The sequence below is a fragment of the Helicoverpa zea genome, chromosome 31 (assembly GCF_022581195.2).
Source record: "Helicoverpa zea isolate HzStark_Cry1AcR chromosome 31, ilHelZeax1.1, whole genome shotgun sequence".
NCBI classification, from domain to species: Eukaryota; Metazoa; Arthropoda; class Insecta; order Lepidoptera; family Noctuidae; genus Helicoverpa; species Helicoverpa zea.
This window is the reverse complement of record NC_061482.1, coordinates 14,563,185-14,685,080: the sequence shown is the minus strand read 5'-3', so window position 1 is coordinate 14,685,080 and position 121,896 is coordinate 14,563,185. Positions and strand designations below refer to the sequence as shown.

Genomic DNA, 121,896 nt, shown 5'->3' with positions numbered 1-121,896 from the left:
AATAACATTTTTACTGTAAAACACCTAAAAAGTCTGAAAAAAAGTATGTTCATTGGTAGGATTCGAGGGTCTGTATGTTTTTAAGTTGTTTCGTAAAGAAAAAGTTTTCTTGAACACGAGTGAAAGCGCGGGAAAGTGGCACCAACTTTAAAGTGACTTATAAGTTTGAATATCTTAATTATAAAACGGTAAATAAACTTGCTAATAGTTTACCTATAAAGTTATTACTGCGGTCATCAACCTTTGAATAGCGGTCAACTAAAAATAGATGAAGATATATTTTCGTAATGACTTTAGACTTTGATTAAAGCGTTTTATAGAATACACTTATTTTATGGACAAAATTATTAGATATGGCAAGTGCAAGTTAAATTATTGGTAATAATATTCTGCAGGATATTAAGTATAGCAGTAGATGATGCGTCAAGGGGGTTCGCGGGTTCATTTACTAGCGGAACTCTAAAAACATTGACGACTAAATTACATGCATATAAATTCCACATGATTAATACGCTGGAACATTTGGGTCCAAGTGCTGGCCTACCGCCATACCCAGTCGGTTGGAGGAAGCCGGTGTAAACAGGGCTATTTGCACGACTCTGATCTTGGCCAGATCTTGACCTATTAACACGCAGTCGATGTCAGTGAGTGTCGCTCATGTATTTATAGATTGGGGCGCTGAAGCTTTTTGTTTCGAGTTCGCGCGCAATCGGAGTACGGACGAAGTAGAGGCGCGTCGCGTCCCATGTAAAATGTCCGCTAGGGGGATCAGACGGAAGAAGTCGTCGCTTTCCGAAGTTAAAGTTGCTGTGGTCGGCGCGCCGTCTGTGGGAAAAAGCGGTATGTGCAGTGATTTATTATTTATAAATACAGTGTTATTTTTGTCCAATTTAGAATTTTTTTCGGGAAAAAAGTTTTTTTTTTCAACTTTTTTTTTCGGGTGTTTAGAATTTGTCTCGATTGGTCAGTGATTCACGCCACGTTGCCCGTTATATTTTGGTGATTATAAAAATAATCGTAAATGCGTAGGTATGACATTGCTAACACCATTGCTAAAATAACACTGATGGACTACAAGTGTTTTTGTCTCAAGGCCCTGAATAGTTTTTTATCGTAAATGTTACTAATAAAACGTACGGAATCGATGAGTAATAAAAACCGTGGAATTTATCATTGGATAATATTATACAAGACGTATGCTAAACATTAGCAGACTGCGGATATAAAAATATAATAAACTTTTTTAGCTGTTGCGATATGCCTGCTACTAATTTTAAAACGTTAATATGTTAGCTGTTTAATTTATTTATCATGATTTAATAATACTTTTATTACAGTAAGTTCTGTTACTTACTTATTTAATTTGCATAACTTTGTAGGCCGTATTTTAACCGAAAATGTTAGAGACAAAACTTTTTACAACTCTTTAAAAGTATCGTGATACGTACACTGCTTCAAAAACAGCTTTTATTTTTTTTAATATTTTTTTAAAAATAAAAACCAGGTCTCAAAAGCGTATCTATTATTTATTATATTTATTTTACAAGTATATTTATTAAATTATTTTTAGTGTTTTTTTTTAAATTAATATTCTAATAAATTGTACACGTTTTATTATACACCTAGTCTAACCTAGAATTCCTATTAGTATTCCTATAGGTGTCTAGTAATAAATCTAAATTAAATTTTGACATAAAAAAAAAACGTTTAGTTAGATAACTACCTACACATTAAGTTTTAAGTACTATTTACTGAAAAATATACCTAATTAATTCAAAGCCACTCAAATAACGTGTTGGTACTTGTGACCGCTGTATGTAGTGTAGTTAGCACACCGGAAATTACAAACAATAGTTGAAACAAAAGCACATCAGATCAAACGTTTAAACTCATACGAATAAGTTTCTAAAGCTTGGGGTCGGTTTCATTCAACGGCCTAATGTTAGTATGATAAATGAAGGAAAAGGGTTATCGATTTGTCAGTGTTAAAACTTCTTCCTTTATTTCAGGCAACTAGGGCCTATAAAAATACAAATACCTACACATATATCGTACACTAGCTTCTGCCAGCGGTTTCACCCGCATCCCGTGGGAACTACTTCCCGTACCGGGATAAAAAGTAGACTATAGCCTTCCTCGACAAATGGGCTATCTAACACTGAAAGAAATTTTCAAATCGGACCAGTAGTTCCTGAGATTAGCGCGTTCAAACAAACAAACTCTTCAGCTTTATAATATTAGTATAGATTACAATACTTATAAACTTATACATAAAAAATCACCATATCAATATACCTATAAATATCTATATATCTATAAACAACTTAAACATACTATAAATATGTAACAAATATTCTTAAAAACTAATGCACACGATTTATAATTAGAGGTAATTAACATATTGATATCAATTCATTTAAATATGTATAACTCCAAACTTTTTTAGTTTTCACAAACTTTTCACATTTTGGCAGTTCTGTGCACGTTGTTATGGGTGAACCTAATGTCAAAAGTCCATGGTATCCATAATAAAATTGACATTCTGCATATCTGCTAATAACAACTATTTAACGTGATAATGTCTCTCGTGTTCATGCATTATATCTAAGTTTTATATGAACTTCTTCCAACTCATATAAACTTTATATACGTAGTAATTTCTCATATTCTCTTCCCCCCTCGAGCAATCTGTACGCAATATTTATTTGCCAATTCACGAACACAGGTCTTTTTGCACTATTTTCAACTTGCTTATCCCCGCAGTTTCACCCGCATCCTGAGATAACTGCTTCCCGTAGCTGGATGATGACAAAAATCCTACGTCCTTCTCCCGGGTCTAAGCCTCCCTTCTAATTTTCAGCTTAATCAGAAATTCGTGAAAACATCGTCTTAGATTAAAAACTTCGGAAATGCTTTTTCTTTCACACTTTTATAGCATTTCTAGGAAGATTAATGTCCTTTACTTTCAAACATGCTTTACTTATTTTCCTCCTGAAGAGTTGTCTCTTACAAAAACGCGGTTTTCACTCTATGGCGTCGATATATAGATTCCCAACCAGAGATCACCTGATTATCCCAATAATTCTCTTAACCACGGCAATATGCATCAATCCCACGGCATTTGTACGCATATTTCACGGCTTATAAATCTGACTGGCGTGTTGTACTATTGTTCGTATATTTAGCCTCATTAACGGGCTTTTAAGAACTCGACTTCTATAAACACGAAACAAATGACGCATGCACGTCAAAGTTCCGCATTGTTAGCGCTGACCACGAATGCTGAATGAATTTTCATGAAATATTTCACCTTGCATTTTCAAAGGTATTTTGCAGTGCATTTCAAATCTGTATTCCTAATAAGCAAAGTTTGTTTATTTGCTTGAACGTGCTAATCTCAGGAATTACTGGTTCGATTCGAAAAACTCTTTCAGTGTTAGATAGCCCATTTATCAAGGAAGGCATGGTTCCCATGAGATGCAGGTGAAACCGTTGCCAGAAGCTAGTCAAATTCATGTTAAAAAATCCCCACTTAGATAAAATAGGGTGCAGTAGGCAGTGCTATCTACCGTTTGAAATTACTGTTCACTATTGCGCCGTGATAGTAAGTTTCTACTGACGGAGCATGTGAAATTGCCACCCCACGATATCCTACTTTTTATAAAACTAAGATGCTGTAAAAAGCTTTTAAACGTGCGAACTCTATCCATATGGTAAAAGCTTTTTTACACAGATTATCAATTTTTTGTAGGCAACTATTTTATTTTATACTGAAAATATGAATGTTAAAAGTGTACGCGAAAAACCGCAGGAAAACAGTTTTTTTTTCAATATGCAGCTGTTATTTTGTACCGTTTTAATAATATTTTCATGTCCGTAACTTTATATCGCGAATATTGAAACCACATTAAAGGCCCAGCGGGAAAGTAAAACGGATCAAAAAAATTAAAATTGAATTTCGTTGTTACACATCACACTTTGCTGAAATATTTTATACAAACTATAGGTAATAATTCTACCAGAGAGTTTCTGGTTGCATTACGATGCGTTAAAAAAAACAATAGAACAATATCACAGCATACTAAAATAATAACTATTTTTGACGGAATCTTAAAACTTTAATAACTTTTATGTAGGTACATGTTTATCTTAGCCACATGCGATTTCAAGCAGGTATTGGTTGGAAGACTAATTGAAACGCAGCATTTTCCTTTATGGTTTCATACATAAGTGCCGTTTTATGGTGCAAATAATTTAGCCATAATAAGTCTTGATGGCAAAGTGGTTAAAAGAACAATCTCTGAAGTATGGGTTCGATTCCTGGTCAGGCAACTACCAATGGAAAATAAAGAGGAATCCGTTTTTTATTTACTTGTGTCTAGAGACCCTATTCTAACTACCAATTTGAAAAATTATTTCACGAGTGCGGAAAGTAGTAGAAAAAGGCTAGTTAGGTATAAAGTTACATGATCTACATGCTGAGTATATTTGATCTACCAATGATTGAGAAAAGGGAAAGGAAAAGAAAAAGATCTTACGGAAACCTGGACTTTAAAAGTCTGATATCGCTAATCCGCCTTGAACGAGGCGATTAACTCTAATTCCTTCTCAGAATGAAAAAGCGTAGCTATCTTACGCTCATTAAAAAGCTCATGATCAATATAGAAAATAAGTAATTGTTATGAGATAATGAAAAGACGATTAAGTAGATCAAACCCTCGGCAATGTTATAAAAAGTTTTTCCGGATGCGTTACTCACCTACTCCTTTAGGAATGTTTTTGGTAAATAAGACTAACATCTTATTTAAGTACTTAGTATTAGAATTAATGCTGAGCGATTGTCGTCATTGAATATCTTTGGCATTCGTTACGGGTAGTCAGAAGCCAGAAAGTCTGATAACCAGTCTTACCTGGGTACCTACTGGATAGCCCGGGTAACTGGGTTGAGGAGGTTAGACAGTCGCTCCTTGCAAAACACTGGTACTCAGCTGCATCTGGTGAGACTGGAAGCCGACCCCAACATAGTTGGGAAAAAGGTGGTGATGACGCTATGCGATTGTCGTGCACAGCGAACGCAAAATTAAATACCTAACTTTAGAAAACCCATTAACAAATAAAATACAGCAGCTACAAAATAACTGAAATTGTGTGAAGTTATCAACAAATAGCTCACCGTACTTCATCTGTGAACTGTATGAAAGTTGGGAATTCCTGACCTCAGACACTACCAGTTATATTGGACGTACCTACTGTAACTTCTGCTAACTTTTAACAACACTATAGTCAGTAGTTTCGTATCTGTTTCATGCACTTTCAGTATGGAATTGATTTTACAAACTATATCATACTACCTCTATGTACCTACTATTGTAATATTTTATGATCATTTGATAGTTATAACAATCTCTGTACTTTTCATTTGCTGCTTGCGCTGAATTCTATTTGAATATGACATGATTTTTGTCTTAATTTTAGAGGGGCAGGTACTTTACACACCTGGATATGTTCCTATATGTTTTAACGTGATACACGTGGCTACATCAGTTTAGCTGCAATTCACTAATTTACAAATAGCTTTAGCCGATGAAATAAATGAATGTAACAAAATCGATAGTCATATTTGATTGAGAAATAGTTTGCAATAAAGTAATTATATCGTTGTACGCAAAACTTGATTGAAAAAACTTTAGTGTATTTAAAATGTATTCCTGTAGCAATTTTCCTCGTCCAATTAAAGGCTATATAAAGCCCTTACTCAACTATAGCCACACAGCCCAACACTCATACCGATACTAATTACTTTCCTCTATTTTAATATCCACCGCCGCGCCGTGCACCAAAGAGCACTTGAGCGTTTGTAAAAATATCTGCAATATTCGTTATTTTTTACCCAATTAGAATGAGTGCCAATGAAGAGCATAGGTTGTAGAGGTAGCCTTAGCTTTTAGGTCACACAGTTCAAAGCGATGCAACCGAGCTTCATTTTTTTCAGGTTTTTGAGCCCGCTTTATATGTATGAGCTATTTCATCAACGCTATTGTACTTTTGTCAACTCGTTTTTTTCGACGCGACTTTTTCGTTTGTCGCCTTTCAGCTTTGAAAGCTCAAAGGTGATGCGGGAATTTGCAATGAAAATATCTGCATTAAATTGTTTTTGAAATACGTACTACACAATTCTGCTCCTGTCAAGTATGAGCGGTCACCCATCTGTTATTTAACCGTACACGTAACCTCGTACAGTCGAGAGCAGGAGCCATTAGCGCCAATTTCCTCGAGGTAAATTAGAAGTGCGCTGACAACGCGTTGACGATTCGCAAACAATGTAAACTGTTGGCCATCTCCCAGATTCTTCGCATATTTCGGATTTTTTTCTTTATCGTATTCTCGTACACAAGGATGGTTTGTTTAGAACATAATGAAACTCGTGATCAGCTTGAATTGATTAAGAATTCAATTGATCTAGCTAGAAATTGAAACGAATTTAACTTCGGCCGGATGTTTGAAGTCCGGTTTTATCCGCAAGAGCATTTAAAATTCCTTTCGAGCTGTAATTAAAGATGAAAGGCTATTATTGATTTGTCTATTTTTGATTATTGCGAGGTGGCTTGCACCTTAATGTTAGAATCATTGATATGTAAAACAAATTCCCGTGTATTCGTGGCGAGGTGTTTTTCATGGTCGTCCGTTATGATTGCCAGTAAACAGCAGCGGGATTATGTACCCAAACCAAAATCAATAAACAAAATACCTACCTTGCATATATACGTAGGTATACATCCATAAGTATTTAAAATTACAACACATTTGATCTCATTTGTTAAATGTACGTTAATTAATAAAATACAGATTCCATTCAATCACTACTAAAATGTTTGATTGCAAACGAATCACTTAATAAGCAGCTCATGCGTGGTCATTAAGTACATGCACGTGGATGTTTTCATAATATAACATTACAAAAATAAACGTCCTATGAAAATGCCATGTAATATTTCTCCAATATACTTAGTATTTTTGAGAATAATTTTGATAACGCAAAGTGCAATCGAATAAAAATGCTACACTTTCTGAGAAATACAATTTTCTCTAAGTTACTTTGTTAGAGTTGGTCATAGGTAAAATGAAATAAAGCGATTGTATACAAAGAGACAACACCTAATATTTTAGAGTTGCAACTTTCATAACAAAAGTCGCGATGCTTGAATGGAACGGAAAGTGCACTTCAATCCATTTAGTTGCCCGCCGGGGCTCAGCGTGTAAGAGGTATATAAGCTCCTATGTTTTCCATAGTAAGGTGGCGCATATGTAGGTAAAGTAATAAACCTATTTTAGCCCTATGAATAAGTTTACAGGCTAATGTAGTGCAGCCCCGGATCTTCAATTTTTTTTATGCGGGGCAAAATCTGCAAAATGCCGCCCCGCCTACCTATTACCTATTTTTGTTTATTTTCACCTTTATCATCCATATAATTTTAGCTATGAATATGTAGGCAGGCAGGGCTGTCTCTAGCTCATGTAGCGCCTAGGTGCAATCATCACCCAAGCGCCTGGGTGCAATCGTCACCCAAGCGCCACCTATGTATTGAAGTACTTAGAGTAGTCACAAGGAATATAAATAAGAACGTTCGAATGAAGTGCACTATTCGGTAGGTAAAGGACTTAAAAAAATGTGTCCAATTCATTGTAGGCTCAAACTGTTGGCGGTTTAAGTTATAAAAGTCGAGACAGAACGATGCAATTGTAAAAAGTAGCGCGAGCGAAGCGAGCGCGCAATTTTTTTAATTTGGGACACAAAAGACAATTTTTTGAGTCTGCGACACAAAAATACCTGATCAAGGACATTGTAAAGCAATAAGAAGCCGCGAGCGTAGCGAGCGCGAGTTTTTTTAAATTATTTGTTTGAAGACTCACAAATTAAACTGGGAATTATGTACAAATTAAAAGAAAACGTGATTAGAGACCGAATCAATGACCGACGACCGAGTCAATAAAAATAATAAACAATCAGAAAAACAGCCGCGTTGTCATTTAGCTGCGAGCGTAGCGAGCAAGAATTTTTTCACTTACTTAGTTGGAGGATGTTAAAAGTAAAAAATAATCAAAATGATCAATCAAACAAAGCGAAGGCGACTTTTTTAAGGAACTTTGCTCGTCAGTATCGTGATACAATGTGGAACTTCCTTATCAAACGGGTGTAATTTCATCGAAATTTCCTGGTGGTGGGGCGTCCCGCGGCGCCCCTGAGACCGAGAAAGGCGCCCGGGTCATGCGCACACCCTGCACCATAGGTTAAGATGGCGCTGTAGGTAATCATTACAGTAATCTGTGATGTAGGATTTATAATAAAAATAAATATATGCGATAAGCGTTCCTGGCTCATAGATGATCGCAAATAGTTTTTTGGTTTGCTAAAACTTCGCCTCGTGAATAATAAATGTTCGTGCAGTGGTGCAGGGTATCGCTCAAGTTGATATGGCCATGAAATTGCTGTACTTGTGCTATTATTTATTCCGTGGTTGAAGTTAAATAAATGATTATCCATTGGTCTGTGAAGTGTGAATTTGGTAGCCGCCTGATTGTGCCGCCCCCTGAATTTGCCGCCCGGGGCACAGACCCCGGCTTGCCCCCCCCTAGATCCGGGGCTGATGTAGTGCTAAGTTAGTTGGTATCTCTACATTAATGGCTAAGCGCGGCTGCTGAGCGAGAATTCATTAAATCGGGTCAAGTTTATAAGCTTTTCATGTGACTACTTTTTGTTTTTAAACCATAAGTCCTTATGATTCAGTTTAAATGATCATGATTATGCAAATCATCATATAAAATTGGTAGAGTGCTACAAGTTTTTAATGCTAATGATCGACTTTTAGAAGAAACAAAAATCAACTGCTCTCGAGTTTGCCTTGACTTGTGGAGTGGATCATGGCTCACCATCAAAAGCTGATAAGCCTAACCTGTCTTCATTCATTGAAACAGTCTGGCTGATATAGATCCATCCAATCGGCCGGAATTATCGGCTCGTATGCAAAGCGCAGTTATTTTAGTTTCGTGCTTCCAACGTAAAAATGTCATGTGATGTGAAATAAAATTATGGATTAAGGTAAAGGTTGATTTTATTTAGATATCGAAAACATATGCCAAAACATGTTTACCAGATGTTCAATATTGGAGGAATTTATGTTATTGGTAGGTAATCATTTCATTGAATTTAGGTGTTTGTGAAGGAAAATAATTATATTATTATACCTAGTTTATGAGTAGATTTTCGAGGTACTGATTTTATTAAAATTGTGATCAGATAATACTCAAAACCATCATTATTAATTCTCTTGCTCTTATCCAAATTTTTTATATGTTCCGGCAGTCTTCTTGCATTCCTTCCTATCTGACGTCATCTCACTAAAACTGATGAAACGCTCAAAATGAGCCATCCGCTAATTAACACGTAGCCTGCAACCTGTACTAATTATTATCACATCGCGCGAATATTGGAATTCAACAAAGGCAACAGAATCAATTGGCCGCTGAAAGTCCGACATAATTGCCGATGTATTCCGTACATTCGCAGCATCGTATATGAAGTTGTATGGACTGATTAGTTTCTAATTAATCGCGCATTCAGCATTTACGGTACATCGTTGTAAAGCCTGTGAATTTGCGGTACTGGTAAACATGAATCTGTACACGAATGTTGAGCACTAGGGTTAATAACCACTATCCGATTTGTACTTTTGGGAATTATTCGAAGTTCTTGGAGTAGTCAGTGCTTGATGTAACTGTCTGATAGCAATAAGAAGCCGTCTTATAAAAAGTGAAAATGGCTGCATGAGGTCATAAAGGTTTATCTGTAAATGGCCTTGTTTGTGTATTATATTCCCTTATTTGTTTTTTTTTTCTCTTTAAGCACGTAGATATTTGAGTTTCAGATACTGCTTCAACAAAAGTACACAACAAATAAAATGGCGTTCACTAAAGATTTAAAGTACGCGGTTCAAGTGGACAGTAAAAATAGAATGTTTCATAAGTGAACTAATTTTAGGCGGTAACAATGTTACCGTGTGCCGCACAAGTAGGTCAATGGTTATGTACCACGATAACATGATCAGCAGGCAGCTTGTTCAGAGGATATATTTTGAAACAGGATTTTGGAAATAATTGTATCGAGTAAAGTTTAATAAGTTTGTTAATGCAGTCGTGTTTGACTAGAGGTGTCGGGCTTTTAGCTAGCTAATTAGTTGGGACCTTACTGAAATCCAGCCTGCATATCGAAAAGTTAGTAGAGACCTTTATGCAATGATCGCTTTCATCATCTTCCTTTCACCTTATTTTAGTTTGTTTAGGGTCGGATCAGCATGTTTTCTTCTTCTGAATTTCTCAATCTGTGAATTGGTTTTTGGCTGTCATGGTAAAGGTGGATTCACCAATTGTGGATCTTATCTAGTTCGAAATAATGTTTAAGCCAGAACCTAGAAAATCTGACAACCAATCGTACCAATGGGTATCGGGTGGTCTAGGTGAAATGGGTTGAGGTGGTCAGATAGGCATTTACTCCATGCAGGACACTTGTTATCAGCTGCGTCCTGTTAACATAGTCGGTAAAGCCTAGGCGAGCGATTATCCAAGTGGATCTTCTGAACGCCGTCTACCGTATGGCTCAGTCAGTATTGGTTTATATTGTTTTGATGCTCATCGCATGATTTATCCAGAATATTGAAAAGCATTGTGAATGCTTTTGGCAGCCAACTACTGAACATAAGAGTTGTGATCTTATCTTGTGGGTTACGGATTACATTAGGTATATTTTGATGATTTGTTCTACTGAATCCAATTTTAAAAGCATTGAGTGAGCGTTTGGTGAATAAAGTAAGGAAATTAAATGTCCGTCATCTTAATTGCATTTCTGTAGAACCCGTTGTTTCTCGCGGTTTTACCCACTACTCTAGAGAACTACTTCCATTACAAGTAATGTGTTTTTTTTGAGGTCCACATAGTTTTTTTGGCATGTTAAAGTCTTTCCTCTTCATGACACATATTTAATTACATCTAAATCGCGTGAATTGCATCAAACCATTGACGAATATACCGCGTACTCCTCTACATCGATGTATGTTCTACGATTGGGTTTTGGAATTTGGAACGTAAGTCAATTAAGGTTCGCCGGCCTTGTTACAGGGTGTCAATCTCTGGGCCTGCTGAACCGATTTAGAAAATTCCTTTACCAAAGCTAACCAGGCTATCCAGCCAGGTTATTTTTGGGTTTCAGGACACAGGACAAAGGCTGTTCCAGCTACTTCTGATTATTGTGTTCGAAGCTTCCTTATAAAATTCTTGGATTGAAGTTTGCACAGTTATTTCCGATACTGTCATAATTTTAAGCTGCCAGTTTATTATTTATGGTGACTTATCGAGTCTTCGGGTGCCAAGAAATGAAACAGTCAACTATTGTTTTGTTTTATGCTGACATCTACGATCAAGTTATCGTTTCTTCGCTTATTAACCGACTTCCCAAAAAGGAGGAGGTTATCAATTCGGCCGGTATGTTTTTTTTTTTTTTTTTTTTTCTATGTATGTACATCGATTACGCCGAGGTTTATAGACCGATTTACGTGATTCTTTTTTTGTTCGACTCGGAATAGCTGCCAGTTGGTTCCATAGTCATCAGGTCAGGATCTGATGATGGAAACCCTGAGAAATCGAGGGCAACCTTCGAAAGTTGTAGGCATACACAGGGTAAAAACTTGACACTCAGGTGTACGCCTAAAAGCACTATTCAACTGTGAAGATTTGGAGCTGATCTGATGATGGAAACCAGAGAGGGTCGAGGGAACTCGACAACTGAATATGTAAACTACCTCGTGTTTGGGCTTAAATTATTTGTATTGACAAGACCTCTGCAACAGTGAAGGTTTGGAGCTGACCTGATGATGGAGACCAGAGAAAGTAAGTCGAGGGAACTCGACAACTGAATATGTAAAATACCTCGTATTTGGACTTATATTCTTTGTATTGATGAGAACTTCTCACTTGTATGGATAGTGACAACTATTCGTATCACTGAAAAGCTTTAAATAAAAAACTTTTTTACAAAAAAATTAAACCGACTTCCCAAAATTGGCAAAATTAACTTAGTAACATCCATTAGACACCGACTTCTAGGCCGATGCACCTAAAAATAGTTTTTTTTTTTTGCTTTTTAGTGTTTTGGGAAGTCGGTTTAATTTTTTTGTAAAAAAGTTTTTTTTTAGTATTTAAATACCTTTTAAACATTAAACTATACCTCCATAACAGATTTATACTTTTAACTCTGATAAAATGCTGTACTGTTTATTTGAAGGATTATGTAAATTCAACGTAATGAAAAGTGAATATTTTTTATGCAATAAAATTAATTATTTACTTTACGTTGCTGAAATTATGAGCGCAGCTTAAATATGTACAGTTCTGGGTTTTAACATCGCTCCACTGAGCGTGAATAGCCGTGTATTTACAGCACAATAACTATTTGTCAGAAATGTCAAAACGTTTGCGATAGTAAGCGATGTTATAATTCTTTGTGAGCAATATAAAACGGAATACTTTATTGTACGCAAACAATTGTTTCGGCTTCAATTACTAACTACGTTAATGCACGAATTTATATCCAAAGCTTGTTATATTTGGCGTACATTTCATTTTTGAGACATTTTATTGACGGCATAAGAGCCGAGAAAGTTTCATATGATACAGAAATAAACTCTATAAATGACTGCGATGTGATTAATTTGAAACATTTGAAGACTCCACTTTGTTCTCATCATAAAAAATCCGGTAGAATGACGATAGTGTTGATGTATGCGATCAAATGTAATGTTACATAAATATATCTTTACGTTTAAAGTTTAGCCCACGTGAAGCCCACGCCTGGGCATCGTCACTGCTTTATTATCATATAAAATAGTCTTGTTTTGCCATACGTTCATAGACATAACGTCGGATAGGCGTTTTAATGTATCTATCTTTTGATGAGAAGAAAGTATTTTTAATCCAAAACGTACCGATATTTTTAAATTAATGAGCTTTTTATTAGCGGCTTTGCGAATGTCATGCGAAAGAGTTACTTCAGTATACGTTATGCATGTTTATTTGCCAAATGTTTTAATGATTTTTGATGCTCTAGTTTCCCGGTCTTCTAGATAGGCTAAATTATGAGTCACAATTATTTTTCGGGTCAACAGAATGTGTAGTTTTTATTTTTAAATTAGAACTATGTCGTTGCTTACCTGTTTTTGATGTAATAAAATAGATTGTGCCATAAAACAGTGATATTTGCAAATAAATTGTTTAATATTTGTATACGGTCTCTGAGATGATCTTGATAGCATAATTTACCAAAGTAGTTTCAACTCATATTTTTTGCTGAGATAGTCGTATTGTAAAATATTTACGAGTGAATTACCACTGTGGTTGAACACGTAACAAAAAATCTAAAGAATTCACTGATTGCATAGCAAGATAGCAAAGAAAGTCTTGAAATTTTGAGTTAGTTCAACCAGTTGACATTTTCATATGAGATGCAAAGTGCGTCGGAGTACGTGCACTTTCTAATATAAAAAATATATATTTATTTAATACTTTTTGCACATTGTACAACGGCGGACTTTACATCTTAGTCCACTAGTCTATCTTTGGGAGGTGGAGAATTAGCCGTGGTAGGGGCAGTATTTTTTTGATAGTTTGGAATAATACCACATACATGTAACGTAATTATATATATTTAACTACTGGCAGGTATCAAATTGTCCAGCCACAACATCAACAATAATATCAAAATAAAACTATTCTGTGTAATCATTACTGAGCTCTCACCCACAGGATCATAGTATCGTGTTGCAGGTAAACTCACTAATATAGAAATCCGTGGGCTGCTTGTTTGTCACGTCGCGATTCTGCTAATTGCTACAGATATTGTTTTCATCATTACATTTGTTGTACTTATTTCGTACTTATTTCTAGAAAGTTATGGCTTGCGGCTGAAAACAGTAAACAAGATATCATAAGCTAGACATTACAAGATATTCAATTGTTTATTTTCTGTGTTTTTGTTTGTATACTGGAATTAAGTTTCAGTTGGTTATTTTTCGAAAACTATCTATTAAACAATGAACAGATCTTTCTGATATACTTAACTATACAAAGTTACAGGATGTGGTATTTGAAAAACAACATAACATACATAGGTAGGCTATGAGTAGGTAAAACTTTAACTGGTAAGTCAAAGTTTCGTTTAGTTAAGAATTCTTTTAAGCTTATTATCGAAAATCACGAGGAAAGTACCTACACAACAAGCGCTCGCCTATTAAACTAATTGGTAGCCCAGGTGAATGTTGAAATTTAGTGTGAACTTCGGAAGCCTTAAATACTCCGAGTTCCTGCAGTTGGAAACTCGAACATAGTTTCCGATGTTAGGATAGAACCGGGTTAAGACTTGCTTGCTTGGATTGTTCCACTTCAATCAATTACTGCGAATATTCCGATGGAGTTATATTGTACGCATACTCGGAAGTATGTGAGACTATCTAAACTAACACTAAGTGATCGATTTACTTGGTTATCTACAGACTGAAATGTAGTGAAATTGTTTTGAATATTCTTCAATTATCCTTCGAAGGGAATTTGACAAATTATAAAAGAAAAAACACATTAAACACCTTCTGAGAGACATTATAAAAGTAATATTATTTGTGTGGTAGTAATTTACTCTTAAAATCAACCCTAGGTTAGTAATACTTACGTGCAAAGACAACTACATAAAATTTCAAGGCACGGTAAGCACGGTTACTAGACAATATTGTTTAAATATAAACGTGATAACAGCTGCATTAGACTGATTATGTAAATATTATACGAGGTGTCGGTAATAGAACCATTTGTATGCAATCACAATCAAACTAATTCTAACAGACTACATTTATATTTATTGCTTTGAATTTATTCCGAATTCTTTCTCATAGGTAATCGGTAAATAAGTGTATTTTTATGAAAATTTGATGTATAATGGATACACATACCTACAAGATTCGTTACGGTAGTATAGAAAAGCTCTGCCGGTTAGTACTACGGGATTGTCCAAAGAGTTATCGCGGCCCTGGTACACAAAATGGTGGGTTTAAGTCAGTAAGTCAGAGTCTGTCACCCACGCTGCAGTTACAGCGGGAGGAGTGATTTTATCGTCCCATTAAAAAGGACACAAGAGCTGTTTGATGAATCACTTACACTGTAACGAAATATTTTTTTTTTTGTTATCATGTAGTAAATAAAAGTTAGTTAGAGAACTACACAGGAATAACAAAACAAATGATTAAAAATAAAATGCAGCTAGAAATAGCTGCTCCAGTACAGCATAAACTGAAAAGTTTTTGCTGTAGTTTAGTTGGATAACTAAACTATAGGAACTGAACTGGAGGAGGTTTCCTTACATTCTTGTATTATACCTTTTCTTAAAGAGCCTTTGAGTGCTAGAGTTATGCGGCTGGGTCAGCTCAGATCATTATTTCTCATAACTAGAATAGTTTAAGAAAAATGTGCTGCATTCCTGTGCAATACCGCGATCTTTCTGTTTTGAAGCGAAGCCACACAAAGCCAGGATATTTGTGCCTTTTCCTGCATTATTTTGAAAATTTAATAAACGACGCGACTAAGGTTTTAAACTTTTATTTAATTCTAAAGTTTTATGTCATGTCTGTACTCAAAGGTGATCAATTTAGTTTACTCATAAGTTTAGGTGCTATATTTCAGCTACTTTACGACAATAAGAGCTGATTTTTCTAAAGAATATGTCAAACAGCCATATTTATTCATCAAATTGGAGTTAACTAAAATAATGAACTTTAGCTATAGTTTTTTTGAACCTTAATACAGGTACCTACTGATATTGACTAAATCCAGGTCAGCCTTTTCATATTGGCGAATTTTCCGGCTGACTTTCCCGAGCGACCGCTTCGTTTGTCCGGGTAGTGTCACCGGTTTTTAGCGTCACTTTTCTACCGGTGGTTGTCAATTGTTTGCAATGCGGGGTGTCACTCAGCTTTGCCGCTCGAAAATCTACTAACGTGAAAAGGCTGTGAATGTAACATCGATGTTTCTCTCAATGTTCCAATATTATCTGTTTATTGAATACATTTTGCATACACAATGGCGGACTTTAACATTTATGCGTTTTCGACCAGTCTACCTTTGGGTGACGGAAAATAGCAGTGGTAGGTGCAAAACTTTTTTTTGTTACTTGTGGATAATAACACATACCTACATTTGATAAATATATTACCATTCTCTAGTACCTATACTTCCAATTTTGAATCATTCTATAAAAGGGTGCATTAAAATAGAATCCATGAATGGCTCCTGCTTACTATGCGTGATAGCTGGCTGACCACGTTATGAGCTATTTCTGTACATTCACGATTTTATTAGAATTTATTTTTAGGTACATGATACAAAGCTCTTAGGTAGGTATTCTAATATTATACTCGTCTTAAAGCGATTAAGGATTGCTTGCGATATTACATACGTAGGTATTTAAACAGTGTTTTTTAATGTATTTTTTTGCGAGTTTGAGTAAGAGAAAGAGCTTTTCAATACCTCAATTCAATACCTTCCTATAGAAGGATTTTGATAACTTTATATCGCACGACCAAAAACTTTCCAATAATATTTCGTAATTTAATTCCGTAAATAATTCAAGAACTGATCAAGAGGTTCCCGAATCGGCCCAATCGGACCAATCGGCACACGTGTTTTACACTTGTAATCGACAATCTGCCATAAAAGTTTCAGTATGATTACATTAGTCTTGTATTTATGTAGGTATGCGATTTCTACATTTATTCAGACCAATATTGATTCCGTATGTTTTATGTTTGTATGAATTGTGTAGTGTGCAAGCTTTGGTATTACTTCGGGAAGTTTTTAACGAGAAATTAATCTTTGAGTTTAGAATTAGTTGTTTTGCTAGCATTATTTAGAAGAGAGAGTAGCCGTGATGTAAGGTTTTATTAAATGTTACGGTACTTGAAAATCTTTGTCTACAATTCGACCTGTAAAAGCTGCACCTAAATATTTAATAAGTGGGACTTTCGGTAGTCGTTGTTGGTTTATGCTTGAAATATCTCTTCTTTCATTCATAAATACATTCTTGGAGTTCTGGTATTATGAATTACGGTGTTGTGGCGTCTAAACGTTTGAGATACAGTACGCGCAATACAATAATGTTTTAAGTATTCGTGCCAAAAGTTCTTGCCAACTTTTCCTTTATTAGGTACGAACTCAGGTTTCCTTTTGCTGCCAAAATAGGTTCCTGGCTGAGATTTTCAAAATTGAAAAACCCAAATCGTTTTTCTATATTTATATAGCTACGCTTCTCTCCTTTGTCCGTGATAGTTATTTAGAATTACACTACGACTTTACTATTACAATATTTCCTCAAAAATAATAAATGGAAGTAACGTATTAATCCCTGTCACTTCTTGTTGGTTATTTATTTTAATAATACGTATACAAATAAATATTATGATAATTTGTTTCACGTTATTAATTGAGTAGTCCGTCGTGACACGTTGTATTGCGAGCTCGTCTAATGAGGCGGAATTAAATAAACGATTCGAATCAAACTGCTGGGAGAAGTTTATTCTTATAGATTTACTAACTGCTTCCCGCGGCTTCCCCCATTTACAGACAAAATATAGCCTTGGTAGATAGTCTAGCTTTCCAACAGGGAAATAATTTTTAATTTAACCTTTAGGGTCCAAGCAAATGATTCCTCTTTATTATATAGCTTCCGCTCGCGGCTTCGCCCACGTGGTCTGTTTATAAAAGCCTATGTATTAATCCAGGGTATCACCTATCTACGTACCAAATTCCAACCAAATCGGTCAAGCCGTTTTTGGGTGAAAGAATAACAAACTTCTCCGTAACTCCGTTCAGTTATTCACAAAAACTCTGAGAGTACTTATTTATACTAATTCCGATAATAACTTCTTAAGAGTACCTATAGACAAAAGATAGATAGGTAGTATAAAGTTTCCTTTTTATCACGAGCGGTAAAAATTTTTGCGTCTTTTTTACATTATTCGGACTCGAATTCTTTGGTCCTGTCTCGAGACGCGATATAATTTGTCCGTGAAACGCCTTGTCGTCCAGGAAAAAGTAGCAGGCACTAGACTAGACCGCGCGGGAAGTCACCACACTTTGCACTGACCAAATAAAATCTATTGTGGGCCGGTCCAGCTACAAGTGCAGTAGGGTGACTTCGAGCAGAAAAAAGTTACAAAACATCGTGCGGAGTGTTTCATCTGCCCACTCCAACGACTATATGACGACCACGACTACTTCACACACGAAATACGACAAGAGAAGAAAACAAAGTTAACAAAGCAAATAAAGATCAAGGAAATCATACCAGGATCAATGAAATATAAATGCCGGACTCGTATTAATTTATTTACACGACCAAGAAACTGTTGGTAAAATTATTAATAAAAACTATTTTCGTCGACTCGGTCAGTGTTTTTAGAGCCAAATCAGCTGTTTTCATTCTGAATAAGCGCGATTGTATATAAGAACTGTACATTTTAGTGCTGATTACATAATAATAATTACTATTTTATGAGATGCATGTGGCTAAAGTGTGTTTTGGGTTTTCAAGTTTTTTAGTACATTTAAATAATTACGTGTAGAGACGGTCGTACCCACTTTTACTCGTCGTGCAATGGCTTATCGGATAGATAGCCAATTTTTTCTTAGGATGAATTGTCCCACTGATGGGCAAAGGCCTCCCTAATTTGTCTCCCCACTTCTCGATCTTTTGAGTGTTCCCACCAGTCTTTCGGCGTCAATATGTTTTTTTAATGCACTTACTGTACCTATGTCTTAATGTACTTCACTTCCACATAAACGCTAAGTTTTCACTTGACATAATATAGCGTATCCAATCGCCGATATAACGTTGTATCACTACTATTAATAACATAACGGTTCACTCACTTATCTAGTGAGCGAACTATTAGAGCATGCCTTGAGCCTGCACGTCAACTCTATAAAAAATCATCTTTCTCTAATATTTTTAATCTATTAATACTTAAAACATTCTCGTTTTATAACTTTAACGGATGACACAATTTTCAATAAGCTTCACTCAGTGTAAAATAAAAACGCAAAGTTAAGCTATTCACATGATGAAATATTTTCCCAACTAGTTTGAAAGCATTTTAGTGTATCAGATGCAGGCTTGACTATTTGATCCCTCGCATACTGTTAACTTTTAGTTGAGCGATATTTGGATTTAGCTCATACGTATGGAAATGAAGGTATGAATGGCAGTGCGCACATTTTTACAATCAAGCCGAAAAATATTATTGACAGGATTTCCGATTACCTTTAAAATAAACTGTCAGAGATCATCATGTCAACTGTCGGCCGACATTTTAGTCGGCAGTGAGCGAGGGCTATATATTTGCTGCATAGTGCTTAAAATACAGCCGATGACATACTGATGTGCAAATTGATATGACACAACATGTCAAGGACGAAAATGCTGTTGGCGTGTCAGTTTTCGGATATTTTAGGCATCGATGGTATTACTAAAAAGCTTTGATTTTACATTGATAATATTAGACTTATTAGCTTTGCTATATGTCTTAAGAACATTTGGAGAAATCAAAGGCATGCAAATTGATAAAACTTAAACTATTTTTAGGTGTCGAAGCTTTTTCATATCTACGTAGATCAAAACAATTCGCTACGAAATTGTAACAGATTTCATGCAATTCGGTTACGTTTAATAGCGTCACTGTATCATAAAGATCTAAAACGAAGCAAACATAGTTTATGTGGAAAATATCTTTAAAAACAAGAAGAAAATAATCCGTTTACCTAGAAAGTTTAAAGTATTTCGCATCAGTCTATTCAGCGAGATAATTGCCTACGCTCGTAGCAGCGTAGTCGCGTAGCAGCAAAATACGGCCGAGTAACTTAATATGTCGTAGCTGATAGCTTAATCCAGTATACGACATACATATCATGTGGGAATTATTAGTTTCATTTTCGAACAAGAATAGGATCTATTAGTGAACACGTGTCTAGATTTTATTTCTAGTCACCGAGTATTTCTCTCATACTGAAATTATAATATTTGTAGGCATGTTTCACATGAACCTATTGTCACTTACATTTGTCGGTCTTTTCGTGTCATGTTTTAACGATGATAACTACTTATTTATTATGCTCATAATTATTTATTTCAACCGAGTTTTTTCCGGTTTCACCAGTTCGCTTACTGCACTAACATAAATTAAACAATAAAAAAATTGCACTTCTACAGAATAGGTAAATAAATCACGCAAAGAAAGCGATAGATTGCCTCAACGTCCAAATATGTGAGAAACGTAAAGCCCGTGTTATGTAAACACCGTAACTATTAAAATCTATGAAATCCCCGACGCCGTGAAATGGAATACCCTGAGAGTTGTTTAGGAAAGAAACATAGTTGCCAATGCGGTGCGGGTTTATTGCAGCTATTTCGGGAAACTCTTACCAAAAACGTCCAAAAAAGTCTAACATAGTACCTAGCAAAGACATTAATTACTTTTCCTCATCAGGATTTGTAAATCATCAACTATGATGTCCTTGAATTTCTGTCCTTAAGTCCATACACTTTAGAACCTAATTTTAACATAGTATAGAGGAAAGTGGGCAGTAGTGGCACATTGGTGGTTTTCCATTGTTTACTAGATAATATAATGAAACGAAATTTTATGCTATGTAAAAAATCGCGTATTAAAATTCTGCAAATTATACAGTCAGGCAGAAATTCATTGAGTATCTGAGCATCACTACATTTCGTGGTTCATATATTTTGGTTGAACGAACGACACTGAGGTGTAGCGCCACATGTCTCCGCACTTGGCAAGACTCGCCCGATCGCTCCGACTCAATTCATGTCCAAACCTGTCAGTCAACTGGTGCATTAACCTATTTGGCATACTTTGAACTTTGTACTTATGTATATTCGTTTTTAAATTATCGTCTACATTTTAGCACACCCACTTTATTTTAGCATCTGTGGTAGTTGTAGTGTCTCGGCGAATTTATGCCGAATACATAATTCAAGTATATTTTAAATAACGTTAAAGTCGGCCAAAAATGCGGCCAGTGTTGTCTAAATGTCATGTAGCAATAAGGTCGATTCGCCCCTACTCTTCGTTTTGTAGTTTGGGGTTATAATGACTGCAGCGAGCCAGTGAGCCGGTCATTTTTTTACACTTTTTGGTTTTTACGATATAGGTTACCCCTACAGTATTAGTAAAACAGTGTCGTTGAACCCTTTAGACATGGAGCCTTGAAGCGTTTCCTTGTCTATGCTAAATCATTTTTCATTTATTTTTTCTTCGGGTACATACTTATAGTTGATTTTATGTTGTTCGTTTAATCATTTCTAATATGGTTACGTATTTATGTGATTGGTTATATAATACAGTTTATCTTAGCTGTCGCTTTATGGCAAACCTTGAAAAAGCCCTGTTGTTTGTAGTTTGAGATATCAGAAATAAATAATTAACTTACAAAATGCAAAAAGTACTTACATTTTGATTTGCAAAATATTTAGAAGAGACCATGACCTCGGTCGCAGGGTCATGAAAAATAGATGAGCGGATGTAAAATACCACGGTCATATAAATGTTTTTATTTCTACGCACGTTTTAAAAGTTGTGATGTTTGCTTGTTTTCTTTAATAGACCTTGCAGCGGCTTGAGAGCTGTTTGACGTGCAATGAAATATATATTATGGTGAATAGACAAACATATTCACGTTAAAATTATATGTAGAACATTCTTCACTTCCTCACTGCTATGAAAGTTTATGAAGTAGAAACTGTTTGCTATGTTTCATGTGCGTGATGAGGAATTGCCAAAATTGTGTTTACCGTGCTAGTGCATATTAGTGTCTTTTAAGTAATAATATAAATAATTTTCTAGCGCTGTAAATTGTGTGTTAATCGGACGATTTAAACAGTGTCTTCCTTTGTTTGCTTAGATATCATTTACATATTTATTTAGAAAATATACTCGTAATATTAATACCTTCATTTTTTCTTGTTCTCAGCTTTAACGGTCAGATTTTTGACAAAAAGATACATCGGAGAGTACGACCATCAACAAGGTAATTTTTGCTTAACTTATTTGTTCGAAATATTTATCCACCATTGTGTTTAACTGAAAACTTCGAGAAAATTGTTTCCTGGAACCATTAATTGAACATATTAACTGTAATTAATACCATTATTAAATCAGATTGTGATTTCAATTTTATTCAGCCTTTACTCAAAATTGGGACTGCTTTACAATTAATTTACACTTTGGCTTTAAGAGTAATAAAAGGCATAATAAGCTTTTAATTACCTTTTCACGATTATTCAATGAAGTAGAAAGCAAACACGACAATGCTCTCGCTGTAGCTTCTCTGTACTCGGTTGAGCAGTTCCACTGAAAACCTTTTACGTACAAAAGAATTACGTAAATGAAATATTTTATTCTGTTTTCAGACAGCAAATACAAACACGAAGCGCTTCTGGATGGAGAGCCGATATTATTTGAGATTCTGGATACCTGCCCCAAGGTAACTCTTTGATTTTAAATCTGCTTGTAATTGTAATTATTCGTCATCACCCTTCATCATCGGCTTTTTCATTGTCGTAATGTAAGCCATAGGTCTTTTCTCACACAGAGATAGGATGACCGGTAATCACCACGTGCGCTCAAGGCAGATTGGCGATTGATTTTAGCATTAAAGTCGCGGTTTCCTCAAGATGTTTTCTCCACTTTTACTCAGTCACTGGTGGGCATAAAATCATTAAAAGTATTGTACTTTTGTTAAACACTGGGTCCTACTATCTTTTGCAAAGATGATTCAAGTATAAAAAAACGGTTAATTTTCATTATGAATATATTAGGACATATTTTGGCACTTCCATCAAAGCTTTTATGGCAGATTTTTCTAATAGAAATAACTTTATAATTGCCCGTTCATGAAGCGGACCCAAAATCTTTGCTTAAATGGACCATCTCAATTCTCAAACCATGTCAAAAATTTAACATTATTGTGACAAACAATAAGACAAAAAAAACAGTTACGATAGCTAGATAAATAATTACAAATCCATTCTTTGCCAAGGCATATTATTCAAAGTGTCGCCTAGCATCGGGAAGAGAGTAACGATACGCATGGAAGCAGAAGTTGGCAAGCCACACCGGTAGTTAGACACTTCGATATATTGTAATACTACATATGTTTAGCGTACAGTTCCTTACGTGTTTTTCTTTGAACCTTGAATTTGATTTGGATGTCTGTCGTTAATATGAGACACGTTTGACAGCACTGTTAGATATTTAGATGTGTTCGTAGGTAGATATGCCTTGCAATGTGCGCTATTTGCCTCAAAAAGTACCTAAACATATAAAATCCGTATGATTACAATGTAAATAGCTAGTGGTGATAAAACTTAAACTTGGCCGATTCAAACAAGACGATTACTGTTCAATATAAGCCGTGATGCGTCTATGATTTTACTACGTTTTACATGTCTATGGATATCATACAGAACAAGAAACACTCATAAACAACGGAATAATAAAACAATAACAAGTAAACCTAACTAAAAGGCAAACGCCACAACAGCCCTCGAACTATAACAAGCCCGTTATTTCAGAGCATAGAAGAGCTGCCGGGTAACGATGTCGCCCAGTGGGCCGATGGTCTGTTCCTCGTGTACTCGATCACCGACCGGGAGTCCTTCAACTATGTGCGGCGCGCCAAGCAGAGCCTGCAGCCAGAGATACCGCTCGCTCTAGTCGGCAATAAGGCCGATATGGTGCACTTGAGACAGGTTTGTTCAAACTTTTTACTTAAGAAAATATTTCCTCTTTATTATATAAGAATAGACTAACAGTTGCCCGCGGCTTCGTACTCTTAGGGCTAGATTTTTTATCATAAGCGGGTTGGATAACCAAACTATCCGATTGCAATCATTTCTGAAAACTACACCGGCCACTATGTCTTAGTTTATCCCTGTAGTTTATTAATGGTCAATCTCATACCATACCTTAGGGTCCGTTCAGACAGACCGGCTCGGAGAGGAGAGAAAATTCTTGAGAGAGATAATTGAGTGCTATTTTGGCATGCGCACTGCTTTTGTCACTAAGAATGCTCGAAGGCGCTCGGTGTGAAATAATAAGAGGAGCCGACCGGCTCCAATGGTGTACTTTTCTCGGTCTTGCTGACGTTTGGCCTGATTGCATCTCACGCAGCCGATCGGAGCCGACTCAAGTCTGTGTGAAAAGAAAAATGCGCGCCGATGCTCTCCGAACCGGTCTATCTGAACGGAAGGTGTAGTCGTTAATCTCTTTTAGTTGGATATCTAAAAAAAATATTAAACGTTACATTTTAAATTCCAAGCCATATACTTCATAAACATAGGACTTTCATACCAATTACCATCATCCTCCGAGCCTTTTCCCAATCATGTTGGGGTCGGCTTCCAGTCTAACCGGATTCAGCTGAGTACCAGTGCTTTACAAGAAGCGACTGCCTATCTGACCTCCTCAACCCAGTTACCCGGGCAACCCGATACCCCTTGGTTAGACTGGTGTCAGACTTACTGGCTTCTGACTACCCGTAACGACTGACAAGGATGTTTAATGACAGCCGGGACCTACAGTTTAACGTGCCATCCGAAACACAGTCAATGGTGTCTAAGATATACTTAGAAAGTACATACAAACTTAGAAAAGTTGCATTGGTACTTGCCTGACCTGGGATCGAACCCGCGCCCTCATACTTGAGAGGTTGGTCTTTTACCCACTAGGCCACCACGACGAAACCTCATTAGAAACTCCACCCAAGTAAAAAAAAAACTGTTAGAGCATTTTTACAAAACCAAAAACTAACAGCCTTACTTATAAACGTGAATTAAATATAAGTAATACTTAAGGGCTGTTTAAAAAAATTCTTACTTATAAACGTTGCTTAAGGATGTCTTAACTAACATTTAATCACTACTTAAGACTTTAAGTAGTGATTAGTTAAATGTTGCTTAGAAGGTGATTAGAGATTTTATAAGTAAGGGGGTAAATGTTGGCAGACTAAACAGAAAATAATATTGTTCAATTACCTTAATTACGAGTATGAGTGCTAATTAAACGTTAAAATTAATTAATTTGAAAGATACCAATCGAAACTGATCAGTGGTTCCAAATGAAATGAAATTCCAAATGTAAGCACTTCACTTTGTGTCACACTGCGAAGTGATTGCACAAATTAATTAATTGCATTATAACACACTGCCGTCATTGTAAACTGTTTAATTAGTAGTGCGTTAACAAATTAGTTAAATGAATTGTTTACATTACAGGTGAGCCCCGAGGAAGGAGAGATTCTGGCCAAAGATTTCGAGTGCAGCTTTGCTGAGGTAGCCGCCGCCGAGCAAGTCAACCAAGTAGGCGAGGTGTTCCACGAGCTGTGCCGCGAGGTGCTCACCCACCGACGGCGCGCCAAGCATAGCCTGCTGGACCGAATGCTCGGCTCCAAGACAGCTTACCGCGTATACTCGCGGGGGAAGAGCGACAGCGCGTTACCGAAAGATTAGCCCGAGCTCAAGCCCTCGGGGGCTAAGGGCAATGCTGAAGCAATGCACGAAATAATACCGAATGGAAAGATCCCACAACCCTGCGCTCATTGCTCCTCTACGTTTTCCGTATGCTGCCTCATGTAAGAGTTCATCGACTCAACGGCAGAATACTTCATGACTGTTTAGGAATTGTTTACTTATTTCCTATTTATGTATTCGCTAATTAAATAAATGTAGAAGTTTAAAATTGTTGTCTTCGTAATACTGGTGCGTTGTAAAAGCATAGACAACATAATGCATGAATGGCAACCCTGATTCGTGTCATGGGTTAAGTGGGTCCCCTTTTTGAGAGAAAAGATCTGTTCATGGTCGACTGAAACGGTATGTTGTGTGCTAACAAAACGAATAAAATTCACTTTAGCTGATCGTGCTCACAAAGAGCTAAAGTGAATTATTAGCTTACTTAAATGTAAATCGATGGGAATGCCTTGGAATTAGAAATGATGGGACTAAAATGTGTATTGTCTTAATAAAAATAATATTTATTTGTCGATATTAAGAATTTTTGGACTCTGTCCAAAATAAAAAATATGAGAATAATTGCATGATTAAAATTAAACAAACGATATAACGTAACAATTTAGTCCAATTAATTTATTTAAGTGTGATAAAACTGTTGTGAAAATCTCATGTTTGGTTGTTCGCTTGTTAAAGACATAACGAGTTAATTTGTGTATATTTAGTTGATATAATATTTACGGGAAAATAAAGAGCATTGTCACCAGATCAAACATTATAATTTTTGGATTATTAATCAAATAATAGCTGTTTCAAGTAAACTGTATGCATGCTGTTTAACGAATAAGTAGTTGGAATTCAGAATATCACTGGTGGATATTTTTGCCTATAATAGAAATAATGCACTCAATATACCAATATACTCGTATTAATGTAAGTCAGTTCAGAACTTTTTAGATAATAATCCAGGCCTTCAAGAGAGACTATATACTAATAACAATCACTGCCGATAGTCACTGCACGATAAGTATAACGACCAATACTTAGTCGATAATATTATGACCACCTAATGACCCATCACTTCACCTGTCGTGCCAACAAACATGGTGTAAGAACATGGCCTATTTACTATTGAAATAAGTATTTTAAAATGTTATATCGTAGTTAGAAGTTGAAATTCATTATATTCGCCACAGACAACTTTACGACTGAAAACCTTACGTATTCAGATTTGGTGCAAAAAAAAAATACTATACAAAAGCCAAAAAAAAAAATACTAGGTATATTAAATTTAATCTGATTCTAGTCAGTGTTCACATAGACTTAAAAGTTAAGAAATATACTTCAATTTAAGAAATTCAATATATTTCTCACTGTTATGGCAGTTTAATGTTCTAAAAATAATACAGTTGTTCACATTAGATAAATAGAATTCAAAGTATTTACTTAAAATAAAATCCGATCTATTTTGTGCTTACAATATAATTATTAAAAATAATAATGTAGTTAAAAATCCAATTTAATTCAATCAAATATATTTACCGAAGTCTCATAGATATAGAAGAAAAAAACAGTCATAATATATATATTATATTAAATCAAGTACCTAGCTGTTCAAATCCAAAGTATTAAAAAGTATATTTTAGAAAAATACACACTCTGTAGACAATTAAGCTGAATACATAGTGTTTGTTCCACACGAAAATATTTACTAAAAGTAGAAGAAATTGAAATTTAGAAACCTACTACTATGCATTTTATCTGTTAACGAAAATAATGTTTCGATTTAAGAATTCTGTAGAACAATAAAGCAAATTGAAAAAGTATTGCGTTATTTATTTACTGGTTACCCCTAAGTCCTAGTCTAGTTGACCACCTGATTAAAACATTTGACTTTCAGAGGAGATAAATGCGGCAAGAAGGTAGTCACGCTGATCTGAAGTGATTATTACTTGGTAGTTCTATAGAAAACATATTTTATACGTTTCTATTACAATTTTTTTATAACGAATGTAAAAAGGCATGTAGGCTAAAACAGCAGTAGCACGCCCTCTGTAAATCAGAAAACTTACAGAGAACAAACAACGCGCAAAATCCACTAGTTTCAAATCTGTGATTATATTTTTTGGTAACTTGATGATTGGGAAGCTACCCAAAAATATCGAGTAAACGAAAACTCGATTCTAAATTGCAAAAACACAATACAACTACGAAATACTCCCCCTAAGAGCATCACAGAATTGACAAACAAAGAAATAATGAGCCGCGATTAAAAAATGACTAGCCAGTCACAAAGGCAACCCCGGAGTCACACATACAAAGGGTAATCTCGGCAAAGTGGCCCTAAATTAAAATAAAACTGCTCCCCTAGTTTCATCGCGTCAAGAACCCACCAATCAAATCACAGCTTTGGTTTTACGTCACGCGTCTGACAGTTGATCGTACGAATGACATATTTTAAAGATGGCACCCCATTCTATTGTCTGTGAATGCGGCTGGCCATGCATTGTCTGCAGTAGTTTATTGTGGGGTACTTTTGTCGGCACTCAAGCCCTCCCTATGATAAGCGCGCCAGATTTATGATGCATGGAGTCAGATTGCATCTGGTAGTTCCAATAGGTATTCTTAGGTTCAAGTTATTTAGAAGCGATGAAGTAAGATTCTTTATTATCCTAGAATAAACAAGACCATATTGTCTTTACTAGTATAAATGTAGAGAAAGATAACATTTAAGTACTAGTCACGAATAGGCTAAATTAACCAATTTTAAAACAAATGTTTCTACACTGCCGAATATCGAAAAAAGTTCGATACCAATTCGCCAATAGGTCAGATTTTATTGCAACCCCTGGCATGTAGTGTCCGGTTTTAAAACCAATCAAACTGACGATGACATTGATACCTTCGGGAGTACAATACCACAACGAATACTAGCAATCAAACTCTGCCGTCAATCTAAATATTTAACAACCTCGCGTTTTGGAAATCTGCACAACAATGTTTGTTTCAGGTATTGGTTAGTAAGCAGTTAATAGTTTTGATTTCTATATTAAAACTAGGTATTCATTGAATGTAACAAACTATAAGAACAAAAAATATTTTAATATCTGTTATTGATTTTACCTATTGCTATTAAGGTATTTGGCCCAATCGCAAAATGTCGTTTTCCCTACATCTTCAATAGCATTCATCTTATGATTCTTCCTGCTTTACTGTCTCCTACTGTCTCTCCCTGTGAAAGTTTAGCAGAAATCAAATCTACCTATAAGGGCCTATGCACACCACGTTTTTTAAACGCGCCGTCGACGCGCGTTTTGGGAATGCGCGTCGCCGGCGCGTTTTTATCCTGCAGAGCAGTTTGTTGTCGATACAAACGTGCGTTTGCATCGCCTCTGTATCGCTACACACGCGCGTCTGTATGTATACAGGTGTGCAAAGGTCGACAGGCTGCGTCTGACTTGCGTGCGTATCGCGTCTGTATCGCTAAAAACGCGCGTCGACGGCGCGTTTAAAAAACGTGGTGTGCATAGGCCCTAAGATATACCTATGACTAAGCGACAAATTAAAGGAGATGGCCAAATTTTCATAGTAAAAAAACCCAGAATCGACAGCAACGAAATGGGTGCCAATGGGTTCATTATGATAGACCTTTGATGGTGCCAAAAAATCCAGTCTGAAATCCATGGGGTATAGGAGCTATAGCATATTTTCACAAAAATAGGTTATGTTGAATTTATGTTGATTTTTAAGATGATTTACATAAAGGATCATAAAAAACACGGTATACTAACATTATAACATGCGAATAGTAATATAACCATAGTTACAGAGTTTGCCTGGTAATTCAAAGGTCTTGAGTTTGACCCCCACCCATTGCACTATTGACATGAACCACTCCAAATACGATTAAGTACCAACCTTACCTACTTGAAGAGGTGTCCCTGTTGCGAACTTGAACAAAGGTTAATTAAAAAAAAACCTTAAGTTAAAAAAAAAACTTAAACTTTTTTTATTTTTTATTTTTAGCTTTTTAGTCACTATGCGCATTAGTGAAAAGTTCTCGTCAATGCGAATAATATAAGCCCAAACACGAGGTAGTTAATATGTACCATTGCCGAGTTCCCTTGACCTTCTCTCTTCTCCATCACCAGATCAGCTCTAAACCTTCACTCGTATACAGTGCTAACAGACATACACCTGAGTGTAAAGTTTTTACACACCTGAGTGTAAAGTTTTTACCCTATGCACAACTTTTAATGAACAGCAAACAGGAAAGTTAAGCTTTTTTATGTACTAAAATCTTCATCGAAAAAATCTTGTAAAAAGAGAACCCCATGGTTTTTAGATGATATGAAATACTTTTTGTAATCTACACATTATACTGAATCCAACCATACATACGAAGTTTCTGTCGACTCTGGGTTTTTTTTTGGCCATCTCCTTTAGCATTTAACATACATGGCAATGATTAATATTTTATCATACATCATATACATTTTACATAACATCATTATCCTTGTCGATAAAACATATTTAATATAAATTAAGGGTAGGTACTGAGTCACAGTAATTAAAACTGCCCATTACCGCAAAGGAAGGATAAGTACAGAAAAATATTCAATGCACTTTTTAACGACAGCCCAAATCCGAGTGTATGTTCAACCATAATTAAGTATATTTTGAATATGAATTTCGGCTTACGGGACTTAAACTGATTCATTTTCATTTCATTTAAAATTTGTCGTGTATGTTCTTAAACCGGATTCATTACCGCGCAGAGTATTACAGATTATTTATTTGCATACAAATATAAACTTTTATTTATCTTTCCATTTACCTAGTTTCGTAAATTGTTCTTAATTCTGAGCGCAAGATGTAGCTGAACAACCACCAAAGCAATGTGGTACTAATTTCAAAGTAACGGGAGTTCGGAACGTGGAACACGGAAAAAAATCGGTAAAATTAAAAGCGCGCCAATAAAATTGGTTATTGAATTATGTCATCGGCGCAATGGAGCTTTGGACATTGATTGATTTCCATGCAACCTGTCACCCCCACCTCCGACCCTTTGCGCCCTAGAATCTGTTATCATTCAGTATATTTGCATATCTTTATCACAACACCTGAAAAAATTTGCTCTTAAATTTAAAAAAAAATCCTTTGATTCGATAAGACCAGTGTTAATATTAATAGCAAATGACTTGAAAAATGTAAGTTAAATGTTTATATAGCATATTTTTTTTTTTTACTTGTGTCCTGATTTTCATAAAGTTCGTGTATATTTTTTCATTTCAGTTCGTCCATATTTTTTTGCCATTTCAGCTTCAGCATCATGATGGTTTTTCAATATGGGTTTATGGTTTCTAGATCAAATAGAATTAATTCTTACGTACTATCTAGCTTTTACTCATATTGTTTTGTCCTTTTACTCATGTTGCTAAGAAATGTGAACCAGTTAAGAGTCGTGTAAAAATTGCATATTCTTCTTGAAAATATGGGAGGATTTTAATTTATTCAGGTAATTTCCACGAACTTATTTATTTTTATTTGCATGCATGTCAGAATATAGGCACCTACTTCATAATTTATTTATTTACTATAAAGAAGTTACGTATGTACATAAATTATGCTAAACTTACCAGACAAAACCGTTGTAATGGTTTGACTGTGGGATCAATGAGTCTCTGGCCTAGTCTTATCCCATGGCCTACTAGCTTTCTTCTAGCTCCCAATTTTGATAGACTATTTAGTTCACGTATCAGCCGAATTACATAATAGGCATAGAGGATGAAAAGTAATTAATCTGAATTTTAGATAACCCTAAAATAATGGACCCGTATTTTCTCTTATCTTTCATAAACAAGTAACAACGAAGATGCAACATGATTTAATTTTGTGTTACGTCACTTAAAGAACAAATTTTACATCGTGACGTTACGAGCCCTCACTCTCAATTTTCGTTGCCTTATATCTTAGAAAATGTCTAATGTTTTTTTTTTAAATTTTAATCTTAAATGCGGACTAATAACAATCACCATTTTTTACTCGCCATCAATAAATTAAATACATGCATGGTAGTTGTTATCATAGGTAACTTTTTGAAGATTTTAGGCGAACACACAATCTACTACTTGCCTTAATAAATGAAAATATGCTTTTTGATTTTAACATACCTGCATGCATTGTTATTTTTGTCTGTTACATCTACTAATAATTTTCACAAGTAGAGTTACTTTGCCATATATAATATTAGTTAGGAACGTGTTTTATCTAATGTATACTGGGAACAAATAAATATAAATAATATTGGAGAATTATTGCATCACCGAGAACATAAAAGTCAGTTTTCTTAAACAAACTGTTTACTATTTTCACGTTCTATTTTCTAAATAAACAGCTATTTTAAGAAAAACGGACGTCCACGTTGTCAGTGAAAATTAGCCTCAATATATTCGATTCAAGTATCGCGACTGTCATAAATAAATAATGCATTGATTGATCGTTCCAAATATGAATGACTTCCAATGGACAACGATTGGGGCGTGCCCCGCGCCCCGCCGCGCCCGCCGGTCCAACCCCGACGGGTCTGCGCAAGAGTCACTCAATCATCAACCAACCCCCAGACGTAAACAGTGGCGTAGTCTAATAGACCAATACTTTTCTTTTTAATTATTTTTCATTGTGAAGTGTATTTTGTGTTAATTTTCAAAAAGTGATTTGTGACTTTAGTGACAGTTAGTAATATTTTTTAGCAGTTTTTTTTTTACGTTCATAAAATACATTTTCGCAATTGGACTGAAAAGGTAATTTTTTCAAGATTATTTTTATAATCAGAGGAGCTTTCGATTAAAAATAGACTTTTATAATTTTGCAACCGCGAACTTTTAAAAGCTGTGCGAATGATAAAACCAAATAAGTAAATATGTACCAATTTATGCTTTGCATGTCTACGAATTTAAATGGTGTTATACATGTATTTATTTATTGTTATTGCGAATGTAAACGAGCCTCTGCAATTTTGGCTTTTACCTTTAACCCTCCCGCAATGCAACTTAAATTGCATCTCAATTTTCAAACGCTATCTTCACGCCTAGTTTATGTTAGATGTACTTAGCTCTTGTAAAGTTCATAGAATTCAAACGCTAATATCTGGTACAGTTTGAATTGTACAATATACTGGCGAAAATGATTTTATGATTTACTTTGATCTCACTTTTTATCTAACATTTTATCATTATCTAAGGACCACCTTTTAGCCAGCTGCGGTAGGTCTTCAGCCGTCAAATAGGCTATCAAGTACATGCGGGCTATTGAAAGGGTTAAGATGTATTACTTTTGAGGAAATTTGATAGTTTTGAGCTTGACACTTGCCAGTGTGGGGGTTGTCTGATACATCGAGACATAGTAAGCCATGAACGGAACAACGTTATGAGCGTTACTAAACTTTCATATTTTGCACTTACATTTTTATGATATAATAACATACACTAACTATGCTAAATATGCTATTTAATAATTTCCATGTACGCAGGGAAGTAATATTTAGTTCGTTTTTATTGCGTTTATATTTACTAGCTAAACTAGCTTCCGCCCGCGGCCCGAGATAACTGTCCTATGCCCTTCTCCTGGGTCTAAGCTATCTCTTAAAACTAATTTTCATCTTAAACGTGTGACACAATGCTTTCAATTCTTCTTTATTTAAGTACCGTCGTAGAAATACTTGACGTAATGATGATGACTTATTGGTCTTTGTTTCAAAATCTGTTTTATAATTATTTTGCGTTTAGAGACAATACTTAATTTAATTTTCAATTTGTATATTTACTTTTTTCTGTTTAATTTTTTCGGGAAATATAACTTCATCGTAATTTCACACATAGTCGGTCTGATACCGGCGGAATATCTGATCTTTGTAATATGCGTACTACCATTCATTATGAGCCCAAACAAACTATCGGCGATTTAAAGTTTGCAGTGTACCATTCCTGGGATACGCAATAATAAACATTGCAATACTAATTGAGTAAAATATTAATGACATATAAAATCGACAATAATTTAACCACCATGTGAGTGGTTTAAATAAATTCGACATACTGATGGATTAAGGACTGCGGTCTCGGAAAATATGTCAACGATATTTATAATGTGGATTCCAATTATAATTACTGGTCAATATATTTACCTATGGTTTAAACGCAAAATTTAATTGTTACTTAACTGGGTAATATTATAAACGTGTCAATTTGGACGTGTGGATAATTTACTCTTGCATGTATTAACTGCGGAGAAATTTTTCGATAAACTGTAGGTTTCGGCTGTCGTTAGAAAATCTTTGGCAGTCGTTACGGGCAGTCAGAAGCCGGTAAGTCTGACAACCAGTCTTACCTAGAGGCAATAGGCCGGGTAACTGGGTTGAGGACGTAGGATAGGCAGTCGCTCCTTCTAGGACACTGGTACTCAGCTGCATCCAGAGAGAATGGAAGCCGACCCCGACATAGTTAGCGAGGCAGATGATGAACCTTTGATTGTTATAAAAAGACAACACTGTAAAGATAAGATTTTGCAGCTGTTTCTCATTGTTCCACCCGCGAATTTCTTCTCCCCCTCGGAGAAAAAGTAGCCTAGGTAGTTTTCCAGACTCTACTATAATATCTGTGAAAAACAAATAATTAATGGTTGAGTAGTAGTGGCGTGAATGTGCGACAAACAGAAAGACGTAATTAAGGATAGTAATAACTAATATACCTATGTGTTTCTGCTAATTGGATCCGGGAAGTAGTGGGACTCGGATAGAGACAAAACCTCGAGCAACAGCTAGTTTCAAAATATATTGAAAATACACTAGCAGAAACATTAATTGACCTAATGATATCGACCTACATTTTTATAATAGTTAGTTGCGTTAAAATATGGTGAAGTTTAATAAAACTAATAGATACGTCGGAAAATAATATCAGACGTATCTATTAGTTTTATTTTTCATTAGACTTTCATTACTTTAACAACTCATTTCCAATTTTCTTTTAAGTAACTTTTTACTCTCATAAACGTTATGCATAAACGTAGGAACAACCCATAGTGTTTTAATAAACTTGGATTTCATTACTTATGATTAATATAGTGTCGAGTTGGTGGGGGGAAAGGCCGAGTAAAAGACTATGCAGATGATGAAAGTACATTTAATATTTCCTTTAACAAAAACTTCGTCGTGATTAATAACTAAGTACAGTTACAAAACATACCTTTTACTCAATAAAAACTCCTTTAAATCGTAAATTTTTAATTACTTAGGTAGGTACTTGTCACAAATATAATTTCTAACGAAGGTTGCGTTGAATGAATTTTCCGATAGAAAACTATAACTCACGCCGTTAATACTGAAATTAAAATTCGCTTATTTGTCAAGTTGTTAAGGTTTGCTATTAATGTGCTGTGGTCACGCTTATTGGCTTAATTTTTAATTGTTTTAACACATGAACACGTTTGCTGTCGCTCGTCGCTTGCACTACACGGGAGATATTGTAAGGCAGCGTAAGTCACTAGTCACTTAGTAAAACGTTTTCTTGTATTTATTTTTCATAATTATATATACTTGACATTTTGTAAACATTTTTTAAACGCTACCCAAAATTATCGAATTTTTGACTATTTTATCAATTACGACTGATCGAATTCTTTTCTATTTAAATATTTTTTCAAAGTTTAATTGTATCTGTTTATGTACTAAGTACCAAGACAATATTATAACACACTCATCTCCAAACTTCTGTTCACTCTATAAAGATTATAATATAACTTACCTACTACTACCGGAATACCTTTGATAAATGCACAGCGCCATAAACCACCAATAAATGCATTACATACTAAATATTTTATATTAATAAACCCATACATGTTTGTTATTACAACAGCTGCATGAAGTCAAACAAAAAAAAATGCTCCGCCAAATTCTCTTCGGTATTTAGTCCCAAACATTCAAAAAACGTATTTAGTGATTTTTTGCGCCATCTCAATTTTAAAAGCAAGAAGCTACCGACTTTCCGATGTTATTATTGGTTTCGCTTTTGTTGTTAACCCTCCGGTGCACACCAGGCCTTTTCGACCGGGATCATCCCATCCTTTGTCCCGATACTTACCGGGATTATCCGAACCTAATTACCTGTTTTGCGAGTCTGTAATTATGTTTGCAAAAAGGATGCAATCCAACTTGTAAGTGACCGACGGACAGACAAAGAGTGAGAACACTGCTACTGTAGAAGATCAAGCCATTCAGTGCTTGACGCAAGCAAAATGTTTATTGTTTGATTTCCGAGAACATTTTGTAGTTGCTTTAAGTTAAATCCTCATTTACAATGGTGTGCTAATCTTCTAGTTTTTTAGCGATACAACTAGTAAATATTTTTTACAAACTTTATGCAACTTTAAAATTACATCACAAGTTTAATTAATTATTTTAATGTACCTATTATGCAATAACATTTTGTATACCATAACTACCAGCTATTGCAATTTATCTAAAATTCCCGCGAACAAATATATGTCTTTAACCAATAAAGACTAAATGCAAATACAATTTAGTTCACACGAGCATACTCGTTTGTATAATTGTACTGAATCAAACGGCACTCGTGAACGGTCCTCAAACCAATGGCCGTTTACAACAAGTGGTTATTAGAACAAAGCGAATAATGAACAAAATACGAGTAGCTCTCAGCTTTGTGGCCAAAAGATGTCAGCCACAAAGCCAAAATACAATAGAACTTTATTTTCTTACATTTGTTGCTATTCTTGATTGATTCCTTTCTCCGCATTGAGTTTGGAGTGCTCTCGAAAACCGCGAGCGGAAGATTTGCACTTGAGAATTATTTCACGCCATGTTTCCTGTGTGAAAATGTTGCTGATGTGTAGACGGTATATTTAATGCTCGTGTCTTTTTATTTTCAGGTATGATGAAGAAATAGAAATAATTTCAAGATGCATTCAGCTTCAGCTTCATCAAGTGAGTACAGATTCCGTAACTGTCTTAAATATCGAATGTTCGAAAATATGCAATTTACGTTTAACGATCTGATTATCATCGTGTGACTATTCTGAAGTTCAGACCCCCGTCTAAACAAATGTATGGTACATTAATGCACCGTTTCATTACCATGTATTTAACCTTCATGTCGATCCACCGTTAATTAGCAGCGAGCGAGATGACGTGTCCCGGCCAATTTGTCCCATCGACGTATTCCCACGAGCTGCGCTAACGCATCTGCCGCTGACACTCCCCCACCCCGCGAGTTGACCCAATACTGATACCGTTTATTAGTTCGCTTGTAATGGCCTAATGTTTTGAGGGTTATTGATTCCTATGCTGTATTATTTTTGAAGTGGATACATATTTTTTTAATTTTGTGTTTTGTCTTGTTGACCACCATTACCATATAAGTAGCATCCGTTTCTCTCGTTGATCCAATTCACAAATGGGGTTCTCTCAAAGTCACACCAAAATTGATGTGGGAACTCAACGGTATAGATATTTGAAATAAATTGTAATTTAAATAACATCCCTGATTAATAATCGTGCGCATTTGACCCTACGCTGCGTGTCACGCCATGGGATCGCGCGTCCCGGGTCCATCGGACACAGGTGGGCGTTCGCACGGTTGATAAAGATCGGTATGGATGATTCAGAGGTGATAGGCCTAATAATGCGTTTGTTATCCCACTAAGTAGGTACCTATGTTGTAAATAAAATGTTTTCTGTTTGTGTATACAATAGGGAAACTTTTCTAAGATTTCAGTTTTTATAAGTCATCGGTTTGATTTTAGAAAGTCTATTAAAAATCTATTTCATGACCTTCCCCAACCCATAAAACCAAACAAATCAAAAAGCGTACAAAAAACGAAAGTAGAACTCTATGGGGTATTGTGATCGACTTGTATGATCAAGTTGTCTTTACACACGAACCTATAATTATCTATCTCCTTTTTATTCTCGGTTTCGTATTGTTTAGTTGAATTTTTTTCCGATCACTCGACACCGCGTTTCCTGCTTCGCAAGTGTACTGAGGCATTGAATGCGATGTCTTATTCAGTTTGCCTTTATGCCTTTTCGACTGGTCGCTTTTGGGCGGCTAACAAAAATGGCGTCTTATCTTCGCGGCCGTGGGATCAGATAATGTATTGTGTAGTTTTAGGGTTCGGTAGCAAAGAAAATATGCTTGTTTATTTTTATTTAAAGTACCTAAGTAAAACTGAAACTTGAATGAAATCGTAAATGTTGCAAAACAATAATCTTCCTTCGCGAATAAGAAAACAAATCTAAAACCTACTTAGGTAGTTTGATTACGAAATTATGTTGACTAGATTTCTAGTCTAGACATATTATTTTCAGACACTGAAATAATTTGTGTTATTGGTACGAGTGGGAAAGGTATATGAAATTGTGCCTTATCAACTAGGTAATTCGGTTATTAGGCACAAGATGTCTGGCATAATGTCTGACCCAGGAATTATAGGCACTTAATGATCCGAATTCAGTCCTAGACCTTCAAAATATTGCTTAAAGAGAATTTCTATAAAATAGGAATCGATTCTGTCTATATCTATTATGTAAATAAAATTACCACTGTGTAATATCATTATTTAACAAGGTATAACGGAACCGAACCGTAAACAGTCATTACCATTAATCAAATTAGCCACTCATTAGTCAAATATTGGATTTGACAACCGAAAATGGTTCGGTTATCCTTTTAGTTAAACCGCTAGACTTTATACTTACGGAACCCTTAAACGAAGAGATCTCACGAGCTCATTCAATAACAGTGAAGTTTTTTTTCGCAAAGGGCGAAGTAAATGGCGATATTCAGTGGCAGCGAGTCCATTCACATTAATATAGTCTTCAATCTGAATTGTGTTCAGAAAATATTATGACAGCGAATATTTTCTAGAGTAGTTAAGCGAACAGGGTTATTTTTGCATTCAAAATTTCTTCTACCATTAGATACCACTATTACCGATACCTATTTATTTTTGTTACCACAATCACATAACATATTGCAACTTATTACGGCACCAGATATATTACTTAACAGTGGCTTTAAATAAATTGTATTTTATTTCTTGTGAGAATCTTTTGTCTACTTAGTACTATTTTGCCTATTCCACGCGATTTCACCTGCATCCCGTGGGAAAAGTACCTACGCGTATATAATATAGCCTATGTTATTCGGGAAGAGTTATGCCTATTTTCACAAACAAATACCTATATTTAGGGATCCCCTAAGAGCATTTACGGAACACTTAATAAGAATTTCATTTTCACCAAAGTTTAGGTGTCCCTTATACCTAGTTGTTTATGTCAAAATTGGGAGAGCCCTTATTCTAAGTGGCACTTAGATTAAGAGATTGTTGGTGAAAACGGGCATTAGACACAAAATGAAGTGTAGTTTTCCAACAGCAAAAGAAGTTTTCAAATCGGTTCAGTAGTTTCCGAGCCTTTGGTGCACAAACAAACAAATAAAAATAAAATCATTTTTTAATATATTATTAGTACCTATAGACTTTTGCAAAAACAACGGATTCTGTGAGTCATTCAAGCTCCGGCAGTAAAAGGCAGGGTGCGATAAATTACGATTGCCTCCCCACAGGGGCGGAGCCTCGGGCGTTGCTCAATCGTTGGCCTCAGTGACAGTTAAACTTTGATTTATTAGTGGGAGTGCACTTTTGTTATACTTCTGTACATAGTTTTGAGGATACAAAAGATTTGAACAGCTCTGTTTCATAGGAAGGCGTCATAGTTACAATGTTATATTTAAAATGTTTATCAATTAAAGATGGTAAATTTATACCTATACTTTTTGGGAATTCGGTTAAAAAATGAGTGTAGATAAGTTTTTATTATTTTTATCTTACATTCATCAAACCGAAAATTAACAACATATCTTTTTTTTCTACCCAGGTCGTATCCTGTATGACGTGCCATGCGCCGTCTGTAGAGACCACTCATCAGGAAAGCACTACGGCGTCTTCGCATGCGACGGCTGCGCAGGGTTCTTCAAGCGATCCGTGCGCCGCGACCGACGGTACACGTGCAAAGCGCGGAACCCGGGAGGCTGTCTGGTTGATAAAGCTCACAGAAATCAATGCCGCTCCTGTCGACTGGATAAGTGTCTGCAAGCTGGCATGAATAAAGATGGTGAATATTGTTGTTTTTTAACTTTGTAACTGTAGAACCATACCTACATAATGTATTGGCTAACGATTGTTTACATTTCCAGCCGTCCAACACGAAAGAGGCCCTCGAAACTCAACGATCCGCCGCCAAATGGCATTATTCATGAAAGACCCATTGCCAGGCTCCGAAGTCGGCGGACCGATCCCGCCGCCATTGAACTTAGCTTTGCCAAAGCACGACCTGATGCCGTCACAACCAATGCCGTTATACAACCCTTACAATTACCCCTCCATAGGTGTCTTTAGTCCTCCGATTAATCCTGTCCCCCATCGGCCTCCGTCTCCCCTCCCTCCTTTGAATCCTTTTCTCTTCGGAGCAAATGATCCAGCAGCAATATGTGAAGCTGCTGCCCGTCTTCTGTTCATGAACGTCCGATGGTCACGCAACATTCCCGCTTTCGCAAACCTTTCCTTGCAAGACCGACTTCTCCTTCTCGAACAGTCCTGGAAAAGCCTCTTCGTGCTAGGAGCAGCTCAATTTCTCTACCCCATGGATTTAAACGTGCTAATAGATAGGAATATTTCAATTGGAGACAATAAAAAAGACGCAGAAACATTTGAGTCGGCTTTAGCTCAAATATCTAAAGTAAATCCGGATGCAAATGAATATGCGTGTCTTCGGGCGATATTACTGTTCAAGGCGACTTCAGACAAAAACGGGGGCAGTCCTAACAAAGAGTCGGAGAACCGAAGACTTGAAAATGCTACTGCGGTCGCTGTTCTGCATGATCAGTCCACCTACATGTTGAATGAGGTAAGAATCGTCAGTTCCTAAGTATAGACTCAGACTAGAGACTTCATTAATTATTTTAAAATTACCAGTTCAAGTAATTGATGTCTTCCTTTAGCGTAGCGTAATTGGTTTAGAAGAAGATAGTACCTTACATGACATATGTCTTTATATTCTTGATTTAAGATAGATTTTAAAGTAATTAATTTATTACACGTTTCTCTGCCCAGTATTGTCTGCGTGCCTATCCGCTGCAGCTGGCGCGATCTAGCCGACTCCTGAACTTGTTGCCCATCATCCGGAGTGTGCCAAGCTGCGCCATCGTTGAGCTGTTCTTCAGAGCAACTGTTGGGGACACCCCCATCGAACGTATACTTGCCGATATGTACACCAGCGGCCGGATTACCGAATAGAAGTAAACTTTTAAAATCTCAAATTGTATTTACTGGTACTTTCCACATGTAGTACTTCTTTGAAATGTCAAGCAATTAAACCTCTACAATATATCTCGTCTATAAAATACAATTATATAGACACTTACTTCAGTCTAAGTATTCAGTCGTTTATGATAATGAAAATGAATAATGAACTATCGCTGTGTATCTCTTATGTATCCGTGTATTCGATCTCGGTGTCGTCTCGTTGACTAACTATTTAATGATATAATGATGTCCATGTGTAAATTGTTCAAGAGTTTCAGAATTAAATATTCCACAATGTTCGTCGTTCATGTAGTGCATATGTAATGTACGTAATGAAACATTCGAGTTAATTTTTAGTAAAATGACACAGGATAGGTTGCATGCAAATACTTACTGCGAAAGGACAATGCCAGGGTCTGGGCTCAAAGTTTGCCCAGCAGTGGGAGTAGTTCCAGCTGGTTCCATAGTGCACTCTGAACACGAAATCCAAATATTTTTGAAATCGGTCCCAGAGGTCCCGAAAAAAAACCGGTTCAAATGTTCTTCATAGATAGTCACTTAACAAAGCCTGAGCCATTTGCCCAGTAGTGAAAGTGGTCGAAATAGGTTCTTTACTGCACTGTTTACACGAAATCCAAATATTTTGGAAATCGGTGCCAGAGGTCCCGAGAAAAACCGGTTCTAATGTTAAACTTGAACAGTCACTTTATGAAGCCCAAGCCATTTGCCCAGTAGTGGGAATGGTTAGAATAGGTTCTTTACTTCACTGTTAATACGGAATCCAAATATTTTTGAAATCGGTCCCAGAGGTCCCGAGAAAAACTGGTTCTAATGTCAAACTTGAACAGTCACTTTATAAAGCCCAAGCCATTTGCCCAGAAGTGGGAATGGTTAGAATAGGTTTTTTACTTCACTGTTAATACGAAATCTAAATATTTTGGAAATCGGTCCTAGAGGTCCCGAGAAAACCGGATCTAATGTAAAACTTGAACAGTCACTTTAAAAAGCCCAAGCCATTTGCCCAGTAGTGGGAATGGTTAAAATAGGTTCTTTACTTCACTCTTAAGTCGGAATCCAAATATTTTTGAAATCGGTCCCAGAGGTCCCGAGAAAAACCGATTCTAATGTTAGCCAGCCATTGTTAGCAAGCCGTTTTAAGCAGCCACAAACCTAACAACCTCTTTTCTTGAAAAAACATTCAGATAGTTAGTGGTTTCTTTCACTGTTAACAGGATAAAAAAACAGAAATAGACGTTTAAAGGTAATTGCTGTTTCTCTTGCTTTTCAGTCTCTATCTACCACAATCAGTCCTAAGTTCGTGTAGCGTCATGCAATTAATATCCGTAATGGCAATGGAAAAATCTTATCAAGACGAATAAAATAAGCTCGAACACGAGGTAGTAAATAGATACCGTTGAGGAGTTCCCTCGTCTCACTGTCGTCTCCATCGTCAGGTTAGGTCTTAACCTCCACTGTTTTGTGGTGTCGGAGACATATACCCGAATGACAAGTTTTTATTCGATATGTGCTTACAATTTCCGAGAGTTCCCTATTGTTTTAAGGTTTCTATCACCAGACCCTGGACCGAATAACAAAGGAACCATTTGGAAAGTAAATCCTTTCAAACAATAAAATTATTGTTTAAATCGGTTGGTAAACGACGGTGTTATGCACGTACTTACGTAAAAAGAATACAAACGAACTGAGAAACTCCTCCATTTTTTGAAGTCGGTAAAAAAAAATCTCGTTCAATACCTCGTATTTGTCGATTAATATTATAATGCATTTCAATTAAGGCAATAAAAGTGGAATAGTTAAGAGTTCGTAAGCATATTTTTCGTAATATTGAATAAGAGTCAAACCAGTTTTTCTCAGGACTCCTGGGATAGATTTCGAAATATTTCGGTCTGGGACCTATTATAAGCCTATCTCTATGTTGTAAATTCCTCTCGGTGTTCAAATGAACTTTTGCCCATTCCTCATAATTAAACATCGTACATAGCTTTCTTTCGATGAAAAAACCGTTTGGAATTATGAAATTAAGAAAAATCTAGTCAAAATTTCTTATTTTCTGAAAATAAACATTCCTTCAAAATACTTCAGTGTGTCTTATTGTTGTATAGTTTGTAAATATTATGTTGTATACTTATATTGTAAAAGTAAAGGTTCCGTACTTAATTTGAAATTTACTTTAAGGTAGGTACATTTAAATAAATATTAGACGACCTAAGTATGACCAAAATCAAAATTGCCTTATTTTTAAGGAAGAGAAAACCAGACAATAAATTTTTGGCCGTTTTACTATAAATATACCTACTTAAGTACCTAGTTATATGAAAATATATGTTTACTATTTATTTAAGTAATAAGTACTATGTAAAAACTATTTTAAATAATTTAATTTGTCCCAAGCTTTAAATACCTATAATAAATGTATATTAAAATCAGTTGTTGTTTCAATTATTTTCCACTTAATGCTGGCCTAATTAACGCTTAAGCCGAAATCATCAAAATTGTTATATTAGGTAAGTATTTACTATTAAGTATATGTATGGTAAAAATTTTGTCACTTACAATTATTTATAAGGAATAAAGTCTAAGGGAGATTTTACACGAGCGACAGCGAGTCTCAGACTCAGACTCTTTTTCTCTAAGCTTTTAGCACGCGCACTAAGTATTAAATTCACCCAAACCTACAAGTAAAACTTATGCCAATTACTTAGTAGGAAGTTATAGAATTTTATTTCCAACAAAATAAAAACTTAGCCCCCACAATATAGGTACTAAGAGCAATAATAATTACGTGCCCCCATGACAGTATGACAAACAGACAAACTACACCACGTCAGCGGCATGTGTGTGTATTATTGTGCCCAAATCCCCGATTAATCTCAAACTTTTATGAGCTTTTGTTCACTCCCTATTGAGATTTTTTGTAAGCTCATCCCATCAACAAAGGCCATCCCTTTACGCTGCAAATTACTACCCTAACTCTTGCTTATACGGTTTAGTTTATTATAACATGCAAAATTGTAAGCAGTCTTCTAATTTCGACCTCTATGGTCGAAGAAGTTAGGCTCATTTTTCATTGGCAAATTCAACTGCAAGCGCGTATTAACTTCTAAAGTTTATAGATTTTCGGTCGCGTCAATTTGTGTATTGTCATATCAGACATAATAGCTATCCCATCCTCACGGATTTATTGGTTGAAACCTGATGACAGTTGCTACGGTTTTTGACAAATTTGTTTCTGCATCCCTTTCTTGCTTGGAAGATTTTTGGTTCACACTTGTGAGAGGGATAGAATAATGTCGAATTGAAAGACCTACTTAGGGAAATATGGCAGTTATAGAGTGAATTTAATGAAGTATAATAGGGTGACAGTCCTTTATGTCTGTGTCACCGTCAGGAACGTGACAATATTTCTGAATGTGACTTATTGTCGTCGGTTAATGCGCCCCAAAATATCTTGTAACCAACTTTATGAGTCACTTTTTTGCCGATTTGTGGGATTGTTCGTGCAGTCTATTAATACCTTCAGATACATTGTCTAACGTCCGGCTGCATTTGTTGCATTGCAGAGTTATTAAGAATGAGAAAAAAGGCTAATTTTTGAACCTAACTTAAACACATCAAAATGTTTTTTTAAACGGTTTTATTTAGCTTACCCCGTTTGTTTTATTTATTATTTATTCATTCTTGGGTCAAATTTAGTAATTCAAATTTCACCCTCTTCCTGTCAACCGATTAATCTGAAATTTTGTATACACCTTTAATTCCGATGACAATACAATATAGTAATATCAATAACATTGTAAATCCAATATGGCCGCCGGCACAAAATGGCGGATAACGTAGATTTTATCAATCCCATCAATATGGGTATCAAATGAAAGGACTCAACAAGTAGAATACAATTTACTATAAAAAATGAAATCCAAGATGGCGGCCGCTACAAAATGGCGGATAACGTAGGTTTTATCAATCCCATCAATATGGGTATCAAATGAAAGTTCTCAACCAGTAGAATACAATTTACTATATAAAATTAAAATCCAAGATGGTGGCCTCTACAAAATGGCGTATAACTTAAGTCTTATAAATCCCATCAACATGGGTATCAAATGAAAGGTCTCAACAAGTAGAATACAATTTACTATGCAAAATTGAAATCTAAGATGGCGGATAACGTAGGTTTTATCAATCCCATCAATATGGGTATCAAATGAAAGGGCTCAACAAACAGAATACAATATACTATAAAAAATTAAATCCAAGATGGCGGCCGCTATAAAATGGCGGATAACGTAGGTTTTATCAATCCCATCAACATGGGTATCAAATGAAAGGTCTCAACAAGTAGAATACAATTTACTATGCAAAATTGAAATCTAAGATGGCCGCCGCTACCAAATGGCTGATAACAATTTTTTATCAATCCCACCAATACGGGTATCAAATGAAAGGGCTTCACAAGTAGAAATCTGTCAGTAACTCCAGCGGGGCCCAACAGGGCCAAGGCCTGCCTGGGCTGCGAGATTGTTCGAAAGAGTTACCGCGGCCCTGGTACATAAAAGGCCTACCACGGAACAAAACGGTTTCTAGTCAAGAGTCTGACACTCCCTCACCGCTGCTGACCCACAGCAGGAGAGGTCATGTGATGATTTTTGGGGTTGTTAAAAAAAAAAGTATCTGGAAGGGCTATGTATTGAGGAATTAGATTGTAATAAATTGTCAGGTAAGAGACCGTGTAATAATGATACACTAAATGAATTAGATAGAATGAGGAATATTCGGTACGCATTTTCATTAAATACTAAAAACTAGAAAATAAAAAATCGGTAAAAAAACTTTTAAGTTAAACGGTTTTATCTTATGTGCACTGAAAACTAGAAAATAAAAAAATAGTTACTTACCTGTCAACCTACGTAGGTGGTCCCGGTCATATTAAACTAAAATAAAAACGTGGGGCCCCTGTGAAATCCTACCTATGGCAAAGCATATCTTTATACTTTGGTAGATCATGAGCTCGGCGTTTGCTGGTGAAGCCGCTACGGCTGATTATTGATTGTCAAAATCTCCAGTTACGATTATAGTAAGTCGATGCAATCCACACCTATTATACCTCTAGAAGAAAGTACTACAGCAATAGTTAATGGGCCCCACGTTTTTATTTTAGTTTAATATGACCGGGACCACCTACGTAGGTTGACAGGTAAGTAACTATTTTTTTATTTTCTAGTTTTCAGTGCACATAAGATAAAACCGTTTAACTTAAAAGTTTTTTTACCGATTTTTTTCTTCCCAATATAGATAGTTATAAATGAATTTGATATTTTTACTTTTTAATAAATTTATTTATCTGTAGGTAGTACCTAGTGTGTAGTGTGTTCGTAAGCGCATAACTAAACAACAATTTTATCAACTTATCAAAGATTGTGACGAGTAAAAATCGAATAATTGCCGGGAAGTTGTTGATATGGGACGCGAGTGAAACCGCGGGAGACAGCTAGTTATATATATTTATTTTTATATTGAGAGCAGAGATTGCAACAGATACTTTAGTTGTGTCCCGAGGGAACTTCTTTCCGCACCCAGACAAACAGTATCCTATGGCCCTTGACTCAGAGTGAAAGAATAGAGAGCGCACCTGAGTCTGCGCAAATGCATGCAGTATCTATGTCCTGCGGAGCTGGCTGATATCCTTGGCCAGAAAAGCCAATGTTATCAACAACCGATCTGGAGACTATCACCAATTAATCCTTCCTAATTTCTCAATATTTTAAATACAGATTAACGGAAAAATCTATCTCCGTCCCTTGCCATATCGTGCGCACTTATCCCAGGTAGCTGTTATTGAAAGGGCTTAGGGGGTTATAACCATTATAGAACCACTTACATAAATACCTAACAAAGACGCTAGGTGTCTTTGAGATTGCTAAGAAATAAGAAAGATACTTCTTAGTTTGTCGCCTTAAAAGTAAATTATTTACTGAGCTATAAAGCATGAAAACCAGTCGCAGTACCTTTGAACAAGTCATGCACATAAACTACATTGATGGTCCTTTCAATTCAATTTGTTCGCGTAGGTAGGTACGGTGCTTTAGGAAGCTAGCGCGATGACCTCCAGTTCCTTTTCTTTCCTTCTGAAATAAATTATTAGGTTATTTAAAGTTTTTGTTTTTCAATCCATTGCCCTGTTTTTTCAATATTGACTCTGATTCCTCACAATGAATTTGTGAAAACACTATGTGAAATCTGAGGATCTTGGAAAAAACAGCAATGAATAATCGCAATAGGATAATCTATACTTTATTAGAAAGATGAAATAATATTGTATTTTTGTTTGTTTTAATTTCGCAATGTCATCTTTGATTCAATCTCGCATCCTTATCTGTTTTGGTCTTGTATGCCGCCGAGGGGAGGTGACTATTGAGCTACTTATGATGCAGGGAAAGGTTGAGGAATCCAGGCCACGAGGAAGATCGCCTTTGAGGTGGATTGACCAGATAAGAGCAGCAGTAAATGGCTCATCATCACTACACATTCACTCATCAATGCATGAAGAAGTGATAACGACAAAAAAGAAAGAAGTCTGGATAAGTCGCACAGTTGCAGCTGCCTCGCGATGTTATTTAGTGCCCGTGGGAAAAGAAGTTTTGTTTCCGACATCACGACACTAATTCTGTAATATATTGGGTAGGTACACATATCAAGAGGGCTTACCTTATTTAGTTAAGAGATTTGACGCGAAGATACTTCCGTACAGATTTGTACTCAGTGATTACCAAACTCGCATCTTGATGCGAAATTATAACGCAGAAATCAGCCATTAGAAGTCAGGGTCTCCCCTCCAAACATTTTTAGTGAAAAAGTCTTGCTTGTGAATAGAAGATTATATGAAACTGTCTTACGTTATTCTATTTACGATGTTTCGCCGATAATACTTCTGCAGAGCATCACGGCCCGGTCTAAGCCCATTATGACACTACGTTATACCTAATAATATTACAGGTGCCCTGAACGATTGGCGTAGAGCTGTCACCTGGCGCAGTCCTCAGTTTACAACGTGACAGTTTACTAGTGACATGTTCAACAATGCCAAACACATAAATATTCCAAATCTATTGTTATTAACGAATAAAATGACTGGCCCTGTTGATACAGGGCCAGTCATTTTAAGATTCTTCAAAAGTAAATAAAAAAAAGAGCACCAATTGCTTGAATCTTAACATAAGGAGGAAAAATTGTAAGTTCTCTATGTTTTTTTTTACTGTAGCGTTTTATTAGCCCTGTGTGTTATAGAAGATCGTTGAAGGTATACTCAAAAGAGGTCTATACCAAATAATATTATAATTACTACAGTTACTCCGGACTCAATCTAGTGACTAGGGATTGTACAAAAAGGAATTTCATTTATGTTCTGACCAAATGTATACATGATCATCAAGATTTTTTATTTCAAATATTGTCTTTCATAAGTATCTAGCGTACTTATCATGTATTTAGTTCCTATATTTAGGTATGTGCTTGTCCTTAGACACCGAGTCAAGATGCCGTACGGAATCATCATGTCGGAGCTCGAGCTGCAGAGGGAAGCACAAGCCGAAAGAGGTAATATACCCACATACCGTACCTAGCCAATATTTTTTTAACTGATAGGTACTTAGCGTTGGTTGCAACTTGCATCAGAACTCGAAGCCCTATTCTTATTACCTAGGTAGGTGCTTGGGTAGGTATATAGAGATTCTTTCACAGTTGTTAAGGTCGTTTATTTAGTTGGTAGGACTACCCACTGATATCTGACCAAGGTCGCCGGGAAGCAATAGATACCTTCGGGTTGCTGACGATCGAGCAAAATGGTGAAAGTTTTTTATGTAGCATTCCGAAATTTTCAAGGCAAGCAATAAATGGTACACAAACTCTTGGTTACTAACGAGAAATACCGTCTGCTTTTAAGTTTTTTGGTAATCTGCCCCCAGCTCCTGAAGATACGAGACGGAAAATGTGAGACTCTCCGTAAAATTGTAGTCTTGACTGGCCAGATCCAGTAAATTGTCTAATGCCCAGAATCTTTACATGCTATACCTAACCGAAAGAAAAAATATGTATAATTACGCCCGCAGTAGAGTATTCAAATAATGTTCTGTTGCGTCCGAGTTAACTTCTGTGTTCTTAATAAAAAAAAAGAGGAACCGTGTTACTCATAAAAGGCGAGCGAGCAAAATCTGCAACAAAACTACCAATGTAAAAAAAAATTGTCATCTTGATATCATTTTCCGACAATAATGATGACATATTTTATTTATATACCGCCATCTGTCCGAAGAACCGGTTACTAACTGCACCAGTTAAGTGCTCGCGCCACCTGTTATTTTTATGCGGAACTAGGTAACTACAACAGTCTTTGCCTTGCTCAATGTGGGATGTGACACTGGAATTAGTGTTGCCCAGTAATTTAAAGTTTATTAACTATAAGGTAATAAAACAACATAGTGAAGAATATTAAATGATTTCTGATAAATATTCATGCTCCACAACTATGAGATGAGTATATAATAATAAGCTCCCTTTTCATTAACGTTTCTTATCATATCTAAATTCTGCATAACTTCGTTTCTAGCACTAGCATTTTTATAAGAGAATGTAACATTGCTACACAGTTAATTTTCATCATGCATGTGTTTTTCAATATTTCTATTTATCAGCCCGAAATATTTATTTACTTCTTATTATTCACTAGAAATCACAGATGGCGTTGTTCCCAGTTTCTAGCTTGTTCAGAATTAGAGCACTGCACACATGAATAATGACAGTCAGAAAGTTTTATACACTCTTTTCATAGGTACTTTATCTATCTTGAAATAAGGGTGACATTGCCTTGTATTCTAACTAATCGAATTTCGCTTGTAGTATAGTAGGACACGGATACGATACAGCGCGCTTTGGGAGTATTCGTTTCGTTCGTCTATGCATGTAACTGTGTAATTGTGTGCCTGTGTGCGGCAGTGCGGCAGCAGCAAGTAGCTGTCAAATAACTACTGGACGTGAAACGAGTTCGATTTTTCCTTTAAAAATGTTTTCTATTACGTTAACAGTTTAGCCTAGTTATGTACCCCTCTATTTATCCTATGAAAATTATATTAACTTGTTATTTAACAAGCAGTACTTACGCTTACTACAGAAGCCATGGTTCAGTTGCACCCACCGTTGGAACTAGAGGAAATACCAAAAGAAGACGAAGAAAGGCTAGAAAAATTATTTTCTAAATTAGACACCGATGGAAATGGCAAGATCGACTTCCACGACCTGTCCGTGGCCCTCAAGGAGTTGGCTCCACACATCAACCGGAGTTATGCAGAGGTTAGAATGTAGACATTTCATATAATTCTTGCACTAACGGTTTCACCTTCCGACGCTGTGTTCGATTACCTGTCGACACGTACACCGCTATAAACTTTTTAATTCACGTGCTGTACTTAATTCACGAGGACCTTTTTGCCAGCCCTACTATATATTTTTTCATTTAGCATTACATAAAACCTCAATCTGTAATTTAATCTCTTCATTTTTATGCCACATAAAGTCTCTATGACATAATTACGCATGCATTTCTGTTGTTTTCTAATATTTTTATTTAATTTATTAATATTTTTATTTTATATGACTACAAAATACTTCCTTTGGAATGATTTAGTTTCTAAGTGACAAAAAAAAAACATTAAAATGTCTTAGACTGAAGATTACACATGATAAATCATTGATAAATTATCTCATGTCAAGATTTATTCATGAGTCTGTTTTCATCACTGGTTTCTTTATGATGTATTATAGTTTCCTTTTTGACCTGAATTTATGAATTATATTATACCCATCTATCACTTTGATCTAGACATCTAAATAATGCTTGAGAAAATTTTTGTTAAAATCCACTAATCCATTTTTTATTTTAAGTGAAACTAAACTATTAAATAGGCACAACAGTAAAAAATCAATTACAATTTAAAACAGTAGCGTTACCCTATTACTCACAATATGAAATTAAATTGTCCGAGTAATGTAATTACTTGACCCCTATAAGTTATTGGATCTTATAACAGAAGCGGTATGATAAACTGATGCATATATCTACTAATATTTGTATTCAGAATAGTTATGATATCTCTTCCTCTAGTCATTGTCAATGGTTCCAATTCTGACTTAACATTCTAACCAATTTTAAGAGAAAAAAATCATGTTTTTGTTTATTCCGTTATGGGACTAATGCGCTAATAGAATTTAATGACATAATTTAGCATGGACGTTTTGAATTTACTATAAAAATATTAAATTGAAACAAATATCACAATTACCCTTATTTTTTTAACCTGTTTTACTTATTTGTTACTAAAGATCTATCCATGTAACGGCCGGTTCACACATGTCTCCGTTTTACTGTTCCGTTTTATCGTGTACGTTTTTTTTCGTCGATGGTGTATGTAGTTGTATGAGTGACTTCACACATGGCACAGTATTCTGTATACAGTAAAAACGCCATCGACGAAAAAAAAACGTACACGATAAAACGGAACAGTAAAACGGAGACATGTGTGAACCGGCCGTAATATGGTCAGTGGGTCTACTTAGGAGGAAATATCTTTTAGAAACAAACTGATGAGTTTGTGACACGGTTGATATTTTCAAGTATTTTTATGAAAGACTTGAAAAAATATAAATGAAACTACCTACATCACTATGTTAGCATGATATTGATGTTCAGACATGGTAACTTTTGCCTCTGCGTTAGTAAAAGGGACGTTCTCATCCAACTCGCTATGGTTACAATACATCATAGTGTAGTTACATTTTGTATCAATAAAAAAACATACAAGTACAATAACTACAAGGCTCAGCAAAATAAACATCATTTTAATTTGCAGCAAACATTAATTACTGTTTAAATTGGACTTTACACATGACTAGGTTTAGTCAAATTGTGCCCATTCCATACATTTACCTAATAATGAGTCTCTAACTAAACAATTTTACCAAAGGGAGCTGTAATGTGATTTTTTACTTAAAGACTTATAATATCAATCATTTATTTATTGATGATGAATAAGTTTTATATTCGTAATAGAACCATCATAACATTTTGGAACCATAAAAACGCTGGCTTGACTTCCTTCTAACAGCTATGTTCAGATGCTTGAACAAGCAATTACCAGTCATATTGTGGCTGTAATTACTTAGTACATTGTAGCACTCAACCCACAAATGTAATAAAAAAATAACACCAACGTCAAAGGTGCAAGTCATTTATGAAATGCGTGCTTTTCAGATCTTGTCTATTTTTGTAGATTTTTTTCATTACTTTTTTTTCAATTAGATTTTTTTATAGCCGTCATTTTTGCATTGTACCATCTATTAATTGTTACACCTACAACATTGCAAACCTTTTTGGGATCAATCATTCCGTCGAAGGTACCTCACCTGATGACGTAATACATGATTCATAAAGCTCATTGTGTTAGTTACCTCACTGATTAATTTGTAACATGTGTTGGACCTAGCCACCATAACGAATACCAGATTACGTACGATGATTCTCGTAGGTGACATACTTTCGCCATCTACTCAGGGACCGTTGGTTTTAAGTTAAAATTACTTTCAAGCTAAGTAGTGGATACCAAAAAGTAGACGGAAGGTATCGATTTCTAATTCAAGACTTCAGACCTAGTCCTTGACATAATGATCTTAGCTTTTTGTTTGATACAATGGTTCTGCGTGACCTTCACTGATCGATATTTATCTTATTTGCTCACTGTTACAGTCCTATTAGCATAAAATATGTTTATCTTCGGTCTTCCTCGCTGATGGTCTCGATAAAATACATTGTTACCTACCACCAAGAATGGAATAATTGTCTAGGTATCAGTATTCATTATTCTATGGGTGACGTGTCGTCCTACAGCTTGAATTTACCGAGACGACTTCCTGTAAAATTTGTTAACGTTACTATGCTAGAGATCTATTGGTTCCGTACATTTATTCTACCTAGTAACACGCTCCGAGCCGTTCGTAACAGTGACGTCTACTACCTCTACAATATACCCTATACTTATGTCACGCCCCTTATCATCGAATGTATTAGTTTTTTATGGGCGGTTACGTAAGCACGTTACACGTTATGCTGATGAGCAATGTGAATCTTTTTCAGAAATTCCTGGCTAAGCCTGGCTGGAAGGAAGGCGGTGACGTCACCCTCTCCGAGTTCATTCACTACGTGCGCGAACATGAGAAGAACCTTAGGCTCCAATTTTCGCATCTCGACAAGAACCAAGATGGTAAATATTTGAATGTTTTTAAGTTGTAAAAGCATTTATTTTCCTTCTATTGATGATTAAGTCTTACCTTTTCCTCGTATTAGGATAAAATGTAGTGGTAAATTTAAAAAGTGCATAAGGGAAAATCCGGTCCTGTCTTTTAAATTTTCGAATCAATTACTCATAGTTTTAACTTAATTATAAGATCCTCTTTAGTATCTTACGTAACATCGAAAATCTTCAACGCACTTCCCATGAACATCGGCAATTAGGTCCGTACTAACGAAATAGTATGCATGAGTTATGACCAGGGAAAATAAGGCTTACGACTTAATCGAAATTCTCTTCCAACAATTTAAGGAGAGTCGAAAGTCTAGGCTTATATAGAACGCCGAGGAAGAATGTCTTACAATGACCATGGAGAAAATACTTGAGGTATAGGTTTATTCAAGCTAATGGTAGAGTCGTATTCTACGGTCGTTAACATTGACATTTGCCGTTCGGCGCCAGAAGTTTACGCCTATACAGACGTTAAGGCTCTCACAAACGTTTATGAGTCGGTAAAAAATATCGGTATTTTAAGGCCACGAATATAGAACAACGTGAGCAAGCCTTGCTGAAATCATATGGCTAACAATCTTTACAAGAGACTACTAGTACGAATGCCATAAACTAAAGCTTTACAATTTATCAACGATTAAAATATACCAGTACATAGTTACTTAATAAGTTTCAGATGAAACAAGCCTATGTCTATATTTAGAGAGCGATGGCGCCGCATGAATTTACGGCCTAAGGCTTCGGCTCTTGGCGGCTGTATGGATTCATACTCGTAATAAAACTGATCTGTCTGACACTTAGTCTATACTACATCTAAAGATTTTCTTTTTTATACTTTGATTTACTCGTTGGTCAGTATTTTGTCCGGATAGGAAAGTTATTCTAATTAGGTATTAATGACAATGACAGTCCCTTGTGTTAACTAGATCTTAGTTGCACAGATGGCATCGATTTTTGCCTGGACTGGAGAATATGGCTAATGCGTGACATACTTAACAACAATTAATAGATAAATCGCACAATTATTATGCATGCATATTATGCAAGGATAGAATAAAATATGCAAGCGTGTCTCATTTGAATACATATTTAAGTAGGTTTATTAAACGTTCATTATAGTAGGTATATTATAGCTGATTACTGTACCTATGTGTCGTATGTCATACATATTGTATGTCCTGACTGGGAACAGTCTGGGGAGTTTGTTCCACCACTTCTTCTTCCCAGCAAAAACACATAGGAAGTGGTGAAGGGCGGGCGTTTTGGGGGCTGTCTTTTGTAAATTTGACATTCAAAAAGTGCTGATTTTCAGCCTAATTTGAATAAATTTCTTTTGATTTTGAAGTATTTGCTGAAGTGTTGAATTTATTAGTGCCGGTGGGCAAATGATGACACGCTGATCGAGATGGTGGTCTCAAGTCATTTATATCGATTGCAACTCCTGCCAAGGATACATATAATAGAGGAACAGTTTTTTGTTATCTAGGTGCATCTATTTATGTTTTAACCAGTTTTTAACTCAGACGTTTTTGGCATTACTTATCTAATGATTTGAATTGTTCTTTTTCAGGAAAAGTCGACTTGGAAGAACTTATTTCGGCGTTCGCAGATATGGGGATAGCGGTTAACAGAACGGAAGCTACTAATTTGTTGAAAAGGTAATAGATTATAGTGTTTCGAAATGCGAATTACAACACGTTTTTATGAAAGCACTGCGATTACAACTATTGGGTATTTTATTAATTTTATGTTTTGCAATAGCGATTGCTGATTTATTTGTTATGTTTATTTTTAAATTAACAAAAACTTTACTAACATTCATTTATACTTATTAAAGATACACACATGGCCTGAAAATATATGAGTAAAAAGAAAACATTAAATAATAAATGTTTCAGAAAAGCTGTATGGCCATTATTTTGGTGGTAAGTGGAAAAACCACGAGTAGTCAATGGCTTAGACTTGCTAAACATATGCTATGTTCGAAACATCGCCATTAAGTTCCAATACAGAAATTATTATTAATTGCTCACGTTCGACCATAAATCTGTATTTTAAATGACAGTATTAATATTGAATATATGAATATTTATTTGAACCGTCTCGTGCCGTTTAAAGTTTCCAAACTTTTGCAATCAAGCTACATTTGCCAGTTCTATTTGATGTAAATACAAGTTGCTTGGATGTATTGTTCGTTTATAATCGGGAGGAGATATACGATAAGATCTATTCAACAATATTATTGAAATTTTCTTATCCAAGCAATTTGTAAAATGTTCAAAAAACATAAGCAAAATACATCTGCCTCACGACAAAATACATCACATCAATTGCTTTACGTTCTGTTGCGTACTCGTGAAAGTAGGTAGGCTTTACTCTAAATATTTGTTTGATTTTGAAATTTCCGTCTATTGTGTGTTTTTTCTATTAATCTTCTTATTTATTTCCTTCTATATTTGCTATTTTTTCTATCGATATCGATAAAAACATAAAACGCGCCACTGTCATTGTAAAACCGAGTTATTTCATCTGCGCCTGCGTGTAATGTCGCTCCTGCGTTATTTAACACTAAAATTAGATCTAACCTCATTTCGCATTAATGTTCGAAACTCACGCGTTTCTAGTTAGAGCTAATTTTAGTCAAACATATTAACTATTTCAATAGAATACATTTGGTCTTTGTCGATCGATCTGAAGAACGCAGGATATCATGGAAAGCAACACCAAGTTTTCTTAGCTAAATACTCTGATATAGTTTTTTATAGGTAAAGTATTTTGTTATTTCGAGGTGTTTAGATGTTCAGTCCGAAGAGCCGGGGAGGCAAGCGTAGTTACTTTTTTGTTTCGTCTTTTATTTATTTGAATATTAAGTTTCAATAAATTAAGATGATTAATTAATCAATCAATATCCTACCGATTTAGTTTTGAGAGTGTTAACTAAAACTAAAAATGGTCAAGCTTTTACATTCATTGGTTCTACAACCCTTTACGGGTCTTACAAAAGGAAGATTGTAGAGGTACCTCCTCTACAATCTTCCTAAGTCCTGGTTGAGCTTTTATATAGCTGAATTCTTCTTGTTCCCAATTTTTTAAGGGTACGGTACAATATGTTTTCCTCTTCCATTTCCCTGTCACTCGTCGAACTAACGTTCGCTTCCTACTTATTCATTCCCTTTGATACCCCTCAATTAAGCTGTATTTATTCAGTATCGATAATTTTCAGTTTAAAGACTGCAGCACTAATCATTGCTATACTTATGCTGTTTGAAGTTCTATTTGCGGTTTACTTGATCGATTTTCGCGACACGTTTGCAAGTAATTAAAAAATAAGTGCCCTACTTTTCTTTTGCAAGAAAACTGATTGAAAACCTGTGTTTTGTTACCGTCATAGAATTGATTACAATACATTATTTCAACGATTAACAAAATATAAAAAAGCACAGCACGGTTTCAACTTATTATTTTTAAGTAAAATGTTTCTGTAATAGGGTTTTCTAATGTATATACGCATATAACATTAGTGTCTGATTTCAAGTCATTTAGTTATTTTTGTCGCTGATAGTACACTCGTATTAGAGATGGCCTTGAATAAAAAACAATAGAACACAAAATCATGTACAAAATAGACATTACTTAAAAAACTCATACACGGACCTTGAAAGTTCATTCGTTAATAACAATGTCATTTGGGTATAGGTATTTGTAGCTTTATGACGGAAATTATATTTTTATATTTACTTATATTTATTTTAATATTAACATTATATTTTACTTATTTAACTTCTGTTGTTAGACTCGTAAAAATGTAATTAAGACACGTGTTTCAAAGGCATCACGTTTTACTAATAGTCTAGTCAATTAATGTAGAAATTGAGTTCATTGTGATAATAACTTTCTGATAAATTAAACATTTTATTTTTATGACTGTACCTTTAGAACTTTTATGTATGTCTCGCCTGTAGTCGCTGACTGAACACAGATTGGACGTTTTTGGGGCTATAAGTACACAAAGGGTTTGACAACATATTCATGTTATATCATTTCAGTTCAAAAGAATTAGAATAGTTTCTACAAGGTTTTAAAATTTACATCTAAACTACAGGTAGATAGGAGACATGAAAATTATTCGTATAAAATATCAGAAATAAATCAAATACACGAGCAGTCTAAAAATAAAATAGTATGTACCTCTATGGTAACGCCTTGGCCATGCATATGTGAATATTACAATCATTTACAAAGATCATTGCACACGCACGTGCACTTGGATGAAACTGCACGTTGATACACAGAGCACATGAATTGTCCTATTTAAATTCATCTTATGAAAAATAATCATGATAAGTTCACGACTTAAAATTGAGACCTTTTTCGCTCGTAAAAGTGTTTTTTTTTCTAAATTTCAGCCAGTGTCTAGACTTCAACCCTCTTATTATAAAAACTGCCGCAAGTAGTGGTTTAAACCAGACTGAAGACGTCTTGGTTTGTTACGGTACTTACGATAGTCTTTACATCCTTATTACAAAACGTAGACTAAGAGAAGACTGTTTGGTACTTCGATTTGTCTGTGGTTGAAATAATATCCACAGATTATAAGCAACAAATATTTAAATCATTCGTTCAATCGTTCCGGATTCTATGCGCCGTTCCTTTTTACATTATTTTGTTAAGTCTATTTTGATGAAAAATAATTAACTATGATAATAAAAAAAATATCTCTGCAGTTGAAAAGATTACTTTTTATTATTTAAAGGCAATTTTATATTTCTAGTATCTTTTAACGATATACATGATCCAATTATTCTCTTTTAAACAACTATCGAGTTTGCGCCTATAACGGAACGTCAGCGCGCGTATCCGAGTTATGTTTTGTTTTTAGGTTAGAAATAACTTGGATTATTTTTATCCCGATTTAAATGATTAAATAAGACGTTGTGCATCTCATTAGAACCTCTTCAAAATTAAGTGCACAATAACTTACACACAGAATATCGTGTGCATTAAATTACCAAAAGAAAATGAAACAACATAAAAGTAGAAAATTATATTTTATTCCGATGTCTATTTATACAGTTAAACGCACTGATACATGTTGGACACTGTTCTTCATCACACTATCTTGTTCCCTTTCTCATCTTGGCATTTTTGTAAATTTTAGCAAGCTTCCAGTCAAACATTGCATATTACTGGCAGAGATACGGCGTGTAAAACGCCAAAATAGTCTTGAATCTGTAAATAAACAGTAGACTGTATGATAATCTGATATATTTTCGGAGTTTCATCAAAATCCATGTGGTAGTTTATGCGTGGAACATAAACAAACATCCATAATAAAAACTTCCACTCTTATACAATTAATTAGGATGTTTTGGCAACCTACTTGCACTGTAAAGGCTACTTACTTTATGGCGAGCCCAGTTGAGCATCATATCATCATCCTGGATCATCATGGATTATCATCATGCATTCAATTGACTATTATTTCGAAAAACGTAAATCGATATTTACATCGAAAATTGTCGTCAGGTAATTTGAAGAGATTTTCTCGATGACGCACTCTGTTGGGTCCCCGGACACTCTCAATAGTATTCTAACACATCCAAGTATTCCAAATCACACATATTTATATCCACTTTCGTTTTTTTCATCACAAAACAAATAACCTCAAAAGTAAATAATGTCGGAATTTGACGTTTGTCGACTAAGTACTGCAGTTAAACTAGGGGACTCGATGGTTTATCTTTTGTACTACAGATAGTAATAGGACTTGCGATAAACTGCGTTTTGTAATAACGTTTTTTCAAGGTCGTACTTAAAGCTGGATTAAAGGTAGTACAAAAGCCGATACTTATTTGATACCGTGTTTTATAATAAGAGGGCAAAAGTCTAATCGCAATCGGCATATAACCCGTCTAAATTAAAAAAATTTAAAAGCATTCATGATTTGAAGCAGAAAGCTCTCAGCGTGTGTTTGTCTCCCTCACTCATTATATTTGTTCTCAGGATGGACCAGGATGGCAGTCTTACGATCAGCTACGACGAATGGCGGGATTACATGCTGCTTGCGCCCGACACCGATATACACTCGCTCATACACTTTTGGAGACACTCTACTGTGAGTAATAGTTTAGTCAAAGCTTATAACAAAGACACTTTAGTTGGAGTATGACTGGAGAACAAAGCAATGCAGGTTTAGTATAGTTACAAAAAAGGCTAGGATATAAATTTATGAAGAAAATGTAGCGTTAATTCCGCGAGACAATTAATCGAAGCTCGGATACGGCTACTACTTTCAGGCATATGCATAACACCCTTGCTGCATGTGCATATGCACAGCATGCATATGGTACAACATCCTGCATCCAAGCCTCGATTTATTGTATCGTGGAATGAACGCATGTTTTACCTAAAATTTTATGTCATGGATTTCCGCGAAGTAGCTTCTGATTCCATAATTTATTGCTGATATAAATGCATTTTTTTCAATATGCTAGTACTCCAGTCCTACCCAAACTACAATCATAATATCAATGTTTGTACATATTGTACAATGCTTGCGACGAATATTGGCCGATCTGAATTTTGACCCATTGGCATCACAATTGATTTATTAGCTTATAAATTGTCAGATGGTCAACCTTTCTGGGTCCGGACCGGTCAAGTGTCACTTGGCGTATTGTAACTGAAACGGTATTCAATCAAAATACTCGTCATGAGCACAGCAGGACATTTCTATTTTAGGATATTATTTGGCAATACATATAAGTCACATTTTTTTTTTGTAAAATTTATGCGTCAAACTGCACCGTGATATAGAAGGTTCATCATATTCTTAGTTTTGAAATGACCTTTACTGTCGTCTTGAATGAATGCGTTAATCATTAAACATCATATTATAATAAGAGCTAATTGAATGAGTATACAAACTCCTAAACATTTATTCAAATTAAGATGCGTTTTGAAAGCTAGCTGCCGACCGCACTTGCAGCGACTGCATGAAGACAGTCCATATCTGTGAGCAAGTGCTGCTGCTACCAACAATAGTGCAATTGCGGCCGAGTTAATGCAGTCGCAGCATGTGCGCCCGGTAGTTACAGACGGCAGCTAGAATTCAAAACGTACCGTTATGCTGATAAATCAGCATTTCAGTCCCTTCACCACTAGCTAAATGTTTTTCTGGGAAGAAGTGGCGCTACAAACTCCGCCAGTAAAATGCTACACTTATGCTTCATTATTATCAAATATCACTTTTATTGAATTCTTCCGTGTTGGAAACATAAGTTATTTTATAGTAATTAATACATATTTAGGTGTGCATAGGTATTGATTTTTTTCACCCGAGTTGCATTTTGTAGGGATTTCCATTTTAAGTCTATTGTATTAGACTGAAAAATAGTTTAGCAGAGCAATGCTTACGAATTTCGATAGATGGCGCTAGTTGTCGCTCTACCTATTTATAACATTACACCACAACGAAATCATTTATTTACTTACAATATCTCAGAAAAGATCTCTATAATATGTAGATACATTTTTCTATAAATCAGAATAAAAAAATAGCTAGGCCATATCATATGTCCACGATCATTTTTTTTTATCGATACTACCAATTGATATTCCTTCTGTAAGTACCACATTTTTTAAAGCAACACTAACAACAAAAAACTAAGAAATAAGTACATTATGATGCAATTCACATACAAGAACGTCACCACAATGATTTTATACTTAACAGGATGACGTCACTCTTCCATTAGGGGGCTCGCGCAGTCAGAGTTCACAAAGGTCATCGATAAGCTACTTAAAACGACTACCTGATGCGTATGGATCATACATAACAATCATAACTGTTCTCTGTTTACAGTTTGCTCTAAATTCGAGACGCAGTTCCGATTTTCTATGCTGTTTTTCGATATTTCCATTGTCTCTTTGTGTGTTGAAAAGAAAATTGTATACTCTATATTTGGATTTTGGTATTTACGGCTGAATAGAACTAAACTATGTTCTAGTATGACGTTATTTTTCTGAAAGCCTTTCCAAATGTATCATTCCCAGATTAAGGTTATCAGACATTATCTATACTAATATTATAAAGCTGAAGAGTTTGTTTGTTTGTTTGTTTGAACGCTCTAATCTCAGGAACTACTGGTCCGATTTGAACAATTCTTTCGGTGTTAGATAGCCCATTTATCGAGGAAGGCTATAGGCTACTTTTAATCCGGGTTCGTGCAGAGGTTCCCACGGGATGCGAGTGAAACCGCTGGCAGAAGCTAGTCTTCTTATATATAAAAATGAATTGCAGTTCGTTTGTCTGACTAAAACTTGAGAATGGCTGGACCGATTTGGTTTATTTTGGTTTTAAAATGTTTGTAGAGGTCCAGGGAAGGTTTAAACGATACGAAGTTCTCGGGATCAGCTAGTAAGTTAGTAAAGTCTTACAGGTACATCAATATCCTTACTAATATTATAAACGCGAAAGTTTATATGTTTGTTACTCTTTTACGCAAATACTGAATGACTTCAGAATAACGTGAGAGCTAATTTGTATCTGGGAACGGGAAGTAGTTTCCTCAGGAAGCGGGTGCTAGTTGAGCTAGTTTTAAATAAAGCAAAAATATATTCAGGGGCTGAATTAGAATTTGACATTCATTTCTAAGGCTAAAAACAACTTCAATAGAAGGCCTTTGTGTGAACTGAACTACGAAAGATTACAATATCCTCTTTTAGACTATTGTATCATCACAATAGATATTTATTTACAATTTGTATGTCGACGCAGTTTTTTGTACGGAAATAAACAAGTAATCTTATCGCGATAGCGGGCTGGCAAAATTTCCGCAATGTTTATGTAATGAGCGTTTTTGAAATCAGATAGGAATGTAAATACGTAGTAGGTGCGTAGTATTATTGGCATTATAATGGCGCCCTAGCCGATTATCAGCCACGGCGACTGTTCTTGTACATGGAGATCAGCCAGCTCCGCAGTACACATTATGATGCACGAGCGTTTGCGCAGACACAGATGCACTCCTCATTCCTTCCCTCTCATAACCCACTGGGACGGAAATCAGACATACACTGATTGGCATATATCAACAGATGCTTTACTTCATCACCTGTCAGTTGTTCAGTCCTTCCATCACCGCCCATAGAGTGACAATTCCGATTACAACTTGCCACATATTCTGTAATGTTTAAGTAACCTTGCTTTTTTACGCCAAAATTGCTAAAGTAATGGTATAGGATTCAACAAATTACATATAAAAAGATTTTCTCGGAAATGCATATTTAAAAGATTTTGAATTACAAGTACACCACCGACGCCTAGAGCGATGACAATAGGTTTTTTTAAGATTTTCAATGTTCTTAGAAGTCAGTTTTTTTTTTTTCGAAATTGGTTGATAAACGACTGGCATAAATATGCGAATAAACATTAGTTTTACAAATATTTCCATTTTGCCAATTGCCTATTTTGGGAAAAAAATGTTTATTTACGACATCGCATTAGAAACATCCAGAACCCTTCCTGTCTTCTCAAAACAATAGAATAGATTGATTGATTTGTTTTGCCAATGTTTGGTATTTGACCAGTGTACATTGTGTCTAACTGAAAACACAATACTCCTTCGTTCACCTTAAGCATAGCTGTAAGTCTACAAACTGCAGTGAACTATTGCAAATTGCATCGTGAATCAGGCGTCATTTGCGAACGATTTATGCAATTTCCTGCTATTGCGTTTGATCTCAGTGGCTCGACGGAAGGGGGTACACTGATTGTTTGTGACGGGTACAACAGTTTTAATATTGAACTGTTTGTTTGTGACACAGAGACGGACTGTAGTCTGTCGGATTTACAACATAGACATAAAAACTTCGGCCAAACCCCAGACAAATCTGCCAATTCTCCTTTATATTCAGTATTGAATGAATTGCACCTATTTCCGTCCGCTTCTATATTCTCGCTAACCTATTTTACGCCAACCGGTTTAAGGATGGAAGAATACATCAACTAATTATAGAAAAATGGCTTTTAGCTATTTCTGAATCATTATTTGTTGGATATGGGTGCAGGTGAGACAAAGAAAACACATGTATCCTGAACGACTGTTATATTTCGAATGTAAGAACGTACGATTAAAGTGAACATTGAATGATTGAATGTTTGACGAATGATTGAAGTAGGTATGCTTTATATAATCTTGGATATTTGTAAAGGAGGTATTATACGTACATCGTGCTTATATTCCAACAGCCCCCCTCAAATGTACAAGCATTTTATACAATCATAAGTCAAAAATCGTTTACCCAAACTTGGCTGCAAAACAGCACCTTTTGAACGTCAGGAATTTATAAAAGACAGTCCCCAAAACGCCCACCTTTCACCACTTCCTATGTGTTTTTACTGGGAAGAAGAAGTGGCGCAACAAACTCCCCAGCAACACATGTCTGTCTGTAGGTTAGAAGAACCTTAAACATTGTTTGATATATAAAGTATACAATACAATTTGTACATTGCAGTATAGGACAATATGCAATATTTACATACACTTTATACAGTCATAAATAGTACCTGCTGCATATCAAATTACAATAACTTTGATCAACAGCTTAGATTATAAACATAATAGCGTTCTAAATAAAATCATTGAACTGAAATTATTCAAAAATTTACATTAAGTTCAACTTAATTCTAAAAACTTTGCATCATAAGTCAAAGTCAAAACATTTACTTCATTTAGACCATAACAAGCACTTATGAAAGTCAAAAACATAAATAAGTTTAATTCTAGTTGCTCATTCCAACAGTAGCTTCCTATGGAGAAGAACAGGCAAGTAACTCCATGGTTACTTTTTTTTTTTTTTTTTTTTTTTTAAATACATAGTATGGTATTACAGTTTATATGTATTGATACATACAATAACAGCATGCGAAGGTCATGTAGAATCACAAACAAAAACATATGAGAATTAAATTACCATTAAAATGCTTCATGCTTCAAATTTTCATGTTTCACGAAAATGCATGAGTCAAATACCATTTATAAGAATAATTATTAAACATGATATGAATCTTTTAATGTACTTTGTAACTTATCTTGTAATAAGTATAAACATTCACATATTTTACATTAATTAATACTTTTATATGTACATATTTTGTCACCAGACAAATAGTCAAAGGAAAAATACAATTTTACTAGCTGGTAAAATTTTAATTTGGTTATTAATTAGATATTGTTATGTCCTATGGAGCAGGACCACCACATTTCTAAGCATTTTTATCTTGAACTTAATGTTCTAACTTATAATATGCTTTCTTAAAAAGTGTGGCTTTTTTTTTTATATATGAGTTTTAAACCTCATGTCATTCAGTTCCAGACTGTTGCCTGGTTGTCTGGTATTTTGTTATTACATTTACTTATTTATTTACATATACAACCTTACATCTACCCTTACAGGACGTGCCTAATGCGGCAGATGGGTTCTTATTAATTCTAAACTAAACTAAAAACATATAAATAACACATCACATCACATCACACAAATCAACACATAAAAACTTAACTAAATTCGTCACGATATCGTTTGTGATTTGTAGGATTATTAGCGATGCTAATACAACTGTTATTAACTTCATATATCATCATTGTCTGTTTTATCAGAATAGAACTATGTTATAATGATTTTATCCAAATAGCTTCTCTTATAGCTTCAAATAAGCATATATTCAGCTTCTGTTGAGGAACCGGCGACTATTTTGTTTCCGTGTATTCCACGAAATTGTACAATTATCAAACACTTTAAATATGTGATCTGTTGTACGTATGCGGTCAATAACGTCGCCTCAACCAATCAGAATCTCCATATCCTGCCATCAGTTGTTTGTAATCACATTTCACATATTAGCTTTAATTTAAGAGTTCCTTTTATGTATCTCAAAAGATGTTTTAACCAATTCCATAACTTCATTAATTTTACTTTGATACTGACTTATAATACCTATAGCAGCACAAATATTTGGTCATGTACTAAGCATTGCATGCGCATTGCGTACATAAGGCACTTCCATATAGATATCTTCCTTGAGAATGCCTTTCTAAACGGCGGTTTTTACATCCATAAGATGGGCATGTAAATCAAACTGATTTGCAAGAGTTAAAATAAATTGGAAAGATTATATTTGAGCTACTGGAGTCAACGTTTCGTTATAATCTTGTAAGCATTGTTGAGTGACACCACGAGCTACTAATCGGGCTTTATACCATGTAGGTTTACCCAACTCGTTATTTTTAATTGTACATACCCAATTTGAGCTTTTTATGTTAAAATTTTTAGGTCTTGCTATGAGAGTCCAAGTATTATTTCTATGATTAGACTCTATTTCACTTTTTGTGGTTTTCAACATATGTATACTAGAATCATCCCCACTAAAAATGTCACAATAGGTGCATGGTAGTGATTGAACAGTTGTGAGCGATAAGCAAAAATGGGTCATCAATCCTTTTATAATCTATTGGGGTACTTTGAGAATTATTTGTATTACGTCTCAGTTTGCTAGATGAAGGTCCAGCTTCTGAGCTATTATCAGGGGAATGATTATGTTTGTGTTTGTTGCCTATTAACTTTGCCGATTTATCGTCGTTATCGTGCTTGTTAATTTAGGCGGGAATTTGAACAGGTATTATAGAAATACAACTCATCAAATCATCATCATCATTGGCCACAGAGCATCTTGGACAGATGATTGTGGCAGTGCTTGTCTACGCGGTTATTAGTGCCGCAAGCACTTTCTTTCATCAAATCAACATCCCTCGCAATAGGGAATTGGTTATTTTCTGTATTAGGTAAATAGTTTGTAACCATTTTGGTCGTAACCAACTAATATGGCTTTAAATGACTTTTCGTCAAATTTCGAGGCTTTAGTTTTATCATGAACATGTTGAACCGAATCATCATCATTATTTTAAATGTCTTGAATGACTTATTTTCGGTTTCGTATTTTCGGTATTGATTGTGTCATGTTTCGTATGGTGTTTTATTATTGGCGAGCGCTTTTGTGGGTAGTCTATTTGTTAAATATGTATATTAATATAGCTTCATCCCAGAATATTTTATATAATTTCGCACTTGTAACCAATGGTCGAGCCATTTCGGTTAACTCTCCTCCGCTCCTCGACACCATTTTGTTGTGGCTATTCGATACTGTTAAACAGTACCTAAGTTATTCCTTACAAACACAATAATAATCTTTAAATTCATTAGAAAGATATTCTCGCCCACTATCGCAATATAAATTAGTTTACTTTATGGTTAAATAAATTTTCACTTTTAGCAACAAAATCTTGAAAACATGTCAGCACTTCTGACTTAGCGTAGGTACATCAAATATATAACAGTGTGATATTGCACTGTAATGTATAAAATTGTCTATAAACGTAGCAAAATAGTTCTTATCATCTACAGTACATGGTTTTTACCAAATATGCAAGGTTCACATAATTCATCAGAATTATCAAATAAAAACATTATTTTCATCAACTCCATATTTGAACATTTGATTTTTCTGTTTATTTAAGTGAGTACTATGCCGTATTATTTATACTCTTTTACAGTCTTGGTGATTCTCTTCAACAAAATTTAAATTACTCAGAGAATTATTACTGTTTAAAAGTAATACTAAAAAAAAACATTAGTGATTGATGTTCTCACCTGTCATAAAACATTTATTATTTTTACCATAAATGTTAAAAAAAAATTACCGACATACCAGTCTTTTGGCATATTATAGCGTACCTCCGGTGAATATAAAACGTCATCAATTGATCCTTGAATTTATGTTGTTACCTCGATTTACCCTTTACCAAACTCCAGGATTGAAACTCCTTTCCTAGCAACACCGATCTTCAATGGTGTGGATAATTCGACGTACGAGGTTAAAACCTTTTTACATTGTCAATCTTTTAATTATTATTATTATTTTTTTTTTTTTTTTTTTTTTAATATGATATATGTCATCATGATCTGTCACACCAGAATCTAAAAGAAAATAAACAGTATTATTTTCTACATAATTAGCAGACAATTTACATTATGAAATCATAAAAATGAAACCGTCCTGGTCATTGTTGCAGTATTCAATGTTATTGGCAGACTTTTGAAGTTCACCCATTGATTATTTTGCTGCAGTCCCTTTAAGTAACGGCAGTCCTTTTTGAAATTATTCCGACGTCAGCAATGATCACAATACATTTTTTTTTTGATATTATATGCATTGAATTTCCGGGTTGATAATTATTTTTATTCTTCTTCTTTCGTGTCGATGACATGTCTTATAGTGAGACTACACTTTGTCAGCCCAATATGCCGCCACAGCGAGAGCACTAATTATTTTTATTTTGAGTGTGGGTCTCATTATTATTATACAATTCATGTTCGAGTAGGCGTAGTCTTCACAGAAACCATATTGAGTTGCTCATCACCTAGCAACGCAGAAATAACACCGTCATAAGATGTGATATTTTGTTCATTGTTAATGCAATTTTAATTTACACTCTTTCACTGAATTTAAAAATTTTGTTGTATTACTTTTAACTACAGAAAACGGCCTGGGCCCATAACCTGTTGGATATGGGTGCAGGTGAGACAAAGAAAACACATGTATCCTGAACGACTGTTATATTTCGAATGTAAGAACGTACGATTAAAGTGAACATTGAATGATTGAATGTTTGACGAATGATTGAAGTAGGTATGCTTTATATAATCTTGGATATTTGTAAAGGAGGTATTATACGTACATCGTGCTTATATTCCAACATTATTGAAATTGGTTAGCGGCAGCATCTCTCTCTTTCTCTCTCTCTCTCTCTCTCTGAAACTGTTACTCTGTATGGTGTTTCATACTATGTACCTATTATTTAAAACGTGAAGAATACTTACAAAATGTATGAAAAATCGTACTGCTAAATGCATCCCTGTGCGGAGGTGTGAGTTGTGGCGTATGTGTTACGAGCCGATGATTTTCTTATGACGACGTTACTCACCAATGGTTAGGGCTGCCCGAACTGTTCTTTAGTTCTATGAAGTTATTTTACTGATTCACGGCATGTGATGAAATTGAGGACAGTGGCGGATTTACCAATAGGCCAAGTAGGCCAGTGCCTAGAGCGGCAGATTTAGAGGGGCGGCAAAATTAAACCATAATTACCTAATAAAAATGCTTTTTCTAAAAATAGATACGTAGATTAGCAATAAAATTTCAGAAAAAGCCGTCCTCGTTTTGGTCATGTCCTGTGAATTTTCGGGTTCACCCTTTGCAACCCCCCAAAAAAAAATACGCGCTCGCTGCGCTCGCGGCTCCATGTCAGATTTCACATTTTACCTTTGATGAGGCATTCAATTCCAGAAAAAAACATTTTCCGCGCACGTCCGTTATGGCTTTTTGCACTTAATTTCTGCGCATATCTTACTTTTTGACTTTGCTTTGTTATTTACAGTGGTTTTTATTTATTTTGTGTCCTTAGACTAAAATATTTTCGCGCTCGCTTCGCTCGCGCTCCTTACATATTATGGACTGTGTCTTATGCATTGACTTTCAATATCTTTTACTAAATTTAATCATAAACAAATAAAAATGATTATTTGTCTCAAAACAGTCACAACAATTTTATAAATGAGACAACCCCAGTAAGTAATTAACATTGTTATAGATATGTATTTATGTTCGTTAGTTTGGGTTACCCATAAACTGTTCTATGCACTTTGATATACATATTAATCACAATCTTTCAATACATAGGGGCCAGTTGGGTAATGAATGCACAAGGGCGCTACATAAGCTCATTTACGAACAATAGCTAAAGACGCCTTCGGCTCCAATTACTTTTTCAGACCATAAACTATAAAAATTTCGCGGTCGCTTCGCTCGCGCTTATTTACAATTGCTTCTTTCCGTTCAGTCCATCGGTTGTAGTGGTATTGGTAATGACAATTGATAACCTGAAAACCAGATTCCCACAACCTTTTAAGGGCTGCATGTGCAACGGCGGATCCAGGGGGTAGGTCACAAGGTCATGACCCCCCCCTGGGCCAGGTTCAGGACCTAAGAGGACCAATAATTGAAATGGTTAAACACGATGTTTTATGATTTTGTTATAAGTATAAGATAATTTTTATTCCGAGTGAAATGGTAGATACCTACATAGTTACAGGTAGAGTAGTTTTGCTGAAGAATTCGTGCTCGCAACGCTCGCTCTCTATTCTTTATTTACTCTTAATCCGTAGCCAAAAGGAGGAAACGGGACCTTGTTACTAAGAATCCGCTGGCTGTGTTGTCTACATTGCATGCTGTATCTATATATTTCTGATTGTATATTATTTTTATTGACGCACCGAATCAACGAACACAAATGGCACTCGAATCACGGTTCCTTTTTATTTATACGTAATTACCAGTCTGATTTGTGAGTCGTCAAACAAATAATTTAAAAAAGTTCGCGCTCGCTGCGCTCGCGGCTACTTGTTGCTTTGCAATGTACTTAATCCGGTGCTTTTATGTCGTAGGCTCAAAAAATTTTGCGCTCGCTTCGCTCGCGCAATATTATTTGTACCCTGCCTTGATAACTTCAAAGTCAAATATAGCAAAAAAAAATATTTATGGAATCCTCAAAAACAAAACAGTTTGCGCTTCCGACTGCTTGTTACTTTACAGCGCTTTTTAAAACTTATGAACTTTTTGTGTCCCAAAATTAAAAATTTGCGCGCTCGCTTCGCGCTAATTTTTACAGTAACGTTATCCTGTCTCGACTTTCATAACTTAAATCTGGCCAACAGTTTGAGCCTACAATGATTTGGAAACATGTTTTACTGTTGCCGCAATAAAAAACGTACGCGCCCTTTTCTGCGTACACAATACTGTTCAAACGTTTAGTCTTCAACCTGAAAAAATTGATTGATGAAAACCTATGATCGCGCTTTCTTGTATTTATACAGCAAGAAAGCGTTTTCATCTACTTTTAGTCCTCGAACTGAATAAAAATTTTCGCGGTCGCTTCGCTCGCGCTTTTTTCAATTTCGCGTCTGTGACCATGTCAAAGAGATCGCGTTCACTCAGCTCGGACCATTTCCTACATAAAAACACTTTTTTAACCTTACTCCTTGACCTGAACGAAAATTTTCGCGCTCGCTTCACTCGCGCTTTTCTGTTTGGCACGTCTGTGTAGTATAAATACGAGAAATTGCGCTGACTCTGCTCGGGCCATTTTCTACATGAACACTTCTTAACATTCGTAAAAATTTCGAGGTCGCTACGATCGCGCTTATTGTATTTATACTACTACTTTTAATATTAAAAGAAGTATACGCTACAATATAATATTTTTTGTGACTTGACCACGACCGTGTGACCCCCCCCTGGCGCCGAAGCTGGATCCGCCCTTGTGCATGTGCCAATACGTATACCCAAAACTTCGGGGCGGCACACCATACTAATAATGGGAGTAAACTTACGTATTGAATTCTAAAGTCAGTAGGGGCGGCAGAAATTGAATGGCCTACTAGCGGCAAATTTGCAAATCCGCCACTGATTGAGGATGATAACAGAGAAAATACTAGATTTTTTTCATCGTTGTTTATAAAAACGAAATTTTATTTTTGCCCCTTTAGTTTCAATTTCCTGTAAAGAGTACAGACAATGAATGAATATCTTACCATGTAGATAATTTCCGCAGTAAAGTTGACCATTAAAAACGGCAACAAACGTTTATCTAACGGTTTTGCCCATCGGGGCTGCAGGATTGTTCGAGAGAGCTACCGCGGCCCTGGTACATAAAAGGCCTACGAAGGAACTTGATGACTTTTAGTCAGTAAGTGTCTGACACGCTGCTAACCCACAGCGGACGGTCTTATAGTGTACAAATAATATTCCCACACTTGAGACAACCCTAGATACAATAATGGCCACTACATATAATTCAGTAATTGGATCATCCATCAAAAATGGAAGGCGTGGTCCGACCACGACCACGTGTGCGGACTTCGCTACGTCACCTTTAAAAATACATTTGTAGATACAGTAGTGACAGACAATTTTGTTAGTGATCCTTAATAAGAAATCCTTACTTGAACTGTACGGCTATTGAACATCTTTGGCAGTCGTTACTAGTCCTCAGAAGCCAGTAAGTCTGACAACTAGTCCTAACTAGGGCTAGTGGGTTGCTCGGGCAACTAAGTTGAGAAGGTCAGATAGGCAGTCGCGCCTTGTAAAATACTGGTAATCAGCTGCATCCAATTAGACTCAAAGCCGACCCCAACATAGTTGGGAAAAGGCTAGGCAAATGATGATGAATAAGAAATTCTAAATAATGAAAATGTAACTCGGAAAGACTGTTACGCGATATTGAGATACGTAGGACGCTGTGAAAGCAAACGCTACAGTTTTTATTCAGATGATAATCTTCTACAGGTGCTAGTAAAACACAGGTAAAAAGAATGATACATGTAGGCGAGCGCTCGCAAGAGCGGGTGCAAACGAGATGTCAATTGCAACAACATACCGAGATGAAAATACCTTTCCCTGTGGTATATCGACTGTAATACCTTTGTGAGCCTTTGCTTTGACCTAAGCTAAAGAACTTGACATGCTTTTATACTAGGACTTAGCATACGTAACCCGACGTACAGGCCACATACTAAATACACTCCGCTGTGGGCTCTATCAAAGGGTACGATTATATCGGAAAAGATGCATAAAACAAGCTCCCGCCTACGTTGAGTCAAAGGCAATCATAATCCTAGACCTGTTTGAAATCTGTCAAAGACACGACTAGATACGATATATTGCTTTTGTCCTATGACCGTATCCGAGACGTATATTCAATGGTTTCAATCTCGAAATGGATCTTGCACTTTCAATTTCAATGTCTCTTATAGGATTCTGAATAGTCTTAAGCTAATTGAAATATTAAAACAATTAGTAACTACCTAGGTCCTCGATGTATTTAATAGTGTACGGGAACAAATGACACAAAAGCGCTTTTGTCGCTGTAAAAGTTTTAGCCTATAGGGCAAAAACCACTTTTCTAAAGGTTAATTGTTTATGTGCACGGATAAAAGCATTTTAATTGAACTGAAAGTGGCTTGCAAATGTAGTTATAAAGAACTGTTTTCCGTGGTAGAAGTATCTAAATGTCTTTTTCCAGGTTTTAAATATCTCCTCCGTACCTATCATTCGAACCGGTTCAGCAGTTTACTCGATGCGTGACGAAAAATTCACATATTCATAATTTTAGGTTGAATTTTGATATTACCTGAACACCTGTGACTCAGACAAGTTCTAAAAACCTACATTTTGATTTTATATGATGTTTTCTCATATGGATGTTTTTTTTCTTCGAGACGAAGTGGTTTTTCTGCGCAGTGCCTTTGTGTATGAAGGTAATGGCTCGATGCTTCTAGAAGAGCTGTGAGATTATTGAGCGGAATAGTACCTACATTGCTCCTCTTGCTTGTAACGGATATTTTCTCGCATTATTGATTGCAGTAACTAAGTAAGTAAAGACGCTGATAGTTCAACTTTTATAAGGCCGTTCACATCAATCATTTCATTATTTCATTTTAGAATAACCTTGACCCACTAAGAGCCTATAAGTGATGATGCAATCCTTTTATCCCTACATCAGGGTCATATAGCTCATCATCGGTGACTCCAATTCCTAGGATCTGGAGTAGTTTTTCGATGTTCGATCCATACAGTACACTATGTACTCGAAACCAGATCAATGGCCTTGCGTCATTTTCGAAAAATTATAAAAAAAAACCCAGCGTAATTTGGGTTTTTGTCCATAAGATTGTAAGACCCTAGTACTCTTAATAATTTTAATGCTAGAACAATAAAACCCTAACATAATATTGAAACCCCTTTCTTAAAACTCTTCATAAAAATGGAGCGTTAAATTAAATTCCTCAACGTGAACGACGTGAACTGTGACTTTTTGAAACTTTTTAAATGTTAGTTTCTTGCGATAAAAAAAAAAAAAAAACTTTCAATGAAAACTAATTTTAACAGGAAATAATAATGAAAAGACAATTTAAAAAACTGCTCTTTTGAGATTCTTTTTTGGTGAACATTATCATGTTCCTTCTTGAGCCCTTTGTTGAAACTTTTAACTTATAATTACTATATAGTGTCGGTATTATTGCTAGATTGATGTCGCAGTGACGATAGTTCAACATTTTTCTGTGTCTAATAAGAATCGCTTATCCACATTACGTATGTCCTTGACATTCGTCGAAGCCATATTTGCTGAATGTTGGCCAAATAGTGGTTATTACGTGTATTTGTAGAAACATTAGTCCGGTTGGGTTCCTTTGTTGACTGTTACAATTACCCAAATTAATGCCTAATCTGCTTATCGTGTTCAAATTAATATGTTAGAGGCATTAACTCATTGGAACGGATCTCGTACGACTAAGTAGCTCTGTGGAACTAACACATAGCTACTAAGTGGTAGAGTAACTTTCTGGAGTTTGTGGAACTGTTTGCGAGTTTGAAAGGCCTGTCAAACACATAATAGTGATAAATGTAAGTTAAAATACTGTAAGGCTGCGTCGTCACGTCTTTGGCTACATCGCTGTAAACAATATTTTTTTCGACACTATTTTAGTTCTCTTTACAATAAACTCCCAAAAAAGTTATTCTTAGAGTGAGATCTTATAAAAAATCAATGCAGTTCCTGGCGCTGAATGCAGCCGCTGAATAAATAAAAGACAGGCGAGCAAGTGAAGCGTGATCGCGATACACATTAAAAAAATATTCCATTTACCTTTATTAGTATCGTATTGTGCGGTATTGCAATTAAAATAATTCATTTCAACACTTGATTAGTTGGTGTTTTTTTTACTTTTTTATACGTTGCACAAAGAAAACATGTCGGGTATTATGAAAGGCTACCATATAACATTTCAAAATCCTAATGACTGCGTACTGAAATTAAATTCCTATCGTTAATTAATCGGAAATGAAATATTTGTCCGAGCAGCAGTCGCGCTTTCTGTCCACAGCGTACTTCATTTTCTATTTCCGTTTAGAGTGAATTATAACTTTAAAGTACGCGAAATGCTAAGTTAAGGAAATGCACGTTAGTTCTGCCTTTCCATCTTTAAACTCTGCAGTTGTTTTAATTATGGACTATGAAGTTTCTCTTGAAGTTTCGCACTTGTATGGTTTTACTTTGAGTTTTTTGACTTTTACAGTCGAGCTGAAATAAAACAGTAAGGAAAAAACTTGTTGCAGCCGTATTTTTTATGTTTCTAAAAATAAACCAAGAGTGACAGAAAGAAATAAAAAAATAGATTTTTAACGATCCCAAAAACATACACTGTATGTCGAAAGTTATTTTTTTGGCCACAGTGCGCGCTGCAATTGACTCGTGTTTTCCCGCCACCTGCTTCACACCTGGCCAATTAGTAGGTTTTAGAAATAAGCCAGCGGTCAACGTAATCAAAACGCATAATTAGGTAAATTAAAAAATCTCTTCAGTATCATCGGTATTTTTCGTTGACGAAAATCTGTTGCACAGACTTGAAAAAACATTTTACTTGAAAACATTTCTCGTCTTTAAAAAATGCTGTACCTACATAATCCCGTAAAAAGTATGGCCACTTAAGAAATAATAAAGAACAGCGTAAAATGTAAAAAAAACCTTTGATGTAAGTCTAGCCTTGCTCATATTTTTGACTCCCTAAAAACTGATGTTACCTACACAAAACGCTACTATCTCTGAAATTCAAAGTCGAGAGCCAAATCAAAGCGCGTATTAACGCGAGTATCAGTCGGAACAAAAGCTTGTATGCATTATCACAGATTATATAATAGTTACTACGTAACAGATAAATCACTCCATACATAAAAATCCATACCTACTGTTATAAGCACCTACAAGTTCCCCAACTACCTACAAATTCCTAGCTGCGTTATAAAATGAACCTTAAAAGCTCGAGTGCTTGATTGTTATTCCAATGCGATAGCGCACGGTTCAGTGACCGCAACCGTGCCGTGGCCGTGCTTAGGGTTGCTTCTTACAATTTATTAATATTTAAGTAGGAAAACAAAGTTACGCTTATTTTAAGATAGCCTTTTTTAAAACTGAGTTTTTAAATAAAAAGTAATATCAAGAATATTTTTCTTTAGTTAACTATTGTATTGCCTACTAAAATGGAGGATGGGTACATATTACTAAATATTACCTAATACGTAAGCATAGGTAAGTACTTAAGTAAAGCTTTCGTCAAAATCAAAGGCGGTTTTCAACTATTTTTCGAGCACAAATGCCATACCCCATATGGTACAACTCCGTCGAGTGTTGATACATACCTAAAATTGGTTTCTGCTTAGCGACACGCGTAATGTTCCGAGTCGTCATTAAGTTGGACCAGAACTATACCTACTTACACTCGAGATGTGTTTTGAGCTACAAAACTCACAATACAGTTCATATAACTAAGTAGGTATCTAAAGTAAAATAAGTACCTAATGATCTCTGTTGTTAAAATCATAAAGTAGATAAGTATTAATTTATTTAAAAAAAAATAGAATTACTAGATAAGTTCATACATATAAAATGTTTCTAAATATTACAATAGTCGCATATAAACCAACACAACTCAAAATAATCCATCAGTTTGTGAGGTAGCTTAAAAAACCTAATAAAAACCAACAGCATAACATGCCACGAAATAAAAATAATAATATTGGAGCGCGCGCGGCGCGTGTGACTGTTGTGCGCCCTGAGCCGCGTGGGGCTACCGGTAACCCAGCGAGCGGTAGGCATTTATCGCGCGCAAGTACGTCGAGTGACAGAGGCCTGGCATTATGTAGTTTGAGGCATCCCATGCAAGTTTCACGGGTACGTCCTAGTTACACCGGCGACCTGGACCGTGCGGCACGGCTTTCAGTGCCGTACACGGTACCGTACCGGCGGACTTCGAAATTGTTGGACTTTGCTATTTCGCGTAATTTACAACTTACTCGTAATGTGTTTATTACTTTAATTTAATGAATATGTTCTAAAAAGGCTTTGAAAACTGTCTGCGAATGAAAAGTTAAATAATTTTCGTGTTCAAAAATAGTTGGAAACTCAATGCATTTATGTTTTTTGTTAAGTTTTATTGTTTTAAATTAAATAAAAATAAGGTCACTTGAAGGTGTTTAAACGTGATTTTAATTTTGATTAAGACAGCCCAAAAGTTTTTAAAGTTGGTTTCGATAGTTTAAAGTTCTCTTAATAATGTAATCTAATAAGTATAGCCTGTTTAGGCTTATAACATCGTTCATATATCAAAAGCTAAAACCAAGCAACAAGTATGAAAATGCGAGTGTTTGCCAAAATGGACGACATCATTTATGCAACAGAGGTAACCAGTGCAACCACGTAGAAAATTATCGTAGAGTTTCATGATAGTACTTTATTTTACTCTGAGTTGTGATTTAATTTGAAAAATAAAGAGGAGTTTGTATTTTATCTTGTTTTTTTTTTTAATTACTTGAAATCGGCCGTTTAGTTTCAGTGCATGTGATCTTTCCGATTTATTATCGTGTGTAGTTTTGCACGAGTTGAATGACATGATCATGATGTATCTGTTTGAATGTCCATTCAAATAATTTTCAATAGAATTAAGACGTATATTAAAAGACTAGTTCGAGGTCCTAGTATAAAATAAACTATTGAATACAGGACAATACATGATAGTAGTACAGAATAGAATAATGTGAACAATTCTCTATTGTGAGAAAATACTAGCCCCTATAGAAAACATCGTAAAAGTTTAGAAATACTAGCTTCTCTGCCGTGAACTCATCAGTCGAAAACAGCTGATTTCTTCAAGGGTATTTCCCATTCATTGACAATGACATAATGACTCGTGCTCTCAATATATCAGTGCAGTGACTTTGACATCCAGGCACACGCGGCGGCCCGCATCGCGAGAATAACGTGACCAACATTTAATATGGATGTCAGGCACTTATTGACAAAAGTATTGTCATATTTCCAGCTGAATGGGCTAGCGTTTGTGATCAAATGACCTCGCAAAAATATTTTACGCCAGATGCAAAAAATGTTCGCTTTAGGTAGCGCAGTGGAAATTATTGTTCAGTAAATGAAACAAATTAGGTTTTAGATAAAAATAACTATGATAACGGTAGAATTCGCACAAAGTTTCGTACATCTCAAGAATCTATTGACCACACTTAGGGTGGTAATAACTTGATGATAGTGCAAATGTTAGAAGTAACACTAATAACATCTCACTGACCACAGACTTGTAACTTAACATCATAACAACAAACTTAGCAGGTTCACGGTACACGAACTCGCACTATCGTATGATAACGTATGCTTATTAACGTAGAACGCTTGACTAAAACATCTCGCTTCTACAGTAATGAAGTGAACCTAAATTGTGTGACAAAAGAGCACTTTATCGCACACGTTTTACATTAGACTGTAAACTGCATGTTTAAATGCCACATGAGCGTGGTTTTGTGGTTCATGCATTTTAGCCTCACCTGTTCTTCTGGTAAATTAACTGAACGGTTATCTTAATAAATAATCTATTATTAAATCAACGCCCAACTCTTGCCCATCTAACCGAGGAAAATGTTCGAGTATTATTTTTGATTAACCATGAAGTCTATAAAACAACCCTTACTGAATACGCAGTCTGAGTCTTTTTGAACAAACAACTGAAGGAGGAGTGTCTCGTTATACTTTAAGATAGCTTTCATGTCCTTAAGCACTCGAGATCACGAGGGAACTGCAACGATATCTACCTTATTGTGAGAGTAGGTTCCTAGGTTTGGTCCTTTTCTTCGAGCAGCAAGGAAGCAAGGGATCGATATGATATTGTGCATTGTAATAGTTTGTAAAACGAGCCATAGGCTTTGTATTCGGGAAAAAGCGTGGCATACGCTACAACAGCAAAACAAGTAACTATGAAAAGCCAGCGGTTTCAGGACAAAAGCATCGAACTACATTATTTAAAATTCATAAGACATTTCAGGGCACATTTATTTTCATCTTTTCTTTAAAATGATACATTGGTCGTGACGATGCTATTGGTAGCAAAACGTTTGGTCATTTTCTAGTCCTAAAGCAGATGTTCACTGTGGGCCAATTTCATTGTTCAGTGGAATCCTACAAAATTGTCCACCGCCTTACAATTACCTGACATTCAGTGTAGGGATCTATATTGTCAGCATTCAGTTCGGCTTGCGTTCACCAGTCGGGCCGATATGTACTGACACTATTGAGCTAGTAACAATAGTTGGGAATGACAGCTTTGTTAGAGGCCAACTCTGCTGCAAAAATCGGTGCCAGTGTGAGCTTTTGAAGCTATCGATAAATTTAGACAAAGAGAAAAGTTTAATTGATTCTTGCTTCGCCGATAGGTTGGCTTAGCAGCCATAGCCATAGCCATGTTCTCAGGTTAAACGACTTATTTAGTATTTATTATATGTATAGATATATCCTAATTCTAGAACTCGTAATCAATCAGTCTAATCAGTTTCGCGTTGATGACCGTGTGATGTGATGTCACACCACAGCCGATGCCGTAAATTACAACTGATAAAGCAGATCCTTATCCCAACACGAGTAACACACAAACTCAGTCAATTGTATATCAACCGGTGATACTCGTCATAGATATTTATTCAAATAGATATGGGTAAGTAGGAACAAAGTTAGCCTGCCTTGGGGCTGGCACATGTCTTTCATTATTTATCTTAAGTGATGTAGTCACATGTAGCCTGGACTGTGGTCTGTGACACACTGAATTATGCCTTTTAGATGCACTACTAGGAATGCTAGGTCCTAGTCCACACACGACGTTATAATCCTATCAAACGAACGGCTGTTTAGCATCAATTCAAACATCCGTCCGTTTCGTATATCCGTGTCTTATCTCTAAATTGTATGTTTATTTTCCAAGTAAAATTTTATGCGTAATAGTTATTATTTATAATTAAGACAATTATATTGTTTACATTTAAACTACAGCTAACATATAAACAAGTAAGACACGAAATAGATTAAATTCATAATTTGCTTATTTATTATATACAATTGGCAGTCTTGTCTCAGAATCTAAAGTCCACATGCATATAAAAACCTTGACATTTCTAATATAGCTAATGTAAATAATACAATTCCTAGATTAAAACCTATTTTATCGTCATCCAAATTAACTCCGCCCACTGAGAGCAGGAAGGCGTCACGGCGGTATTTTAGTCCATAATTGATATTGGATGAAGTAGATAATTAAAAGCCCAGTGGCGCCTGATATATGGACATGTAGGTCATACTATTATTCTTTCCAACACGTAAACGCCAAGAAAATACTATTATTTAGCGAGAAACAATCTAATTAGCTTGTTTACTGTACTCGGCAATTTGTTGCAGCCGAGGCAAAGCGAACCTTTGTCAACTAATAACTTTTTTCTCAGTGTTTTTTCTAATTATTATCAGCTTTTACTCATTAAACAAAAACATCGTTATTTATTGAAAATTGAAATGTTTTCATCTTCAAGATTATCTGAGAGAAATATGATTTTCCTGTAATTAGAAGGTTTTTTTACATAAACGTGGTTTTAAAAGCATTTGAACAGCGAGTCTACAAAAAATAAATATGCACCGTTCTGTCAATCTGTGCCACAGCATCGAGTGTGAGGTTCGACTGCTGAATAACAGATCAAATAAAACCCGTATAATAGAATAAATCAAACGCGGGTCGTATTTGATCTGTCATAGTGATCCAGTTTTCAGGATGAATAGAACCATCCCTTTCGCTCCTGTATCTGAAACGCTACGAGCTCTCGTACACGGTACGTTTTTTGAATGTACGGCGCATTTGTCGTGTCGTGACACCTTGTCCACGGCACGTCACGTACGTACGGCTAATTTACCGTACTGGTAAAATCGTGCCGTGTACAAGAGGCGAACGTGTCATACATGGGTAATCAGGCTCCAGGACGAATGATCCAGCAATCAGCCACGTGAACAGGTGGTTTGGAGCGCGAGACTATAGCATGCGCCATTATCTCCAAATGCAAACAATGATAAGCTTCTTTCAAGTCATAAACAATATAATGAACATTCTGTGCCTGTGCTGACTTGATTGTTTCGCGTTATCTCTGACTGAGCGGAGTGTATGATAGCTTAATTACGCTGTAAAAGACGTCTAGCGCGAGAGTAAATTGATATTGGCTGTACATTGCTAACATTTTCTGTCTGCTCCATTCCCTAATTAATTTGAGTTTTTTAATACCTAAGCTACCTTTATAGGTACTGGGGCCGCTCTTGTGGAACATCGGCTACGACTGGGTGCTGCGCGCCGACCTCCCTAGCGGCGTCAGCGTGGTCTGCTACGCTGACGACACGCTGGTTCTGGCACAAGGGAGGTCGCACCAGGAGGCGGCCGACATAATGACGCGCGGGGTTGCGATAGTCATCGAGAGGATCCAGCTGCTGGGACTGGAGGTGGCCTTGCACAAATCCGAGGCCATGTGCTTTCATGGACTTCGGAACGCGCCACCTTCAGGCTCCCAAGTCACGGTGGGGGGGGCTACCATCGGCGTCGAGAGGGCGATGAAGTACCTGGGACTCGTCCTCGACGGCCGGTGGAGCTTCGTCGAGCACTTCCGACGTTTGGGCCCCAAACTGGAGAAGGCAGGTGCTGCATTCAAGCGGCTCCTGCCCAACCTGGGAGGCCCAAACGCCCCCTGCCGTAAACTCTACGCGGGGGTCATGCGGTCCATGGCCCTTTACGGGGCCCCGGTATGGGCACGTTCGGCACGGCCGCGGGCTGTGCACTACCTGAACGTGCCCCAAAGGGTGATAGCCATTAGGCTAATCCGGGGGTACCGCACGATCTCCCGCGAAGCAGCTGGCCTACTCGCTGGACTGCCACCGTGGGATCTGGAGGCGAGGGTCTTCTTGCGCCTGTACGACTGGCGCGAGGAGGCTCAGCGCCGGGGAGAAACCCCGTTGCCGCGGCAAGTTGTCGCGCAGCGGGCGGAGCTCCGGCGCGATCTCATGGTGGCCTGGAGGGAGCGACTATCGCAACCCAGTGCAGGGCACGCCACCATCGTGGCGGTAAGTCCCCTCTTTGAGGAGTGGCTCGGGAGGAGTCACGGCGCCCTCACGTACCGCATGACGCAGGTCCTCACCGGACACGGTTGTTTCGGGAGGTACCTGCACCGCATCGGTCGTGAGGAGGCGCCCGGGTGTCACCATTGTGCGGACAGCCCCGAGGACACGGTGGACCATACAGTCCAGGTGTGCCCCGCATGGGAAGGGCACCGCCGGGTCCTCGTCGAGGCTTTGGGCGGCGGCGACCTCTCGCGTCCGGCCCTGGTTCAGGCCATGGTCCGGGGCGAGAGGGAATGGGATGCCGTCGCCTCCTTCTGCGAAGCGGTCATGCTCGAGAAGGAGGAGGCGGAACGCCAGAGAGTTCGCACCTCTCATCCCGGCCGCCGCGCTGGACCAGGTAGACACCATGGGCGCCGGGTGTCGCGAGATGACTCCCGGCCACCGTAGGCGTGGGTCTGTGGGCGGTGAGTTCGGGTGGCTCATCGTCCCTCTGTCTTCCTAGACGACAGACCCGTGTCGACGGCGCGCGTTGTTCCACGCGCTCCTCAAAGAGACGTCAGCAACCCCAGCGGGGCCCAGCAGGGCCAAGGCCTGCCGGGGCTGCGGGTTGTTCGAAAGAGATACCGCGGCCCTGGTACATAAAAGGCCTATGACGGAACACGACGATTTTAGTCAGTAAGAGTCTGACACTCCCTCACCGCTGCTAACCCACAGCGGGAGGGGTCATTTGATGATTTTACGTCGATAAAAAAAAAAAAAAAAAAAAAAAAAAAAAAGCTACCTTTATAGGTAAAGATATCTAGTCTGAAAATTCCTAAAATTCCTGGATGCAATCACTATATCAAATAGAACTGCCCATGACGTTAATCCAGTTCTTGAGTAATACGATAAACTGGTAATCTTCTGATTGCCCCACACCGCTAACAATCGATACGGCTAGTCGAAGTCTGACCACGTTATTAATAGATAAACGGTTGTCTGCGATAATCAACATTTAACATGCCTTTCAAGCCACAGACGTGTTTCAACGAGAAATGTTCCTGAATGTTGACACTTCCACAAACAAACAGTAGCAAACTGGGCTAAATTTATTTATAAACCTTTGTTAATTTAAAGTCACTCATTATCCAGCAGTCGTTTAATTAATGTTGTTCACTGGAACCACGTTAAAAGCAGTTTTACCACCTACTCGTGAAAACAAGTTGAATGCCTTACTTACCTACTGTCTATCATCAACATGCTTTGTAATGAACCTTAACCAAGGCACGCGCCGTCGAATCGGTCACAGATTACTAGCGATAGGTTACACGCGCGTAACCTGCGTCTAGCGTCAATCCGACAACAGAAACTTAACCTTGTATTGTGATGATGAAACTAAGTAAAAGGCGATTACGCGACGGGGGCGCGGCTCGTGAGTCCGTCTCGTAGTCGATATACAACTAAAAAGTGTGATCAAGCTAATGATACCGGATTATCAGCACGGCAAAAGATTTAATCTTCTTTTATTAATAAAAATAGGAACTTCGATGTGGTCAGGACGAAGTGAAAATGCATGTATGCCATTCGCTTTGAGCACTGATTAGTTCGCGGGACTGGTTTTTTTCTGCGGCTGCTTCGATGTAGACGCATTTGGAAGCTCGAATTTTCTAGAATAAAAGAAAGCATTTATAAATAAACACGATGACAGCATATTTTTTGCGTTTTGTTTGTGCGATAAGAATCCGAGATTATGTCAGATGCATAATTTTAGTTGTTGATAGTTGGTGGCCGATGTCTTTTCCGATAGGAATTGTTTGTACCTATCATGCATTGGTGACCTGACTTCACATTTCCCATCGCCAAGGAATTTGATCATCAGTAGTATAGACGTATACTTTCAAGAGTGCCATTTGTCAACACAATTTATAGACTTTCATTCCTTGGCAGAGATACACTGACAGCAATCACGTTATTAATTAATTAACTAATGATAATGTTATTACGTCACAGAACTCACGTGACGAGTGGCACTTAGCGAAATTAACACATTTTCTTTATTTACATAGGATTCCAAAAATAAACATGTTACCGGTGTATTTATATAGAAAATCGTCACGAGAACGCAAACAAACGATGCAAGCGTTAAGTGTATTATCATGCATGTAAACGTGTTATGTTGTGGATAAATGCACAATATATTGCATTGCACCATGCATTGTAAAAACCATTTGTTTTCAGTCCTCGCACATAAACGAATTTAATTTAAATGCATTGACTTTGGGACCAGCATAAAGAAGAAATATATGTAGAATAATATAGAAGCACACTGAAATGTTTTTTTATGTAATAAATTTTTGGTGTTTGCGTAATTTTGATATATTTCACTATCTCAGCCTTATTAAGGTATTCCAGTTATTTACTAGGCTAAAATAAGGCCAATAATGCTGATATTACGAAACTTTGATAATGTATCATCATGACTTTACTGTTCTAATCGATCACACAATATCGGCAAGATGATAATATGGTGCTCCCACATTGCCGTTAGAAAATGTTTAATAACGTTAGTAAACATTTGTTAGCAAACATTTAATCACAAATAAATTTTCATGTTAGAAAATGTTTAGTAATGTTTAAAATGTTTAAACATTTTCCATCAATGTAGGAGCACTTATAACATGTAACAGTTTCTAACAAAGTGCAACAATTGTTAACATTTGTTAGTAAATGTTTTGGTGTTATAAAATGTTTACAAACATTTTATAACGGCAATGTGGGAGCACCATTACTGTCATAGACGGATGTTTATTATGTATGTGTCCGAACGTCAGTAACAAATGATACATAAGTACATCAATTTATAAAAAAAAATATGTGCAAAAATTACAAGAATAAAAAAGTACTTAACAAAAGTATGATAAAGTATAGTGATTAATCATCGATACTCCGATTAACCTTTGCACAGATATAAACATAGGAATATAAGTAGTTTCCTATTCAGTGGCTAGTTGATAACGTCGTGCTACTTACTCAAATGATACCAGTAATTGTTTGTTGTGGAATTTTCTGTTCGCAACCGGCATTGCAGACAGACTTTTCCATGCCAATCCGTCATATTGAACTTCCTTCGACACTTACTTCGCAATGTAGAAAACATTTTCAATACTGCTACTTTTATTTCTTCTTCGTACAGTATCGGAGTTAGTTACTATAAAGCAGCTCTTTCAAGTTGCAACACTGAACGAATAACTCCTGAACTACAATTACACTAACCTACATAGTGTTATTATGCCAAGGCTCGTTTTACAAATAGACCGCACGCCACTTGGTCTTGCGTACCCTGTCAAGGCCGATCAATAATGAATTAGATAAAAACTTGACAGCACAAGCAATTGATTGATTGTAATTCCTTGCAACCAATAAAAGATGAGTGAAGGGAAAGAGTCAAAGGGGATGATGGTAGAGGTCTTGTGCTCATTAGCAGTCGGCTAAATCGATTGCTTTATTGCCGTAAAGTGCATTCCGATAATGAATACTGCCTATTAATAAACTACTCTGATAATAGCTACCTTCAAGTTATACATTCCAAAGTATAATTAATCAAAGAAATTCCTAACATTTCAGCGCCGAAATAGTTTGCTACGACATCTCCCAAAATTAAACCATCTTTGAGCAAACTGTTCCTAGAGTAGTCGGGCGGTTTTCAGCCATTTCCTTTGTACAGGCTATAAATATCTTTGCTTCTATCATTAGCAGTTCAATTAATGGCTATCTATTACTAACCTTACTTACTGCATCACGTGGATGAACATACGGACAAGACCTGCACGTTCCATGTGCATAAATGATTACAGGCTAGCAACAAGTCTTTTCGTTTCGTTTTCTCTACCCAGTTGAACAAATGCCGGTACAATTACCAGCTTTGTCAATATTACTGTCAACTTTACCATAATTTATGAACATAATTATAAAGTGAATTATTTATAATATTTATAAATGTATGAAAAAATCTCTATGTCACTTTTATATTATTTTTATTTTCGTTATTTAGGTATCTATCAAATTACCTTCATTAAAATGTAACTGTATCTGATCCTGTAACATTAATTCAACTTATCGCTACAGATTTCATACTCTCTCTCCCTTTTAAACTCCCTTGTGGAAGCTCTCAAGCATTTCAAAGATCGTCAAGTTGGTGAGGCTTAAACCATACCTGCCTTCATAACAGAAAATATATATTTCCTGGCAGACAACAACTGAATGAAAAATACGCTGTTCTCTCGCATTCTTGAACACAATTTATATTTTATAGCCGAGTAGAGCGGAGGTCGTAGTTATTACCAATGGCAGACAATTACTGTCAGTGTCAAATTAGGCCAAAGTCAATCTTGCTATCGATGTCGTTGACATCGTAGTATTCGTAATGTAAATTATTAAACGGTTTTATTTAGCTCACCCTGTTTGTTTTATTATTTATTCTTGGGTCAAATTTAGAAATTGAAATTTCAGTGCCTTCCTGTTGTCAGATTGATCTGAAATTTGGTACACACCTTTATTTCCGATGACAATACAATATAGTAATATCAATAACATTGCAAATCCAAGATGGCCGCCGGTACAAAATGGCGGATAACGTAGGTTTTATCAATCCCGTCAATGTGGGTATCAAATGAAAGTGCTCAACCAGTAGAATACAATGTACTATATAAAATTCAAATCCAAGATGACGGCCTCTACAACATGGCGGATAACTTAGGTTTTATCAATCCCATCAACATGGGTATCAAATGAAAGGTCTCAACAAGTAGAATACAATTTACTATGAAAAATTGAAATCTAAGATGGCCGCCGCTACCAAATGGCTGATAACAATTTTTAAACGGTTTTATTTAGCTCATCCCGTTTGTTTTATTCTTGGGTCAAATTTAGTAATTCAAATTTCACCCTCTTCCTGTCAACCGATTAATCTGAAATTTTGTATACACCTTTTATTCCGATGACAATACAATATAGAAATATCAATAACATTGTAAATCTAATATGGCCGCCGGCACAAAATGGCGGATTACATATTTTTCCACAACCCCCTCAATATGGGTATCAAATGAAAGGGCTACACAAGTAGAATACTGTCAGCAACCCCAGCAGGGCCCAACAGGGCCAAGGCCTGCCTGGGCTGCGGGATTGTTCGAAAGAGTTACCGTGGCCCTGGTACATAAAAGGCCTACGACGAAACATAACTATTTTTAGTCAGTAAGAGTCTGGCACTCCCTTACCGCTGCTGACCCAGGGAGGGGTCGCTTGATGATTTTTGTTGTCGTTAAAAAAATTGACTTTTTAAAAAATTAGATTGTAATAAATTATCAGGTAAGAGACTGTGTAATAATGATGCACTAAATGAATTAGATAGAATGAGGAATATTCGGTAGGCATTTTCATTAAATACTAAAAACTAGAAAATAAAAAATCGGTAAAAAAACTTTTAAGTCAAACGGTTTTATCTTATGTGCACTGAAAACTAGAAAATAAAAAAATAGTTACTTACCTGCCAACCTACGTAGGTGGTCCCGGTCATATTAACCTAAAATAAAAACGTGGGGCCCCTCTGAAATCCTACCTATGGCAAAGCATATCTTTATACTTTGGTAGATCATGAGCTCGGCGTTCGCTGGTGAAGCCGCTACGGCTGATTATTGATTGTCAAAATCTCCAGTTACGATTATAGTAAGTCGATGCAATCCACACCTATTATACCTCTAGAAGAAAGTACTACAGCAACAGTTAATGGGCCCCACGTTTTTATTTTAGGTTAATATGACCGGGACCACCTACGTAGGTTGGCAGGTAAGTAACTATTTTTTTATTTTCTAGTTTTCAGTGCACATAAGATAAAACCGTTTGACTTAAAAGTTTTTTTACCGATTTTTTTTAACGCCAACTTGACACTGTGTGTGGACTTTGCCCTAACCGTGAGCAATGTTCAATACGATACGCATGTTGAGGTCACACGATACGCGCAAAGTGTACAATTGTCGATGTAGGCGTGTAAAAAATATACTCGTATAAGTAGAGCCTTATTTTCTGATGGGACATCCTCAAATGACCCTTCCTGCTGTGAGTGTAGCGTCAGGGAGTGTCAGACTATATAGACTAAAACCAAGAGATCCTTCTTGAGCCCTTTGTGTACCAGGGCCATGGCAAATCTTTCGAACAATCCCGCACACATGTAGCCTCGGCTGCACATTGAAAGTGTGGATTAGAATCGAAAGAGCGCTTGTTTCATATCAGCCACGTTGAATCGAGTCAAGCGTCTCGATAGTGAGGACATTGCAGATTTTCTCAGGCACAGTCAGACTGAAATTGAACACAACCGAATCATATTGCGCGACTAATTAGTTCCGTCACACTATACAAAGAATAATATGACTGCATGACGCGCCATTGTGATAATTGATCCTCTGTCGCTATGCAGTCTCCATTTCAAGACTGCGTGAAGTAGTCTAGTGTTATTTTATAACAATCGATGCTAAATTTGTTGCCAAGCAGCGAATGTACGTTGCATACACAAAACGTTACGAATAATATTTTGTAATAATTCGTTTTCTTTAGAGAGAATGTCGAAGGAAACTTCTCGATCAGTAATTCATTCAAAATATCATTCATCACTTTGTTTGAGTTTATAGCAACTCCGTCGATAGAATTTAAAGGAGTCCTCGTAATGGGCGTTAAATGTAGTCAATCAATCCAAATTTATTTGAAGTTGACGTGTAATATTTGAAAATGACCATTTTTTGTTGACCTCTAATAAAAAGTGCCGATTTCGTCGAGCACTGTACACAATATTAATGTCGATCGGGAGGAGGGGAAGGTCATTCTTAAATGGGCGCACGCAACGATGATGCACGTCACTGCTACGTCACTTGACATTTAAACAGCTGTTCTTTATAACATACCGCATGTCTGTAGTTGCTAACTCAAGGTTCACACTTTTACTTTACAAAGATCACCCGTATTCCGGTGTTCTAGTCTCAGTGTCATAAAGGTTTTACTACCTGGGAATACGGTATGCGTGCGTGCCCTTCTCCGAGTGCATTGTATGCAGTTCATTCACCCAACGTTGGCAAGTTTTCGCAGGGTAGTTTGCGGTCGTTGCATCTTGTCGTGTCGACCCACTCTATGAGGCCATAGCTCCCGAATTTTGTGCCTTTCCTCGTTTTTTATGCCATTTTATTACTTATGTAAATGCTGCTTATTGAAGCGTGTGATATAATCATGATCCGGTTTCACGCTAAGTTGTAGAAAATTTCCCCAAACCGAGACTTTAACTATGGTAACTGGTATCGACTGACGTCAGAAGCTCTAGAGGTTGTCAATTAAAATACATTTACCACATGGCTGTCTATAGTCGATCATCGTAATGACGTACTTAAGTAGGTGGGGAGGTCTAGACAATTTAAGAATGTTCTAGACGCTGCCGTTTTTTGCATCACAATAAATACGTTATCGTAATTGTTGACGACTAAAATATATCAGGGGTTATCATTTACTCTTTTACAAAATTGTTTCCCCGGGGTATCTATAGAGGCAGATTCCGTGGGATTGATCGAAAACGTAACCGCGGCCCTACAGCTAAACGGGATCCAGCACGAACATGACACTCTACAGGTTTAATATGATTTACCACATATCCAAAAAGATAAAATTGATCTTAGTTTTCAATCAGGTAAGTATGTGCAAAGGAAAGAAGATGACCTCTATGACGAGTTTAAGTTCATCCACAATAACACTCGCAAAATGATTATTGTATGACTGATGAAGACGATCGTTTTGGTTACATAAAAATGAAAGTTCTCTCCCATAATAGATTTTTCTTAAAATCTAAAAACCGGATTCAGCCTCACCTTGTACTTTGTGGCTGAGTCAGACAATTTGTTCGATAACCATTCATACAGAATTGAATAATTAATTCGTGAATGTCGACTTCGGTGATCTGGTTGTAACTGGTTTGTTGGCAAGTGGCCTAATGACGTCACGTAATGGCCGCCCGACGCGACGATTTAAGCGCGTGGCTAGAGATAGACAAAGATTCGGCAAGAATTGCGAAGCGCAGTTCTTGAATGTAATTAGTCATTCTGATTAAAATACATGTAATATTTTTGTTCCCTTAATTACTTTATACATAAAATGGTTCAGGCCATATAATGTCAAGTTGGCTCTTCTTCTTCACCACGAAAGTCATTGAAGTTTTATAAATGTCCAACACTTCAAAATCAACTGTGTGAACTCAGAAGTCGATAATAATTTCAGGCTCCTTACCTGGTCATAAGCTGTAGTAAAAATCTTGTAGGGACAGTCAAAAATTGAGACATATTAAATCTGGTTTGAAATAAATCTTTTTGCTTTGAAGGCTAACCCCCATAGAGATACCCTGCCTCGATAGGTCACTAGGCCCTGTCAAAGTGGGCATTCACTTTGAGCCCAAATGCTCTGTGGTCTAGCTTAGTCGAGCATCAATGAATTTATTCGATGCCCAATGTCCATCGATGCATCGCCATGATGCGTGGACACAGCAAGTAGCTTCCCGTTTTACAAGGATAGTTTGGTGGTAAATGTTAACTGCGTCATATGTTGAGGCACGCCTTCAAATGTGTCTAGTTCCTGGATAAAAAGTGAATGTCCCAGTGTCTGCATTTGCACTCAAGGTCTATAATAATTTCATATCCGGGTCTGCGCTAATAGTAGACGAAGACATACCAAGCGTTAAGCCGCCTACTAATTTGCATAAACTTTCGCGATTAACGCAAAACTGGAATTCCTAAGCATGTGATTTCTTTTCTCTTACGTATTTAGAATTTTATGGTGAAATTCGCCTATCTTTGGACCATATCACTCAATTGCTAGGTTTTCTCTTCTGCAGACGATTATTTTGCAAATATTTCAAGTGCAAAATAAAATAAATAATAATAAAGTTTTATCTTATATCTGCTGAACTTCGGACAGTTGACCTTTTAGAATACCTAAATCAATAATATAATATCGATAACAACAGATAATCAAGTGGCATTTTAATACACCTATCAATAAATCCATATAACAGTAAATGTAGTTTAACTGATCAAATTCTCTAACTAGGGTCGCGGCGCAGTACTCTTAACATTTTAATGTAACATTAACAAACAAGGTGTAAGGTAATCATCGTACACTTTGCGGACGATATGAACCTTTATCTCAGTTGACTGATCTTTGACTGTAACTCACACAAACACATTTTTTTATCGACTTGATTTTTTAATCAAATTGTTAGCTCTATAAGTGGTACACAAAGTCATATTATTGAGCTAATTACTTAGACTTATTTGGTTTTCATTACTTGCACTAAGCTGACACTCATTGAATTATGCGTAAATTCTTAACCCAAATGCCGGTATACATTAATTAAATACTTAGCGTGGCTTAGCAATGGCTGACCTAGGAAATTATATATTGATGACTTTGCTAATTAGACTGGTGACGTTTAGACCTAAACCAATACCCGTTCTAAATATTTGCGGTACTCATAGATGTGATTATATTATGGATACAATGTGATGAAGATTTAATGTTATTTGCACTTTGACTCATATGCTTCTATAAAGACAAATAGAAAAATCTACGTGCATCCCGAAAATAGAATCCACGTTATAATACATTGGTACAGCAGTTAGAAATTCTTCATGCCAAAGCGTCGTAAAATAAATTTTAAGTTCATCTAGTGATAAAATGTCAGTGAGGTCACATCGCGTAATTAATAATGTCGAGTTTATCAAGAAACCATACAATAGGTGCTCAATCGTTTTACATACACACAGAGAATATACACTTGGAACACAAAAGTTTCCAAGCGTCAAATGTTCACATATGACATTTTTTATTTTTTTGTTAACAAAACGGTGTTGTTTGACAATGCCAGGATTTTAATAGAGGACGTTTTTGTAACGGTTCGCGAATAGGTAATCATATTTGGCACTGCAAAAAAATCGTAGTGGTTGGGTGTTGTTTTCGTGGGGTCCACGTTTCACAGTGGAGAAACAATAAATAGGCTAGGCTGATAATGACAATGATGAATCCGACTGCAACCACAATACAAGACTTAAATACAATTAAGATTGATTCGTAAATACGGACGCAATAGCCCATTATGTCTGGTAAAGTTTCATCCGGATTAGGTCAGCACTAAGTCGGATCTAGTTGGTTTCAACATATACGTTTGTGTAGGACTTAACATTGCATTATTCATGCAACAGAATCTCAGGAAGGATTTAACTGATACTGTTGTGCTGCCGTTAGTCTAGCTAACTGTATAAAAGTGGACTCTATATTCGTATACACAACTTTTTCCACTATTCATTTTTGCTCAGTCAGCAGCTCGATGTAAATGACAGCTTAGTGTTGTAACTACACATGTTATCAACTTATCATCTTTCACCTTTCTTACATTAATTACACTCCACTTGATAAAGGATCAAAAGAACATTGTTATGTTGATATGAACGTAAAGTTGTTGATAGGGACGATAGACGAATGTACATAGGGGTGGACTCGTGTAACACAACTGTGTGTGCGTCATAGACTCACCCCTATCTTCATGGAAAATTCTAATCTATTGGAAAAATTCGGGACCAATGTTTTTGTGGAATGTACTGCATAAAGATAAGCTGTGAATTGTCAAACGTGTTTTATTTCCTCATTATTCGCGATTGTGTCTGACATTTTAAACGTCTTCGATATCTTAACGCAATAGTTTTAGCAGTAAAAAATGTGAATCTGTCGAAAATAGTCTGAAGGCTATAATTGTACTAAGAAACATTAACCATGGTGCAATTAATAAGTAATTCCGACACTTGCATTTAAAATTACACTCCCTTAAACAAAATGTCATCCAATTACAAGAATCACCTGTTGCAACAAAGCAAGTTATTATAATAGTTACTTATTTCAAAACCATTGAAATTGTACTACATAATATTGAAGCAATATTATACTTTATAAAGCAAGTTTATTGAAGCAATAGAGTTTGCGTTTGACAGGCTTTATGGCTTATCTGGAGTGTCAACGACACGTGCTTTATTTAATTACTGATTACAAATTAGTGGGTGTTTTGAGTAATTAGTATTAATGACTAAAACAAACTTTTGGGTTGTTTGATGCACAACTTTACCTTGAATTTAGAATATGGAGAACACCTTGCCTTTTGAAAAGTAGATTTTTCCAAAGGTGCTGATATTGAACTGATTCCAGAATTTATTAATTTTTCCCTAAATAGATTAGACCCGCAGTAAAACCTGGGATCTATCTATCTTTCTCCTTACTTACAATACAATACACAAGATTTTTCTCGGAGTTATCTTGCTAGAAGATAACTCCGAGAAAAATCTCGAAAGTCCATATACCTACCTTCGAATAGAATCAACTGGTGTCCAGTCACGTGCAACGCCTCAGGATCAAAATGCAATATGCGAGCGAGATCTCTGACACAATTGTATTCTTCCGACATCACACAGACAACAACATAAAGTGAATTTTTCCAGTACAAATATTCCAGTACCGGCTATTGCAGAAAGTTTTCGCACTCGCAACGAAATTGCTATCTTGAGTCCTCCATTCTCGTACCTGTTCACAGCAAAGATATACTATTACACTTAATACACTCAAGGATACGCTAAAAGCATCCATTATCCTCAAAAATAGTCTAGACTAAAAATAATGCCGTGCTGACGTTAAAATAAAAATACAGACGAATTCCAGGCTTATCTCGTGGACAGTTAAAGTGTATGAAAAGTATAAAAATAACAGTTCATTTCCAATTGTGAACTTAGCTTACTTAGATATTCTGTCTCTATTTTAGTATCAAAAGCTTTTAAAAATGAATAAGTTATAGAATGAAAAACAAACCTTAAATCAGTTAAAAAATAAAACGCTTTAGTTAAATGATGAATATCGTTCCTCAACTATTGCTCCTGTAATTTTAATGCTATTTGGGTTGTGTGCACACCACACAAACCACAGTTAGTTGACTAACTCGAAAGCTCCTGTATAACACATATAACCTAGTTTTCAGTGGTTTTTCGTCTACCGAGAGCTCTGTACCAAACTGTAGATGAGGTTATACCTATGTGAGATCGAATTAGGTCACAGCATTCGCTCATGCAGAAGCTCATTTAATTCACTCGTACGCAGATTTTTCTAGAAAACTCCGATGTATCCTTTATCACTGGGATACATAAAAACACATCGGTCACACTTCATGCAGACAGCTATACAGACAGCGGATTTAGATACCGATTTCCGATATGTGATAAGAACAATTCAAGCTCAGATCCTTTAATTTAGGCAAATCAAAATGTGCTCGTAAATACATATGTACAATGTCATTGCCAATGGCATCACGAGTATCGGGTACTTACGAAATTGTTTTGAAACATGGACTACATCTTGTACGTGTGTAGAACCTGCTTGTTCAGTGCAGTATTTTCTCAAAATAAACTGACATCTGATCTCACTCTATCAACGCCTTGTACTCAGAGAGTAGGCTAGACCAAACTATTGTTTTATCAAGCCTAACAATAAGCTTATTTTAACACAAGGCTGATGTCTGTATGAACCGAGTGTTTAAACACGGTTAAGCGGAAAAGATTAAGCCTATCATTATAAAACAATGCTTGCACAGTTCCAAGTAACGAAATATCAACACTCAGTCTTTCTACTAAACAATTAGAAGTGACGTATTTTCCAGCTCAGTACAGATCCAGTTGAATAATGTTTACAGTAGTTAGTACTCTTATGATGTTTAAGCAACTTGCAATGTGAGTGAATGCCGGTGATGGTGGACTGGTCGTGAAATGTTCACCAACGTCATGAATTCATAAATCAGTCCATAGGATCTATAGGATACGATGTATGATCCGTTCAAGGGTTTAACTATATGTCCTAGTACAGATAGATTTGATATAAGGTACTGCTCTATAAGGTGCCAGAATCTAAGAGACCAAACTTGATGCCATCATCAGGCAGCAATTAATGACTTCATAGTTAGCACACTATGAGTAAAAAAACAGTTGTTTAAAGTTTAGGTATGTTAATACTAATAGAATTCTGAAAAATCTTGATAAAAAACAAGTAATTTCATAAGTCCACCAAAAAGTTGGTCAAGAAAAAGTGCAAGTGCGAGTAATTTCATATCATCAACACTGCTTTTATAAACAAAAACTACGTCAAATGACATGATCACAACATAAAAAATGACACTATCAACAAAAAATGTCTCAGTTCCGTTTCCTACGCCGACGTAAACATTTGTAACGACTTCCCGACGAGTTATCGTTGAAAATTGAAAAACAATAATTACGTCACAAGAAAACAGTGCGGTGAAATATTGTAAAATTGCCAAACATTCTTTCCTGTTGTAATCTTAGTCACTTTTCATTTCTGAGCTACTCTGTCTTCATCGTTATGAAAACATGATATAATTGTTTTCCTACTAATAATTCTGTCGGTGACTTTCGTGTCACCAATTTCTTGACCTTATTGGTTTATTGCCAGCTCAAAGCCGTTTCTGCTTCACCCGATTTCAGCCATTTTTTAACTATTAGTTTGGCTCACATTACACCTAGCATATAGGTAATGTTCTTCCGCGTAGCAACTACATTTATTTTCATTTTGAATGCCTACCTCAAGGCGTTCTGTTTAACTTTCGTTGAAACAGAATCTAATTTTAATTTGTAGTCTCAATTTAGGGCATTTATTATTTTAAGCAGTGTAATGTAGTGCCGTATTTTCTAAGGCCATTTCCGTCCACAGCATTAACTAAGTCTTGCCTCGAAAGGTCTCTGCGTGTGAAACGATTTATTTGATATTTCGGATCAATTGTTGGTAAACTTTTTTAAATTGGACCACAGAATAATGCTAATGGATTAAGCTGAAGTTGATTTTCTTTTCATTGCATAATTGTAATGCTAAAAAATGCGTAAATAAATTCCACGGCATGGCAAGACAAGGTGTACCTCTAGACACCTTCTCGGTCCTCTCTACTCACCATACAAATAAATCCCAGCCCCAGATGATTATTAAACCTTTTTAATGAGTTTTTGATTCAAATTTTCCTTGTAATGATTAACATTGTAATAAATTATATAATTATAATTTAAATATTCTTTCTACAAATGCTGCCACCAACATCAAACAGTTCAACGAAAATCCCCTTAACAGCAAAAGCTACCTTCTTATGTCCTATTTTAACTTGCATTATTTATTGTTCATTGTTAACCTCAAAACATAATGTTGAGTAAATACCACAGCACTAACTGGCCTGTAAATAAGTACTTCGGGACAGCTGACGTGACGTCAAATCTCCGTCATGTTATTATCAACACGTGTCAAGGTTCCGATAAATCAGTTTTACAGGTGACGTTAAAAGACAATGTAACATTGTTTCCACAAAAGACCTTCCTTTTAAATTAGCGATGCGATTATGCGATTCTTCTTGGGACTTCACCTAAAGTTCATGCTTTACCGTCACTCAATCTAAATTTAAACACTCATTAGGATTTAGTTTTGACCCAGGAGTTAGTTTCGTGGAGAGAAATCTGGTACAGCGGCACTTGAAGGAAAACAACAGAACGTGTAGGTTGATAATGTTCTAGAAATTTAACAAAACAACCATGAATAAAATCATTACTAGTCAACGAGGGACGGAGCGGAGTATGCTAAACATAGAAATAAGTAAATAAGATACACGAATATACGCAATATAAAAAAGCCTCAGACGGTTCAGCACAAGCTCTTGAGTTAATGGAATGGAAAGCAATGGAAGTGGGCCGGACACAGCACGCCTGCAAGATAACATCCTATGGACAAAATAAAGAATGGGAGACCTTAAAACGGAAGGATGAAATTAAGCGTGCATCGAGACCGTTGATCTCGATGCACGCTTAATTTCTAGTTCAGTTCAGTTCTTACATAATATATTTATTAAAGTATGAAACCGCATAAAACTAACGTTGTAAACTAGCAGTTTTCGTGAAATTAGAAATCCAGAATTCTAATCCAATTCTACATGATTGCACGATTGTAGGTTCAAATGACTGGCATTCTCAACTCACTATAATCAGGAAAGCTATGGTCTAATTATCTAAACCGTAATCAGTATCACCTTCATGTGTTCAAAGACAGAATATGAGAATACCAACGCGAGGTAGAGTTGGTAACCAGCAACGTAGCACCCTGTCCTATCGCAAATTGCAATACGTATGGGGCGAGCCCCCAGTGAACTTGTATATCGACCTGAACGCGCCTTCATTATCAGCTGTTTTTTACCCGTACCACTGTATCTGAACCTTTGAAGAATTCTCTACGCTATCCGTCCCCTCTAGCGACAAGGCAAGCGTTCGAATGAAATCGTGGTATCGGTGGCTCGTTATTCGTCGGCCACACTAAACCGGTGGCACGCGGTTTTCTGCCCGTTCACAATGACGAAACCATATCGTTCGTCGTGCGGTTCACGCCGGCCGCTCAGTGTGAGGCTGTCCGTTGGCCGACTTAGACGCGTGATCGTTATCGCCCCAGCCATACGCACACTCGAATTTTGTATATACGATCTGATATAGTTCCAAAGAAGAAAATCGTCTGTGATCCTAATTTTAAATAGTTTAATTTTATTTATCTTATTTACAATACCGTAAACTAGATAAAATGTCTCTGGAGTTGGAGGAGTTGACTGTGACCACCGGCGATGTCTTCGAGGATTTCCTGATCGTCTTTCGACGATGTTTGGCAAAGGTAATTGCATTCTAAATTCGGGTTAGCTAGGACAGCTGGCGACTCGTTGCCAGTCACTAAATACTTTGCATTGAGAACGGGTCCATAGTTTCTTCTTTGACTTTCGCTAAAATGGATATGGAGTCTTACGGTGACGCTTGGGAATGGCTATTAAAGGTACGATCTAGACTAGCCATTCTTGATTATATATATGTAGTATAGCAAATTGGAACGCTTTCAAAAGTTCAGAAATAATTCATATTGTACCGCTATTTGCAAAGCATGTTGTCTCTGTCGCACGCGGCGTGTGCGTTCGGGAATATCCATTAACGGCATAAAGCGGGAAACACGTGTCACGGCGTGAAGTTTTGGTTATAATGAAGTTCCAACATGGGTTTTTCTCTTTTGCCATAATTAACTGATTAGAATGACTCGTGTAATATCGAGTACCTAATAATAAATTGTGTGTAGTGGGTAGTCTGCTACTACCTTACCAAAATGTTAATTTGAACATTAACCTTGAAAGCGTGGCATTTACGTTGCCTAGGCAACAGAGGGCATGCGTGGGCATTGAATGTAGAGTCATTCTGAAATTCTTTCCAGAATTATCTTTACATTATCACTATGTTTATAAATTTTATTAATGTATAAGTACTCAAGATAACTTTTAAATGAACACATTCCAGGCTGGGCGTCTGGACGTGGGTTTCGCAACGCGAATTCGCGAATTTTGATGAGCTTTCCTTGATGACTGTCCTACTTTCACTTTTCTATGTGAATGTTCAACTGTGTCAGGTTGAGCCATTCTACTACGCGCTTATGATCTCTATCATCATCATTACATTTCCTTTCCTTCTTCATTTGATGTTAAAAACCACACTTTCATATGATTGCCACAATCATTATCATGAAGTCTATTTGATAAAATGTTTACTTCATCGCACTTTATAGAAACTTGCTTAAGCGTTTTTGACACACCCACATATTCATGAGCTCTGCTTTGTCATGCTATGCGAATTTCTTGAATTGTAGATTTTTTATTGAGCAGGTCAATAGTGTTTTAAGTGAATTTTCCTTCTTAGTCATCTTTTCTTGATTTTTCCTTATCATCACTTTTTGTTGTCTTATGTACTCATAACTTAGCTCGTATTGTTCATGAATATTATTCTAACAGATGCAATCAAAGACAAAATTTGAATCGCACAATAAATGAAAGTGCTAATAACTGCTTTGTAGGTCATGAATTCAGTCTGCCTCAGCGAATGACAACTACCGTTAACTTTAGAATTATATCAACGCCAAAACGCATGCCCTAAATAATGCAACAGGTACCGTAAACGATTGTGAATTGTATAAAATAAATACAATTCTCGAGTCTACATTCACTAGTAATTCTATGTACTATTTAATTGATACGTACAATTTAACTTACAATTCGAATTGTTACCGTTTGCATCAGTGCACACGACAGTTCTACTATATTCATATAGAGGTTACATCGATTTATTTATTCAAGACACGCGAATACAAATTGAAATTCTTTATCGACTGCAACGTCACCAGGATGTGACGATAAGTTTATAAAGTTTATATGAACTATGAATCGAGGACTACGATCTATAAAATATATTGAAACAGCTAAACAATATACCTACAACTTAGATAATTGGACACTCTAGTTTACAATCTAGTATTAGTAACATATGACATATTTAATAAATAAACAAATGTATTTATCAGAGTATGAATGCAACAAAGACTAATAAACCAACAGTCTGAAAAGTCCAATTTACAGACCATAAAAAAAATACTTTGCTTTGAGTACACAGTTGTTATCATTAGTTCGTTAGTATCACATACAGTTTATTGTAAGTTTATTATTCATATCGTAGTTATTTTACATTACATCATCCAGATTGCAGAATTTTCCTATTATTATTGATGGGCGGGTTGCTAGTGGTTTTGCTGGTTTTCGAATTGAATTGTAGCGCAATATCGGTAGAAATCGTCAGGACTACATTCATAATTATTTTTAAGCTCATGCCTAAAAATGCAAGTAAAATTGTAATTTAAAATTACTTACTACTTACTTAAAAAAATAAAGCTACACTTTAAGGTTCGTACATACTTTGCGACGGCAGTGATTGGTGAAAGATATTTGTCAATCAATAAGCATTTTAATTAGGTGAAAGGAAAGTGGAGAAACTAAATAAGCGCCTGGCGCATATTTCTGTGTCGTTGTATCAGTTAATATTTATTTTTCAATTTAGTGCAGGTACTGTAGCGTAAATGAGGTATCTAGTTAATGATAGCGGATAGGTACACTTATTCTGTAGTTTATGTTTGTCTTTCAATTAAAAAGTAGTATATAGTAACTTAGAGTCAGCATTCCCACTAATAAATCGTATTTGGAAACATTTGTTGGAATCCAATTGGTACATGTATAGAGCGTTAAAACGTAATAGGCGCGCGCGCATACATAGCGAGGATGACGCGTCGACGGCAAATATTGCGTCACTCGTCCGAGTAAGGCGCCAAATGACATTCATTAAACACGTCGGGGAAATCCTGATAATATATTGTAGGACACATCCTTATCTCTGTGATTCACACTTTCCTGTTCGCCATTTTTGCACAAACTACTTCAGCACAGTAGACATTTGCACAACTATAGCTACGTAGTTATATGGCTACGCTCTACGTATGACAGATTTTTGCGTCGACACTCGAGGCAAAATTTTCATCTATTTTTAAAATCATCAAGGTCTAGTCTGCTGTATATTTTTAACTTCTTTTTTTGTCTGAAATTGGGACACATCCCTCTTGAATGTTTATACACTGACGTAATGTAGTCGTTGGTATACAAAAAACAAAACCAAGTAAACATTAGGTACGTACACAAATACTGATTAACTTGAAATCATAAAGCTGATGATAGAATTTGACTCGATGCAATTAACCTTAAGTATATTAATACCAGTAATAAACAATACCCGGAAAGTCGTTTAAGTGGATTTTAGTCTATTAGTAAGGCCAAAGATCATTGTTAAGGTAGTTGTCCACTGGCCATCACCACGACATCCATGCACGCGAGCCGCGCGTGCTTTGCAGCTACGACTCAGTCACCGCATACCTTTATAATGTTCTCGTTTTACATGACAAGTATGTAATTACAAAGCGTTAAATTAATCATCATGTTATTCATAAATATACATTGATTCACATTGATGATTAATATTTTTACTGGCACTTCTATTGAAGTCACAATTATCTTGCTTGACTAAACAAACATCAATTTTACTAATCAATCTATCTCGCTGTTCTCTATCCAATATTACCGAAAACAAGTCTGAAATAAATATATTGAATTGAATTGAATTAAGTATACCTTCTGATAGTCTGGCAACAAATTTTTGGCCGCGTCCTACATTACACGTAATATTATGGGAACGCGACAAAAAAATCCACAATCTGTGCTGGTACAGGCTTACCTAACCTATATTTATTATTACTAACAGCGTCTGTCTACGTTAGATACAGATATAACCACCTAATCGCGATGGCATATTTAAGTTATTTGTATATTCGTCGATATTAAATAAGCATATTATACTAATATCATAAGTGTAAAAGTTTGTAAGGATGTATTATGGCAATAATATAGCTTCAAAATAACATGTCTTATATCCATGTGCGGGAAGTAGTCTCCTTTCAACCTCCTGGTTGATGAAACTGCAACCTTAGTTACTTCTCTATGTACATAGTATTAATTATTTTTATCGTTAGTTACGTTTATCATTTCCACTGAGAAAACACACCTGTCTGTAATTCAAACATAATACTGTCTGCTGGCAAATGTTATTGACCCTACTCACTACACTGGAGTCTGAAAATCTATTTAGATCACGACATAGCACCGTGACACTGAACCACGTGGCACGCGCGAGACACGCTATAAATTAACACGACATAACGTAACAGCTGACGATTACGTAACTCAAAGAACAATTTACTACGCTACGTAGTATCACCGTATTACCTACAGTTAGGGCTGCCATCTCGAATTTCGCCAAACCCGGACAAACATTAAAAAAACCCGGGCATTTGGCGTAAATCGCATTTTTTCACCGAACGAGTACGATTTTTTTTTAAACAAAATAATACCTAATTTGTAATCCATTTACTATTAACATATACTTAAATTCAATGTGGTGCTTCCTTACATGAAGTGTCCGGGTTTTCCCCGGACACTTCTTGAAACCTCGCCCGGACGGCCCCCGGACGGCCCCCGGACGGCCTCCAAACGAGGACAAATCCGGGGAAACCCGGACGGATGGCAGCCCTACCTACAGTGATAGTCAGTGGCGGATTTACCAATAGGCCAAGTAGGCCAGTGCCTAGAGCGGCAGATTTAGAGGGGCGGCAAAATTAAACCATAATTACCTAATAAAAATGCTTTTTCTAAAAATAGATACGTAGATTAGCAATAAAATTTCAGAAAAAGCCGTCCTCGTTTTGGTCATGTCCTGTGAATTTTCGGGTTCACCCTTTGCAACCCCCCAAAAAAAAATACGCGCTCGCTGCGCTCGCGGCTCCATGTCAGATTTCACATTTTACCTTTGATGAGGCATTCAATTCCAGAAAAAAACATTTTCCGCGCACGTCCGTTATGGCTTTTTGCACTTAATTTCTGCGCATATCTTACTTTTTGACTTTGCTTTGTTATTTACAGTGGTTTTTATTTATTTTGTGTCCTTAGACTAAAATATTTTCGCGCTCGCTTCGCTCGCGCTCCTTACATATTATGGACTGTGTCTTATGCATTGACTTTCAATATCTTTTACTAAATTTAATCATAAACAAATAAAAATGATTATTTGTCTCAAAACAGTCACAACAATTTTATAAATGAGACAACCCCAGTAAGTAATTAACATTGTTATAGATATGTATTTATGTTCGTTAGTTTGGGTTACCCATAAACTGTTCTATGCACTTTGATATACATATTAATCACAATCTTTCAATACATAGGGGCCAGTTGGGTAATGAATGCACAAGGGCGCTACATAAGCTCATTTACGAACAATAGCTAAAGACGCCTTCGGCTCCAATTACTTTTTCAGACCATAAACTATAAAAATTTCGCGGTCGCTTCGCTCGCGCTTATTTACAATTGCTTCTTTCCGTTCAGTCCATCGGTTGTAGTGGTATTGGTAATGACAATTGATAACCTGAAAACCAGATTCCCACAACCTTTTAAGGGCTGCATGTGCAACGGCGGATCCAGGGGGTAGGTCACAAGGTCATGACCCCCCCCTGGGCCAGGTTCAGGACCTAAGAGGACCAATAATTGAAATGGTTAAACACGATGTTTTATGATTTTGTTATAAGTATAAGATAATTTTTATTCCGAGTGAAATGGTAGATACCTACATAGTTACAGGTAGAGTAGTTTTGCTGAAGAATTCGTGCTCGCAACGCTCGCTCTCTATTCTTTATTTACTCTTAATCCGTAGCCAAAAGGAGGAAACGGGACCTTGTTACTAAGAATCCGCTGGCTGTGTTGTCTACATTGCATGCTGTATCTATATATTTCTGATTGTATATTATTTTTATTGACGCACCGAATCAACGAACACAAATGGCACTCGAATCACGGTTCCTTTTTATTTATACGTAATTACCAGTCTGATTTGTGAGTCGTCAAACAAATAATTTAAAAAAGTTCGCGCTCGCTGCGCTCGCGGCTACTTGTTGCTTTGCAATGTACTTAATCCGGTGCTTTTATGTCGTAGGCTCAAAAAATTTTGCGCTCGCTTCGCTCGCGCAATATTATTTGTACCCTGCCTTGATAACTTCAAAGTCAAATATAGCAAAAAAAAATATTTATGGAATCCTCAAAAACAAAACAGTTTGCGCTTCCGACTGCTTGTTACTTTACAGCGCTTTTTAAAACTTATGAACTTTTTGTGTCCCAAAATTAAAAATTTGCGCGCTCGCTTCGCGCTAATTTTTACAGTAACGTTATCCTGTCTCGACTTTCATAACTTAAATCTGGCCAACAGTTTGAGCCTACAATGATTTGGAAACATGTTTTACTGTTGCCGCAATAAAAAACGTACGCGCCCTTTTCTGCGTACACAATACTGTTCAAACGTTTAGTCTTCAACCTGAAAAAATTGATTGATGAAAACCTATGATCGCGCTTTCTTGTATTTATACAGCAAGAAAGCGTTTTCATCTACTTTTAGTCCTCGAACTGAATAAAAATTTTCGCGCTCGCGTCGCGCGCGCTTTTTTCAATTTCGCGTCTGTGACCATGTCAAAGAGATCGCGTTCACTCAGCTCGGACCATTTCCTACATAAAAACACTTTTTTAACCTTACTCCTTGACCTGAACGAAAATTTTCGCGCTCGCTTCACTCGCGCTTTTCTGTTTGGCACGTCTGTGTAGTATAAATACGAGAAATTGCGCTGACTCTGCTCGGGCCATTTTCTACATGAACACTTCTTAACATTCGTAAAAATTTCGAGGTCGCTACGATCGCGCTTATTGTATTTATACTACTACTTTTAATATTAAAAGAAGTATACGCTACAATATAATATTTTTTGTGACTTGACCACGACCGTGTGACCCCCCCCTGGCGCCGAAGCTGGATCCGCCCTTGTGCATGTGCCAATACGTATACCCAAAACTTCGGGGCGGCACACCATACTAATAATGGGAGTAAACTTACGTATTGAATTCTAAAGTCAGTAGGGGCGGCAGAAATTGAATGGCCTACTAGCGGCAAATTTGCAAATCCGCCACTGGTGATAGTTTTCTTCACCTCAGACCTGTGGAATTCGCGAATGTTCCATTATCGTACTTTGATTCGTATTATCCGGACAGATAAGGTAAAACGTCGGTTTCGGCGAACTGATCTGTTGCTGCTGATATTTTATACATTATTATATCGAAATAGCATGACTAATGATGATAAAAATCACTCGTTTTCGGTTTTTAAATGCCACCTTTTAATAATGTAGCATTTTAAAAATACATTTTATATTCAAAATGGCTTAGCTCCATGGTCAGTGTGACCTTCGTATTATTACCTGTTCGAAATAATTGAGGACATTGATTCTTTAGTTTCTAGGAGCGACGTTTTCTGGGAAGTCAGATTACCGGTTTCAAGTCAGTGGTCATCTCGAGATGTTTCTACCAAGAACGCTTACTGACATAGCAACAGCTTTATTGAAATGAAGTCTTCAAAGACTGACGGAACTAGTTCCCACAAATTTTTGATCTGACTGCTTAGCAGGTCGGCCAACCTGTTAATGTCAATAAATTATACTAAACAGTAAATGCCATAAAATCCGTAATATCGTGGCATTACGATTACCGAAAACGTATGTACTAACTACTTATACAGTCGGCCTTTGTCTCCTTCCGAGATCTACAAAACATCTGTAGAAGTTTTAGTGCAAGTAGATACTCAGTAATAAGACATTCTCTTGTCTTACGTTTGATGCCGCAAGGCCGGCCGGAGGCCCGTGCCTTTCTTAACATACCCTTGAAGTCACGCCTCTTCCTCGACTGCACTGCCTAGAGATACCAAGTTTGGTGCCAAATTAAATTAATTCTTCGTTCTTACGCGCTAATACTCATTATTTCAAGAACTCAAGTTCTTATCCAGTTATCCATATGAATAGTTTCATGTCTTCATAAAGCAGTGCGCGTCATCAATCGTGTATTGATTGAGCAAGCGTTAGATATGACTTTGACCGCGTTACCTAAAAAAACTAAATCGGAAGGTCAGCCTAATAAAGGTGAGAAAAATTGTACCACCCGGTACAATGGATTGTTATCATAAAATTACTATAGGTATTCTCAAATAATTTATTGTAATTTTTCTATGATGATTACTTTCCAAAGACATCCATAAAAAGGATCAGAACGCCATTATGAGTGTTTTTAGAAAAAAAAAACTATCACAGTGAAAGCTCGATTTCATTGAACATCACCGTTCTAAGGAGTGTTTAATGCAACATTTAAAAAAGTTAATTTATCTTTAACCTTGTGCATACCGGAGCTAAGCAATGAGTACCGAATGCAAGCCCACTGAGTGGTACCCTTGACACTATTTACCTACCAAACCCACAGTTTCAATATAATTAATCAGATACTTCTTGCCTTTTAAAGAAAAAACTTAGTTAAACTAATGAATAGTAGAGACTGCCACCTTATAACTAAAACTTTAAAAAATAAATTACCCTTTTTGCAAAGCAATTTCTTGGGCAGAACAGAACTCGTTTATAATTATGAACATTATGAAGTCTCTATAATGAGCTACCGCTCAGCAATGCCGCATAATTCCTAAGACTCGCACCGTGATTGATCAATGAGTTCTTAGTTGAGTGTCGTACTACACCGTCTAGGCGATAATTTTGTAGGTCAGTGGGTGCGCTAACATTTGACGCGTCGACGGATTTATGTCAAATACCCATGTTATAGATACGAAGCAAATATTTAAAAGTCACTAAGCGGGTGTACTTTTTATATTTGCTTAAATTTAATTTTAACGTATACTAAATTAGCATAAATAGGCGTAGGAGGAATCCGCTTTGCAACTTTCTCTAGCTCTCTCACCTACACGAAAAAAAAAAACTATTCGTTTGAATGACTGTACTTATTTATGAAACCTCATCCGGATATTGGCTTCTATAGAAAAAAATCCCCGGAGCAATACGGGCATGATATGAATTTACCTTAATTAAAATTTGGCCAAAATCAATTAATTATGAACATGTGTACTTATTTGCTATCCTTTCACTATATAAAAAGCATGTAACTCAACTCGTGGCCAGGCGCATCAATAATCATAAAAGTAGGATATAAAACCTTGTTACGTTTCAAAAAAGAAAAGGAATAATGTCATAATAATTTGACATTTTGACGTAACGGAACTGTCAGTCGCTCTACTTCGACCAAAAAACGATTCAAAATGTTTAATTTGCGACTCTGGCAGTAAATTATTTCGAAGATGAACAACACGACGCAGCAAATGTTAAAATTTTTCGTCTATACAGGCTTACACAAGAGTAACACGGTGTATTGGAAACTTTATCTCACCTTTATTATACTCACCTTGGATTGGAATCCTAAGACGCTGTGCCACTTCAAAAATGCATCGGTAATTACTGATTGTTAAAAAACTTAGCTGAACAAGCTATCTTCCATTTGCGTAGGGACTTATAAGTAAATATTAACAATCTTCATGCAACTTTTTGTTTGAAAACTCTATCTGTAAAAGTTTAATACAATAGATCTTGCTAATTTACTTAATGAATTGAAAAACTTACCCACTGATGAAACCATAAACCTCTCTAAAACTAATAAAATTGTGACATTCAATAGGTGGTTAGAACCCTGCAATTTCTTTTTATGATAAGTAAAAACTCTAGATCTAAATTATCCGGTACTATCTCTGTTAATATTGTGACTTAGGTACCCATTGAATGTTATGCCCGTAACTTAGCTGCTCAATAATAATGTATATGTATTTACTCACAATAAATTGACACTAACATTATTACGACAGGCGGATCAACTTAAATATAAGACCAAGATATGGGTTAAGAATAAAAAAAAAGAAGATGAAGAACCCGTACCAGTGTAATATCGTCATTGATACTATGACATAGCTTATGAGTCATTCATCATGGATTCTAGATAGTGTAGGTATAGCAATCATTTAGAGTTTAATTTCACATTATATTAGCAGATATGTATCACTTGATAACGTTGTTCATTTTTAGTACGCTTCCAGACAGTGCGAAGTGTTAGTACCCTTATCTTTATTCAAGCTCTACAACAGCATTGTACTTGTTTGAACCATTTGTAGATCTACATATGCCCGTACAAAATAAAACTCATATTAGTTAACATTTTGCTCATGAGAACTTTCTACACTAATTATACACCGCCACAGACTGTAGAAGAATAATTATAGTCCAAAGATTTGTATGCGGAACTATGCAAGCCATTCTTGGGCTACTTGAATTCCAGTATTTTTTTTTTTACATTTACTTTATGTGGACCCGTTCTAGCTACTGGACTGACTTTTATGTACTAATGAGCAATGTTTTGATTGGTCAATTATGTTTTTTTTTCAGTACTTGGACATTGGCGAGGACATGAATGTGCCTGATGACTTTACCCAGAGCGAGTTGCAAACGGGTAAATGGTGGCGCCATCTACTAGCCGGGGGCATTGCAGGCGCAGTCAGCCGAACCTGTACGGCGCCACTAGACCGACTAAAAGTATTCCTACAGGTTTGTATGTACACATTGTTTATTCATACAGAAAGAGCCAATTTAGTGATTGAATAAAATTGATTTATTGAAAAGAGTCTAAATTCTTGATAGATATTAAGTAGGTGCCTTCAATTTCGCAGCATGCGTAAAATGATTCTTATTTCAAATCTTATACTTTTCAGGTTAACCCAATCAGAGAAAATATGAGTGGATGTTTAGCAAGAATGATTACCGAAGGAGGCGTAAGAGGTTTATGGCGAGGGAATGGAATAAATGTTATTAAAATCGCTCCAGAATCTGCGCTAAAGTTTGCCGCATATGAGCAAGTGAAGAGACTAATAAAAGGTGATAGGAGAGCCAACCATCCGTTGGAAATACATGAGCGTTTCGTAGCAGGCGCCACGGCTGGCGCAATGGCGCAAACTGTGATCTATCCATTAGAGGTGTTGAAAACAAGATTAGCATTAAGGAAGACTGGTCAGTACCGTGGGATAATGGATGCGGCGAAAAAGATATATTACAGGGAAGGGCTGAAGTGTTTCTACAAAGGATACATTCCAAATATTTTGGGCATAGTGCCGTACGCTGGGATAGATCTTGCCGTTTACGAGACTCTAAAGAAGAAGTACATAAGCAAATACCAGGCACACAATGAGCAGCCGGGGATGTTGCTGCTGCTGGCGTGTGGCAGCACTTCTTGCACGCTCGGCCAGGTCTGCTCCTACCCTCTCGCGCTGGTCCGGACGCGATTGCAAGCTCAAGGTAAGCCATACTGATCAGATTATAAGGACATTCTGAATTATTGTAAGATGTCATGCGATGTCCAAAACGTCCAACGTAATTTGAATCTTCTGACGCGTTTAAGCAATGCAATAAAATTATCCTACTTGCATCTGAGGCCACACGCGAAGGATCAAGTAGCGTTCAATCATCACTTGACTCCGACACATTGTATCAAATTGCAGCCAATCACATTCAAAGTAGAGATCTGATTTGATTTATACCGTTAAGAATAATTTGAAGTAAGGCACTGAATACTTTTAAAAGCAAAAAATTGCGCAGAGTGGTTAATACTTTTAAACTATTTTCATTTTTTATTGGTCTCCGCCATTCGTTTGTATGAAAACTGTATTTAGTCCAAATATCCTTTGATTCGCCTAACGATACGTGCGACCTGATAACGTTATCTCCATGTCTGTCTTCGCGCAGATAACTGTCTTGTTGGCGTTTCCTTGTCCGCGAACGACACCTACATTTAATAATTCCTCATATAATTTATCTACGTGTGATAACAGTAAATACATTCACTTGCTCCTTAATATTTCAATAACATTTTATCTCAACGGTCTGAGATAAATGTTAGTTATGTAGTTATTTTCAACGTAACTTAATGAACATGCCAGATATTTTGAGGTTTTAGACTCAGTTTTTTTCAGTCAATGCACCTAATCTCCTCCTAATCTCCTAAATTAAATAACTAAGAAGTCCGTTTGTTGTTTGCAGAAAAAGCATCGTCGAGCGCGGAGGGCTCAATGCGCGGTGTGTTCCGCGAGATCGTGAAACGCGAGGGCGTGCGGGGCCTGTACCGCGGCATCACGCCCAACTTCATCAAGGTGATCCCGGCGGTGTCCATCTCGTACGTGGTGTACGAGTACGCGAGCCGGTCGCTCGGCGTCAACATGACGTGATCGCGTCGCCGGCGCGCGCCTCGCGACCGAATCGCCCCAACGCTCGAGCTCAAACTCGCACCACATTCTAATTTAAGCATATTAGCAAATTGCATTTCGTTGTACATAGCTCTCGTGCATGTTAAGTCTTATTTATTATACGTGACGTATTCCAATTATTTTAATTGTTTCGAACGGATATTGTAATCATTTAAGCTTGTAATTGTGTAGCGAAGCAATTGGTTGCATCTTACGGTAAATTGACGTGAATAGAGAAAAATGACAAAACGACGGCACGTCGTTGGCTTTTACTGTGATTACAATAAATTATGTAATTTTTTTATTTATTTTTATTTATTTTCTCTTAAGTTACCTTGTTTACTCTCTTTTTTGGGTTGTCAGAGTTGATTTCAAAGTATTTTTATCATCTTAGGACTCATCAAATTTTAAACAAGAGAGTGCAGTTGCTTCAAAACGAGACTTAATATTATTCTTGAATCTAGAATATATTAAACGTTTCGGTTTTGAATTGTAATGGGTATGGGAATGTGAGCAGCAATGCATGAGGTAAGGAACGAGCTGTGATTAGTATAAGGGAAAAGTTTGGGATAAAGTATTAATACCTTACGGCTGTCTCTACGAATGGAATCGAACGTAAAGGAATTGAGAACATTGGAAACACCAGGACGCATGTTTAATTATCCATAACGGTGTGTCTGTCTGGGGCTACACACCAATTTTATCTTAAGTCACGGATGATTTATATCGTGCTTGTAGAGCTTCTTGGTAAGCCTGGTATGCTGTTGTCATCTTATCTTATTGCAAAAGAAACAAATGAATCCTCATTGTAAAGTGACCTTTAACATGGTACGACGCAGCTTTGTTAAATGTACTTTATTGAGGCTAATTAACTGCATGTTGTGTGGTACTTCACTAAAAACATGTTAACGCTCTAAGTTAACTATATTCTTAAATGTGTAGCTAGCTACAAACAAACAGCTTCAAAATCACCTGCTTCAAGCGATTTAACTGACTTGTCCATACACTAACAATAATACTGCGCAATTCACTGACCGTTTAGGCTAATTAAAACTTATTCTCGCCTTAAATGGTCTGTTCAATAACATCAACAATAAAATATAGATATTATTATTACAAGTGTATGGACAAACTAAGCTTATAAAGAAAAATACAAAAACGAACATAATAATAAAAAAACAATTATTTCTTTCATAGTTATAATTACTTATTAAACTAAACTAATAATTTAATTAAATAGGTAGGCCTTCGAAATTGTCTATTGCCTTTCTTAATAATACCTATTATCCCCATAGTATTAGAATTAAATCTAGTAAATTTTTCCTCTCTTCATATTGAGTGTTAGGTAGAATTTTAAAAATATTACAAATTAGTTCAATATTCTAAGATTAAGGCCGCCACCGTTTGCCTATATACAGTGTTAACAATTACTTAATTTTATGTGTTGTATAACGCTACGTGCATGTCCATGAAGGCTACATTTCGACGTCCATTGCATGAATCGAATTCGAAACGTCCAGTAGTTCAGATAGATATCAATGGACGTTGATAATGTAGCTAGGACACTGGAGGTTGCTGTGTTTGATGTTAACCGCCTTATAGCGCCTGCTCACGATGGCTTCTCTAGTGCAATTCTTATTTCTGTTGTATTCTCTGTGAAGATGTGTTCACGATACTTTGCTCATATCTCCAAATGGATTCAGACTACCCTGATACCAATCATGAACTGTATCATAACTTGAAAAGTGATCCTATTTCCTGTTTTGGTAGTCAATACGGCCCAGGGTTCATAAATATGAGCGTCAATAAAGCAATATTATATAGATAGGTACATATATATACAAGACCGTTAAGAAATGCTATCGTGAGCTATTTTAAAAAAGAAAACTACTAGGTAAAACGCGTTTACTATTTATTAAAAAAAAATAATGATCTGTGCTATTCTTACTACTTTTAATGCTCGGTTACTTCCAATATGCATGTTTGTTTGTATCTTAATAAATCTCATTTCCGTCAGATCTGATTGTATACTCTAAAAAGATTCACCATGATTTATAATATATTTTAGCCCAATCTCTTTTTAGATTCTATTGGCATTAAATACAACTGTCTGAACATTAATACTTTCATTTGGTTACTCGTATTTTTCTCAACTTTTCGGGAGACCTTAGATAGCACCATACTATAAAATGATTTCATAGCATGGAAAAGGTAATGTTGGATTGGAGTCATGAAATCTATAAACTATTGAACAATGGTTACTTCAGAACTGCATGGGTTTGGTGTGGTATGGGATTCGCGCAGAATGTGCATGAAACCAAGCAGGTTGGTCCCGTTTAGACGCGCTACTTCTATAATTTGTAATTAGATTTGAATCTTTCTGAATTAGAGCAAGCGAGTAACTCCTTGCGCATATTTGCTTTTTTATGGTAAAAATATGTCCTTCGTGGTTTTACACAATTACTAAAATGCATTGCCTTAAATTGAAAATAAACTCTTAAATGTGAAGTTGTTAACGTGTCGAGAAATACTCAAATGCTATAGAGCAATAAATATATGAGTCATATAATAAGCTTGAGGATTCCAAGCTTTTAGACAAAATATTTTATGAATAACATTTTAGAGAAGATTTCAAGAGGAATGTTAAATGTTTTATATTTTTGCAGTTTCACAAAATAAAGGACAATATGACAAATATATACAAGGGGCAGTTATTGTATAATGTTCAGCATTTTATTTATATTATACCCATACATTGTTATACAATTTTAATATGTTGAAGAGTCCAATAGGTACATGTAGTTTGCGATGAATCTTAATGCAATTTTGGTGTAATTTAGTTATAGATTCTTAATATTGTGTAGCTAGGGTAGGTAGAAACAAATTTCGTATTGTGCTTATAAGTAGTTTTGCTAGTTTACCTTTTCCCTAACTAAATTACATTATACATCATAGTTGTTGACGATGTAAGAATTGTAAAATGTATTTATACCCCATCTATGCGTTGGCTCGTTAATGCCAAGCAATAAATAAAACTAATTTGAAGCAATGCAATACATTTGATGTATTTTATGTATCAGACCGTAGAGGTACTCTGTCTGATAGCCAGGATGGCCAACATGTAGAGGGGGCTAATATGTTAACCTTTATACTTCAGATAGAGAGAATCAAGTACCTTAACAAAGCATTTAACAAAATATTTTTACTAATAAATCGCAAGTCCATATTAATAAGTAGGTATAACGTATATTATACACAGCTGTCATCGCATCGCATATGCACAATAATATGCAATGTGTATGGGTTGCGCTTATATCTTATTATAATATGAATAAGTGGAAATCTCACTTGTTATGAAATGTAAAGAAGTTCCTACCAACAAGGACAAAAATAGTACAGTTTTATATGGAATAAGATATAAGCAAGTGCAATAAAACCAGTGTTTTAAATATTAATAATGACACCATTACATCTAGATCGGATTTGTTACATCCGCAGTACGCCTTATTCTCTAATATTTAACTCATTCTATATTACCTACTGTGAAATATATAATTATTTTGTTGATATATTTCAATAAATAATTATTGGCTGTTGAATGATATTTACCTGAATAAACAACAAAATCACATCCATGTCGTAATTTATTTCTATATAACAAACCCGAAACCGAAACCCCTTTTGAAAATACGAGGCAAATATTATTCTATTCTATTCTTGTTTTTTTTTAATGGCAGTCTGCGGCAATCAACGGCAATTTCTGCTGGAGAATCGCGTGAGAGAGTGCAACACATGGGGAAAATATATAAAACAAAACAAAAAAAACATATAAATTAAAGCAAAGAATAAATTCAGCTTTTCTGGTGGAAGATATTGAGCCTGCAACAAAATACATAGTAACCAACTTATATTACACAAGTAATTATATACACATTATATATCATATCTTTATGAAATATATAAATACTGTTACAATTTAATACTATCAGAAGAAATAAAAACAAAAGCATTTACCATTAGAGGGTTAGGGAAGAATAAGAGAAGATGACGAACATTTACTGGGTATTGAATTTTTAATTTAGTGATGACACGATCCAAAGATCATTATTCAAGGGGCAATTAAGAAAGATATGGTCAAGCGTGTCCTCGACTATACCACATTCACAGAGTGAGGAGTCCCGAACTCCGGAACGGCATTGAGTTCATTAATAGAAAAGGAGGCGTTCAACGGGTCTACAGACATGACCTCACTACCGGGAGCGGAAGGACATTCTGTTACAAGGGGACAAACGAAGGAGCTAACTTATAAAGAATGGAATCTGCTAGGTCAATGGGGATAGTTGAAGAATTTTGAACAGAACAATATTCTAAAGTTTTGCCAAATCATGGAAGAAGGAGTGGAAGGGGAAAGCAAAGAACATAATTTTTTCCAACTTTCATATTTCTTTTTCCTAAATAGGCGTCTGAATCTCGCAAATTCCGATTATATTCCACCAGGTTTTTAACAGACATGTTGAGAGCATAGCACTGGTCAGCTTCATTGCGGAGTTTGATGATGCTGGTGCATTCGGTCCCACCAGGGTGGGGATGATATTTTTCCAGAAGCCGAATTTTTAAGAGAGATGCTCTCATCAGCGGCTGATGAAATGGCCGTGGCAAGGTAAGGATTGCATCCTCAAGGATCTGAGAGTACAAGTCCCACCTCGCACCAGAGTCTGTACTTTAAAAGAGGGGGGTTTTCCTTTTGCGGAAGGCACGTAGTGGTCATAGTAAACCATATTGGATAGTGGTCATTACCATGTGTGTCAAGTTAAGCTTTTTCCACACTATATCGGCAGCCAAACGGGCTGAACAGTGTTAGATCCATCATTGATAACACATAACCCCAAGATATCCAGCAAAGGAGATGGCCAAAAAAAAACCCAGAGTCGACAGAAACTTCGTATGTATGGTTGGATCCAGTATAATGTGAAGATTACAAAAAGTATTTCATATCATCTAAAAACCATGGGGTTCTCTTTTTACAAGGTTTTTTCGATGAAGATTTTAGTACATAAAAAAGCTTAACTTTCCTGTTTGCTGTTCATTAAAAGTTGTGCATAGGGTAAAAACTTTACACTCAGGTGTATGTCTGTTAGCACTGTACACGAGTGAAGGTTTAGAGCTGATCTGGTGATGGAGAAGAGAGAAGGTCAAGGGAACTCGGTAATGGTACATATTAACTACCTCGTGTTTGGGCTTATACTATTCGCATTGACGAGAACTTTTCACTAATGCGCATAGTGGCTAAAAAGCTAAAAATAAAAAATAAAAAAAAGTTTAAGTTTTTTTTTAACTTAAGTTTTTTTTTAAATTAACCTTTGTTCAAGTTCGCAACAGGGACACCTCTTCAAGTAGGTAAGGTCGGTACTTAATCGTATTTGGAGTGGTTCATGTCAATAGTGCAATGGGTGGGGGTCAAACTCAAGACCTTTGAATTACCAGGCAAACTCTGTAACTATGGTTATATTACTATTCGCATGTTATAATGTTAGTATACCGTGTTTTTTATGATCCTTTATGTAAATCATCTTAAAAATCAACATAAATTCAACATAACCTATTTTTGTGAAAATATGCTATAGCTCCTATACCCCATGGATTTCAGACTGGATTTTTTGGCACCATCAAAGGTCTATCATAATGAACCCATTGGCACCCATTTCGTTGCTGTCGATTCTGGGTTTTTTTACTATGAAAATTTGGCCATCTCCTTTACTATGTAATTCATTGCCCGCACTGTCATAATGGTCAGATCCCCAGAGAGTGGTGGCATTTGAAATCACCTAAAAATATTACACGGTAAAATAAAGAACAAATAGAACCTACAGTTATATTAGACCTACAGTTTAACGTTAACGCCGTTTCTTGGTAGTCATGTTTAATTAAAACAACTTTTTTCATATAATCATCTTTTTTTATTCCAACTTGATAACCTTCCTTACATAATATTACACAGTACAAAAAAACCTCCTAATACTTACAGCAATAAGGACAAAAATAAATTTTCTATCTTTGTTTAACTATCATTTTGTAACATAACCAAATTGAGATCTAGTAGGTAATAGGATAAACTTATCTATATCACGTGTCAATGTATAATGCTTCGAGCGAATACGTTTGTTTGACTAAATCACATTTCGAGTACACTTACATAACTGGTACACAATCGTCTCGGACGCTTAACATGGCAACTATACACGCACGGCGCACAGCGCGTATCATACTAGGGCATGCAATACCGGAAAACCGCCCATTATCGCGATTTTTAAATTACCGATAAAGATAATATGTAACCGGTAACTTACCGGTTTTTACGTTTTTATGAAAAAACAGCTATTTTATTCATTCGGTTATTCTGATTTTCCTCATAGCTGTCAGCTAATATTAGGTAAAAATGTAGCTTATGCTTATTTTACTTACTTTATGACATTACTGAGCAAGGGCTTTTACGTCACCACTATGTGGACAGCTCTGAAGACACGGTGGAGCACACAGTCCAGGTGTACACTGCCTGGGAAGGGTACCGCCGTGTCGTCGTCGAGGTAATAGGCAGCGGCGACCTCTCGCGTCCGGCCCTGGTTCAAGCCATGGTCCGGAGCGAGAGGGAATGGGAAGCTGTCGCCTCCTTCTGCGAAGCAGTCATGCCCGAGAAGGAGACGGCGGAGCGAATGCGAGTTCGCACCTTTCATCCCAGCCGCTGTAGTGGCCCAGGAAGACATCACGGCCGCCGAGTGTCGAGAGACGACTACCGGCCACCGTAGGCGTCGGTCTGTGGGCGGTGAGTTCGGGTGGCTCATCGTTCCTCTGTCTGCATAGACAAATGACCCGTGTCGGCGGCGCGTGTTGTTCCACGGGCTCCTCTAGGAGATGTCAGCAAACCCAGTGGGGCCCAGCAGGGCCAAGGACTGACGAGGCTGCGGGATTCTTCGAAAGAGTTACCGCGACCCTGGTCCATAAAATGTCTACGTAGGAACATGGGTTTTAGACAGAAAGAGTCTGTCATTCGATGATTTACCATAAAAAAGGGCTTTCACTTCAATGAAAAAAATGTTTTTCTTTTTTACGGTAATTCTAAGCGTTTATCCCGTCTTGTGACGGGGTCCGCTTTCCGTATCTTCTTCTTCCACTTCGCGCTATCCAGGACATCTTCCTCTTCAAGTTTGCAGATATTCATGTCATTCATTACGACACTCAACCACCACAGTTTCGGCCTGACCCTGCGCTTTTGACCGGGTATGTCAAGATTGAATACATCACATTGCCGATGTACTCAGGTGGTCTCCTTTTTACATGTCCGTACCATCGCTGCCGTTTCTCTTGCATTTTGTCGGCGACATTGCGTACGGATGGTACTGACATGTTTTTTTGTTACGGCCCCAGTTACAAAAAATGTTTACACCCTTATACCTTGTACATTTTTTTATTTTTGGTTTTGAGACTACCCAATCTTATTGTTATAATATCAAATTTTAAAAAAATACAAAATTACCGTTTTACCGGTAAAAATATTTTTATTACCGAATTTTTACCGGTAATTTTAATTTTACCGAAATTGCATGCCCTGTATCATACTCGCTCGCAATCTTACGTTTAAATGCGGAACTTAGCAATTAATAATAATAATTAATGTAAGGTTCGAGGTGCAAAATGAGATCAAATGCGGGAGGCCGGCCCGCCTTCACTTGGCTTCGGCGAGCGCCTCCTCTAGGCAGCACAGAGAATGTTTTACCGCGTGGTACACAATATTCTTTATCTGTAGCTTATCTTCTTTGTTGGAGTGCTGGCGAGACAACCGCCTAAACTGTTGCGCGAGCTCGAAACACCGCGAGACGTTCTCTGGTGAAACGAAGTCCTCGGCCACTTTGATGCAGTCTAGGAGATTTCTCACTTGATGCGGCGCTCCGGCCGGGATGAAGACGGCGTCTCCGGGGCACTGCAGTATCGCATAGCCCTCCACTCCGTACTCTCGGTACAGGCGTTGGCGAAGCGCAGCGTCGAGGTACCAAGTTTGGTCGTGTACGGGGTTGTGTTGAGGTCGCGGTCGCGCTCCTCGTTCTAATTCAGCTCGGACTAGGAAATCACGGATTTTATCCGCATCTTTAGCGGCGTATATGTGCCAAAGTGCTGCGGGTGGCTTGACGAGTGCTCGGCGACGCGACAGCACGTCGACTCCTGCCTCCTCAGCCGCACGCGCCGCTTCGCGTGCTCTCTCGGCTGCGTCTGCCGGAGCGCTGGCGTGAACCATCACGTTGACAGCGTCACTGACATCCAAATGAAGATTAGTGGTACCGCCCGCTCCTCCATACGCGGTGTACATCTTCGGTCCGAGATCAGGACGGACGAAACATTCGGGTAATTGCGCAACTAGATTTAATTTCCCAGTGCGAGATGTGTATTCACTTAATGGTAACGCACGCATGAGATCGTCGAATCGCGCTGGGAGAACTTTGGCAAAGTCTTCGCCCGGTGGCCAGTCTTTTAGTTTGAGCACCATTGGAGCCCCGCGTTCGTCACGTAATCTCTTGGCGGCTAATTCGAATCCATCCCAGAATTTCTTGCCCAACTGATTGGGTACCACTAAACCGGACGCACAATTGACCAAATCGACTCTCGTTTTACCGAAGTCCCGAGAGAAACTCTCTGGACTCCATAAGTCTTTATCGAGAATGGTTGATACGTCTGAGACTAGAACTGGTTGACCGCGTTTCCACTGGTCCTGAAACAATGAAAACATATCATTATTAAAAAAGGTTAACAAATGAAAATACAAAATTTTGTATCTCACTTGATTCCGTCCTGGTTTCACGCGTCCCGACTGCCCTAATACCCCTAACAAAATTAAACCTATCTCTGTTCCCAGTATCAATACCTAATGCGGTTAATCTGTTTACTATAAAATGAGGTAGTAAGAACTGATGTTTATAAAACCGACTCTCAAAAACATTGAAAAGCAAAAAAAAAACGATTCTTAGGTGCATCGGCCTAGAATTCGGTGTCTAGTGGATGATGATATGTTTATTTCGCCACCGACTTTTAGGCCGATTTTTTTGTAAAAAGTTTTTTATTTTTGGCTTTTCAGTGACAAGCATAGTTGTCACTATCCGCATAAGTGGAAAGTACTCATCAATACGAATATTATAAGCCCAAACACAAGGTAGTTTACATATTCGGATGTCAAGTTCCCTCGACCTTCTCTCGTCTCCATCACGAGGTCGGTCAGCTCCAAACCTTCACTGTTGCATAGTGTTATCAAACGTACACCTCATTGTTAAGTTTTTAACCTATGCATGCCTACTATTTTCGAAAGTTGCCCTCGATTTCTCAGAGTTTCCATCATCAGATCCTGACCTGTTGATTATTAAAAATTTTGCAAATCGGTCCAGGCGTTTTCGAGTAATCGGTGAACATAAAGAAAAAAAAAAATAAAAAAAGAGATCCCGGCGAATTGAGAACTTCCTCCTTTTTGGGAAGTCGGTTAAAATATTCTATCAGTGATATTTACCTGGAAGGGTTTATAGTTCCCGGGGTGCATGAGGTCGGTGAGGTGCAGCAGTTTGCCGTCGCACAGCCACGCGTGCGGCACGTCGGGGTACAGCAGCTTCGACTCCGTCAGCGTCATGATACGAATGGGCAGCTCGTCACAACTCCGCCCACTCCTATCATACCGCGTCACTACATTCGACAACGCAAAAGGTTTCACTTCACCGTCTTCATCTTTCTTCTCATCAACAACACTAGAAATGACGTCATCGAGGATGTCGCTTTTACTTGTCTTTTGTTTCTTTTTAGGTTGCGTGTCACCGCCCTTTGGCGCCGGTCGGATGAGTAACTCCCGTAACGCTGAGAAGTTCCCTCCATCTTCGGAGTCAGATGAACTGGACTCGGACTTCTCGTCCTCAGCTTCTCTCTTGAGAGGTAAGGCGAAAAGCCTGACGACTGCGCTGCCAGTATTGCCGTTCTCAGATTTGACCGGTGACGAGCCGTTGGCAGCTGCGGTCTCTTCTTTAACTTCCTCCTTTTTAACTTTCTGTGAATAATGAAGTCAATGTTAGATGATTGTATTTAGAGGGAAGTGATGGTAATATGACTGAATGTTTTCTTAGATAAGTCTTAAAATATTAGTTCTTCTCTTCTCTTCTCTGTTAGATAAGACTAAAATATTAGTTTTGTTGATTTATAATTATACTAATTCAAATCATTATTTCTTACTCTTAACTATCATAACTGCTCTGCCCATTGCTAATGTTTGTCATACAATTACAAAGTGTACTAACGTTCATAAGCGCTCGATGCAGTAACCGCCTCGCGGCCGCGCGTGTCTCTGGGTCCGCGGGGGGCGCTGTCCCGCAGGCGCAGGGCGGGAGGGCGAAGGCCGAGCGCAGGACATGTGCCCGCGCCGCCGCCGCGTCTAGCGCCCCACCCGTGGCTATTTGCGTCAGCAGAAGCCGTCTTGGTGGGTGACCTCCGCCCGATGTGCATGTTAGCCAACTGGAATATGTTGATTCATTGGTATGCTTTTAAACAACGTGGTAATATTGATATCATCTATCTATAGAACATTTAAAGGCCTATTCAAACCTGAGCGATATTCGCTGCCGCTGTGGGTAGAGGAACATACTGCGCGGGTTTCGCTCAGGTATTTAGTATCAAGTACCGCGGCTAGAGCGACCTGAGCGATATTCACTGCCGCTGTGGGTAGAAGTACATACCGCGCGGGAGCAGCGGCATGCATCCCGAACATGAACAGTAATATTACCGCATACCCACAGGGTTTTCTCTGCCGCAGACGGCAGCGAATACCGCTTAGGTCTGAATAGGCCTTTATTTTGGTATTTGCAAAATCTATAGTCTGTTTTTTAATCTAGTAGACTAAATTGACACTTGTAAAATGTCAAACTTTCTAATAATTTTGCTAGCTCTGTGGTGCAGTGTTGTACTTACGATACCGGTTCGTTGACTCGTAACTTTTTATCTATAATAGACGAATTTAATATTCATTCAAAGTTGTATATTTAAAATTCACGTACGTACACATGGCTGTACGACGTGCTACAAACTGCCAGGGATATCTGACCACGCAAAGCCATGCGTAATCATCAAGGATAAGCCCATTATTTCAGGATGACTTATTGTAAAAAGTTACGATTCAACGTACCGATATCGTAAGTACAACACTGCACCACAGAGCTAGCAAAATTATTTGGAAGTTTGACATTTTGCAAGTGTCAATTTAGTCTACGAGATTAAAAAACAGACTATAGGTACAAAAAATTAAACATTTTCATATTGTTTACCTGTACTCACAATGCAGATTATATGTATTCCATTTAAAATAGATGCCTGCATTCTATTATAATATTATGTATTAACGTTATGGAACTCAAAGTCTGTATTTTTTTTTTTGTAATCTTATAGTTTGTAAGAGAGTGTTTGTTTCCTAAATAAATAAAATTAAAATAAATAAAAAGCTCATGAAGCATTGTTTTGTTTGTTTTTATATTTATTTCATTTGGGTCAACAATTTGCAAGGTAACTTCAAGTAACTATCTATTAAGTTGGTGGCTACTTGTAAGTTTTGTTAATTATTACAGCCAATAACATATTCATGTTGTGTAGCATATATTTACAACGGCTTGTTGTGGGATAGAGTCATAAAGTAAATAAACAGAGTTAAATACTCATGTAGACACTCACCCAAAGGAATCTCTCTTGTCGTTGGGGTTGTTGGCGTCTGACGAGTCGTTCGTTTCAGTTGGAGGGGTTGCCGTTTCGCCGCCTGATGCCCGCCACTATGAACAAACAATACACCATTTTAATGACTTAAATTTTCAAACATTTACAGCAAAATGTTAATCTAACATTATATGTTAGTAGTTGGTTGAAATATTTACCTTATAACAATCTAAGCACACGACAAATCCGCATTTGCCGCACGTCCAGTGAAAATTGAATAGTGTAGTTTCACAGACATCGCACATTTCTCTCACTCCCTGAACCACACGTTTCCATACTATCATCTTATCTGTGGAAAAACAAAACTCGTTAGCATCAAGTATTGAAACGTGACAATCATTATTCTTAGTTTAACTGTAGTCGAAGCTTACCATCGTTTTTGTGATAGGATTCCGCCTCCTTCTCTTGTTGTAGCAGTTCACAGAACTGGTCTCCAATCACCCTCAGTAGGAAGCAACTCATCTCGATATCTAACTCGGCCGCACCTGCTGACGATGACAGCCATAGCTTTTTATCATCCTGTTGGCAAATAAAGTCAATTTGTTAATATTATTCTGCAACATCTGCTTTATTTGATTGAAGAATTAGAAATCAGCTAGAAAGTTGTTAAGCTTTAGAAATCTGGTGCGTACCTCTTCGGCGTCTTTGTAAGGATCCGAGAAGCCGGCGACAGCCAGGTGCCTGTTTTTGGCGTACTTCAGTCTTCGGAAAGCGTAGAACCGGCACAAGATATTCGGCATGTCGTTGTCTGTTTGCGCGGGTGACCAGCGGCA

At 36.6% G+C, this 121,896-nt stretch overlaps 4 protein-coding genes across 8 annotated transcripts in view; 3 read left to right on the top strand and 1 right to left on the bottom strand.

The window, feature by feature from the left end:
• Nucleotides 1-554: 554 nt before the first annotated feature.
• Nucleotides 555-27,495, top strand: LOC124645271 (ras-related and estrogen-regulated growth inhibitor). Its single transcript, XM_047185068.1, has 5 exons — nt 555-840; nt 22,132-22,188; nt 22,571-22,644; nt 23,735-23,911; nt 25,436-27,495. The coding sequence occupies exons 1-5, from the start codon at nt 639-641 to the stop codon at nt 25,667-25,669; spliced, it is 744 nt and encodes a 247-aa protein (XP_047041024.1). The 5' UTR covers nt 555-638; the 3' UTR covers nt 25,670-27,495.
• A 9,154-nt stretch (nt 27,496-36,649) lies between these two features.
• On the top strand, nt 36,650-41,044 carry LOC124645337 (nuclear receptor subfamily 2 group E member 1). Its single transcript, XM_047185138.1, has 4 exons — nt 36,650-36,674; nt 39,627-39,863; nt 39,946-40,655; nt 40,862-41,044. The coding sequence occupies exons 1-4, from the start codon at nt 36,650-36,652 to the stop codon at nt 41,042-41,044; spliced, it is 1,155 nt and encodes a 384-aa protein (XP_047041094.1).
• A 9,000-nt stretch (nt 41,045-50,044) lies between these two features.
• On the top strand, nt 50,045-109,652 carry LOC124644894 (calcium-binding mitochondrial carrier protein SCaMC-2). 3 transcript variants are annotated; one of them, XM_047184555.1, is made up of 7 exons: nt 50,045-50,416; nt 53,253-53,379; nt 54,989-55,076; nt 59,422-59,533; nt 107,502-107,660; nt 107,825-108,404; nt 109,146-109,652. In XM_047184555.1, the coding sequence occupies exons 1-7, from the start codon at nt 50,243-50,245 to the stop codon at nt 109,328-109,330; spliced, it is 1,425 nt and encodes a 474-aa protein (XP_047040511.1). In that variant the 5' UTR covers nt 50,045-50,242; the 3' UTR covers nt 109,331-109,652. The 3 variants fall into 3 exon arrangements, with proteins under 3 accessions (XP_047040511.1, XP_047040512.1, XP_047040513.1); XM_047184556.1 differs by lacking the exons at nt 50,045-50,416; nt 53,253-53,379; nt 54,989-55,076; nt 59,422-59,533 and adding an exon at nt 97,081-97,358; XM_047184557.1 differs by lacking the exons at nt 50,045-50,416; nt 53,253-53,379; nt 54,989-55,076; nt 59,422-59,533 and adding an exon at nt 107,019-107,063.
• Nucleotides 109,653-116,875: 7,223 nt separating this feature from the next.
• The window catches only part of LOC124645275 (lysine-specific demethylase 3B), a 10,168-nt gene continuing 5,147 nt past the window's right edge, over nt 116,876-121,896 (bottom strand). For all 3 annotated transcript variants that reach the window (XM_047185073.1, XM_047185074.1, XM_047185072.1), the window contains 7 exons: nt 121,756-121,896; nt 121,495-121,642; nt 121,282-121,412; nt 121,085-121,179; nt 119,665-119,878; nt 118,893-119,417; nt 116,876-118,106 (listed from right to left, as the gene is read on the bottom strand). The exon at nt 121,756-121,896 is cut by the window's right edge. In XM_047185073.1, the coding sequence (XP_047041029.1) occupies nt 117,069-118,106; nt 118,893-119,417; nt 119,665-119,878; nt 121,085-121,179; nt 121,282-121,412; nt 121,495-121,642; nt 121,756-121,863 (2,259 nt within the window). In that variant the 5' untranslated portion in view covers nt 121,864-121,896 and the 3' untranslated portion in view covers nt 116,876-117,068. The remainder of the gene's footprint in view (nt 118,107-118,892; nt 119,418-119,664; nt 119,879-121,084; nt 121,180-121,281; nt 121,413-121,494; nt 121,643-121,755) is intronic.

Bases quoted from the DNA above. Each gene is read 5' to 3' on its own strand.
- LOC124645271 (XM_047185068.1), top strand. From the start codon at position 639: ATGTCAGTGAGTGTCGCTCATGTATTTATAGATTGGGGCGCTGAAGCT. The intron at 841-22,131 runs GTATGTGCAGTG...TCTTGTTCTCAG, and splicing joins GCCGTCTGTGGGAAAAAGCG to CTTTAACGGTCAGATTTTTG. The intron at 22,189-22,570 runs GTAATTTTTGCT...TTCTGTTTTCAG, and splicing joins AGAGTACGACCATCAACAAG to ACAGCAAATACAAACACGAA.
- LOC124645337 (XM_047185138.1), top strand. From the start codon at position 36,650: ATGCATTCAGCTTCAGCTTCATCAA. The intron at 36,675-39,626 runs GTGAGTACAGAT...TTTTCTACCCAG, and splicing joins TTCAGCTTCAGCTTCATCAA to GTCGTATCCTGTATGACGTG. The intron at 39,864-39,945 runs GTGAATATTGTT...TTACATTTCCAG, and splicing joins AGCTGGCATGAATAAAGATG to CCGTCCAACACGAAAGAGGC.
- LOC124644894 (XM_047184555.1), top strand. From the start codon at position 50,243: ATGGTTCAGTTGCACCCACCGTTGGAACTAGAGGAAATACCAAAAGAA. The intron at 53,380-54,988 runs GTAAATATTTGA...GTTCTTTTTCAG, and splicing joins TCTCGACAAGAACCAAGATG to GAAAAGTCGACTTGGAAGAA. The intron at 107,661-107,824 runs GTTTGTATGTAC...TATACTTTTCAG, and splicing joins GACTAAAAGTATTCCTACAG to GTTAACCCAATCAGAGAAAA.